Here is a 143,396-nt window from a genome sequence, read left to right as displayed (position 1 = left end):
GAAGTGAACAGACATACGGACGATCTTACATACTACGAACTGGTTAGGATCATAATGAATCATTGTACACCCGATGCAATTAAGACTATTTCATACAAATTGTAAATTTTCTCAGATTTTTAAAACGAATTTATTAATTAGACTCAGAATGAATTATCATTCAATCGTTCTATTACAATCTTTATAAAAAGAATAAATCTACTTACTTGCTTCTACTTTGGAAACGAATAGGAAAATGTCTGCTTTAATACCCTCTGAAGAATAAATGAGACTATAAACTAATCAAATATGCCCTAATAAAAGCAAACATTAAATATTGACATTAAATTAAGCAATAAATCGGAAGCATTTCATAGCCTATAAAGTATAATAATTAAAACTTGATGTAAGATAAATGTAGCTCGATATTTTAATCTATTCATTTATTACTTTCCCTGTTGCTATATGTAATAGAAGTATGACCGCAGGTCAAAGAAATGACCCCCAACATTTTTATACTTTTTGACTCGGGAACTCTGAAATGTCGAAAAATGCAAAAAATTTAAAGGTTTTTTTTCCTGTGTGTGGGGAGAGGCACCCAATTTGAAGCTTAATAATTCCCGCGGCTTTTGTCGAAAATGTCTGAAATTTTGCAGGGAAGTCTGTGTATTAAGGCACTAATGCTATTAAATTTTGGAGTTTAAGGTCTAGAGGGTGGAAAGATAGAGGGGGTCGTGTGTCAAATGGGAGGTACAGTACTTAATGAAGATTTTACAGGTTATTAGCATTTACAACTTTTTATAAAACTCGTCTCTACCTGAAAATTAAGCTTTTTGCCATTTTATAATAATTAATTGTATAAAAAAACTTTTTAAACAAAATGTCGTAACAGATGACGCCGCATGCAACTTTTAACTCTTGCCGGGAGAGTTACGCAACTCGTTGCTGGATTTTTTTTAATAAACAATTTAATAAAATTATCATATTAGATATACGATTTACTTTATGAGGATAATTTTTAAGAACTGCATTAGAACATTAACTCCTTGGGCCTTTTTCTGCAACAACTAATGGGGAAAAAAATCCTCTAAGAATTTTAATTTTTATATTAATTAATTATTTCCACTTAAATACGAATCTAACATTAAAAAGTTAAAAATAATCGTTAAATAATGATTTTATTTGATAAATATAGCTGCAAGAAGTGTTATTTCATTTAACAAGGCGTGAAATTTCACACCTGCAGTCTAAAGCTGGAGGGAGCTAACTTACCGCATCTGTTCAAATATAACATAATATTTATGGTTTTTATGCTATTAAAATAAGAGGGGACCGAAATAAACGTATGAGAAAAAAATTTTACTGAATAAAAAATGAAAAAACCTGCTGATGTCATAGAAAACAACCAATAGAGTTTTTAAAAATTTTACAGGAGTCAATTATGTTCCAATTTGATTGAAATTTTCATATACCGCACAAAAAAATCGCACAAAACAAATCGCACAGAAAAAAACCGCACAAAAACAGGTTTGACTGTATATTTTTAAAATCAAAATGATATTATATTTTTGTTACAACGAGTATTGTCTGAATAATATAAATTTCACAAAATTTCATTGCCACTTCTCAAATTCGCGGATGAGATCGGATACCGAACGAACAATTATCGAGCTGTACACTTTCATCTTAGCCCAAAAGGCCGAGAAGCGATTCGAACGAACAATTATACAGATTTTTATTGATAAATTCTAATTTGTTCTTTAACGACAATTACGAGCCACCTGTTGAAAATTTGAACAAGTAAAATTTGCAGTTTTATGCCAACTTTTACGGGAATTTTTATAGATAAGTCGTGATATTGGAAAATATTAATGCAATAACATTTGTTTCGAAATGTCGTAACAGAAGCATACGGAGACTGTAATATTTTATCGAGTAATTTATTTAATAATCAGGATTGGATGGATGGAAGTAGGCAATACAAAAATGTAGTTCCTTCCGGACGGACTTTTACGAGAAACTGTCGCCTATTTATTAATAATTGTTAGATGCGGGAAGAAACTTCCAGTGAACTCCAGATGGCCAGCCCGTGAACACGTGACTAGCTACCAGTGTTCAGTGGTTTTATCTAGTCGGCCACTGCTGCAGTTTGAAAAAATTGTAGACCTATAAATTCCCACTGTCGTCCGTCCGATGTCTGTTTGTCCTTTCTTAATCTCGAGAACGGTGTTAGAAAGACGAAAACTGAGACCATAGGTAGAAAGAATTGATCCAGGAGACCCCGATTAACTATATATGTGCTCCCGGTCTGGATCGGAAGTCACGTTATTTTAAATCAAAAATTTTTCCCCGAACGGAGTTAGATAGATGACCGGCATGACTCTGTTGCTAACGGAAAAGTATGATGTACAGTACGTGGGCCAGACTACTAAAATATTGAGAACATTGTGACGATGATGCATAAATAATTGCTCGTTCAATAATTAATTTCTACAGTAATATTTTCTAAACGAGTAATTATTTATTGTGACATAGTCACAATGCCGGGCTGCAATTTTTAATCATATATTTAATTTAAAATATATGGTCTCCGCCTTCAAATTATTAGTAGTGTCTTGCCCTCGTATATCATACATTTCCTTTAACAATAGAGTCGTGTCGGTCATCCATTAACTGCTTTCGGGGGAAAAGTTTTGTATTGAAATAAGATGATTTTCGGGTTTGCATCGGATGTTCGTATATAATTAATCGGGACTTCCTGCTCCTAAGGTTTCCATAGCTGGTCTCGACATGTATCTATGTAACTCCGTTCTCGAGATTAAGGAAAGACAGATGACAGTTGGAATTTATAGGTCTACAATCTTTTTCAAATTGCAGCAAATTATGTGGAAAGATGGTCCGTTTTACAAATAAAAATTTACGTATTGATGATTTTTTTTAAACTCTTTCCACCTTTTTTTTTAACTCTTTCCACCCCGTGGGCACTAAGAGGGCCTCTTTTAGTAGGCCTATTATGGGTTCGGACAGGCCCACAATGGGGCGACCGGGTGGTGAGGGACGGGGCCCGACATGTAGGCACTAAGAGGGCCTCTTTTAGTAGGCCCATTATGGGTTCGGCCAGGCCCACAATGGGGCGACCGGCTGGTGAGGGACTGGGCCCGACATATCCGAACGGACCACACCCCGAAAAATTCCTGGGGATTTCTCGACCCGTTCGGATTCGAACCTGGGTCCCCCAGAGCGGTAGGCTGCCATCTTGACCGCTCGGCCATCCGGCCTCAGCGTATTGATGATTAAAACATTAAAACTTTGTAGAATTTTATGTTAAATTTATCAATTTACACGCACAAGATAATAACAAGTTAAGTTTTCTTCCGTTTTTTTCACATTTTAATCGCAATTCTTTTTGTGTCCATTCAAGTAAACTGATAAATATTTAAATTAGGAACGAAATATTTGTGAGGACCGAGCCAAAACCTTTTTTTTATTGTTCAAATCCCCTCGTGAGAAGTTGGAAAAAGATCGAAATTCTAAGGATGTGCAGCCTTCCGCCGTCGAAACGCACTTCCTTTCCCTCCGGATCCAAACTGAGTCACGGAGATCGAATCATCAGCGATTCACCACTATCGCGATTGGTGATCGAAGATAACGTGACATGTAGTATATAAGGGGGGAAAAGGCTGATAACGGGGTCGCTGAAGGTCCGCATAAGACGCCCGACCCGTAGGAGCCGTCCCGAGAATCGAGGGCCGAAACCCGAAGTCACCGAAGCCCGCCGACGACGAGCCGCCCCGACCGATCCTCCTGCTTACCTCCACGACCAGAGAGACGAGACGATTAGTACTTCGATTACAACCGATATACCCTAGGAAGAGGTATGACCCCTAAATTTGTAAACCCTCTCTCTCCCGCGGTTAGGAACTGGACGCGTTAGATTTTTTGTATTTGTTTATCCGTCTGAATAAATCGTTGTTTGTTTTCATCATGGTCTCCGTTATTTCGAATATTGCCTTAAACTTATCGACGAACCCACACACTTCCTCTACTCGACCTGACAATTAATCACGAAATCCCGACGAGTCGGGATATCATAAAAATTTAGCCATCCTTGACAGTGGGGTGGGTCTTGCCGACCTGTTCGCCGAAGGAAAAGGAGGTACGACTCCGTCCTACCTCCCGGCGTTCCCACATATTTAGTAGTAGAAATTCCGCCGTCAAGGCGACAGAATAATTTTTTATGAGGATGTAGAGATTAAAAAAGCGAGAAGAAGATATTTCAAGAAATTCAAGAAGAATTGCTAATATTTTTACAAATTAAGTAGTTTGTACTATCTGTTGTAACATAAAGATCGAGAAAAAATTTTACATGGAATGGACAAAAATTGCAGGAGTTATAAGGAATTGACACTTACACACACACGACGGCTTTTATATTAGTAATTACTAGTACAAGAAAGATTTTGTATAATTCAGCCTACGTAATAATTTCACAACTTACGCAATTATACGAAATAAATGATGTTAGGCCGCGACTCCACTAGCCGTAAAACAGCCGTAAACCCCTCGCCGTAAAAGCTTTTAATCACGTGACCTATTCGCGTTTGCGCACAGATTGCGGCGGAGATCCGGCTAGCGAAGCTTTTTACGGCGACAGTACTATTACAATGTATACGTGATATACGATATAAAGACAATAATTATGTTCTACGAGTTTTCTCTGTACTATAATTACAAATGTAGTAAAAGTAATATCTTTACTTTCATATATTGACTTTTATTATTATATTATTAAGATAATATACAGCACTTATAAGCTTAGCTTTATTATATACTCCTTTAAATTGAAGGATTTTCCTTTGGCCGTTTATATCGCGGGTTTTAGGCATCCCATAATATAATCGGGATACCTCTTGTCGTAGATACATGAATACTGTCGGATGTTTTCGATAAATCTTTCCAGATCTTCTAGAGTAGCCACGAAACGTACACAAAAGCTCGTTACTGCCATTTTCGCACCGTGTCACGATGACCTAGATTTCACTGACTTCTGATTGGTGGATGGTACCGGTTTACGATCGTATTCGCTTCGAAAGTTTAACACTGCTCAACTCGCTTTTACGTTGGTTTTACGACCTGCTCAGGCGTAAAATATCATGGTCACGTGATTAAAAGCTTTTACGGCGAGGGGTTTTACGGCCCGTTTACGGCTAGTGGAGTCGCGGCCTTACGTGTATACGGAACGTAAAGAAAGTACAATAACAGTAATTTCTATTGTCGTCATCATCCTTTATACATTTCATAAAAGGTAATATCAGTATACAAGAAACATTACCCAGACGTGTTAAACTCATGTTATAGCGCCACATTTTCTTCTATCGGTGGATTTCGGAATTAAAATATTTCGATACAATCCGTTTCTTCATCACTTTCAATTTGCGGATAAGATCGGATACCAAACGAACAGTTAGGCCTATACAGATTTTTATTGATAAATTCTAATTTGTTGTTTAACGATAATTACGAGCCATCTGCTGAAAATTTTAACAAGTAAAATTTGCAGTTTTATGTCAATTTTTACGAGAATTTTTATAGATGTCATGATATTGGAAAATGTTAACGTCATCACATTGGTTCGGCATTTGGTTGGATTGATGTAACGGAAACAATAATCTACTCAATATTCGGGATTGATTTCACGGAAGAAGGTAACACAAAAACGTGGACCCTTCCTCCCGGAAAGCACCAGCTTGTTTGTATTGCCTTCCTTCATCAATCGTGCCGTGTTGCCGTTTGTTAGAAATTATCACATATTAATGGATGCTGGACACGCGAGAAAAAACCCAGCAAATTCCACGTGGCTAGCACGTTTATCAGACGCAAACCCGAAAGTGTTCAGTGGTTTTCCACTCAGCCACTGGTTGGTCGTCAATAGTTAATTTCTACAGTAACATTTTCTAAATGAATGAAGAAAATTGCAGCGAATTATGTGAAAAATTGTCCATACTACAAATAAACAAAAATTTACATACTGACGATGAAACCATCAAAACTTTGTAAACTTTTACCTCAGATTTATCATTTTACGTGCGCACGTTTCATAGCTTTGAAAAGATAATAACAAGTGAAAACCTTACTTCCTTTTTAATTTCCCGGCTGTTATACATAACAGAGGGAAAATATAGCGATCTGTCAAAAATATGGCACTCTCCCTAGATTTTTACATTTTTGGACTTAGGACACCTTGAAACGTCGAGAAATGAATAAATAGAGGTAATTTCTGTAATGTATAAATATTAGTGTGTCTTTGTGTAGTATATGTGTGGGTGGGGCACAATTTTGTTCATTCTCTTTGAAGCTCAATAACTCCTGTGCTTTTTATCGAAAATCTATGAAATTTTGCAGAGTGGTTTCTTTATTAGGGAAATCGATGCTATTAAATTTTGAAGTTAAAGGTCGAGAAGTTGGGGAGATAATGGGGAGATAAACAATTTTATTCGTTATTAGCATTTACAATTTTTTTTTTTTTTTTTTTTTTTTTTTTTTATAAAACTCATCCCTACCGTCAAAATTAAGGTTCTTGCCATTTTATAATAGCTAAAAATATAAAAAGGTTTTAAAAATAAAATATGATAACGGATGACACCACCAAAATTTTAAATGTTGCCGGGAAAGTTGTGCAACTCGTTGCTGATTTATTTCATATTTTAATCGAGAATTTTTCGTTTGTCCTTTGGAGAAAATTGCTAAATATTTAAATTAGCGCATTTCACTAATATCACACGTGCAAGTAAAATATATTATATATCATCCATTCCACGAAATAATTTTAACACTTATACCATTAATACTAAATAAATCGTGTTATGTGTATACGAAACGTAAAGAAAGTGCAATAACAAATAGTAATTTCTTTCATCGCCATCTCATCATCGTATATGCATTCTATAAAGGACAACATCGGTATACAAGAAACTCTTCTCAGACGTGTTACATTCACCTTACAGCGATACATTTTCTTCTCTCGGCGACATTCGGAAATAAAATTTTTTGATTGAATTCTATTCTTCTACGCTTTGAATTTACTAATTTTGTTTCTGATTGTTTTGTACAGCTTTATAAAGTTTAGAATAAGAAATAATTAGTTAGGCTATAAATCACTTTGTGCACCCTGATAGAGAACCATATAGGTTATTTGGCTAGAACTCTGGTTACCCATTGTCTTTTCGAACATTTGAATACTTAAATGTGGGCTACGATTGCGCGTGTCCGCTGGAGGCAAACGGGTATTTTTTTTCCCTTACTGGACCAGGAGCAAAATCGTAGAAAGTATATATTCTAGAATCTTGGACCAGGAGTTGTAACCGATGGTGGGGGGTTTGGAGGTTAGAACCTTATAATTAATTCTCTAAGAATGTCGGAAAATTCTATTCTCTGCCTCACTCGGTAGTACGGTAAATTACTTGATATAAATTCGATTAGTCTGATTGAAACAATAATTATGATTGTGAGTTTTTACAATATTGCTTTAGTTACTACTAAAGCAATATTGTAAAAATAAAAAAAATAAAAAAATAGCGGCTTCGTGGTGTTCTCGAGACGGAAAAATCTCGTGAGTACCAAAAATAAAAATTTCCATTTTTGTGGGGACCTACAATGTGACTGGTAGTGAAACACGAAATAAATAATGACTTTTCTGAACTCTATTCACAATGGATTTATTTCATAATACACTTTATTAAGAGCTTATATTCGTGTAGATAATTTTTAATACTTATTACAGTAACATTTGTTTTCTCTACACTCGCCAGAGGTTTGGAAGATTCTGTTGCAGAAATTTTTACACTTGCCTGGTACCTTACTTTCACATTTTATCTTCGGGGGGGTAACAGCATGACTGCATGTAACTGTAAGCGAAAAATATCACAAATGACACGTATTTTGCACAATGTATAAACAAATAAACGGACAATAGGCCGTACTTACTCATTGTTTGGACGAACATAGTTACAAGAAAAAGGCAAAGAAACAATTTCATCTTTCAGATCCTCTTCTACGTTTTGCAGTTTCAGAAATGGACGAAACAAAATACACGCAGAAATAGTTGATACTGTATATATATATTACGTGAAGCGAAGTGTTCTACACACGTATATTGTACCGTACGTTATGAACATCTGTTATGTAAATACGTCTTTACGATAGGCTTATTCGATTAATAAAAGTTTTATTACGAGTTATTACAATATTCGGAATGTTATCAAATTTTAATTGGCTACATAAGATTTACCTGTTGTATTCGAAATTACAGTTAAAGATAATTAAAGAAGTGGAGAGAAATACAATTTTTAGTTTAAGTTATGTTTTGATGCTTGTATTTTAGTTGATAGTGATGCTTGTATTTAGGAGTTTTTCTGAGTTTATTTTTAATTTTTATTTTGTTTTTTATTTTGTTTTTTAATTTTATACAATATTAGTTTATTATGTATCATCTTTTAATCCGTTGTTAATTTTTGAAATTTAAATATTTGTATTCGATCCTCTGGAACGGAACTGTTCCATTTGTCGATTTATTTAACCTGATGATGGCCTATATTGTACCGTACGTTATGAACATCTGTTATGTAAATACGTCTTTACGATAGGCTTATTCGATTAATAAAAGTTTTATTACGAGTTATTACAATATTCGGAATGTTATCAAATTTTAATTGGCTACATAAGATTTACCTGTTGTATTCGAAATTACAGTTAAAGATAATTAAAGAAGTGGAGAGAAATACAATTTAGATAATAAGAACTACGCTCTCGCTACTTTTAATGAAGATCAGCGGTTCTCAACCTTTTTTTCACTGGCGTACCACCAGATCCTTCTGTATATTGACTTGTAGCACTGACGAATCCTTCCGGCGCATCACAGGTGGCACGTATACTACTCATTGAGAACTTGCTCTAGATTATTAAAAAATACGAGTATGTTACCACTATTTACTTATTGAACGGATAATCGGGAGAAATAAACGCATATTTAGGAAATTCTTCGTTAGTACATGTTCAAAATCTTTGTGGCATATCTTTCATTAACACTTATTTCTATATATAAGCTTACTTCAAATTTGAAATTATTGTAATCATCTCCGAATATGTAGATGTACAGGTACTTTTTTACCTATTATTTTTTTTAACTCTCTCCGCTCTAAGAGGACTAAGAGATTTTATTTAGCAAGCCCATTATGGGTTAGGCAAACAAAACCTCTTATTCAAATAATTTTGTTTAATGGGTCTTCTCTGGAGACAAAAAATAAAAAAGTTATCACACTTTTTAAGTTACCATACTTTTTTAATGCTCTCGTGCAGACGGCACCGTAGTTGCTAATATTGCCATCTTGCGGTAAAGTCTGCAAACCGTGACGTCGGACTACGGTCATCTCCCGGAGGGTTAAACACGCGATACCAGAGCGGAGAGAGCGACGCGACTTCCGATCATCGCGCGATCGCCATTTCGGTTAATGTTACTTATGGCAGCGAACTGACCTCTCGTATGGGCGCCACCCAGCGCCGGATTAAGCCTCTAGCGGGCCCTAGACAAAATTTAAATTGGGGCCCCATTTAAATAAGTTGCTTCTAAACAAATCTTATATAATGTGACATTAGCGTAGGTAGCATGGGTGACACCCGGTGCGGATATCGTAGTGTCACCCCGAGTCACATCGTAGTGTCATCCTTTTTAACTCTTTTATAAAACACTATTGAATTGTAATATCTTCGCACTCGAGCAACTTGAACACTATATCAAATATGCGATGTCGCGACGTATAAGTTTAGATTTAGAAAATAAATCATAACCATACATCAGTACTACCACGAGAGGCGGCCCTACGAAGATTTGTAGATGGTGCGAGAGATCTCGTGGCATACATTACTTCTGACGCACGGGTGGCTGTTGACCTTTTTTTTTTTTTTTTAGGCAATGGCTGGTCGACCGCAGCTTACTAACCATTGTTAAATACAGCCTTTTCTGTCCTATCGAATTTCTTAAATAATTTTTAACTCGTTTTGAAACACAGAAATCTTCTGCACTGAAGCCGGGCCCCTCCGAATTACGGGCCCTAGACATTTGTCTACTTTGCCTATTCGATAATCCGGCCCTGGCGCCACCACACGCCGCCATGTGCTAAACTAGTGATCGATTCACGGTAGTTCTTGAACAAAGTAAAAAAGGGGGGGAAACGTCTACTAAAGGCAATTTTAACGGCAAGCGACGGGACTCCCGATCGCGATAGCGAGGCCGACTTAGCGGAGAGCGACACGACTTCCTATCATCGCGCGATCGCCGGAAAAAAGTATGATAACTTTTTTTATTTTTCGTCTCCGGTCCAAAAGTAGAGTATCGTTGAACTCGTCTCGGTCCCCTGAGTTCAGATATATACCCAAACACACGAAATACCATAGAGAGTAATCTATATGTAGACACCGGTACTTTTTTACCTATTATTTTTTTTAACTCTCTCCGCTCTAAGAGGACTAAGAGATTTTATTTAGCAAGCCCATTATGGGTTAGGCAAACAAAACCTCTTATTCAAATAATTTTGTTTAATGGGTCTTCTCTATTCAATAGCGGATGCAGAAATATTTAGAGAGGGCGTAGAAAAGAAATAATATTCCTCGAAAAGCTTTATTATCTGAAGTATTCTGTTTTACTCGAGGAAAGCCGCGCCCTACGCATTCCCATTATCTATCCTTCTAAGCTATGAACTGTGGCAACGAGAATAGACTTATAAGGTATTTATAAAACCGTAAGCATAAGCTTCCTTTTCGTTAGAAGATAAAAACAGAATTTAATTGATGAGCATCATTTATAATACATTTAACGATATATTAATATGACGTGTTATATAGGAAGTTACTTTGATAAATTGGTCGATAAGAGGGTTCCTTCGCTAATTAACGTAGATTAAACGGGTTAACGATATTTTTAACCTTAAACAGATTGATATTTTCTAAAAGTTTCCTTATTGTGTAGAAATGATTGTGATAAACTATACAAAAATAAATTTATCTTTGTATAGTTTGTTTAATACAAATTTATAAGTTGGACTATGGACCCAAAGTTGAATTTTAAGATAAACACTTGGCTTTTTTCCAGCTTCAACTAAATAAAGATGGAAAAAAAGCCAAGTGTTTATCTTAAAACTCAACTTTGGGTTCATAGTCCAACAAATTCATCAAACACGGTTTCAAAGAGAAGATACAAATTTATAACCTATAGAAGCAGAGCGGCCGGATGGCCGAGCGGTCAAGGTGGCAGCCTACCGCTCTGGGGGACCCGGGATCGAATCCGAACGGGTCGAATAATCCCCAGGAATTTTTCGGGGGTGGTCCGTTCGGATATGTCGGGCCCCGTCCCTCACCATCCGGTCGCCCCGTTGTGGGCCTGGCCGAACCCATAATGGGCCTACTAAAACAGGCCCTCTTAGTGCCCACAGGGCGGAAAGAGTTAAAAAAAAAAATACAAATTTATAACCTATAGAAGCAATGCTGACTATTTAACATGTATTTTTTTCCTTCAACTCTTCACCTTATAGGGCATTAAAAGGAACTGTTTAATGCTTATCGTGAGTTCGGCTCGGACCATCGTGGAAGTGGTTCGGTGATGAGAAAATTTTTTGAATGATATTTATATAAAATTCACGTGTGAAAAAAACACAAGATATTCACATTCGCTTTTCTCACAAATGACAGTTGGCACTCTAATTGGATTACGTTTGTGTATAATTTTAATCCGCACGCGGTAACCGTGGAACCGCCGATTAAAATTATTCTTATATATCACGATTGTCTCGCTTGCAGCGCCAAAAATACCACAATGACGCGTTTCTTCTGCCGATAAGGTAAGAAGCCGAAATGGTGGGGATGGAAGTGGTTTGTCTGCATTGCGTGCGCCGAAGGCGGTGCAAGACAAGGTGTTCAAAGATCTTGGCGAGATGAGAAGTCAGGGATATTGGTCTATACGAGCCGTAGCTCGTAGCGGGCCGGCCTGGTTTCGCGATGGGGATGATTGTAGCCGTTTTCCAATCGGGGGACAGGTCCCGGAAATCCAGAACTCGTTGAAGAGGTCCAGAAGGGTGCGGAGGCCGGCGATCGGGAGCGCCCTTAGGGCCCGAGCGCTGATGCCGTCCGGGCCGGGCGTGGTGTTGCGGATCCGGCGGAGTGCGCGAACCAGTTCTTGGATGTGAAAAGGACGGGCGTCGCTTGTCGTTGTGGGCTAGTGGGGTGCCGAGAGGGGAGCGAATGCTCCGATTGGGCGAGACCTCCCGAAGAAGACGGCATAGTGCTTCCGCCTGTTGAAGCGGTGTTAGGAGGGTGGTGGGGGTCTGGATGATGTTCTGGGTATCCGCTATAGCCGGTGGGCTTCGCAGCCGGCGGAAGATCCGAAAAAGTGTAGAGTGAGAGGGAGGGGACGTACATATGCTGTTCCACCACTCGCGGCGGGAGTGGCGGACCTTGCGACGAAGCTCAGCCCCCAGTTTTTTGTAGGTGTTCCACCAAGTGATCAAGCTAACTGACGGGCCAGCCTGAAGGCGCGGCGTTTCTTGGCCCGTAGGCGGCTGCATGCTGGGGTCCACCAAGGGGGCAGTCCCCTAGGAGGGGCTGCGCGACCTTCGGTTGAGTCTGTGAGCGCGCGGTCCGCGGGCGGATCTTATTGATTAACGAGTGGTAGTCGTTGGGATGAGGCTCTCCCTCCGTCCAGCTTTGGCTGATGTTGGTGGCATACTTGTCCCAATTCGTGTGCCAGCGTGTCCGTGAAATGGCCGGGGTGCGTGGAACCGCCGATTAAAATTATTCTTATATATCACGAGTGTCTCGCTTGCAGCGCCAAAAATACCACAATGACGCGTATATCAACTTTTTTTTTTTTTTTAATTATAAATAATTTTCTTATTTAAATAATTTAAAATTTATTTTTTAACATTTAAATGAATGATAATTATATTTACGAATAATAAACGTCGAAAAACGAATATAAGAAATTTAAAATAAATAGTTTCTAAATTTATGTTTTGTAAGATGGCGCTCGTTTCCTTGGTGATAATTCAAAACAAACATTAGCCGAAGTCATGTGTCGAGTGAGAGGAAAACAGTTTTGTCTTATTAAATAACGACAACAAAATGTATTAAAGAATGAGATTTAAAACTTATTTGCAGAAAGAACCGAAACATATCCTTTTATGTGGAGAACGTTGCCATTTAACATTTGATGTGAATTTAATTTGAATTATTGAACTATACAATAAGTAGATGTTACTTTTAGTTAAATGATCTATATACGGGTTTATGAGCAAAGTAACTAAAAGTAACATCTACTCACATAAACGTTTTATAATATATACCTTTAATACTGTTAAAATTGACAATTTTGATAGTTTCTGACATAATATATCATCTATTTTACATTAATTTACCACGTGACAACCTGACATGTTAAATTAATGTATAAAATGTGTTTTTTTTTTTTTGAAATTTTAACTTTCTCTGTTCTGTGGGTGCTAAGAGTCCATTTTTGCAAGCTTGTTGCGTATTTGCCAGGTCTGCTGGTAGGGTGGTTGGACGGTGACCGGCATATCTGGACCGACTGCTTCCGAAAGATTCCTCGAGATTTTTCGACTCGTCCGGATTCGATCTCGGGTTCTCGGAACGGTAGGCTGTTGCCTTAACCTCGTGGCCATCTAGCATTTCTTATAAAGTGGTTTTTGTATGGTAAATTAATGTATAAAAAGTAAATAAACAAAGCTTACTGGAATTGTTTCTATACAGTAAAATAATAACCTTTTCTTTTCGTTCAAGCAGTATTTTAATTAATGTATTTTACGTAATTAAAATACTGCTGGAATCGAAAAAAAAGGTTGTTATTTTACTATGTATAAAAAGATGACAAAGGAATGTATAGTTTTAATTTAATTGCTAATATTTACAACAAATTAAATTTAAAATTTAATTTGGAATTTAAAGATGTCTAATGAAATTAATCACAAATGTTTGTTTTTGTATAAATTTAATGCAAGATGCTAAAGGTTTTATTATTTTTTTTGTTGTAATTCTGGTTTTGTATTAATCCATAGAGAAGTGATATTTAATTTTGATTAGTATTTTTAGATGATAATGAATCAATTGAGAGACTAATGGCAAATGCTGATGGACTTTGTTTTCGTAAATGTAAGCCATCAAAAAAGGTGTGATCAAAATGTTTTGAGATTGAATTAAGGTTTAGGAAATGAAAAAACTTATGAATTATTTGAATGGCTCCCTTATATGTATTGACACTGTATTTAACTTTTGAAAGCATTCTTCTTTTAGAACTGCTGATAGTTCCTATGTTATATTTCTAAACAATTTTCTATCAATATCAGGCTTCAAGTATGGAGTGCAAAAAAAAAAAAACGAGGAAACAATTTTGGTGAGTGTAGTAGTGATAGAATGCTTCGTAAAATATTCTTGAATAGCAAAAGCTGAATATGTAAGTGTTGTTATAATGTAAGCACTATATTAAACACAAACTAATTCAAACTGACTGCAGATATCAAACATACAGCTGAATTCTTTTATCAGGCTGTTATTACAGATGTTAAGTAAATGAATGATATTTCGTATGCTTTATCATCAACCACAAAAAATATTCTAATTATAGATATAGAATTTAAATAATACATTATTTTGTTGTTTTTCTTACAGTTGCATAAATTACTCTTCTTTCAGTTAGTTCAGAATGTTTTAAACTTTTTTTATGAAACTTCAGCTATAAAAGTTGGTAAAGTAAAGTTCAGAATATTGGATTACATTTTATCTATTACACTAAATAATGGCTTATTTTTGTATAAAATTATGGTTTGAATATTAAAAATACAATATTTAAGAATATTTTTAAGTCATAAAACTAAAAATGATATTTTCTTTAATAATTGTGTTACATCATGATATAGTCAGTAGCGTTGCATGGTCAACAACAGAAGAAGTATATTCCTGTAGTGATGATCATCAACTGTTAGTGTGGAATTTAGTAACAAATGAAACGACAAAATTAGCAACGTTACCCAATGATTTGTATCCGATCGAAATTCAACTCTTTCCCCGTGCCGCTGGTGGCGGCGGCGGGAGGAAACAGAGTTCGTCGGATATATTTGTCGTTACGGCTACCGACGGTAAGAATTAAATTTGGAAAATATTTATTTAATTAATAGTAAAGAGGATCAATCCATATTTTAAGATTTATTGTTTATTTTTTCTTTTTAAAAATAATTTTAAATTTACAATTTATTTAATATATAATAAGTTTATTAAATTTCATTTAAAAACTCCATAAATTTAAAAACAAAAAAAGCTTTCGTTTTAATAGTGTACAAAACAAAATAGTATTAGAGCTTATTGCTTTCATGTTCTAAGTTCTAGTACTTTGAGACTTGCAATCATTTTCAGGAATACTTAACAGATTGTACACTGGTTAAAACAAAAGAGGAGCATGTGACTGCTTTTGTTGAGCAGTGGCAAAGCATTCTCCAGAACCTTGTCGGTAAACTTGTCGATTCCGTTCCATACAGATGCGCTGCAGTTTTGGCCATTTAAGATCATCCTACAAAAAGTCAGCACAATATTGTAAAGAAAATAATTTATTTTAGTTATGCAGATGTAGGTATTGTTGATCAGCATATTTCTACAAGAACAATAACTGAAAATATGAGAAAAGTTTGGTTGAAATGCATATTTTTTCATATATTACTGTATATTTTACTATACCTTATGTAACAATAACATCTGACATTAAGAACTGTTTGCTGTAGATGATTTTCTATGCAACGTCTTGCTCCTCTAATTGTTTTGACCAGTGTAGAATCAATCCTCCAAGTGTTCCTGAAGATGACTGCAAATCTGAAAGCACTAAAACTTATCACTTTTTATTTTCTATTTTGTTTCGTATGCCATTAAAGCAAAGGCTTTTTTCTGTATTTTAGAAACAAATTTGTTTTTTATTATTATATTATACTGTTTATTAAATACATAATTCCAGTAGAATATATTTAATGATAATGATCCATACTTATTTATTATTTGCTTTCAGGAAAGTTTTATTTAATTTCAAAATCGGGAAGGATTGAAAAATCAGTCGAAGCTCATCGAGGAGCAGTTTTAGACGGCAGATGGAGTCATGACGGAACTGCACTCATAACTGGTACTGGACATATTTTAAAAATAAATTATTGCCAGCTTTGATAGATTAAGAAATTTTTGATTTTAAAAGATAAATTTATTACACTGAAAATATTTTTTCTGTATTTTACTTAAATAATAAATAAAAACAACTTATTCTATATAATAGATATATAAGTAAATACTGTTTATAATAGTAAACTTTTCTATTCTTTCCATATATGTGAGAAAAAGTTAAATAAATTTAGACACGTGTATTCAATGACACTGTAATTTAATTTTAAAATATTTATTTAGAGGTTTTCTCATTTATTATACATTATAAGAATTGCAATTATTCTCTAATTTGAGTCTTTTCTTAATTTTAAAGAATGACCAGACTGACGTTTTATATTTTAATGAAAAGTTGGAGTACAATAAGCAGGATTACTCTTAAATAAATTGTTCTAAATTAAATTATAGTATTATTATTGAATATTTGTTGATAGTTATTTCTAACTTTAGATTTCTTTAACTAGAAAGATATTTTTTGCCAAAATATATTGAAAAACATTTTGCTTTCTCTGTTTGAGAGCAAAATTGTAGAGAGATTTGTTTGGCAAGGTGTTTGTATTAATAAATTTTTATAGAAATTTAATGTAAAATAATTCATGACTATTAAATTGGTAGAATTGTTTAATGCAGTGATTCTCAACCAATTTTTTGCAAACTTGCCTTTAATGTTCCACAAGTAAAAGTATTTTAAACTTTTTATTGCAAATTTATTCCAATGTACTACGATATACTATTTTATTCAATACAATAAAGTTTATTAGTTTATTGTGTCATTGTTTTGCAAAATTGTAAACTTGGAGTTGTTTATCAATTTTTGAATATATCAATGCTAATGCTCCACATTATAAAGAGTATATGAATGGGGTTCTGAGGCCTCAGAAAGGTTGAGAACCACCAGCTTAATGTAATCACTTTGGGACTCCAAAGTGATTACATTAAGCTGGTGGTTACCTAAACTGATAATATTAAGCAAAGTAGTAAAGAAGGCTGCAATTAGTAGAAATTTTGATTTTATTGAATCGGATATTAAAAGAAAACACATAAAAAATGTATAACTTGATGATGCATATTAATTAACAAAGTTCATCAAGTATTGTTTACTTATTATGATCTTTAATATCATCTAGAGTATAATTTAAGTAAGAGATGTCAACAATTTAAGCTACTGCATTTTGACCAATGAACAATTAAAGTTACAGCTATAAGTAAAAGGTGTTATTTTTTCTGTATTAGACTTCTGAAAACCATCACTCACATTTGCCAGGAACAAAAATGGTTTTTAATTGCAAAGACGATCTTATATTGGAGGCTAGTCTCTGTGAAAATATGCTAAAACAGTCAAAACATCCTCTGATGTCAATGCCAGGAATTAAAACCAAATAAATTGTTAATCAAATAATTTGTTAACTGATTTTTTAATACTGTATCTCCAATATATATTTCTAATACATAAACACTGTTGGCCAATTTTTAATCAAATTAATCAAACAATTAAAGTGATTAATGTTTAAAGTACTGGTTAAAACTGGTAATTGTAACTGATAATGATTGCAGGTTATCAGTCACATGTTGAGGCTGACAGCTAGAAAAGAGATCTTAAAAATGCTTATTTAACCAAAAATAATGATAACCAAATCCTAAATTACAATAAATGAAACTTATTTTGTATATTTTAACTTATCAAAGTTAGTTAAATCCCAAAAGTATATTTATGATTATAATAAACAATATATTGTATCTGTTAAACAAAATATTATACTAAATTAAGTATGCTTCTAGCTCAAATACACATTAAACGAATTGCCTATAAGATCACAGCTAAATGAAAAGGGCTTATCACAGGACAAGAAAGAACCAGACTCAATTATTCAAATATAACTTTTATTAATATGGGAATGCATTTCAGGTACACAGACCCCCTCATCAGCCCATTTAAAGATTAGACATATGGCAGTAAGCACAATAAATGTCTAAAATACTGTAACCCGAAATGCATTTCCATATTAATAAAAGATATTTAAATAATTGAGTCTTATTTCTTCTTGTCCCGATGTGTTAAGCCCCTTTCATAACTGTGATCTGATAGGTTATTTGTTTAAAATATTATACATTAAATTAGTTATAAAGTTGATAAAAATTTAACTAATAAATATTTGTTACTTGTAAGACATTTTACATTAAATTTAACACCAAAATAAGCCATGTAAAATATTAATGTTTATTATTGTTCATTGCTCACTTTAATTGAAGGTTTCATAAATAATAAATATCAAGTAATGTTTATTAAGACTATAAATTAATATTACTTTAAAAAAAATTAACAATTTATGTAGGAATACAGCCAGATTGTTATAATTTTCAAATTTTCTGTAATTTCATATTAATGTAAAGCAATTTTAACATATTTAAAAAATTTATTTAGCTGGCGAAGACGGACAGGTGAAAATATGGTCTCGTACTGGTATGCTGAGATCGACCTTGGCCACAAATAGTATGTCTTACTATATAAAACTAAACATTTTTCATATTAAAAGCTTATAATCATCAATAAATAAACAAGCAATATTTTAAAATTTTGTTACAGATATTTCTGTTTATTCAGTTGCTTGGGGTCCTAATTCAGATCAAGTATTGTATACTTTTGGACATCATATGGTGATCAAACCTTTACAGCCTAAGGCTAAACCATTACAAGTAATTATGTTAAAATTGATTTAAATATTCAAATTGGTTCTTGCAAAATTATTAAAATTATATAACTAATTTTTAAACATAGAATTAACATTAAAAGAATTTTTATTGTTTGATGACGTTTGCAAGATCTTAGAGTTAATTTAATAGAATGTGAATAATAATTTATTACAAACCTTAGTTATGATTATCTAATGAAGTAGTATTTGAAATATGTTCTGTAGAACTGTAGAATTCTGTGTAGTCTTTATATAAGAAATTCTTTTCATTATTTTTGTTATAAATATTGAAAAATAAAATTTTTAAATTATTTTATTTAATTATAAGAAATTTCATTACTTAGGAAGGAAAAAAAAAGCATTTGCAAAATAATTTTTTTCCACACATTATTATTGCTTAGAATTCAGCAAAAATTGTACAATAGAATCTCTATAATCTGACATATATCAGATGTCAGGTTACAGTAGATTGTTGGATTACTGGATTTTGTTTGTATGTTTGTACTATACAGTAAAAATATGCACATGGTTCATGGCAGCGGTGCCCACAGAGTATGAAAATGTGGGGGTACAAGGTATAAAAAGGAGCATCATACATTATGCAAGTGCTTCAAACTGTGTGATTCGACATCGGTGATCCCACAAAGCTAATATACCGAGGTATATTATTTCTGTGATATGGGTATAAAATGAGGACTTCACAAAGAAATTTACAGGAAATTAACACGTTTATTTATATATATACACCGAGAATCAATTTACTTATATCTATATATTACAAAGGTTAATCATACGATTAATTAATTACAAGATTTTCTGTCCTTCCGACAATTGGAGAAAATTAACGCTCAAAAAAATGAGTATGTAACCTCACGATAATTATCCGACGTGTACCTCCGTCTTCCTGGCGCAGAATCGATGACCCTTCTCGTTAACGGTCCTTCCTTTGTCTTCCTGATATCGTGTCCGTCCAAACGTCCGAAGCTCCAGTCGTAGGAAAAAAGGTGCCTTCTCAGTTCGTACATTTCTTTTATACCTCCCTCCATCCGGGGAATTTCTCTATCACGTGACACAGGGTAAACCAATCGGCAGAGCGTAGCTGCATGACGCGATACATGGTGAAAACCCGACACGGTTAACGGAATACAAAAATCACAAAACAATACATAAATCAAACACAATAGTCGCGTAGCACTAACTGTTGATCACATCGTGATCAAAAGTGGTTCTGGTTGCACTCAGGGTTAACTTGGCCTTGAAAACAAGAAATGGGGTTGTGGTCAACATATAATGAAGTTGCACGGGTCAATGAACAAATATCGTTCATTAGTTTCTTTTATATTTGCAGAATAGGCTAGAAGTTGCAAATTTTATGTTGTTTGATGCTTTCTTGAGAATTAGGTACAGGGCAACTGAGGTAAAAAGGGGAAAGGAGGCACATGCCCATACATTTGGACACCCCTGGTTCACAGATTAATTTACTGTATGAATGACAATTGTAACTGTTTTGTCAACTGCATGGGTAACAAACAACTCGCAACTGACGGTATACATGCAAGTCAATGTTTCTCTATTGCATACATCAACAAGTGGTAACACAAAAATTTCATGTACACCTATAGAGACTCTGCTGTACTTAGAGATCAAACTTTTAACATCTATGAAACTTTAAGACCACTACTCTAATTCAAGAATGTGCTAATTATAATTAATATTAGAATATGAATGTAATGTGTACATATCCATATACAGTATAATGTGGATTTTTATAATGAAAATGAAACAGTAATTCTAGATTAAATAATCAAATTTTTATGCTGATTGTTTTTATAAATGACAAATAAAAAAATATATGAATATTGGTTTTTATAGGTGAACATTTTCATTAATTTTTCTAATATAGTAAAACCCCACTAACTCAGACCTGCTAACACAAAGTTTGCATACCTCAGACAAATTTTTTTTGAAACAGTAATTTAAAATTTGTTTACAATATAAAAATTATAAGTAAACAAATATTTTTGAAATCCAGAAGTCTCTGCAATACCAAGTGTTATATTACTGTAGTCAGTAACTTACTAAAGACTGTACATTACTACATATTAACAAGAGAGAACAAAATAACATATAGATGTTAGTTAATTATGTATATACAGTGCTTTTGACGTGCTATAAAATGTCGTTCTCAGGCATATAATTTTCAGTTAGACCTTTTTCTGAACAAAGATTTTGAATTAAAGATAACATTAGCCTTTTAGAACAAAACCAAACTTAGAACAACAAAACATAAAGAATTTAAATTGACATGTGCATGATGAGATAGCGCATGCACCAAAAATTTTGTTGAATAGGCGTCAAGAAGGAGCTGAAGGTGATGTTTTAATCCTTTATACAAATTGACTCACATAGCAGGCAACTCAAGTGTGGGGGAATTTGCATGGATTTAGTAAAACAGTAAAGAGGGCCTCCCAAACATATACCAGACTCCTTTCATTGCAACATCTGAGCATTGCTGCATGGTCCCAGCAGGGTGTGTTGGTGTTGTAACACCATTCTAGCTAGCTTAGTGTCGCACCTGCTTGCCCTGATAGAATGTCGATGTTCGGAGGTGTGGCAAGATAACATTCTGGTTGTCGATCTTATGTAGTGGGTGTGAATACCAGATGTTGTGTTTTCCAATGGGATAGAGTAAATCCCGGACCTCTCTAGTATGGAAATAGCATCTCTGTTATTGCATAGCAACCTCCTGAGATGTCACGGAGAAACTGGTAGAAAAAGCACGTGTTGTCTAACAATACAGCAAATATGGACAGTGATGTGGTCACAAAAACGTAATGAGGGACAGACCTATTACTACATATTATACTGTCATAAAACTTTTTGAGCTCATTTCCTGTAATAATAAATTTGGCAGTAAAATTTTAGCTTATTGAAACTGTAGAGAGCTGATAGTAATAAATTATTGTATATAATATTATTGTTTTCCACATCATTGGAGGAAACACCACACCAACTTGCACTTTTATAAACTTGAACAAACTTCATCGTCTGTTAGTCTGAGTTAGTGGTGGTTTACTGTATTTTAATAACTTGTAATTAGTAATCATAATTTTTCCTAAACATTATTTATTTAGAAGTGATAATGAAAATAGTTAACAAATAATAAAATATTTAGTGTAAATAATCTTTTTAGTGGAATGCTCATGAGGGATTGATATTAAAAGTATCTTGGAATCCAAATAACAATTTGATTGTGTCTGGTGCAGAAGACTGCAGATATAAGGTAATACAATCATGAAGAAATGTCATTGAAGTATAAAATTTAATGCATAATTTCAACACAGATATGGGATTGTTATGGAAGAATACTTTATACGAGTCAAGCTAATGATTATCCCATTACGTCTGTGGCTTGGGCACCCGATGGAGAATTGTTTGCCGTAGGTTCTTTTAATACATTACGTCTCTGTGATAAAATTGGGGTATGTTTAATTTTTATACTATTTTACTGTAATTGCATATGTATTTATAATAAGATTGTTGCAGTGGTCATATTCTTTAGATAAACCTCACACTCAGAGTATATTTAGTTTGGCATGGTCTAGCGATGGCACTCAAGTAGCCGGTGCCTGTGGTAACGGTCACGTGATATTTGCGCATGTAATAGAAAGGTAAAGATGTTTAAATCTTTTTCTATTCAAAATTATTTGTGAATATTTTGAAAATTTTAATTACTTAGGCGATTGGAATGGAAGAGTTTTGAAGCTACTGTAAAAGGAAGAAAAACCATTGTGGTTAGAAATGTAAATAATGATGTAAGTGAAAATCTCGATTTTCGAGATAATATCATAAAAGTGTCACTGGAATATGGACATCTAGTAGTTATAACATCTACACAATGCTATGTTTACAGGTAAATATGCTTATAATTTTATAAAATGTTCCATTAACAGTGTCAGATATATATAAATTGCGTGCCTTACAACATTTTTCTGTGGGAGTTTGTCAAATCTTGTGTCTATGCCAACAACCTACGAACGATTCCTGATCTGAAGACCGAGATTTGATGTGCTACTGACAAAAGTAAACTGGAATTATGTAGCAGCATCATAAGCAATTTTGTGGAAAGAGTCTGTGAATACTGCTAGAGTTGTGGGGAACATTTGGCAGACACTGTCTTTCACACACAAAAATGACCTAGTACTGAAATGCGTTATAATATTACTTTATATTGAAACAAAAATATCTACAGTTGTTCAATGAATTGCGTGTTTTATTCCACAGCGAAATTCAGTACTGCCATTGGAACATCTTATATAGCTTGTAAAATAAAATTACAGCAGAGCATCGATTATCCGAATACTGATCAACCAAAACATTGGTTGATTAGTATTCGGATAATGAAAGCATCCCAGTTGGCAAATTCAAATTTCTTGCTGTGGCACTGCAGCACTTTCCCCCTCTCTGCCTACCTAAACTGTAGGCATACTTTAATGTACTACATTATGTAAGGTATGTATTTGTAAGACATGTGATACAAATTATATACAGTACAGTTTTGTGTTTAATATATTTTCCATAAATGATCAGTTATCCGAACAACCCCATTCCCAAATTGTTTGAGATAATCGATGCTCTACTATATAACACTGTAATTTGTTTCCTACTGTACAATAGCAATTTACATCATTAAATAAATTAAAAAATACAGAAGTATCTGTTCATATATTTTCTCTGCCAGTAAATAATGATTTTAATATATAAAATTGCCAATATTTTTATTTTGATCAAATTATTGATTATGCAGCTCAACAAATTTAGAACTTTTTTTGCAACATAAAAGCTGAATTCACAGATTATGGCCACAAAAAATATGCAGCTTGTACAGTTTTTTATTAGCTAGTTTATTACTTTAAACATAAAATTTATACCAAATGTAAATAAAAAAGTTTTGCAGATTTATTTTTACTACTATTTGTATTTTGATTTAATAGTACATAAATCCAAAGAAATTTTAAAAATTTACATTATTTAAATGTATCTGTTATTGTGTCACCACAAATGCAGCTCTGAATGAAGCAGTTGGGACCTTATTAGAGCTACAGACCATAGCCATAGGAGTAAAAATTCAAAGAAACCAGTGGTCTATATGACCTTTATTAAGTGGGAGTTGTGGGTTTGAGTCCTGCTTCAAGTTGATTCTTTCCTTCCAGTTTAATCTAAATTAATTAATTAAATATTATAATTTACCAATGGTCTATATGACCCTTCACAAGATATAGCCTCCAAAAATTAGCCTGTGAGATGCTTGTTAAACATGTTATAGGCTTAAGTGTGCAGCGTGACTCCAATTGTACTCTGTGTAGTGTGATTGTATCCTCAGAAGTAGTTCTTATGTCTCATAAGCTTTTAGCCATCTCTAACAAAGTGGGAAAACAGTTGATTATAGCTTTGTTTTGTGAAATAGTTCTGGATTTTTTCACTTTTAAATTTTACCCCATTTTCGAATGTCTTCAATATTCCAGATAGGCCAATTTTGGGCCTATATCTTAGAACGGGTCACATGTAAGCCATCAGTTCCTTTGACATTTTTACTCCTGTTGGCATGGTTTGCAACTCTGATAAGGTCCCAACTGCCCAATTTAGAGCTGCATTTGTACCTGAATGAGGAAATCCTTATTATTTCAAATAAATTTCAAAATAAGAATATTTTTGAATATTCAATTGCCCTTAATAAATTTTATCTGTTAATTAATAAATTAGCTCAGTTACTGACTTGTGAGAATTGCAATATTGCTGATGTGTGCTTTGGTCTCTATATCCTGGTTGAACAAACATTATTTCGACCATATTTTCTTTTACAAATAATTCAATGGTATTTTAAATCATATCTTTTTATGTATCTGTCTTCAATTCATGTAATAAACATTGTTTAATTGCTCTATTCATTGCTCTATAGATTTAGCAATACAGCAAAGATTTTCTTTTATTGTTCTCCAAATATTGTAACAATTGGATGTCAGGAATTAGCTGTGTTGAGAATTTTGTGTGTCTAAACTAAACTTTCATGAAACAAAGTTTTTACAACACATTATAATTAAAAGACAATGGGCAAGAATACATTAAAATGTTATTTGCTTTTCAGTTTTGAAAGGAGTTTATCGTAAGGTATAATTATGAAAGGTTCTAAGGAATGCTACTGTAGAATGTGATTAAAATAAAGTTATTTATGCATTTGGGCATTACTATTGTGTTGAACAAAAATTAATAAAGTCTAGTAATATATTTATTTTTCTTATGTATAAAAGCATTTGAAAATTTACAGTATATTGAGTAAAAATAAGATAAAATTTGTGAATTGAAAGAAACAAATTTGTATATAAAGTATATTATAAAATATAGAAGCTAAGTCGTCATCATTCTTCTGTCATGTCCAATCATCAGGAATAAAAAGTTTTTCTTTGCTGAGACAACCTTTTATTAGAGGCTATGCCCAGCAGGTGTAGTCCAGCAGTACTTGCAGTGCTTGTGGACTTTTTTTTAGTTGTTTATTGTCGTAATAAAATTACATGCCCTGTACTCGTCAGAGACACAACCAGGGCAGATAAACAATATATAAAGTTTACAGTAAATGTATGAAATTAATACAACATAAAATGTTTGTCGAGAGTGGACACTCTAACAAGACATGCAACATCCTTGCGTGTGATGAGAGAATACATCAAGAGGAACCTCACATGAAGACATAACTGAGACAAATGACAAGTGTCGTGTAGAGATATCCACTCCCGCACGTAACTGTAATCTACATAAAGCGAGTATCGTGCAGAGGATCGCAACAAATATAAAATAGACGTCCATACAAACATGTGCCAAGGCTGTAGCACCACACAAGAGAATGGTGACATTAACAAAAAAATGGAGCTGTGAAAAGGGGGGCACAAGTTATAAAAAAGGGCATCATATGTTATGTAAGGAGTTTCAAACTCTACGATTCCATGTCAGATCAGCGCCACCTTGTGGGGGTGCTCGAGACTAACTTGGCCTTGAAAACAAGGCATGCAATTGTGGTCAACATACAATTAAGTTGCATGGATCAATGAACAAATGTTCATTAGTTTCTTTTATATTTGCAGAATAGGCTAGAAGTCATGAATTTTCTGTTGTTTGGGGACCTCTTGGGGATTAGGAAAAGGACAACTGAGATGAAAAGGGGTGGGCACGTGCCTGGTGTAGCTTCTGAAGAAAGGTCGCTCAGCAAAGAAAAACTGTTTTATTCCTGGTGATTGGCTATAATGGAAGAATGAAGACAACCTGTCTTTATTCTTCCATTATAGTTTCTTTTATATTTTATATTATGAAATATACCTTCTGCCATTTTAATTAAACTATATTATGTTAGCAGCAGTTTTAAATACAGGTAGATAGAGCTTTTAAGTCCTTATATATTTGTGTTTGGGACCCCCAATAGAAGGATTGTCATCACATGTTAATGTAGTACTAGAAACTCAATACTATCTACAACTTCAGACCTTATATAAAAATCAAATATTGTATAATACAATCAATATCATATATAAAAGAGGTTTCACAAGTCCGTATTTGCATTGATCTTTGTGCAATTTGAGATTATTGTATTACATATATTAAAGTATGTATGAAATCTCACTTTTTATAATTACGTTATTTAATTTTTCAGTTTATTAATTACATATATTTCATACTTTAATTAGTACAAAGAATTGGAATACACCACAAATATTTGATTTAAAAGAATGCAATGTGACATTAGTTGTTCAAGCTGAAAGGTAATTTAATAAATTTTAAATAATTTCATAAATTTAAATAAAAGTTTAAATAATTACATTAGTTTTTTCCTAATTGTAGACATTTCTTGTTGATTGATGGAGGAGGCGTCTATTTACATATGTACGACGGCCGCCTTTTATGTTTGCCTAAATGGCCAGGAATGCGACCAAATGTTTTAAATAAATTCACTGTGAGTTTGAGTAATGATACGATAGCCGTGAGGGATAAGTCGGATGAGAAATGTAAGTATCAAATTATAATAATTTAATGTACAGTAGGGTCTGCTTATTGTAATTATAGATATAATTATAAAATTTGATTAATGTAACAGTGTGTTTTGGGACCTGTAATAAAATACACTTAAGAAATTTTGCATATTGTAATCAGAGTTTTGTTATAATTATTATCATCTTTGAGTAAATGTGAATTTTTAAGCTATTTATCTATTTATTCATGCTTCTATAAAGAAGGAAAATTTTTATCGTGTTAAGGAGGCTCCAAACTTTCAGTATTTGCCAATTGCTAATTAATTGTCTTTGGTTATTTGACCATATATAGTTTTTGTAGAGCATCGATTCATTGTGAGAGTTACAAATGTCGATTTGAAATTTGTTTTTTTTGATTTGGCACAATATACCAATAAGGATTGCAGCGGTGAATACTGAATATATTTGGAGTGAATTGCGAGTACATCATCTACACTGCTTGGTAATGATCAAATGTTTGCTCAGAATTTAGCAAGTACTGAATGTGTAGAGCTGCCTTTAAGTGTTTGAGATACCAAATAATTGCAATTTGTGGATTTTTCTAATAATCAATTTTATTGTTTTACTTTTACTATTAATGTGAATTGAAATTGTAGCATTTTGAGTTTAATAATAATTATTGTTTTAACATATCTTTTATTTTTAGTCAGAAAGCTCAGTACAAGCATTTCTGGTTTAATAAAATTTGATTTTTTAACAAACTCTGATGCACTTAGATTGGTACTTGCAAAACAACACTAGATGAATTACAATTAAGAAATAATTATAATAAATCCTTGTTTACTTCGCAAGGATTTATTATAATTATTAATTATACCATTTCCTTACTTTGGAAATAAAATCCAGAATTTCTGTTAATTGTTGTCTGAGCAACTCATAAAAACAGAATAACACTAGCCTAGGCGAATCCCAAAGTAATTCCAGTAAGAAGATTCTACTATTTTATTGTATAATAAGCTGTTACATTCTGTCTCAGAAGTATAAAGAAGTATATAGATATAAGAAACTTCTCATTAAATAATAAAAATAAGAGGAACAATAAGAAAGGAAAATTATTCTTGAATATATATATAAGAAAATAACCTAGTCCATTGTGCAGATCCTGAAATTTAACTATTAGAATTTTGTGATATACTATAAATTTCAATTTTGGTATCTGATTATAAATCAACTTTTTACAAAGACCTATTATTGATGCAATTTCAGGCACAGAAAGACCATCACTCTTGAGTTTCCATATTAAGCCTGCTTCATGTATTGAGATCTGTTTTTATGTTACATATTGGAAACTATTGCTAGCTGTTTAATTTTCATAACAAAATGAGTTAATCCATTTATTATGCAAATTTGATTGTTCTTTATGCAGTTGTTTGTTTTTATTTACTCAATGTTAAGTAAAATCTGTATATTTTGAGACAGTTGCTTTTGCAGGTTTTATGTAGTTGATTATATGTTTGTTTGTATATGGCAATGTGATGTATATATGATTTCCAAGGGGTATGCCTCTTGAGTGAACTTTCAATGGGAAACTGACCCCTATTTCGGTGGTACAGATGGGAAAAAAATTCAGAAAACTTCATGTGGCCATTGCATTGGCAAGGCACAAACCCACAAGTAACTATCACTGTTTGTTGATTCTATCCACTTGGCCAATGGTCGGTTGCTTATAATTATCAGGTTTTTTAATCTCATATTATTTGATTTTTGCACATCCAATTTATAAACTTTTGAGACACTAAAAATAAATAAAATTATAGTTTAAACTTTCAAAATTCATATTAATTGCATATAATTTATTTTATTTAGTGATCTATTTATTTGATACACAAAATGGAAAAATTATTGGTGACGGTAAACCATTAATACATAAGGTAAATATTATTATGAAAGTGATTATGTAGTTTTATTAAGAATTTTCTGATGATAAAAAGAAAGTAAAATTTACTTTATTTAACATTGCAGATGGAAGTGATGATTGTTGCTTTAGATCAAAGTGGACCACCAATGGAAAGAAAATTAGCTATAGTAGATAAAAATCACGATTTATATTTGATTGCCGTAAGATTGTCTTCGGGAAGAAGTTCAAAACAGATTAAACTAGGTGAATTTTATAAGATTTTTAAATGTCAGTCGTTATTAAATGTAATGTATTAATTCCATAAATCTTCATGTGTAGGTACAATGATTAATTCTATTATGTGGAATGACGGTGCCAATATTTTAGTAGCACTACAGGACGGAAAACTGGCAACTTGGTATTATCCCGCAGCCGGATTTGTCGATCGAACTTTAATGCAGTACACTTTAGTAGAAAAAGATACAAGGTAATAGAAGATTTACAGTTTTACAAGTGTTTGTTAACAGCTGAAATCAATAAATAAATTAAAATGGAATAAGTTAGTACAAATTATATTAATTATAATAAATAGCAACATTTTGTGAATGGTGAGTAGATCAGTATTGCAATATAATGCAATATAATACCATTATCAAGATATATATAAGTGCTTTGGAAATTGATATTGGATAATATAGAATCTGTGTTAAACTAAAATTACTGACTTCTTTATTACAAGATAAAATCACCTATAAACAATTTCTATGCATTTTTCAGCTTCAACTCATTTTTGGAACTCCACACACACACACACATCAGACTTTAGAATACAATCAAACAACAGATGCATGTAGAATTTTTGTTTAAACCTGACAGAGTTTAACATTTCACAATATGCATTTTCCTCTAAAGTTGTGCTCACAAAGCTCAAAACACTTCAGAACTAGTCATATGTAATTTTGTACTACAGTAAAACAGTTTGTGAAATTGTTAGGAAATTGGATATTACTTTCAAATGATTGTTAAACATTAAATTTACTATAAAATTATCATTTAGTGACTGACGCTTGGGTTAAGTTAATAAAATATTTATTACATATATTCATCTAGCCAAATTAGTTTTAAAATAAAAGTAACTAGTCACTTGTAAAACTACATTCTCATCACTAGCAAAAAATAATATGTAGTTACATACAATCATTGTTTAGATATCAGAGTAATAATTACAGATTGTAATTAAAACAAAGTTGCAATTATTAGTTTAACAGTGGATGAAATGATTAATGTATAATATTATCTCTTTATTATATGATGGATATTTTTTAAATAAGGTCCATTTTTTAATAAGAAGAAAAATACTGTAAATATCATTAAAATATATTTTTTCCCATATTCTACATAATTCCCATTTTTGTTCAAACATTTGTCGTACCACTCAACAAGTTTTTGAATTCCAACTTCAAAGAAATCTGCCACCTGTGAAAAAGCCCAATCTATGACTGCAGTTTTCATTTCTTTGTTGTTGATGAACCGTTGACCACGAAACAACTTTAAGTATCGAAACAAGTGAAAATCACTGGTTGCAAGGTCTGGACTGTAAGATGGATGATGCAGTTGTTCCTATCCAAAAGAACTGATTAGATCTTGTGTTTCTGCAGAAACATGTGGCCTTGCATTTCATGAAGCAGTAATGGAGCATAATTCAGTTTCTCCGAAACAATGGTATATAAAACTGATTTTTAAACCTGTGGAAATTCAATTGATAAAATTGAAATCGTGAATCGTCGGTCCTGTCGAATTTTGTTATCCACATCACAAACCAAATCTTCAGAAATCGGAGAGGGTCAGCCAGGGTGTGGCTCATCATGCACATTAACCTGCCTGTCCTTGAACATTCTCAACCACTTTGGAATTTTACTGTCACTCATACCATTATCACAGCAAACTTCACAAATCTGACGGTGAATTTCCGCTGCTGCCAAGTTTCTTGCACTCAAGAATCGAATAACAGATCGTATCTCACGGTCAGCGGATGACTCAGTTTTCTTAAACATTATAAACTTTTACAGCTCGGCACACAGAAACGATACGGCTGCAAATGGTGTCTAAAGGTGCGCAAAGCAAGCTTGGAGCAGACTCACATACGCACTGCCGCGATCGCATGTCATTCTCACTCTCATTTACAAATGGACCTTATTTCAAAAATAGCCCTCGTACTTAAAACAATGTTATAATATAGTAACAATTATAAGTATCAAGAATTTAGAAGATTGTAGGAAGCATTGATAGAAAAAACAAAAAAATATTTATATAATTTAATGAAAACAAGCTCGATATATCTTTTAAACAATTTGTATTTTATGTTAGTATTAAATGTTTGTACTGATATAAAACTTTCTTTCTGACAGTGATTTTGGAAAAAATCCCCAGATAATCAGTTTTCATGGCACGCACGTGAATATAAGAAGAGCAGACGGTTCTCTAGTTTCTGCAACAGTTTCGCCATATCCGGCGATACTTCACGGATACGTTTCTTTGCACCATTGGGATGATGCCGTCCGTCTCTGTAGATTTGTTAAGGTGAATAAAGAATATTTTAACTAATTTTAAATATTTATCTTTGTTGCAACTTTTGATTAAGTTGTTGTTACAGGATGATGCTCTGTGGGCTTGCTTAGCTGCAATGGCCACCGCTGCCAGAGATCTCAATACTGCCGAAGTTGCTTACGCTGCTATCGACGAAGTAATGCATTACATTTTTCCTCACTAATTTTTTCTTCCACGTAACTTACGTATTCTTATACTTCTCAGGCCGACAAAGTTCAATACATCCAGTACGTAAAGAATTTACCAATGAAAGAAATGCAGAATGCCGAGATGGCTTTACTCTGCGGAAACATCAAGGAAGCCGAAACCATATTGCTTCAGGCAGGATTAATACTCAGAGCTATTATTGTTAATTTAGAAACATACAATTGGGAGAAGTAAGTTTTTCCTTTCTTGGTGTTAAATTTATATAATTCAAATTTTAAGAGGTTACATTCTCTTTTATTATCAGAGCACTAGATCTGGCTTTAAAACACAAGTCTCATTTGGATGTAGTCATTGGATTCAGAAATAAGCATTTAGAAAGATTTGAAAGAAAGGAGACAAATAAGCGATTTCTTCAATATTCAAAAGACGTAAAGTTCCTTTTGGTAGATAGGACGGCACAAAAGTTACTTAACAAGATGTGTGGCGTGTTTGCAGTGGCTTAGCGAGGGGGGTGCAAGGGGGTCTATCATGCACTGGGCGCCACTCGCAGAGGGACGCCCAAATAGTCTCCAAGACAAACTATACGTGTTTCCGGAGGGAGAAGAGGGGGCACCGAATAAAGTGTCGTGCCCCGGGCACCAGTTATGTTCTCTATGCCACTGTGTGTTTGAGTGCCCTTTTGAATAAGAATTACAAAGTACATTTTAGTACAAAATAAGACAACTGTTTGACGGTTGACTGACTTCTGTGCCACCCTATATATTTAGATTTGTGTTAAGCTATGACCCAAAATGCATAACCGTTACATTGTATAATTAATTTTTACAGGTCGAAGTCGATTGGAATAAAATTAATGCTAAGATTGAAGACGAATTAAACAGAAGTAGATAATCTTGCATTGATTAAGTTAATTCTTGACACTGTAATAAAATTATTTTACATAGATATAGTAAAAATAATATACTTGTTTACAATTTTTTATTGTTTGTTTTGAAATAGAAAATGATAATAAATTGCAGATATTTTCAATATTGTAACTTATTTCCCTATTTAGCTGAGGGGAGGGGCATTGTTATTCACATTAATGATTGTCTAAGGAATAAGTAATCGTTTCTGTGTTTGGCACGGGAGTTGTTGCCTAGCAAGCAGTTAGACAAGAACTGATTCTTCATTTTATTAGTTTCAGTTTAATGCGTAGTAGAGCATCAAATGTATTATAGTATGAATAAAATGATAGTTTTCCAATTATTGAAGCCTATCAAACAACTCTCAATTGTAGAATTTTTACTCTTGAAAATGTATGTCTCAGAGAAATTCGTAGTAGTTTTGGTGTTGGAACTGAAGACAAAGTTAATTAACTTTGTCTTCAGTTATGTTGCAACATAACAATTTAGACATCACACCAATATTTTCCATCAGAATCCATACGGAAACTTTGGTTTGAAGTTCACCGGTCCAGATTCGGTGACCTCGGACTTCTAGTTGTTTCTTATTCTCGAGAGACATCTCTTCGGCATTCGCCTGCGACAAAGACGTCGAAACCACCACGAGAAAACGATTCCGCGAACAATCCGACAATTTCGACAAATGCCAGACCAAAAAACTAGTCAAACATTGTCATATCTATAGAGGGGACCACATAGAGAAATGAAAAGCATTTCTAATTTAATTAACATTAAACTCTGTTCTTTTGATTTCAGTTTGATATCAGAACACAGCTCGTACATGCAGAAATCACTTATCAAATGCCCCTTGTAAAAATCAATTATTAGATCTATCACATTAATTCTGCATTCAGTGCACACAGAAAAGCATTGGTGCAGTCCCCATCCACTCTTTTATAAGACAAATTGTAAAGTCAGAAGATAAAATAAATACACAGTAATTATTAAAAACACGATTCCTAAGTATTACGTTTATAACAATATATGAAATTAATGCAAACAGAAATCTATACACAGATGTAATATTACATTACGTGGTAAATTGTAAAAATATAAAACAGTTTACTAGTATACAGTATACAGTATACAGTATCGGTAAAATGAAACAAACAAGAAAATTAAGCAATGGACATAAATATTGTTCTTAATATTTATGTTTAAGCAATAAAAAATGGAAAAATTCTAACTCCGATAATTGATATCATTCAAAATATTTACAAACCAATAACAAGATAAATAAGATATGAAATGTAACAGTAACATTAAGAAATATTATTTTGTATAGTATATGAAATGCATCTGAAATTCTGTAAATCTTAATTTAGCCACGAAAATTCAAAGCTAATTTTCCCGTTCACAAGATTTTACACGAATTACATTTCAATTTTTAATTTCCCTTTGCACATTGCAAAATTTCGTTTGGTAATGAGCTCAAAATGATGTTGCAACAAGGAAATTGAAACCAATTAACGACCAATTACGTGTTTAGACTGTATGACTCGTAAGTTTCTTTCCTTACATACAGAAATTACTTTTAATATTAGTTTTTTAAATATATTTGTTTCGTAACAAACTTAATCCTTATCAGACAGAGTTTCCGGATGAATTTCTAAGAATATTTTTACATCTTCCACACCCTTCTATCCGTGATGACGTCTCCCGAAAACTGACAACTAGGATAATTAATGAAGATCGCAACTCATAAACGATTTAAGCACATTCAGCAAAACTCTGTTATAAGTGTCTAAAGTACGCAACAGACGTTAGCAGTTGGGGAAGTTCACACGGACGTTGACTGTTGAGTAACGGGAATTACGTGGAATTTTGCTACAACTTGACTATAAATAGTCGAAGTTTACGATGAAATTTATAGCGCCCAGCAACAGAATGAAAACTTCACTCATTTATCACTTCATCCAATTTGTTCTGCTTTTCTTGGCATTAGGTAAGGACATTTGTGCTTTTTCTTGTTAGATATTTGGTAAACAGAAGAGCGTAACGGAAAAATGTGATTAATTTATTATAGTTATGCGTACGGAAGCTAACGTAATAGCAGACGTGTGCTTCGATGACCAAGACTGCAAAAGAAGTTGCCAACTTCCGAATTATTTTTCTGGAAATTGTGTAGGAGGAGAATGTTACTGTTACTGAAACGATTACTATCCGAAAATAAACGTTATTAATGCAATTATTATGGCGTCTACGAGTAATCGATCGCCATTTTTATCGTAATTACGCCTTCAAAGTGGCAGGTCGTGTCAATTGAAAAACACAGCTGCGCTAAGGTACAGTACGTTCGTACATTGGGTTCGTGGACTACTTAGAGGGGCAAACGGGGCACTTGTTCCTCCCGGGGATGGAGTGAAACATTCCACATATTACAATCGTTAAAAGTAATGGAGATATGTAACTTTACACTCTCGGCCATGGGACACTTTATCTGTCTTTTTTATATTCACGCAATACTATATTCTGTAATGTATTTAAGGGAAAAACCCCCAAAATTAAATAATTAGGTCTACATAAAAATTTATTGATGTAATTATTTGTTTCCAAGCTTTACCCCCGCGGAAAGTTCTCTGCAGACCTTTGACTAGGTTCGGACATTTTGATAAGTTTGGTACATTTGTCTCGTCGTTGACGACGTTTCGAACTAAAGTGTAACGAAATTCGCGAAGAAAATGGTGTGTGGCGAAATTGACGGATATAAAATATGTATTGAAAGATGAATCGATACAAACAACTGCCCAGGTCAGGCAATGCGAGAAAAAATTTCGGAGAAGACTGCAATAGAAACATTTACCACTTCGATTACGGCCATTTTGTTGTAAACGAATCAACTTCCCGCGAAAGAAAAAATAACGATGACGTCATTTTCGTTTAACTCGTCCGAATTTACGAACCTGTAATATTAATCCCGTCTAAACCAATGATGAGCAACGTTTTCTGGATGCGGCCAAGAATGAATTTCCCATGCTTCGGGCGGGCCAGGGACACTTTCTTATAGAGTTGTACGCTTTAGGCCCGATAAGTACCAACATCCTCCAAAATCGCCGATACACTAGATCAGGGATGGGCAATTTTCTATGTAAGGGACGCATTTCAAAACTTTTCAACTAACGCGGGCCGCATACAAGAGAAAAGAGAGAAAAAAATGCCAGTAAATCACAATTCTTTATTCGTATATAATTATAAATTAGCACAGATATACTTAATTTACCTTCTGGAACTGATGTAAACGTCATATATCGGAAATATTTGGTTAAATATTAGTCACTGCTAGTTTTAAATTAGTTTTGACGTGTCTGTTAGCCGGTTTCTTGTTTTAATTTTTACTGAATTCATTGCGGAAAAACTATTCGCATACATGAGTTGTAGGAAATAACGTTTGAATTTTTGCTGCATACTTCTCTAAGCTAGAAAATTGATTTACGTATTCAAATTTTATGCGACGCGGGTCGCGGGTTGCCCATTCCTGCACTAGATGTTAAAGGTAAAACAAGTTACATAGTTTATTCTCATTTTTTGACTAGTCAAGTTTGAATGATCATTGATACGAATATCAGCTTAAGTAGGATCGCCTAATGGCACGTGGCAGAAAACGAAATAATGAAATTACGTTGTTAAAATCACGGCAGGGAAAATTATGATAATGCGCCAGCCGGTTGCTTAAGACAGATATAAAGTAAGAACAAATTACAAACAACATAACGACTAACCCATTACAAAGCTATAACAACCACAAGAGCCGAATTATCGGGCTAGAGTTGGCTATAATAAATAAATAATTAATGAGACAATTTGGCACTAGAGCTTGGCGTTAGGCGCCATCTCTTACTAAACTTAATAATTATAATTAAATTAATGATTTGGAACTGGAGGAAAAGAAATCGGCCCGAAGCGGGACTCGAACCCGCAACTTCTGCTATTCCGTGCAGACACGTTACCAGTTACACTACCCGGACCTTCAGTCCGATCGCCTCCTCCAGTATATATAAGCTAACACGACGACCATCGACGGTCATTACAATGCCGGCTGGGGACACATCAAGTGCCCACGTCCTCCCAAGGCACTCAACCGGCCATCGCAACCCCGGCAAGGCGTATAAATATAAATAAATAAAACCAATAGCCAACTCTAGCCCGATAATTCAAAAACAAATAGCCAACTCTAGCCCGATAATTCGGCTCTTGTGGTTGTATAGCTTTGTAACGGGTTAGTCGTTATTTATTTATATTTATACGCCTTGCCGGGGTTGCGATGGCCGGTTGAGTGCCTTGGGAGGACGTGGGCACTTGATGTGTCCCCAACCGGCATTGTAATGACCGTCGATGGTCGTCGTGTTAGCTTATATATACTGGAGGAGGCGATCGGACTGAAGGTCCGGGTAGTGTAACTGGTAACGTGTCTGCACGGATAGCAGAAGTTGCGGGTTCGAGTCCCGCTTCGGGCCGATTTCTTTTCCTCCAGTTCCAAATTATTAAAATTATTAATTTAATTTAATTATAATTATTAAGTTTAGTAAGAGATGGCGCCTAACGCCAAGCTCTAGTGCCAAATTGTCTCATTAATTATTTATTTATTATAGCCAACTCTAGCCCGATAATTCGGCTCTTGTGGTTGTATAGAAAGAAACAAATTACAAACAACATTGCCGGATAGACAGAACGTATCGGGAAGACTTTCCGATAAAATTCCCTAAAGTACTACGAATACAATAGATAAAAAGCTGGTAAGGCCTCTCGCATCACTTTTCCCGTTTTTAAATTAAGACGAGGTTAAGGGGCTCAAATAGAAAGTCCGACGATTTTCAATTATAGTACGATATAAAATTTAGATACCAATAAGAGCTGAAAAAAAATAATTTTGACGGATAAATTTCTGTTTTTTTCAAAAAGTATTTTAAAATTACTTGTGGCGCCATCTGTTATGAGATTTTATTAAGCAGTAATTTTTATATTACTAATTATTATGAAAATGCAAAGGCGTATAGATGAATTATTAAAGAAATTTTAAATGCCAATAACGAGTAAAAGTTTATTATGTAACCCCACTCTAAATACGAGTATAACACTTGATCTTCTTAGCTCCCCCCTCTCGACTTGTGTGGATAAAACCACACGAGTCAAGAGGATTGGTCGTGGATTTTCCCCTGGTTAACGGACTGGCCATATGGACTTTACCGGGTTTTCTTCACATTAGTGACACCTAATTAGGTGTCAGTTTCCCATAAAAGACCTCCCCGGAGGCATTTTCTCCTCGGCAGATCGCGTTTCCTTACACCAATAAAATCAAATCCTCTTGACTTGTAATCTCCAAACTGTAATAACATCAATTCCCCATATATATAGAAAGAATTTTGCCAAGTTTCAAAAGTTTTGGTTCATTTAGTCAAAGTACACACGCAGTTATTCACAATTTTGTAAGGATGTTTTTTTTTTTTACATTTCTGAGTTTCTTGCAGTGTCAAAACGTGGAGAAATGCAAAATTTGACCGATTACCATATTTTCTTCAGGTTATATGCTATAACAACCAGGAGTATAAAATTTTAATTTCAATACACGTTAGGCACTAGATAGTTGCTTCTTATTCCTATCTTATCGTCGCTTCTTTCGATGAGTTATTGAATTTTTATTCATAATTTGACAATATGAAGATTAGTATTGGTATACAGTGAAACCTGTATTAACCGGAATTTATACGACGTTATTGGTTTTGACAAAGCCAACTGGTATTTGTGTATCAAGGACCGGTGTATTACTCTGTTGCAAGGTATTTCAACTGCATTACAATAATTTCCTAAATCCTCACTTAAGAACCTACGTAAACGGCCTTCCTCAATTGCCCAACGATGATCGCATAATGGTATATAGATCGACTTATTTCGTGATGTAACTTCTCGAGATTTTCAATATACTAATTTATCAGTTACCAGTATTAATCAAATTGTTCTCCAATACTTGGCAGTAGACAGTTACTAACTACAATGTACCAGGCAAATTAACGGCATCGTGTTATTTTATTCTCATCGGCGTTGTTATCTGCGCGGTAATTATCGTATTTGTACGATTATTTCAGGTGCCCTACGATGTACGATTATTTCAGAAATAAGCCTTAATCCCGAATCAACTGTTAATTACTGAAAATAAAGGAATTTGCAATAAACATTGTTATACGTGTCGTCCTCGTGCCTTTTTCTTAGCTAGAAAACTTCTAAATTGTCGGACGAAGGCCTTATAATTAAGAATATACAGTAGTAGCCAATCTAACTCGTAAGTAAATTACATTGCTACTGCGATATTCTCAATTATAAGGCGCACCTTTTTCATACTTTTTGGGGCTGCTAACTGCTATACTTTCAGACCCACTGATAAAATGATAACATGCTCAAATTTATGTGCAAAAAACCTTTGTACAAATAAACTTTCTGTCGAAATGCCATTATGCTTCTACTTGTAAAAAATATATGTAGGCCTACTAGATTTATACATTTTATTACAGAGTAGTTTCCATCTAATGAGCTGTCTGGAACTAAAACTCTTCTTTAACATAGGACAGCGGTTAAACTAGTGGTCGTGACTACTTGAGGGGATGGACTAAAAATTTTGAAAATAGATTTACGCATATGAAGAATGTACGGTAATAAAGGAATGTGTTACATACTGTTAACAATATTTGTTATGTTGAAATTGTATTAAAAAATCTAGCAGAGTTACGGAACTTTTCCGGCTTTTATGAGATTTTATTTAAAAATAACTTTTGTATTATTAATCAAAATAAATAACTGAAATTGTATTTGGCGCCATCTATTATGAGATTTTGTTATAAAAGTTTTATATATCTATACTAATATATAAAGAGGTAACTAAGTTTCGTTGTAACAGGTAATCTCCGAATCTACTCATCCGATTTCAAAAATTCTTTCACCAATATTTAGAATGGACCTTCAGGGTGGACATAGGCTATATATTATTCCGTTAAACATTCATATAAATTAAAAGATATCATCTAGGATTAAGGCTTTTATGTCCAACAGATGGCGCTAACTCCGACGACCTAAGTTTGCTTTTCTGCGAGGCATTATGCCTTTCTGTGAGAATGGACTAAAGCAGATCATTTTCTATCTATCTATATAAATAAAATATAACGTTCGTTTGTTCCTACCAATTCCTTTGAAATTTTGACGCGACATTGCATTCAAATACGCACGTGTTTTTATATAATATACGTGTCGAAATTCCCCACCCACCGGGGGAGATGGACGGGATTAAGGCTTACCGTAAAGAACTCGGCTTCTATTATACTATTTTAGATGCGGTTTTTTTTTGCGTTTTAATAGGGTACGTCAACAGAATATACACTAAAAAGGTATTTTCCGATATTCCCCCGCGGGGAGAGGGACAGGAATAAGACTTACTATAAAGAACTCTGCTTCTATTTATACTATTTTAGATGCGGTTTTTTGCTGTTTTGATTGCGTTTTAATAGGGTTCGTCAAGAGAATGTACACTAAGAAGGAATTTTTTAAAATTCCCCCCACGGGGGAAGTTTTATACATTTATAATAAATACATTTTGAGCCACAACAACGCGTGGCCGAGTCTGCTAGTTTGTAATAATTATAAAGTAGCGAAAGTCTTAATTTTGAGGAAAGGTATAAATTTTCTAAAACTCGTAACAAACTTTTCAACGCATTTTCTAAAACTTTCATTAAGTCCAACCATACCGAGATATGACACACGACCCCATTTATCTCCCCCCTTTCGACCTTTAACCACCAAAATTTAATAGCATCAATGGCGCTCATATACAAGCCACCATGTCAAATTTCATTGTCTTAATCTTCGCCCCATTCTGAGATATTAAATGAAATAGAAGTCAACACAGACCCATACATGCTTAACCAAGGAATTTTTTTTGTCGTTTGTACGTTTTTGGGTTCGGAGGGTCTCAAAATATGGAGATTTGAAAAAAACTCGAATAGTTAAATTTGACAGGCGACAATTGTCATTGCGACCATTTCGCAATAAAATAATTGTTCATTATGTATACATGACTGCCGAGAAAGTAAAACGTAGATTTTAGATTATACCCATTCACAAGTTCGTTTTGCCCCATATATTATGAAGGGAAATCATAAAAACTCCATTGTAAAATGGGGTTTAAACAATCTTTTGTTGTAAGATCGGGTGGCAGATAAAAAGTTTGAAATTCTGACATAAGAGGAACCAGTTAATATTTCTACGGATAGAGGGCGTAAGTGTAATGGATCGAAACCAAAATCTGTATAAGAAAGTCAGGACACGCTCCCGTGATTCTATGCGGCAGCGGCCATTTTGGGTCTTATCGATAGAGCTTACTACACATGGTTCCTGCGCGATTCGACTATTATTACGTATATACGTATTCAAAACGTTAAACAATGGGTTATTATGTGGCACCTAATTGTAAAAGTAAGTCTACCGACGTTCGATTGTTTAGATTTCCTGCAGATGAACAGAGGAAAGCGAAATGGGTAATTCATAAGCTTGTAAGAGAGTCAAAAATAATTACAGTACTTGTAATAATTGCATACAATTTATTTGTACCGTAGAACCTTCTATAACATTACCTCATGAATGGACCACTACTCTAAGTAAAGGTAATTTGGTTCATCCAACAGAGATGGCATTCAACGTTGTTTGGGAAAGTGAAAAAAACATTTAGAAAGCATATTAATTCATTCCTAAACAGAAAATTTAAAGGAAAATCTGTTAAAACTCACTTCAAGGTTGGTAACTCATGTGATACAAAGTTCTTGTCAACACAATATCAAAGATTTGCTAATCTCAACTTTTCTGTTAGTGACATTACATATTTTGGCCAGAGATATGAACAGTACTTTGAATGTAAAAAAAACTGTACGGAAGCAAAAGCTCATTTACGCGTACTTCTGCTGACTTCCGAAAATAGTGTTTTATTATATTTGTGTTTACAGAGAAAGAAGTTATGTCTCAAATAAGCTCTGTTAAAAATATCATTAAATTGTGTTTAATATTATCCTTTTTGATTAAATTTTATGTAATCAGGAAAATATGACGTTTAAGCCTTTGTAAAGCCAAAAATGTTCATTAATTAAACATTAGTCCAGTATTTATTTTTTAATGCATTAATATTGTATTGGTAAATGCTTTAAAAATAAAATGTTGGATAACTTCATTGTATATTCTTTACCATACTTTAAATTTTCTTTTATGTTATTGCATTATTTTACGAAGTGCCTATATACGTAATTGCATCAGTTTTAGCACCTATTTAATTAGTTTCAATCACGACAGCAAATGATATAGATGATTGTTTCTTTTAAACTATTTGATCGAAAAGTTACATAAAATTGGGGTTGCGTAATCATCCAAAATTTTATTTTTGACTAGAAATCACCGTATTTATGCTCGTAGAAGTTTGCTTAAAACATGCGACTCAAAAAACCTCAAAAGGGTGGCTCAAGAAGTAGGTCACGCGTGTCCTGACCTTCTTATATAGACCTTAATCTTTAAGTGAAATACAGTACTATATTGTTACAGGGCATATACGATAATTTCATTTGGTAATGTTGGCAACCGTTGTTCTCAGTGTTTTGAACGATTTACGTCGGTTGCTTATTCTCGAGAACTCGATTCATAAAGTATACGATTTTACCCTCAATTAAGTAAATTCCCAAGTTGAAATTTTTAAGTTATTGTAGGTATAAGGTAATGTTTACTATTGCATAAGTATGCAAATTAAATTGACCAAATTGTTTCATCCTCTGCATTTTTTACCGCAACTTGATTCAGAACGAAAACCAATTCAAAACGTATAAAGTTCATTTTATTAATCATTTCAAACAATATTAATGCTTACACACAAGGAATGATTGCAAAAAACATGTGCTAAACAATTGATGTTGGTGCGCTGTATATTACGACACAACAAAAGATTTGAATACTTTCACGTTACTTATTACAACTTTAGGACAACATATCAAACGTGGTGAACTGTAATGCTTATTAAGTGCTTTTTATCATTCCACAACATATTTTTAATTTTTACGGATAGCGTATTATATAATGATGTATTACTTAATGTAATTGATGCAGACAAAAACTACGCTACTCGTGTAATAATTGTATTTATCTAAATGATCACTATCAACCTGTGCAATATTTTATTTTGAAATAACTATAAAATTCCATAAGAAAAGTGAGATTATTAGAGTACGTGTGTTTCTTTACAACGTTAGTGTCGAAGTACCACAACGACGCGAAGACTTTCGTAGATCGAAAACAATAGAAAATGCGGAATGGAACGCTTCGCTCGCCTGAAATGTTTAAAGATTATAAAGCGTGGAATTGAAATTTACTCATAATTTCAAAAATTCATACCTTTAAGAGGCTTTTTCTGGTGATGACAAAGAAATCGCCACAGGTCATGCCGAGAGGAAACTTTCCGAATCTCTTCATGAAATTCAGTATCTGCGTGAAAATATCATATTTAATAGGCAGAACATTTAAACACAGTAATTACGAATGTGTGAAATGATTACTTTTAACTTCTTAGTGATGCAGATTTGCAGATAACTAAATTTCCCGATTTCTTGAAACGATCCGTAGGCCTAAACATGAAAATGATGTCAGTGAAATTTTAAGTTTCATAAAAGAATATATTATTCTAACTATTAAAAATAAAATACGTCTCTATTATTTAGGTCTAGTAGTAAACATAACAGAATGTTGTCTGCAGATATGCATTTACGTTCGATTAATACTTTCTTTGGCTCTGGTGGTGTTAATTAAGGTTACCTTCAAGTGGCACTTCCGTTCACTGGATTAATTATGACACGAATTAAGGACAACCCAGGCGCTGCTATTACATATAATTAAAATAGTAGCATATAGGAACCGATTAAATCAGGGATATCAAACTAGCACCCCCGATGTGATTTTTCTGAAATTAAATAAAACGGCTTACAGCTCAAAATTAACTGATAAACGTCTATCTGCCATAATGAAGATTGTTTTCAGTCTTGGAACCAGGAGGAGGAAGATAATGCTGGCAAATTTCCAGTGAAAACAATTTTAGTTTTATAAATATGTACATTAAATGAAATAAATGTTTAAATAAAAGCAATTTTATAGAAATTATATATTGTTGAGTTGAATTCATTGAACTACATAATGTGTTTTAATTGCCCTATCTATATTCCGGCCATTGGCGTAGCGTGGGTGTCAGCCGCCTGGGGCGGAGGAAAATTTCGCCGCCCCTTATTTAGGTATTATTATTATTTATTGTGAAATTTTGACGCTTTCTTAAAGTGCCGCCCCCACTACGCTACGCCACTGATTCTGGCATTCTCACGTCAAATTAAAATTTTAAGAAAATTTGTAAATGCAATGTAGTCCGCGTGAATCTTACAGTCGCGTTAATGGCCCGTCGTTTAAATGAATTTGACACACCTGGGTTAAACGAAAGGATAAATACTCTAAGCAAGATGCAAGGCGAAAATACTTACAACAGATGAAAACGGTGGAGATGGTGTAGAAATAGTAAAGCGATCCAATATTGCCGCCGATAAACAAAGCTATTGATATTGAAATGTCAGAATTTCTAGACGTCACGATAATATTGAGCAGAATGGCAAATAACCAGATGAATAAAGTGTATATTAAAAATATCGAACTTTTATAACAGTCGTTCAAGCGATAAAGCTGTTCCATTAATTCTGCATATTTTAAAATTATTATTTCTAATTCTGCATACGCTCGATTACTTTTAACATTCTGTAATTCTTCACACAATGCTATAAAACGGTCTTTAATAATGGTTACGATTACGAAGAATAACATGGCATTAACTGTCGAATAACCAAACATGTAACAATCATTCGTTATCATGAATGTGGTGCAGATCAGCGCCATCGTTCCTCCCTCCGCTTTGTAAATATTGAAATATCTTTTTGTAATTATTTGAGACGATTGGCAAATTATAGTATTGATAACCAATGTCAATTGCAATTTCAGTACGATATTGATGATGTTTTCTATTTTGTACTTTTCTTCGGCATGACTCGTCTGCATTGAGAAAATAAGCAACTTGCGGCGGGTGATAGAAAATACGACGGAGCACACGAAGGTAAGAATAACTACTGATATCAGATAAGTGAATTTAACTTCTGAAAATTCGTTCAACCACGATTCGCAAGGTATTCGGATTGTACTGTCATAAAACAGTATCATCAGAATGTACATAATGGCGTTGATCCACATTATGAATTCCATGATCTGAGAATAAAATTTCCACATTCTGTTGGATCGTGAAGGCAAATGAGAACAAGTTGCCAAACTTTCGCTTCCATAAAATCGAATAATTTCGCAGAGAGGATCGATTGTGCATCGGATACAGAACATTTCCTGGTCTTCCATCTCGGAAAATTTTTACCGTTCCTGTTTAAGGAAACTACTAACTGATTACTACATTTACTCCTGTCATAAAATGGGAATTATTTTATGCTGTTTACACATTCTATTTGTATGCGTCATGCTAGTGTTTGTTTTGTATAAGATGTGTTTTCTTGAATTACTCAAAATATGTGAAATATTCATGTACTTTACCGTTGCATAATTTATAAGATTTATAGTAAAGTTAAAAATGCACTTATCGAATGATTTATTACTTAAAATCGTTGGGTATTTATTACTTAAAATCGTAAAACTTACATTCAGAGATGTACATATTTTATCTTTTATTTTTCCAGTTGTTATGTACATGTTACTGTTAAATTCTATAATCTGTTATTCTATAGAAAACCTTGTTATTTCATATTATACCTAAACAGGCTCGTTAAAGTGAATGATATTCTAACATTCTATACTTTAACTAGGTATTATATAAAATAACGATCATCGCTTTGCTAAAGTATAGAATAAAAATTGTTTTTGTTTAGGTCAGGGAATGATATCAATGATGAAGATAACGAGTTGGAGCCATCTTAACCAACGGTGTTGTAGTCCATTCAAGTTATTAGTTCAATTTGTCAATATTTTTTATCTTTCAGTTTCCAGACTTTGAGTGTTGGCTGGTATTCTATTTTCTCCTTTTCATTTGTTTTTTCCTCTATGTGATGTCCAAAGTCAAAAGTTTCTGCCGTTTAACTACGTCCTCTCTTATGATCTCCTTACAGTCTTTGACTCTGCTGCTATCCTTACTTGACATTAAGAAATAAACTACCCGATTAGATCTTCCTCCAGCCTTGTATGACACCACATGGTCTTCTCTGTTGGTAAATTGTGTTTCCAATTTTAACTCGTTTTCCCGATATTTTTATTATCGCTTCTCCTTCCTCATTTCCGTTTTCTTGTCCCATTCCTCCATTTACTCTTTCTCTTTCTCTCTGAATTTCTACTATTTCTCCTATATAATTATTTAAATACTTATACAAAAAATAATTTTAAAAATTTAAGTAGAAAAATTTTACAATTGTTTGAGCACCGAACAAAACTAAAAAGAAAAACTTTACTAAACACGGATGTCACCTAACGTCTATCTCTAGTACCAAATTACTTAGTATCTAATCATTAATAGTGGTTTATAGCCCGATTGTTTAAGAACTGATAACTTAAATGGTCTACAACACTGGTTGGGATGGCTCCAATCTTTGTTATGTTCATCATTGATATCATTCTCTGACTTTTATAAACAAAAACAATTTTTATTCCATACTTTAACGAAGCCGCGATCGTTATTTTATGTAATACCTAGTTAAAGTATAGAATGAATATTATACACTTTAACGAGCCAGTTTAGGTATTCTATAAAATAACAAGGTTTTCTATAGAATAACAGATTATAGAATTTAATGGTAACGTATACATAACAGCTGGAAAAACATAAGATAAAATATGTACATGTGCGATGTTTTTGTCTGCACTATATACAAAATTATTCTACTTTAATACAATTCAAAAACATAAACATTAATGATTTTAGGTAATAAAGATTTTTTTGCATCTGTAACACCTAAACAGGGGCCAATTTTTCATCGAAACTTTACTCGGAAAGCTTTCCCTTTAGAGATCATTTATACATCGCGTACAAACAAGCAAACATAAAGTGCATAAGCAACTGTCTAAAAAATATACAGATTTTACTTAATATTGAGCAAATAAAAACAAACAATCGCATAAGAACAACCGAATTTGCGTAATTAAATGAATTATTTCATTTTGTTAAAAAAATTAAAGTTTAGAATTGAGTAAAGAGTAATAGACTTTGTAAAGGGCTAATAGTTTGCAATTGGCCACGTAAAAGAGAGATCTCGGTAAATTTTATTATTTTGGGGGAGGGAATCACAGATTAGAATTTTTAATGTGGTATACGCAGTTGTAACAAATAGATTGGAGTATCAATTTACGTATAAAAAGTGAATATTTTTTTAAAAGCACTCGAGATACAGACTAAAAGTTAACACGTGTTTGGGATTCTCCAGTCTCCCATACGCATTAAGTAATTATTGTATAAAATTTTAACGACTATGAGATTCATAAGAAATTGTTCTTATTAGGTTAATCCCCGAATGTAAATTTTACGATATTCATTCAAATTAAATATTTTTATATACACTAAATTATAAATATATTCTTTGTAATGTAAATAGTTTAAAAATGATTTCGAAATTAATTTGAAAGATAAAATTCCTAATAAATAAGAAGGTATGTAGAAAGGTGCTAAAAATAGTAGAAAACATAAAGGGTAAAAGGTTCCTAAATAAATTTTCATATTATATTTGTTATAATTTGGCTCTATTTACCTAACAATTTTCTTACAGCCAAGTAAGCGAGTTACAAGTATTTTTAAAAAGTTAAATATTTTACGCATTTAAAGTAGCACGAAATAACATGCCAAAAGATTTACAGATTAGTTAATATGTAGAAGATTATTTACCTGTGTATAGCCTATAAGTATTTTCTGATAATCCGGTACAAACTAAAACTAATCCTTTCATATCATTTTTGCTTTCCCGGCGTTATATATAACAGAAGGGAAATATGGCGATCGAACAAAACACGACTCACCAAGATTTTACATTTTTGGACTCGGGTAGATTGAAATGCAAAAATATTCGGGTTTTTTCTATATGTATGGATGATAGTGTCTGCGTTTGGGAGAGCCACGATTTTCTTCATCCAATTTGGAGCTAAATAAATCCCGTGATTTTTGTCCAAAATTTTTGAAATTTTGTAGGGAGGTTTGTGTATTAGGAAATGGATGAAATTAAATTTTCATAGTTAAAGGTCGAGAGAATGGGGAGGAAGAGCGAGTCGTGTATCTTATCTCGAGTAGGGTAGGACTAAGAATTTTTATGAAACTTATCGAGTTCGAAATTAAGCTTCTTGTCATTTAAAAAAAATTAATAATATAAAAAGTTGTTAATAAAATATCGTAACAGATGGCGCTACACGCAGTTTTAAATGTCTCTGGGAAACTTAAGCAACTCGTTGCTAGATTTTCTTTTATTAATGAATTTACAAATCGAGTAAACCGGAATAAAATATCGGAACATCAAACTTTCTTTAAAGAACTTTGTGGGGAAGTACTCGATCTTTAGTATATTTCCCGTGCAGGAACAAAACAAAAAGAAACTTCAATGAAATAAATCACACACTCTATGACTCCAATGCAAGGAACTTAAAGTTTATTTTAGTCCTTCCAATCACTACTCTGTCCCTTCGCTATAACAGACACTAAAACAAAAGAAACAACACACACAAAAAAAAAAACAATCTCGCGACTCTATCGTCTACACGTCTACTCTCTATTCTTTCTTCCGAAAAAGTTCTTCTTCCGTTGAGCATGCGCGATCTCCCTCCCCCTTCTCTGTTTTTCTTCCGAAAACGCGGCCCATCCTTTCTTTACCCTGCTGCCCACCCAAGGATCACGCAATAGAACACGTGATCTTTGGACCACAACTTATTTTAAAAAATATGCTGATAAAGTTAACCGGCTCAGAATGTTCCGAAATTTCAATATAAAGTTAATCAAAAATTCATATCTCGTTATCAAGATTTGATGTAAAATTATCAGCAAAATGCTTTAAAATTAGATAAATTTAGTTACATACACTTTCAATGATCTTCTTCTGTTAATTTATGTTTATGTTTATACTGAATAAATGTAAATGTTTGCGGATCTCTGAGCTGTCTTCAATGAAAATAAAAAAGTATGTTTTTTTATTCGAAAAGTAATGTGTGTAAAATGTAATCTAGTTTAATGAGTATTGTTATAATGATCGATTATTAAAATCGACTTTTATCATCTGCGCTTAATTTTCGTTCTAATACTTATATTATAGAGTTTAAACAGAAAAACTGCAATTTCTAGATTTTGGAAATTACCAAAAACTGCACTAAAAACATACATTTACGTACAGTACACTACTACTACTGTATTTTTTTTATCTAGTTGATGAAACATCAATTACATAAATGTGGCTATTTGATAGATATCGATAGTTCTTATAGTCATCAAATGTCTTTAATAGTTTCATCATAACCGATTCTTGGCAACTCCATTAACGTTACTCCATTCATCGACTAAACTTCATCAATATCTGTTATACCTAACCGAGTAAATATAACACCCGTATGATATAGCTATGACGAAGAGAGAAAAATTACACTAAGCTATATCTTGCTCATAATATATGTCGTCTAAATACAAGTAAATCACAGAATACGTAATGTGAAGTCGCGATTCGACGAGAGAGTTGCCATGCACCGCGACTTCCTTTTTTACGGGACTGAATTTTATCTCGGTCATACGCGGGGCCTGATTAACTCACTTGAGACGCTAGACATTTTCTTCTACCGGGTCCCTCCCTCTCCCATAAAAAGAAATATAAGAACACATTTTCTTTAGATTTTAGAATTCACAATAACCATATAAAAAGCAATATAATTTTTTATATAAATAAAAAAGACGTAGTCATTTCCAAAACTTGGTCAATCACCGTTTATTTCGTTAAAATGTTCTTAGAATAAAGATTCGAACGATCCGACCTTCCTTTTTAGGCTACATGATCGCCCAGAAAACAATTCCTTTAAAACATAAAATAATCCAATTAAAAATATTAAAATTTGTAAAAATTGAATTGTGACCTTACGACGCCTTTGAATTCATCCTTGACTTCCAGTCGGGAGTTCTGGATCCTTATATCCACGTGAAAAGTTGCGCTGTTTAATGTAGATTATCCTGCATCCCTCTGGCGGCGATTTCTTTTAAAACTTTTTAATTTTAGCTTTTTCGCTGGATGAGAAATTTTATATATAAATAAAAAAGACGTAGTCGTTTCCAAAACTTGGTCAATCACCGTTTATTTCGTTAAAATGTTCTAGAATAAAGATTCGGACGATCCGACCTTCCTTTTTAGGCTACATGATCGCCCAGAAAACAATTCCTTTAAAACATAGAATAACGACTACGTCTTTTTTATTTATATAAAAAATTTTTTCATCAAAGCGAAAAACGTATAAAAAGCAATATATTTTTGTTTATTTGTTTATTATATACAGTTGTCCAACAGAAAAGTAAACTATCTTATTTACAAATCTTTTCAAAATAGACAGTTTGACCGGGCCCTTCAAAAAACCGGGCCCTAGACATTTGTCTCATTTGTCTATGCGATGATCCGGCCCTGGTCATACGAAAGATACAGACAAAACGTGAATTGCGCAGTCGTAAAGCATCTTAAAGTTAATAAGAAATGTTTTTTGTGAGACTAAAATACCCAAAGAGAAAAAAAAGAATAACTTGAAAAAAATAAAAAAGACAGTTTAGAAAAATTTTATGACGTTTGTCTGCATGATGTTGCGCTATTGAATTAGCGTAACAGTACCAAACCCATATGGCTTGCTACTGCTGTGCTGATTGGATCGCACGAGATCATGACGACAAACCTCATAGTAGCCCCTTCGAGTTATTTTTCTTTTCATGCTGTTCAGATTGTCCCTTTTTGGTATTTTATTCGGACGAAAAACGTTCGTATTAGTATGATACGCTCTACGATTGTGTAATTCAAATTATATCGTAACAATTTCGAACAATTTAAGATTATTGATAATGCAATAGAATTCTGCAACTGACAATATTCGTCCTTCTATTTTAAGTCTTTTTTGGCTTACAAAGCTGAAATTTGAAAAAATGTAGACCTATACATCCTTACTGCCGTCTGTCAGTTTGACATTCCTTAATCTGGAGAACGGAGTAAGATAGATGAATGTTGAGACCAGATATAAAACGTCTAGTGGCAGTTAACCCGATTAACTATATAGATATTACTTTAGGAATATAGAACCGTTAGTCACGTTTTTTCAATTCGAAACTTCCCCGAAAGGAGTTAATAGATGATTCGCACTACTCTGTTGCTTACAGAAAGAGTATGATGTATAAGCGCAAGACACTACAAATTGTGGAGGAGAGCATATTTTAAATTAAATAAATTAAAATATGATTATAAATTGCAGTCCGGTATTATGACGATGCCACAGTAAATAATATCTCGTGTATTTATAACTATTAAATACTTCATCACTGGAAATGTGAGCAAAAACCGTACTTCTTCAACGAATTTGTGGTTAAGATCTTTCTGTTGACTACTAATATTTGTTGTCATAAAATTATAAAGTAAATAAGTATAAATATATTTTTAGATTTTAAATTAAATTGATTTCATCATTGCAGTGAAATAGGTCTTTTCTAAAACAGAAATCAATTAGGACCCGCGACTCTATCGTCTACACGTCTACTCTCTATTCTTTCTTCCGAAAAAGTTCTTCTTCGGAAAAAATATTATACAGCTTAGTATAATAACTTATATCTTTTATTATACTGCAAAATTTCGTGACATTAACCCTCGGTTAATGCCATGAAATTTGAAACTTTTTTCTGTTTTCAGATATAAACTATTGTTATGGAAATATTCCATCTTTATGTTAATATTTTTATCTAAAATTAAATATGCATAAGCATTTTCTACACACTAGAACTTTTCTCACACAATATCCTGTAATATATGTCATTTGTTAAAGCTTTTATTTCTGTATTTTAATAGAGACTTAAATCAACAACTGAATTCCTCTGTGGTGAATGCAATGATATAATTTCCTAGAAAGAAATATTGCCAAAATGTTTTCATTACGCTGTAGCTATGCTTTCTATTTTTAGTTTGTTCTCAGATTCAATGATTTGTTGCACTATAATGTGTTAAACACAACCGCAAATTTGCATTTACTTACCAAATCGTGCTTCTAATTTATCTATTTGAAAAATTCCTGGTAAAGTGATTTGTAAATTATCTTTGCTAAATAGTTTTATTTTTTCGGCTGCTATACGGGGTATATAACAGAAGGATAGTATGGCGATCGGTCAAAATTGACAGCCTCAAAAATTTTTCATTTTTGGACTCGGGAGACCGTCGAGAAATGCAAAAAATTGAAAGGTTTTTTCTACGTATGAATGTTAGTGTGGGTGCGTGTGTGGGGGGCACGATTTTGTTCATTTTGTTTGAAGCTAAATAATTCGTCTGCTTTTTCGTCGAAACTTTCTGAAATTTTGCAGGGAGGTTTGTTTTTTTAGGGAGATCGATACTATTAAATTTTGTTGAATAAAGGTCGAGGGGTGGGAGATGAAAGGAATCGCGTGTAGGGTCGGAATTAATGACGAATTATCTCGTTATTAGCATTTACAATTTTCTATAAAAGTCATCCCTACTTTAAAAATTAAGTTTTTTGTCATCTTATAACAGTTAAAAATATAAAAATTTTTAGAAATAAAATATCATAAGAGATGGCAACGCTAAACGTTGCTGGATTTTTTGAATAAAAAATTGCATAGCTCTGTGTGTATGTTTAAGTGCATAATATGTTTGTTGACTAAAATAGCCATTTCTAGTTATATATTTTGTCAACGTGGACATTAATTATTAATAGGACAATTATACTGGTGTTAAGCTTATACGCAAGAATTGAGGAAAAATTTAAAAAAAACAGACTTTTTTTATTAAGCTACCTGCTTAATAAAGAAGGTCTGTTTTCTTGAAGAACTGGGTAACTGACTCAGCCGTCCTTATAAAAAGGGATTTCCCGCCTTTTCGCGCAGTTCATTAAAGGTTCAACTTTTAAAAATGTGTTAGATTGGGCACAATATTTACCTTTGCAAATATAAATCAAATACTATAATATAATAGAAGGATTACAAGTACGAAATAATCTGATAATCTTAATCTTTGCTTAATAAATAAACACACCTGATAAAACAGGTGTGTTTATTTATTAATTGATTTAAACAGTGCTGTGAAGGAGATAGTTAGATAGATAGTTAATCTTTGCTGTTATTTTTTGCCCGACAACACCGGGCTCATCTGCAAATATTTCATAAATTTGTTTTAAATAAATTATTTTTAATCACTTATTTGTTATTATTCCTTAAGATTTTACTTCATTCTGATTCTAGTCCTAACAAGTAAAAACTTGAATTTGCCTGAGTTTACTTTTCATAGGATGACGCGCATTTGAGTTTCTTTAACTTCATTCCAATTCTCATTTGCTCTAAACATATGTAAGAAAATCTGCTGCCATTTTTAACCTTATTCTGTATTCGGCTGTATTCTACATTGTACAGTACAGTACATTACACAGATCGCGCAGTACGTCAGAAAAATTCTCAGAAATGAAATTACAAAGACATCTGTCTTTGTAATTTCATTTATTGAGAACTTCTCTGATATTAAATTTAACAAAGTACTCGCGGAGACAACTGACTTCACTTCAGTTTAATCATTTCTGTTTTATCGCTTTACATTTCGTGCCTTCGTATCGATACAAATTCGTAAGTTTTTAAAATTACTTTTACTTCTTTTATTTTTATATATTTTTTTTGTTATGACTCGTGTACATTTTCTTCTGCTTTGGCTTCCCGTTTAATTGTTAGAACTTTAATTATAAATTAGCCCAAAATAAAAATGTGCAGATATAATATTTAAAATCAATTATAATCAAATCAATATTTAAATTCATGCACGTAATCAATTAATATAAAGTTAAAAAGTTTTATTAATTAAAAGTTTATATACACATTTAATTTTTTATACACATAATTATAATTGTGGCTTAGACATATGCTAACCGCAATGTTTTTTTTTGTTTTTTAATTAATTAGGTAACAACGTTGAGATGATACCTCTCCAGTGTTGACACGCGCATCGTTGGCGAAAATCCATTATTTTCCGGTCAGAATTTTACCAATCGAACATCCTCAGTTGAGAGATTTCAAACGACCGAAAACGGTGCTAAGTTGTCACCGTCGACTTTAATTAAAGTGGAAGAGCACGTCCCTCGTTAGCAATGACAAAGGACACGTATCGTTCCAAGTACCGTCAGCAGGAAAGGGAAGACGCCAAACCGCCACAAAAAGTCACATCCACGAATGAAGTCGAGTCCGGTACATTAGGTCACAGCCAGGTAAAAGTCCAAATCCGGGTAACAAGAGTCACAATCGGGGGGAAGTCACATCTGGTGAGAAGACTTTGATGATTTACTTCTTTCACCAAAGCTTCTTCTTACGCTTCTTTAGAATCGATTTACACTCCTCATCCTGTCCTTCCTCGCGTGCCTGTCTCTACACCGACCATTTCGGAACTTCCGGATACCTCTTTTCCAGGTAACCGATGACAGACGAGGTGCTCTCATTGGGAGAGACGACAATCATCCATTTCTTGTCAGAACTTCTTCTTTCGGACGCACGCGAATCACTCGAATTGAAGAGGAATACGATTCCGATGTCGAGGTGCTCTCCTCTGGACTGTCTCCTCCAGATGTATTCCACTTTTTCAACGCTTTGAAATTTTCCATTCTGCAAGCAAAAAAGAAACTAGCGTTAAATTAAGACAATATTAATAAGGGAAATAAAAATGTAATAATATAGGCCTATATATAGGATAGAAAATTATAGGAAAAGTTCGTTTTAATTATAAGAAAAATTCTAATCACAAACGAATATACAGTTGTAATGGAACTATAAACTTCGTCGACAACATTAAAATTATGGTTAATGTTACCTTAGGATCCAAAATGGCGGCCAGGGAAATTTTTCCCTACGTAGGAGACTGCGACGGGGAAAAATTTTTCCCTAGAGTCGCGACGTCGACGACGTGGGGAATTTTTCTCCGTTCGGTTTCTACCCTGCGTTCGACGTTGCCGAGTATTCTGTAACCTCGAAACGGAGAAGATAGTGTGTAAATTTGCGACGGTAGAGGGAGCCTTTTCGTGACGTCGTGCAAGAGTAAAATCGGCGGGAAATTCGTAGGTGTGTTACGAACGAATATGCAAATGCATGATCTGTGACGTGATTTCTGTTCATTTCTGGGCAATTTTATGCAAATCGACTAGTTTCCAGTTGGAATCGTTTACTGCTGTGTTGCGACGAATTGCGTATTGGATTAATTGCTGTGTTTGTTTTTTCGTAACGATATTTCATTCGCACACAAATTGCTATCGTTGAATATTTATTATTATTATTTCCTCCAGTATTAGTAAGTACTGTTATTTCTTTTATAACAATTTAATCCTAAAAGTTAGAGAACCAAGTAATCAGAAATTAAGGAAAAAGCGTGTTTTTCCCCTATCCTTACCTCCCCTCGTTTAGTTTATTGCCAATTGTTCGATAATGACTAGTTTTGCCGATTTGAGTTGCAACGACGAATTTTGGTCGAGATGCACTTCCCGTGATTTCTACAAGTTGATGGAAGACGACTTTTCGAAGCTAGGTTTGCCTCCCCGTATGGATAACGCATCGAATTTTACTTTAAAATTAGGCATACAGCCGACCGAGTCCGTTTGCATTCATTGCGATGAAGATAAGAATTGCTTCATATGTCAGGTAAACGACAGATCAGAAAACACTGTGAATTGGATCGTTTATAAATACGTGAATTCCGGCAGTACGATAATAACGGACGAATGGAAAGGATATATGCATATTGACAACATAGAAGAAGTAGTGGTCGAACAAGAACTGTCAACGATTCGAAATATTTCGTCGACCCCCAAACAGGAGATCATACTCAGAATATCGAACAATCGAAAAGTGAGTAAAAAACTCCTCTTTTTGTTGTTTTTTATTGTTTATTTCGGTGAAAAAATCCGCGGAGTCTGCAGAGAAATTCAAGATGGCGGCCGGAACCGCGGCCATCATGAATGGAGGGAAAATTTTTTCCCCGTCGCAGTCTCCTACGTAGGGAAAATTTTTCCTGGCCGCCATTTTGGATCCTAAGGTAACATTAGCCAAAATTATTCATTCAATTATTATGTATAATAATTAAATATCTATGGTTTACAGAAAGTTATGCTATTCTGTTGATTTTTATTAAAATTAATGAAAATATTCTAGAAATTAAGAGAAAACAGAATGACGAATAAATTCCTTTATTCTAATTCATTAATGTTTAGGTAAATTATAGCAGTGAGAATGTCATACGAGAAATAATGTGTATGCATATGTAACATACACACACAAAATTATAACGGGGAATGATAGAGTTTGCTTTAACAATTCGATTCGATTGACGAAAATTAACCACGAAAAGATTACATGCACTTCCCCAAAATAATTCAAAGGCTCGTGTGAGGACCGGGTTTAACCCGGCCCAAAATCTTATATTATTGTTTAAATCCCCTCATGAGAAATTGGAGAAACGATCGAAAATCTGAGGATGTGCAGCCTTCTGCCGTCGAAACGCACTTCCTTTCCCTCCGGATCCTGATCACTGAGTCACGGAGATCGAATTATCAGCGATTCACCTACTATCGCGATTGGTGATCAAAGATAACGTGACCTGCAGTATATTAATGGGGAAAAGGCTGATAATGGGGTCGCTGAAGGTCCGCATAAGACGCCCGATCCGTAGGAGCCGTCCCGAGAATCGAGGGTCGAAACCCGAAGTCACCGAAGCCCACTGACGACGAGCCGCCCCGACTGATCCTCCTGCTTACCTCCACGACCGGAGAACCGAGACGATTAGTACTTCGATTACAACCGATATACCCTAGGAAGAGGTATGACCCCTAAATTTGTAAACCCTCTCTCTCCCGCGGTTAGGAACTGGTCGTGTTAGATTATCTGTATTTGTTTATCCGTCTGAATAAATCGTTGTTTGTTTTCATCATGGTCTCCGTTATTTCGAATATCGCCTTAAACTTATCGACGAACCCACACACTTCCTCCACTCGACCTGACAAATAATTACCCAATTTCCGACAAGTCGGGATATCAAAAATTTAGCCATCCTTGACAGTGGGGTGGGTCTTGCCGACCTGTTCGCCGAAGAAAAAGGAGGTACGACTCTGTCCTACCTCCCGGCGTTCCCACACTCGATTCTTCTCTTTGAAAAAACCACACAACGATTGTTATCGAAATATTCGTTCTGGGAAAATTATTGCTGATAATTGTGATTTTCCGCTTAATAATGTTAAAAATTACCTAAATCTAGAAAGATCAGAGACTAAACTTACACAAAATAAACGCTTCAACTACAGCAAAACGCAGGAAACAATCGCAACAATCCACTAAATCGCATTCCAACAAAGCAAAAGACAATTGACGAAATTGTATTGTTGCATCGCGATTCAGTTTAATGCTAAAAGTTTTAATTTTTTTTTTGTCAGAATTTCGGGGTTTTCACGTCTGTCTTTCTATAGAGACAGATCGTTCATTTTTTGTCTGTAGTCTTTCACTCATCCCCACAGAGAAGAGGTAGAATCAATTTTGTTAGAGTTTGGATGTTCGAAGATTTTCATAAACTAAGTAGATTTGACATTAAAGTAAACTCAATCAGCAAGATGCAAATCACACACAACACCTTAATTTGCTGAAAAATTTATTAAAAAATTAACGTTTTCAGCTAACTCTATTGGCCATCGTCAGGTTAAACCAAATTCGAATATAAATATAATGAAACATATTTAAATAAAAAAATTAACGAAAGAAAATACGCATGTATGTATAAAAAAATAAAAAATTATTTTAACAAATCTTACATGTATATAAATACATACATAAGATAAATAAAATAAAATATTATATCATTATATACTAGTAATGTACTGTACATAAAATAAATGCAAAATACAAAAAAAATCAAGGCATATACTATGAGCTCTCCGACACGAACTGCATAAGAGTGCTCCGACACTCCGAGTTTTTGTCATATCCGGTGTTTGGTGTTCGTGTCCGGTTTGAGTCTACACTGCTACATAAAGGAATTTATACTATATAAGATTTTAGTACTTAGATGTAACGAACAGAGTAAGGTTTGAAAGAAATGGTGAAAGAATGAAGTGGACGATAATCATTTTTTCATAATTTGGCCTCCTAAAATGAAAAAATAAACATACTTATGCCGAATGGAAAATTTAATTCGGTTTTTTTTATTGTCGTTAAGCAATTGTTATCATTGTTACGAAATACATTGTCAGTAGTAGTCATTTGGGCCACTCTAATTACAAAATTCTCATAGGATAACATGTATGGGCCATTCTAATCACAAAATAACTTTTCAGATTATTTTGTCAAGTAAGTTGGTGGATATTAATTTAAGTGTGTTAGAATTTATTTTAACCTAAATAATTTTTAGACTTACCTTGTCAAGTAAATAATTTTTCAGATTTAACTTTTATAAATAATTGGCAAGTAAATAATTTTTAGACTTACCTTGTCAAGTAAATAATTATTTCGATCACAAAAATTTAAATTCTCATTCGATATAATGTATGGCACATTCTAATCACAAAATTGTCGAGTAAATAATTTTTCAGATTATTTTGTCAAGTAAGTCGGTCGATATTAATTTAAGTGTTAGACTTTATTTTAACCTAAATAATTTTTAGACTTACCTTGTCAAGTAAATAATTTTTTCAGATTGCCGTTTATAAATAATTTTTATTGATCATAAAATTGTCAAATAAATAATTTTTTCGCACGAATCTCATACAATAACATGTATGAGTAGCACAAAATTGTCGAGTAAATAATTTTTCAGATTGCCGTTTATAACATGAGTAAATAATTTTTTGCACGAATCACATACGATAATATGTATGAGTATCCCAATTCTTTGAAGCACAGCACCAATGAGGATATATTTTCCTATAATTGGGACACGGAACTCGGATTTTTCAAAGATTTAGGCACTCCCCCATTTTTCCAAATTATAGTAGGGAATAATAACATTATACATTTTTGACGTTAAATTTAAATAATTTTTTCAGTATCTCCACCCTTATAATAAATAATTTTAAATTTAAAAAACAAATTGTACAAAATTTGACATATATTATTACTATTTTCCCAGTTTTTTAAATTTTGTTTCTTGTAAGCTAGATATAACCCGTGTAATTTATTACCAAATCTTACGTCCCTTTTATTATCAAAACTTAAATCATTAAAAATAATATCCTTATTATAAAAATTAATTTTCCCATATTCGTTTGTGTTTCGAGCCACAAACCCAAGCTGCCTGTATAAAGTATTAAACGGTATCCCCATATAACAGATCGTAAATGCCTCAAAATCTATCAAAACTCCTCGTTCGTCACGGGAGTTGAGATCCATTTTATATTAATATGAATTAATTAAATAAATATATACATTATAAAGAAAACTATGTTTGTTACTCACAATTTGAGTACGAAGTACCAGTATCTAATGCGTTCAAATCTAAAAATATTTTTTATTTTAAATATATTTTTAAGAGAGTGATAAAATCTCCACGGTGGGGGAGGAGCTTATATACCGAGTAACTCAAGGTTACAATACTAATTTCTCTCACACATGTAGGTCAAATTTACATTTAAAGACGTCTAGGCTAAATTTTAACGACCAAAGGTCGTTAGCACATTGTAAGGTACATCAATGAAACTGCTTCCGTAAACAAGGTCTATTTAAATTTATGTTTCTCACGACTAAAAAAACATTTTTAATTCCATTGTGTAAAACACATCAATAAAACTGCTTCTTATTAAATATAATTTTTATAATTAATTGTTGGCATGTTTATTTTGCAAGGTCGCATGTCTATTTAAATTTATGTCATGCAGGTAAGATATAATAATTTTATTATGCGTGCGTCAATTTCCTGGAATTGACTGATTTAATCTGGCCAAAAATAATTATTTTTCAAGCTAAATTAGGTCAATTCTAATATGTCAGACCTTGAATTGCACTATATAAAGACGCGAATTGATCGAGAGATGCAACTCATCTCCTACGAACCAACTACAAGCCCACTTCTACTAAGCAATCATAAGTTCTGACAGCGGTAAGTATTATTTTATTTTTAAAAATTAATTGTGATTAGAAATATGCTTAAAAGTAATATATTTATTTAGATTGTAATTTTAATTTTAATATGAGACAGAATGGTACTAAAAAAAGAGGGCCTAAACCTAAAAATGTCGAAGATGAACCGAAAAAGCAAAAGTTTGTCTTAGACTTCTCTGTAGATAAAGACAAATCTTTGAAAATTCGTCCGTTTAAAATCAAAGTATGCAATAATGAAATTATGGAGGTAGTTCCATTCAACTCGAATTGGTACGTTTCATTATCAAAAATGAAAAGAAATTATGCCCTACTAAGTATAATATAAATGTGAATGACTAAATTTTATAAGAAAGCTTTCGATGCGATGAATGAGCATTTGCAGGAAAATGCCTAATGTTTTTAAAAGGCCTTTGATGCAATGTGTATAATTTTATTATTAGGAAGCGAGCTTTCAAAGGATACTTGAAAACTTACAGATCGCTAATCTTAGAAAATATTGATCCTGCAGTCTTTTTTGAAAAAATAACACCAACTGTTTATAATATTTTAGCTAACGATAATTTTGTGTGTAAAAGAAAATTTTTGATAAATTTAAAACTAAATTTTTAAAATATAAAGAGGATGGTATTATGGAATATCAAGATGTATATTTTTCCAGTCATGTTGAGCATATTTTATCCTCGTATATGATTAATGATAAATTAATTAATGCTTTCGATACAATTCTAAATTATATCGACAAATTTATTAAGTATGGATCAGGATGGATAGTAAAAAAAATTATATTTATAGATATTAATATTGAAATATATAAAAATGAAATTGGAGGCTGCGGTAACATTATTCTTCCAAAACATTTAACTTCTAAATGATGCGTATTAAATATAAAATGTTGGGCCAATCAATGTTTTTTATATTGTGTAATTGCACATTTGTATCCTGCAACTGGTAGTAACAGAAATTCTATATATTTATATAGAAAATATTTAAAATATTTAAATATAAATCGTTTAAAATTTCCTGTAATTGTGAAAAATATTCCTATATTCGAAAAAAATAATTGCCTGACTATTAATGTATATGGATACAAAAAGAAATTAATTTATCCTATCTATATAAGTAAATTTCAATTTGAAAAAGAAATAAATTTATTATTATATAAATCCCACTATTTTTTGATTACAAACTTTAATAGATTAATGTCTGATAAATCTAATTCGGCAAGAAAATACTGTAAAAAATGTCTAAATGGATTCAAAATGGAGTGTACTTTAACACGTTGACTGCCACGTGACTTTTTAGGATTCTGTTGTAAAACGCCAACTTAATTTAATTATATTATATTATTAAAAACTCTAATCAGAGTATATAGTAATAATCAAATAGCATATAGAATGTGTTTTTCTTAAAATAAAGGTATTACGAATTATCTCGTAGTTGGCTTATGTAACAGAAAGCTCTTTGCTAAAGCCAAACTACGAGTTAATTCGTGCACAGACACGATTCGTCCTGTCACTTCGCTACAGCCAATCGGAGATGTGTGTCTAAATTCATTAGTAATAAATCGGATATAGAGGCGAGCACATCACATTTACGTCTTTTTTGAGTGTGTTATTTTTTATTTATTTTTATAATCAAATTATAAATATCCCAAAATGGATAAGAAAAGACCACTGACTAAAAAACAACTTGATTACTACACTAATCTAAGTGATTCAGAATCTGACAAAATTTTTGGTGAGGATGGGGGAGTTTATTTGGCAGCGAAATGGTCCTGTTACTGTATGTAAATGGAAAGACAAACGAGAAGTCCTTACCATTTCAAACATGCACGTTGTTGAAATGGTAGAGTTGTTCAATCGCAATGGAAAATGTTCGATGAAACCGAATATAATTCGAGATTATAATCATGGAATGTCTGGCATTGACGATCAGATCAAATGCTATCGTACTACACAGCTCTAAGAAAGACTATTAGATGGCCCAAAAAGGTTGCATTACATATTATAGAAATATATATACATAATGCGCACAAACTCTTTCAAAAAGCAACTTCTTCTAAAATAAAACTTATAAAGTTTAGAGAAGCATTCGTCAAAGCGTTGATCGGAGAAGAAATTCAACCAGTTTCAAAAAAAATTAAATTTCAGAAGCTCCACTATTTACAGAGTATCCCATCTACTCAGAAAAAACAACATCTGACAAAGCCATGTCGAATTTGTACCAAAGCTAAAAAACGCCGAGAAACGCGTTATTTTTGTCTAATCTGTCTTGAGAAGCCAGCCCTTTGCGTAGAAGATTGTTTTAAAAATTATCAGAAACAATAAAAATATCGTTTTGCTTTCGATTTTGAATAAACTTTTTATGATCATATTTTCCGTTCATTTATTAATAAATGTTCTGTTCATGTAAGCCAAACTTGATTTTTTGTTCTTGCCCCTGAAGCTATCTATTCATATTTACATTGATATACTACGAATTACATCGTAGCTGCACAAATATGGCAAGGAAACAAACTACGATATAACTCGTAGGTGGCGTCCTAGGCAGAAACGGTAACTACGAGTCATCTCGTAGATGGCAGTCAACGTGTTAAATGATCACGTTAAATTTTGTTCTAATCATAAATATCAAAAAGTATCAACCCCAAAAGGTGAAAATGCCATAGTAAGATTTCATTCACCAGAAAAATCATTATTTTTTCCGATATGCTGTTATGTTGACTTTGAATCAATTTTGGAAGAGGTTTCTTCGATGAAATAGATCCCAGTGTAAGTTTTACTAAAAATATCGAAATTCATAAACCTATATGTTATTCTATTATAATTATTGAAAATGAAGACAAGATAATATATAACAATTTTTATTTGGGTGATAATGCTGTTAATAATTTTCTAATTGATATCCAAAACCAGCTAAGTAATTTATTAGATAAAATAAACTGCAACGTTGAAATTAATTTAAATACTATTTCTAATATTTTGAAAAACATTTATGCCATATTTATAAGGAAAAATTTAATGATGATGATCTGCGTGTATTGGATCATGATCACCAGACAGGCAATATTCGTGGATACGCCCACAATCATTGCAATTTAAATTATCGATTAAAAACATTTATCCCGATTATACTTCATAATTTTTCGGGTTATGATTCGCATTTAATTTTTAAAAATATTCCTTCCAAATTATTTTCGAAAATTAAAATTATCCCTATAAATTCCGAAAAATTTACAACATTTTCATTAGATTATTATAAATTCATTGACAGTTTCCAGTTTTTAAATTCTAGTCCCTCCATTTTAACTGAAAACTTAAAAAATGCAAATTATAATTTTCCAATTTTAATCGTTTTTTCTGTCGCAGCAAATATAGAGAATTATTAAAAAGGAAAGGAATTTTTCTATATTCCTATTTTAAAAATAAGCAAATATTAGATGAAAAACAGTTACCTCCTAAAAAATGTTTTTATAACGAGTTATTGCAAGAAAATATTACTGACGAAGATTACGATCACACCCAATTAGTTTGGGAAAAATTTAACTGTAAAACTTTCAAAGACTATTTAAAATTATACCAATATGTCGATACTATATTATTAGCAGATATATTCCAGAATTTCATAAAATTAAGTTTAACGTATTATAATTTAGATCTCGTATATTTTATAACTGCACCTGATTTAACATGGAATTGCGGTTTAAAAATGACAAAAATTCAATTAGAATTATTTGACGATGTGGACAAGTACTTATTCATTGAAGGGGCTATGAGACGAGGAATAAGTTTAGCGGGGAAAAGATTTGTGCTAGCTAATAATCCATTAATACCGCAAACATATGATAAAAATCAATTCCCATAATTATATTTTGTCAATAGATGCAAATAATCTTTACAGGTTTGTAATGAGCGCATACTTACCTGTAAATAATTTTAGATGGCTACACAAAGACGAAATAGACGCTTTAGACATAGCTAATATATCTGATAAAAATAGCATAGGATATATCTTAGAAGTTGATTTAAAATATCCCGAAACTCTTCATAATAGGCATAACGATTTACCGCTTGCTGTCGAACACATTACCATCCCGTACGATTTATTATCTAATTATCAAAAAACAGTATTAAATAAATTAAATTTAAAATATGCTAATACTAATAAAAACTTAACTCCCAATCTTTTCTATAAAACAAACTATGTAGTTCATTATATAAATTTAAAATTTTATCTAGAAGAGGGTCTGATAATAACTAAAATTCATAGAGTATTAGCATTTTGTCAAAGTCCATGGCTTAGAAAATATATTTATTTTAATAATAAAAAAAAAGACAAGAATCAATTAATGATTTTGACAAATCATTTTTTAAATTAATGAATAATAATTTTTTTTGGAAAAACCTGCCAAAATGTAAGAAAGCGTATTAATTTAAAAGCAGCTACAACATTAAATCAATATCGTAGATATCTGTCTAAATTGTCCATAGAAAAGTTTCAAATTATAAATGACAATCTTGCAATTTTTAAAATGAAAAAACCTAATTTAATTTTAGATAAACCAATTTATATAGGTTTTTGTGTATTAGAATTAAGTAAATTGTATATTTACCAAACATTTTATAAAATATTTAAAAATAGATATGGTGAAAACGTACAATTATTATACATCGATACCGACTCTCTAATGCTTAAATATACACAAACGATGTATACGAAGATTTTAAATCATTTCCTGATATTTTTGACTTTAGTAATGATCCTAAAACTTACAAATTATATAACGAAATGAACAAAAACAAACTGGGTTATTTTAAAGACGAAACTCAATCGAAACCAATAATTGAATTTTGCTCCCTGAAACCAAAAATGTATTCTTATATTTTCGATAAACAAAATAAAAAAACTGCTAAAGGTATTAAAAAATCTGTTATAAAAACATTTAATCATGATAAATATAAAGAAGTTTTGTTTAATACAGAAATATTAAAACACTGACAATATGGAATTAAAAGCAAAAATCATGTAGTAACAACATATCTACAAAATAAAATTTCACTTTCTCCCTTTTACAATAAGAAATTCATTTTAGATAATGGAATAGATGTGCTATCATTTGGTCACTACAGTTCCTACTTTTAATTTGCAGATCTATCATCATCTTCACAATATGGCTTTTTAATAGTATACGAAAGAAAATATATTTATGTAATACACAGTATATGTAGTAAAACTTACCCTTGTTTAAAACAAGCATGTATTAAAGCAGCATCGCTACAATTACCGAATAAAAAAACATATAAATGTAAATTTTTTGTAATTAATGATAAAATAACATTACCGACATTTAACAAATATTTTATAAATTGTGATTGTATGAAATGTAATAATTAAATAATTTATTTTTAGAAATTGTATATTTTAAAAAATTATCTGAAACTGCAAAAATCCCGAAAAAGGTTCAGCAGGGGCAGCTGGTTATGATATTTTTTGTGTTAACTGCTTTGATCTTAAACCCAATGAACTTAAAATAGTATTCATAGATCTTGCCATTGAAATGTCGAATAGTAACTGCTGTGCTAGAATTGCTCCAAAATCATTATTATCGTTAAATAATATATTAATAAATGCGGGAGTTATCGACTCGGATTATCGCGGAAACATCGGTGTAATAATGTATAACTTCGGGCCTGAGACTGTTATTTTTGCACTTGGATCTCCAATAGCCCAAATAATATTCGAAAAAATAATGCATCCTACTTTTTTAGAAAAGGAGTCGTTAAGTGGCACCGACAGGGATGAAATGGGGTTTGGCGAATATAGCTATTCTCAGAAAGGGAGATTTGGCAACTGTAACGAAATTCTTATTTCTGAAGACAAACATGATGAAAAAAATAACGATGATGATGATTCTGGAACCTCTACCTTATCCGATTCTGAAGACAAATAATAAAGAAGGTTTTTGCTGATTCCAAATATTATTTTGTAATGGTTTAGATGATTATTTTGTATTCAAATAATGTGCCTAATATATATTGGTTTAGGTGACTGTATCAATTATTTTTGTACTCAATATATATTGGTGATTGTAATATACTCAATTATTTTTTGTACTTAATTTTGTACTCAATATATATTGGTTTAGGTGATTGTATCAATTATTTTTGTACTCAATTTTGTACTCAATACATATTGGTTTAGGTGATTGTAATATACTCAATTATTTTTGTACTCATTCCATTTTTGTACTCATTAAGTATATACTTAAATAAAGCAGCAAATAATATTAAAATGTTTATTTCTTTGTAGACAAAGAACCACCTCCAATTGACTGGAAAATTTTATCATCATCGTCTGTAAACGAAGACACAATAAGACAATTTCACAACTTTGTTCACTGAGGCACAATTAGTCAACGAGACGATTTATCTCTCCGATTTATTTCGGAATTCGTGGATAAATTAAATTGGGAACACATATGGAAAAATTACAAAATTTCAACACATTTATTTCAACCCATTTTAATTACGCAAAATGGGATTTAATTTGCCAATATCAACAATTAAATGACATTTTCCTTACAAATTATTCAGACCATTTTGATTGAAATGAAGTCACTGAATTTCAAACTCTATCAGATGATTTTATTATTTTCTTCATACATAAATTTGATATAAAAAAACTATTAAAACACCAACAATTAAAAACATCAACTTTACATAAAATAAAAGACCACTTAAACTGGATTTTTGTTTCTCGTTATCAAAAACTCGACCAAGACTTCATCGATACATTTCAAACTAAATTATCTTGGTGCACATTATAAAATATCAAAATTTAACAAAGGAATACATTGTTAGCAATTGCGAAAATTTATTCCTGTACCTAATGTCAGAAATATGTCTCAGTTTAGAAAAACTGAGAGAAAGATACAATTATTAAATGTGTTATTGCATCCAATTTCTCTGTAATGCAAAGTAAAAATAAAAATCTTTCAAAATAATTTCAGTGTTAAATTATTTCAACTTAACTTGGGAAAAATAAATATAATTTACTTGACAATTTGTAAAATAATTTACTTAAAATTTATTTTAAATCATATGTATACTAACACATTTAAATTAATATCAACTAACTTATAAATGTACTTACTTAACAAAATATTCTGTAAAAAATTATTTACTTGACAAGGTAAAATAAATTCTAACACACTTAAATTAATATCGACAGACTTATAAATGTATTTACTTAACAAAATAATCTGAAAAATTATTTACTTAACATGTATGAGTAGCACAAAATTGTCAAGTAAATAATTTTTCAGATCGTTGTTTATAACATGAATAAATAATTTTTCTCACGAATCTCACAATAACATGTATGAGTAGCACAAAATTGTTATTGTATGAGATTCGTGTGAAAAAATTATTTATTTGACAATTTTATGATCAATAAAAATTATTTATAAACGGTGATCTCAAAAAATTATTTACTTGGCAATTGAAATAATCTGTAAAAGGTAGGTGATCTGAAAAAATTATTTACTTGACAAGGTAAGTCAAAAAATTATTTAGGTTAAAATAAATTCTAACACACTTAAATTAATATCGACCGACTTACTTGACAAAATAATCTCAAAAATTATTTTGTGATTAGAATGGCCCATACACGTTATCCTATGGGAATTTTGTGATTAGAGTGGCCCAAATGACTACTTCTATTGTTGATTGCATTGTTGAAGGCTAAATGACTAATTTTACATAAAAAATGGTAATTTTAAGGGGGTTCGAAAAGGATTACATTGTTGTGGAGCAGAAAAATCGATTGGAAAGTGCAGGAAGTGTGTGATTGTGTAAGAATAAATAAATAGGCACGCGTGCGCGACAGACTGGAACATGGTCAGGCGCATCATTCATATATTATATTATTTGTACTTTTGGTGGTCCTCCCAATGGGACAGTGGGCCCCAGGGTCGCCGATAAAGCGAAAATCTCAAAGGGGGCCCGGAGGTCGGCTCAAGAACAGGATAAACCCGGAGAGCGGCCCAGCCTCAAAAGGGGCCTGTGGGGCGGAATCGGAGTTTGTATCTTAATCGGGATGTAATCGATTAACTGCGAATTCCTCGCAGGGCACCAGATCCGCCCAACAAGCGGGCAGTTGTCCCCCCAAAGAAGCTCAGATGCCTGTTTATTTATCTATTTTTTTTAAAGAAAAGGAGTGTCGGTGAATCGAACCCAGAGCCTACAAGCTTAGGACGACACAAACGGCAGAGCGTAGCGCACTGAGGCGATCACTACAGCTCCTTGTTGCATTACTAATTGTAAGCAACTGGCAACAATAAGTCTATTGTTGATGCGCGGAATTGTTAATTTAATAGCAATTCTGCAAGTTTGTTGCTGGTATTTCACAAGTCTAAGTCATTTATTTACAAAACGGCTTCTCAAATTTTAAAAGTTTTATTTGAATTTCATCTGAAACGTCTTCCTCATCTATGAATCCCCACTTACTTTTAATCCCTAGCTAGAGAACGCCAATTGGTTTTTTCCAAGTCTCTCTACAGATGGAAAATCTATGCTGCACAGAATGCTTAAGATTATAGTTGTCAAATTTCTACCACTAAATTAAAGAACACTTAAAACTCACTAAATGCTACTATTCTCCAACTTTTATTCCACCCATTCTACCAACAAAGTAAAATGAATTTTTTAGTTAACAATTAAACATCTTGTTTATATTCTTCAGATTTTGATTTAAAAATTGTAGTTTTCATATTAACTAAATATTTGCAAATTTTAGTCTAATCTGGAATTTAAAATGTTTAATGGTAAACTACAGCTTTCTATGGGGAAGGAAATATTTTTTATAATTAATCTTTTATGAAGACAGTCAAACCTGTATAAATATATGTATCTATCAGTTTCTTATTGATCATAACATTCTAGACTAAATTAATTTCAAATCAAACAAAATTCCCATTTGCACTTTACAATTTACTTTCAGATTTTTCGATGAAACTGAAAATGTGATATTTGTTAGCAAATAAAGTAAAATAGATCTACTGGACTAATATTTTTATTAATTATGTATTAATCACCAATCATCTATTTTAGTTATTAGACTTACATAAAAATATAGGAATGCTTAAGATAATAAATAGTGGTTTTAGAAGTTATAGAAATTTTAAAAACTTTCCTGTTAATATAAGATAAAAAATTAGGAAAAGTTTTTAGTTAATTGTAAAAAAATTATAGTAAATAATTAAACAAGCTGTTGTACAGAGATATGCTTTCTCTATGCACAAAACCATAGTTTTTTGTGTATTAATCATGAGATTAAGAGATTCAAATAGATTTTTCAGCAAGTAAGTATTAGATTGTAGGATCTTTGGATTGAAACATATCAAGTTAATATGGTCAGTATAAGCTACATGGGATTTAAGATTGCAAAGGAGGTTGTTGATATATTTATAATGAAAAGAAGAAAGGCCACTGAGAATAGATCCTTGTTGAACACAAAGAAATTCATAATCGACTGCTTTGATTTTACATATCTGTACCAAAAAAAAAAAAAAATCATTGAGCCATGAATCAATTGCTGATCGATATCATATTCATGAAGCGAGTCAAGAAAAATATTTGGTAAGACGGAATTAAAGGCACTACTAGCGTCTATATAATAATAAAGGACAAAGTGTGTATCAAATTCATAGCTGTGGAATGACGGCGAATATCACAATGCGTTTATTTATCACAGTGTAAAAGAAGATTCAAACGTATAAATGTAAACGGACTTTATTTCGAATGTTTTTATTGTCACGATCAGTAAAAGAAAAAATCCAGCAACGAGTTGCGTAACTTTTCCAGCGAAAAACACACACCAAGTTGAAATTGTATGGCATCGTCTGTTATGAGATTTTATATTATTATTATTATAAAATGACAAAAGGCTTAATTTTGAAGGAAGAGACAAGTTTTAAAAATATTGTAAATGTCAATAACGATTAAAATTTTCATTAAGTCGACCCCACCTGATATGTAACACGTGATTCTCCCTCTATCTCCCCACTCTACCATCAAAATTTAATACTATCAATGTTCTTATACACTTATATATTAAAACGAAAACCATATAAAGAGTGGTTATTTTAGTTTACCATTGTCACGTTTATCGTGATACTCTGATGCTAAAAAATGGAACAATTTCATATACCAATTGAAATTATGAAATTAAAAAAAAATTTAAGATGTTATATATTTTTTTAATGTTAACTCTAAGAAACTACATTATTTATAGTCGTATATCAAACGGTAATCTGCCAACGAATGAAATTTCTCAAAATCGGATCGAATATTTAGACTCGACACCCTGGAAAACCGCTTTGAACATATTTTGTGTTGCCCGGTAACCTTGTATTATGTAATTTTCTTATTCGAATGCCACCATACTGCCGGTCCGGTAGAAAGAAGGGAGTTTTGCAGAATGGGTGTAAGTAATTCGAACAAAAGTAGGCATTGACCTCCTCCTGGAAGAGAGAATGGTCAACGACTATTAAGCAAACAGAACAAAGTCCGATGTTAAATACTATTCTCCTCCACGACCTGGGACACAACTATTATTATAGACAGTACATAATTAACCATAGTTGACTTTTTATTATTTATATTATACATAAATTAGTTTTATAAAATCATTACCTCCATTAATATTCATTCATCCTTTACATAATATAATACAAATCTGCATGTCATATGACGCCTATGACAATTTAACAGTTTTATAATTTTGTTAAGTTACTTGACAAGTGACAGATTAAGTTACTTAATCTATTATTATAAATTATTACTTGAACTATAATATTAATAAAAATTTTGTTCGGCTGAGGAACATGATTAATAATTGTAAGGGACTACTGTAATATAAAATTTTTAGCCAGTTTTCGCTTATTGAAATGATAGGATTTTTATTTATACAATTTTGAGTTTTGATAATTTCTACACTTTCTTTAATTTTTTTTTATATGTATTTTTTTCTTTATGTAAAATATCTTTATTAATTTTATCTATATTACAATTATTTAAAAGTCAGTGTTTATGATTCAATAATTTATAATAATAGATATTAAACTGTTAAGTAACTTAACGGTTAAAAATACTGTATAAAACTTAAATTGTCATAGGCGTCATATGATATGCAAATTTGTATTATATTATGTAAAAGACGAATAAATATTAACGGAGGTAATGATTTTATAAAACTAATTTATGGGTAATATAAAAGATGAAAAGTCAACTATAGTTAATTATGTACTGTCTTTAATAATAGTTGTGTCCCAGGTCGTGGAGGAGAATAGTATTTAACATCGGACTTTGTTCGGTTTGCTTAATAGTCATAGTGCATTTACGATGTCTCTGACGTACAAGGTCATGGAGATGTATTAAAGAAACTTAAGAGGAATGTAACGTTGTATATGATGTAACTTTAATTTGTAAAACTTGTGTATATATAGGTATGTTTTAAATCAAAAAATGTTTTATGTAATTTTATAAAAAGAATTGTGTATATTATATATGTGTTGTATACTCCTCCTAATATTTTAGTTAGCTGAGGAGGAGCTTGGGAGGCCAAAACGTGTATAATTCGCAAGTATCAACTGGATAAAAGATAAGAAAACTGCCAAGTGTCTTAATTTATAACACTTCATTGCGTTTGAAGCAACAAAGTTGAAAGCACTGTTTCAGATTATAAAAAAAAATCAAAAACTTAAATTCTTTTAATCATTTGATTAATCACACGATAAACAAATGAATAAGCTTATTAATACATTAAATCTATGCCAGTACTTGTTTACATATTGTATAAAATTACCGGAACTGTTTTTATATATTGTATTATATCACTGTAACACTATATTTAATTTTGATGCTACTTTTATATAAATATAAATTATATCTACATGCACAGGTACATTCATTTTTTACTAAAATTCTGTAAAGGATATTGCAAATTTGCATATTTAACTTCGTGCCAAATAATTAATAATTTATTACTTAAAAAAAAGCAGTCAAGAAAAGCGGTGACAAGTGTATTTCGGAGGACGAGGAAGTTCTGTCTTTTGTTTACTTTACGTTGTCCTGAGAAACTGAGTCCAACTCGTCATAGAATTTTGTGGTAGGACTTTCCTAATTCTTACTTACTTTTATTTTCATTACTAAGCAAAAGTTATAAATGTATGCATTACGATAAATATCAAAATAACTGAACCATTGAAGAAGAATACGTTTATAGAATAAATTTGTTTTTTACATAGATCAGTTTAAGTAGCAAGAAATAATTTCTTTCTGACCGTTGGAACGGGTTCATTTTTAAACTTGTTTTAAATAATTTGTAAAAACGTAATCAGCGAGAAAATGAACTTTAAGTGTGGATGATTTTTATCACCATTTAATTTGGAACTTCTTTTAAACCCGTTATCTTTCGGTAATGACAGATTCGTTCTAAGACAGATTTTTTCTATTTTAAATTTTCTATGTATTTGATTCGTAAAAGGAATTTTATTGCATTTTTCGTTATATTAATAAAAATAATTTTAAAATATTTAAAATAATTTAAATAATGACGTTAAAATTCATGATTTTTATTTATTCTCCAATTATTTACCCGTTTGCTAACAATCAATGCGACTTTCATGTGATTTATTAATTTTTTAACATATAGCAGAATAAGCAAGATAGTTCCGGGACTGTTTTGTAGTTGGTATTGGGATCAACTACATAAACGAATTACAAAACTTTTTTGTAAACAACATTTAAGGTAGCAAATATAACACAAGCTTTTATGGCTACTTTGGCTTCCCACGAATATCTTGTTTAAACCTTCTCGGCAAGAAAGTTATTACAAAATGATGAGTGGACTCTAATAAAGTGAAGAAAACTTACGTCTCAGGGGCCATTCATTCCTTCGTAAACTACATACACAGCTGACTTTGACAGCCAAGCGATTTGGAATCAACCTACGCTCTGGGAACCTCAGAAAGGAATTCGACGGATCGAGCAAAGCCCAACGAGTTTTCGAAGGGGTTATCTCTGATCTAGATATTTCGGTGCCCGTACTTGACTATCCGGCAGCCACATTTTGGACTTGGTCCCACGATGGTGATGATGAAAAGATGCTGTCTACAAGGTGGACTCAATAAAGAAAAAAATACAGAGATGACTCGTCGGTGAACCCAGTACTGAATTATTAAAAAATTTCAATGTTTCAAAAAATTCTCGTCGACCCTTTGACCCTGTATAAAAAAATAAAATTAGGAAAATTCAGAAATTTGCTACCCGTTGTTTCTGGAACGGATCATCAAATCCGTAAACGTAATATTTCTTGACGCTCTACTGTTTTTGTTATTGTGAAATTTTGTACAGTACAGAACACGATAACTGTAAATTTATCTCTTTACTAAATTTAATATTACAAGTTTACTATGCGTATTTAAACAAATACGCGAATAAGAGAAAAATATTATAATGGGGATATTCCGAATAAATAACATCATTTTGTGTTTTGTCCGAAATTGTCTCTACTTTTTCTTAAAACTAGGTGAGAGTATATTTCTAACGTGTTTTATTAGTTACACTTCGTGTTATATGAAATACTTTTATATTGGAAAATGCAACGGTAAGAAGCAATAATTTAAAAAAAGTCATCCAAGAGAGTAATTTAGTCTTTTCAGTGGCTAAATGAGGATATTTTTTAAGATATAAAATGTTTTATATGTATCCCATTTACTATAACACACTGCATATATTTTCCTATTAATAAATACTAATACTAATTAATTGTGACGAGGAATCTTAAAATTTAATAATAAATGGGGGTCCAAGACTTCGTTATCGAACTACGTGGTGCCAAAGTGACAATATCCACGCTCCCAAATGCGATTGAGCGCGCCGATCGAAAATTGGCCGCCAAAATCGAAGAAAACACAAGAAAGCTATGTAAGGATCACCTGTTTGTACCTGTCAAATGCAATGCTTCTTCTGTTCGTATCCGACAAGTGTAAGGAATACACACACAGGCATTCAAATAGGTGTCAGCGCTCGGATTAGATGGAGAGCGATAAATAATTTTGTTTTATTACGTAAATTAATTTACTAGCAATATCTCGTTAAAACAAAGTTGCCCGGTGTTCCGAGTCAAGCTTTTGTTTTTATTTTATTATATGCTGTTAATATGTACGATGAATGGAAAGGCGTAGAACGTTGTTGTTCTTTAAAATACTTGCAATCACGTTTTTACTTTAACTTTTCTCTGAAATTTTTTTAATTTATAAAAAAGGAAATATTTTAAATTCAATTCATATAAAATATTTAATACAATTTAATTACAAATCGTAGAAACTTTTACTGATAGACAAAATTTTATATTGTTTTAAACATTCGATTCAACGTTTTAAATCGACTTTCCATAGCATTTTTATAGAAATCTTTATCTTAAATTATAATTATTTAATGAATAACCATTTAAAAGTAATCAATGTTTCTTGTTTTCCTCGATCATCATGCAAATTTCCTTTTGTTTTAAACTAGATATTGGTTAAAATTAATGTCAATGATCGATTGAAGAGAATATATTTAAGGTAAACCGCTATATAACATCATTTATTGTCAAGTCGAGAAACGGGTCAGCCGTAACGGTTTGTGAAACCAATTTTGATTATATTATTGTCTACATCGACTTATTCAACAGAATTTCCGATAGATTCACAGAAGAAGAATGTCCATTTCGAAATTTTACGAATTTCGTGAGATATTTGTAACAGGAGTAACTGGATCTTTGGGAAAGGCAAGCATTTCTACGTCGTACGTTTTATACACAGATAATGTATTTAGTGTATTTATACTATAATTTTCTATTATTTCAAGGTGCTTTTAGAGAAACTGCTAAGGTCCTGCAATACCAGAAAAATTTACGTTTTAATCAGATGCAAAAAAGGAATGCCAGCGGAAGAAAGGAAGACGGAATTGTTTCGTTCTAAAGTAAGTTATTATAATATATTTTATAAAAGATAAATTAGAATGTAATAGGTTGAGATGCTTGATATTTTACTTATATTTCTCTGCAAGAATTACAATGTAATCCAAAATTCACATCTATTGCGAATGCTGATTCAATATGACACTGGAAAATGCGGTTTTTACAGAAATAATCACAAGGACACGAGAAATTTCATACTCAAACATATAATGCAAATTGTAATCACAAGTTACCCGCTTATTTATACTTCCAGCGTGTAGCGAGGGAGCGACGGACCGAATGAATAAACAGTAGCGAAAGAGAACACCTACGGCCGGATTGCATCTGTAGGTGTTTGTTCTATTCCGTGCTATTTTTAGCTTATTTTACTAACGTACGTCGTAAAATAAATGCTACTGTTTGCAGTATCAGCAGTTTATATATTTAACTTAAGTTTCTAGCAATTGACAGTACCGTATAGACGTGGGTGGCAACACAATTAGTTGCGCATGTTGTAATGTTGATTTCTGGAATCACCGTTAGGCCGCGACTCCACTAGCGTAAAAGCGGCCGTAAAAGCTTTTAATCACGTGACCATGATATTTTACGCCCGAGCAGGTCGTAAAACCAGCATAAAAGCGAGTTCAGCAGTGTTCAACTTTCGACACGAATACGGTCTTTTACGGTCGTATTCGTGTCGAAAGTTGATGTTCGTGTCGAAGTCGAAAGTTGGCTATTGAACGGTACCATACACCATACTAGGTCATTGTGACACGGTGCGAAAATGGCGGAAAACGAGCTTTTGTGTACGTTCTCTCGTTGCTACTAGGAAAAGAACTAGAATAGATCCGGAAAGATTTATGGAAAACATCCGAAGGTATTCGTGTATCTACGACAAGAGGTATCCCGATTATAATAACGAATGCCTAAAACACGAGATATGAACGGCCAAAGGAAAATCCTTCATTTAGAAGAGTATATAATAAAAAAGCTAATCTTATAAGCGCTGTATATTATATTAATAATACAATAATGGAAGTTAATATATGAAAGTAAAGATATTATTTTTACTACGTTTATAATTATACTACAGAAAAAACTCGTAGAATATAATCATTGTCTTCATATTGATATATCGCCCATACAACCGTAATAATACCGTCGCCGTAAAAAGCTTCGCTAGCCGGACCTCCACCGCAAACCCAGCGCAAACGCAAATAGGTCACGTAATTAAAAGTTTTTACGACGAGGGTTTTTACGCCCGTTTTTACGCTAGTGGAATCTCGGCTTTAGGTGGGAAATCGGTTAGACCTACGTAATTGTTAAAGAAGAAGGCAAGAGTTCGAGAAAATCACGCTGTACCCATTTGAAAATTAAAATTATCATTCTTCAATCGTCACAAATGAAAATTTCTACAAATTATAAATGTATATTTATTTGTTTATATACCTATTTTGTAATTTAAAAAATTAAAATCGTTTAAAAAATCAATGGAATCAGATTTTGTTACTAATCTTACTTAATTGTACTATAAACTAGTACACGAAAATTTAAATTTTCGTGTACTAGTTTATAGTACAATTAAGTAAGATTAATACGAATTTCGTATTTAACAGAAATACAAATTTTCTTTTAAATTTGCGTATTTCATTTTTTAACATTTAAAAAGTCTCGATCTGAAATCATCGTTTGAAATTATTAATGTATATTATCAAGCTTATATAATTTGAATTTTCTTATGTTTTTATAATAAACAATATAACGGAAAATGTTATTAAATCTACTCCATGAATACGAGTTGAGTCAAAAGTCCACTGCACCTTTTTTTACTTAAAATACCGAACGTAAATTATATTAATTAATTTTTTTCTAGTCATAAGCATAAATTTTGTTGGAGGGTACGAATCGCACAAGGCACTCACCAGCAATTCTCTATTTCAACTACAATTACAATTACTGGTGTGTACCTTGTGTGATTTTCTCTCTCCATCAAAATTTATTCTTATAACTAAAGGATATATCAAGAGAACCAGTAGCGATTTTGTTAATAGAGAGGTTGTAGTGCAAGTACAAACGTTAAACTTGTACGGCAAGCAGAAGTACACGTTTGACGTTTTAACTCCAAAGTAAAAGACCTTGCGGCGCACGTTCACAACATCCCACGAGTCAGTGAACATCGAGCACTGACTCACGGGATATTTGTCGAAAAATGGCGGAGATATTTAACAACGACGAATGTTACCAGCCAAGGTAAATAAACAAATTAAACTATTTTAAAGTATTTATGGAATGTTTAATAACACTAAATAATTATGTTTAATTCGCGTCGTGTCTCTTACCGCACGAAATGACTATCTCATACTTTTGTCGAGGGAAGTAGTGACTTACGTAAATCCGAAAGCAGCTCGGGAAATTATTCTTAGAAAATTTACAAACGTATTGCGCTGTTGATGGTAGAAGATGCCGTGGCAAAACAAACCTACTCCTACAGAATTATGATAAGCTATTACGAAAACAAATATATGTAAAGTCTATAGGCACTTTACATCACTTGCAAAAAACTGAATAATTAAATAACTTCTGGATTAAAATCGTCTGTTTCTTTACAATATTATTCATAAATGCTTAAATAATCATTATTTTAATAAAATACGTCATAATTTTAACCCCAAACACACAAAAAAAGAAGTTTAAACCGATCTTCTACTTGCCATGCTAGACGTAGCGAACGCCGTTATCGACCGTATAGAATTGCCTGATGGCGGCGCTCGTCCGACCGCCGTTCACGTTTTGGGCTGAATACGTGCACCTCAACCTCTCTAATTTTGTTAATATAGTTACGTAGAATGTCACGTGTTGAGAACCGGATGGGGCCTTGTTAGTTAACCTTGAAAATCATTATCGAGGTTATGTTGTAAGTTTTTAATGAGCAGAGATAACTTAAAAGTTGCAACGAGAAAGTCAAAAAGCACCAGTTATTAGTCTAATTTCTTATTCATAATAACTTAAAATATTAATAATTATTGATGAAGTAATTAAATTTTCTTATCGATAAATTAAAACGATTTGTAAGTTGTGCGATAATAAGTCATTACAGCATATATATAATAAATCAAATATTTAACATTGACATAATAGAGGCCTATATATTTATATTAAAAAAAAAAACTTAATTCTGTCGATTTTCATTATTAATAATTGTATTGGTGTTGTCAAACTTACTTATATATTTACATCAAATTGACGTAAAATCGAATACAGTTACGTTAATGTGAATGTAATTGATTTTGTTAATCGCTTGCAATAAATAATTTAATGAAATTCGCTGTTAAAATTCATAAGGTAAAAGCGGGTAAGATGCACAGTCGGGAGACACGCGTAGAAGTTGTTTATTGAAGTTTATAATACTCAGTAGAACAAGTCACTAGTCACTTTAATGGTGACTTGCTTAACGTTTTTGTGTTTCATTATTTTTTCGAATGGTGCTTCTGCCGATATTTTCGTTAAAAATAATTTGTTTATCATCGCTCTATAAACGTTTTCCCGACAGTCGCGTTAATACGAAATTTTCCGAAATTTGAATACGCTTATGTAATGTTTCTGTTTCGTGTAAAAGTAGATTAGCGAGTCGTGTTGTAGTCAAAACCAGAAACCCTCCTAATAATTTTAGTCTAAAATGCAGAAATAGACATCCTCTCCATATGGTTTGAGTGAGATGCCTAGTGCATTTAATAGAAAGATGCATACTTTTCCTGAAATATTTTATTACGAACTTAATCAAATTTATTAACTTTAGATGTCAATTAAATACAAAAGAAGGGAAACTGGTGCTACAGAGAAAACTGAACCAAAACGACTTAGTTCTTCCAGATGAAACAGTACAAACTAATCGGCTAAATTACTGTCAAGCAAACAAGGAGTTTAATACTCCATATCATACTTATCGCAGAAGACTTAAAAATAGTAATTTACCAAAACGAGCTCTGATTAAATTCAAAGTTATCCGTAATGAAAAACAATTGCTTATCATATAATTAAGTCACAAAAAAGAGGCAATAAAATCCGATTGGATTCGATGCTCAATGTAAAAAAAAAAATCCAGCGACGAGTTGCTTAACTTTTTCGGCAACATTTAAAACTGCGAGTGTAGCGTCATCTGTAATGATATTTTATTATTAAAAAGTTTTTATATTTTTAATTGTTATAAGGTAGCAAAAAGCTTTATTTTCAAAGCAGGGATGGGTTTTTATGAAAATTTGTAAACGCTAATTAACGAGTAAAATTGTCGTTAAGTCGAGATTCGCTATACAACCCTCTTCATTTCCTCACCCCTCGACCTTTAATTACCAAAATTTAATTGCATCGAACCCTCTAATAAAAAACATTCCTGCAATATTTAAGAAATTTGCGACGATAAGCACAGGAGTTATTAAGCTTCAAAGAGGGTGAACAAAATAGTACCCCCCACACACTCATACTAACATCCATACATACAGAAAATACCCCTCTTCTCATTTTTTTTCCATTTTTCGATGTTTCAAGGTTTTCTGAGTCCAAAAATATATAATTTTGAAGGGTGCCATGTTTTTTGACTGATTGCCATACTTTCCTGGCTGTTATATATAAGTATAAACGTAGGCAGGAAACGTGCACACTGTATGTTTCAGAGTATAAGGTGTGTGGAAAATATAAAAAGTGCAAAATGCCGATTAACTCGAATGTTAAAGAAACGTCATCTATCCTTAAACATTGGCAACTCTTTCGGAGGTACGGGATAGATGCCCAAAACAGACATATCATTTCGTTGATTCCACACTGTTACGTCGAGCTTTTATTTAACTTTTTTCACTTTTATTAAAAGATAATTGTTGGCTGTATATGCATTTTACAATTATTTCTTATGTAAACCATAGTTAAGCGATATATATGCGTTGAAAAACTGTAGACATCTCACCCGGTTCTACTCTATGTGTTCTTTATTTTTATAAAAGATTTTCGAAAATGTTTTACTGAAAAATCCGGATATTTACAACAAAGTGGAATGCATCGAAGGGAACCTTACTCGAGAGAATTTAGGAATTTCTTTTTCGGATATGAATTTGATAACGAAGAATGTTTCGGTAGTGTTTCACTTGGCCGCTTCAGTTAAATTCGATGAGCCTTTTCGGTAAGTTTCGCCTTAATTAAGCATTATTTTGTGATTTGCGTATTTATTTTCGTTTATTTTGTAGAGATGCATTCGTCAATAACGTGGAAGCGACGAAAAATGTGGCCGAAGTTTGCCGCCAAATGAAAAATTTATCGGTAAATATTTTGTAGTACAGTATTTTGATTGCAGCTTAGATTTTATTGTATACGGAATTGAAATGAGCATAGAAGTGTTTCGTGTTTCATAAAGTCGTATTTATCTATTTCCGCACTAAAATCGAAGCATTCCAACTACATTCCTCATTTCTGAAAAACGTAAATTACGGGAAGTATTTATACTGCAGTAATGATCATAATGTTTGTAAAAGTCAGAAATCTTCAATGACTCTTCAATGAAAGAACTTGAAAGTACTTTTCTTACTTGAAAGTATTTATCTTGTTTATTAAAATGTGTTAAAATTTGAGTAACTTTTTAAAAAATCTTTAATTAAAACGAGAGAAACAGATTAAATTACTAATACGAGGACCACGAAGTTTGTCTCTCTACTTTCCACTTGATGAAATACATTTCAAATGTCATATTCTTTTTGTTAATTTTCGTCCGATGGCGATAATTATGTTTAATTAATTTTCTGAAGACAAAGTCCTTCCCGGAACATGGGACCACCATTTTTAAGTTCCAAACATTACACTTTTGGCGACTGACCTTTCCTTTTAGGCTACTGGCCGCCAAACAGTCCTTTAAAAACACAAACATATATCTAATTAAAAATATAAACATTTGTAAAGAAGCAGGAAACTGGTAAAGTACGAAGTGTAATGTTTGGAACTTAAAAATGGTGGTCCCATGTTCCGGGAAGGACTTTGTCTTCAGAAAATTAATTAGTCATATTCTTTATTAAAATCCTTCTTCAGTCATACTTAAAAGTATGCGTAATTTTAAGAAATTTTAATAAACAAAATATTTTTGTTAACCGTATAGAGCTACATTCTTCCGTCATCCTTTTTGAATTATTATCTTTGCCGGTGATTAAATCTTCTAAGAAGATTCCGGTCATTCAAACCTTCTCGAAATATTTAAATGAGTAAACTCCTTACTATATTGTGAAGATATTCGGCAGTTCAGGTTTAGTTTCAAGTACAGTTCTAAGCAGGTTCTAAACTGTATTTGAAACCTGTTTTTTTAAATGTTTTCCTCGTGTTCAACAAAGTCGATCACAAACTGTATTAATTAAAAACGAGTTTGAACACGATAAATCACCAGAAAGAACATTTCTCCCAATACCATTTTCTCTCCCAATATTCATACTACTTAATTTAAATGGAACGTGACACTAATCAACGAATTGCTAATTATGCAAATTCACTTTAAAGATATTTGTTACGATTTTCGTAAGTAAATAGTCCATCAAATCAGTTTACTTGTTGAAGTAAAAATTAGATTTTCTACAAACTCCTGTATTATTGTTTTTGTCGTTTTTTAATTTAAATAGAAAATATACCATTAATATGTATACGAATATTTATGAAATAACCCGTAAGAGTTTAGGCAGTTAAATCATAGTAGTTACATTCCTTTATAATTATTCATATATAATATAGGTTAGGTAAATATATATATATCATAATTTCAGGCCTTCGTACACACATCTACAGCTTATTCTTTCTGCAATAGAAAGGAAGTGGATGAAAAAATCTATACAATGTCCAGAACTTATGAAGAATTTCAGAGCTTCGCAAAGTATTATATTATGATAGTCTAGATGCATTCATTATATTTTCAATTTTATTTCCCAAGATTTAAACACCTTCATTTTATTAATTTCTTTCAATTTGCAGTCCGCAAAATAATGCTTCAATAGACATAACAGACAAAAGTATTTCAGAAGGACGGCCCAACACCTACTGTTTAACAAAGGCCATAGCAGAGAATTATTTAAATGACTTTTGTAGAGATTTGCCTGTAGTTATTGTAAGACCTTCTATCGTGGGTTGCACTATTAAGGAACCTTTTCGCGTAAGTATTTTCATTATACGTCAAAGTAAATTGTACGTTTGAATGTACAAATTTCTTTATTTAGGGATGGACCGACAACAATAGTGGTGCAGATACTTTAATTGCAGCTGTAAGTGCATTTAATTACTTCTAAAATTGAAGATACAATTAACATAGCGTACTATGTAGTGCTAAACGTCGGATACTGTTTCTTGATTCGAGTATTCGACGTGTATCCGGGTATACGATGACATCTGGATATACTCTGGTATCGAATACACCTAATATACTTGTTTTGGTGTTTTTAATTGAAGTTTTATTTTTTGACTTTGTTTTATAATTGTTTATAAAATTTAAATATTTATATAATTTTAATTTTAACTTTAGTGAGTGTTTTAAATAGGAGCAAATATTATGTGAAGTAGTGTTTTTCCATTAAATAAAATGCTTTTTCGTTCTGAGAAATCAAGGACCTTCATGGTCCGCAGTGTTTTCGAATAAATTTGCAGATTTTTAAGGGTTGCGCACCACAGGTTGAGAAACGTTAAGTAATCCAAATATATCGGACACGAGGGCAAGAAAAGACTTTTTAGTGTTCATTACTATTTTTAGGGATTGAAAGGAATATTCAGAAACATGTTGGTTGATGAAGACAAAGTTTGTGATTTCATTCCATCAGACGCAGTGATTAATTTGATGTTAGCCGCTGCTTGGAGAAAGGCAATTACTCCTCATCGAAGGTAAGAGTTTATAAAAATTTCAATATATTAACAAATACGTCATCTTTACAAAATGTTTTAATTTTAAACACACATTGAAAAAATACATAACACTTGTTTATTTTAAAATAACTCATTCAATTAAAAATTTTGCCGGGACGAATTCACATTTAAGAAAAAATATAATTTCTTACAAGGCTATACATTTACACGAGTACATACGAGTGCAGTACGAGTAACTGTTTTACATTGGATGGCGGACAGTAGCCTCCAATAAAAGGCCAGTTCCGCCGTAGACTTGTTATTGCCTCTAAAAAAGCGTGTGAAGGGACTGGAAGGATAAGGACTCGTGTAAATGTATAGTCTTGTAAGAAATTATATTTATTCTTAACTCGTTCAATGTTTATCATGTATACGTATTTACATGCGAATTTATAGAAATTAGTAAAAGATATCCGTCAACGTCAAACTCTTTCGTAAACAAGCGAATTTGAAAATATTCTGAATACAATTAAATTGTATACTGAAAAAAAGAAGTCACAAATTTTCTGCGTGGTTTTTGTACAGCAATAGAATTACTCTTGTTTATATAAGGTGAGCGTATAAAGGTGCATTATTTGTATGAACAAACATGTCTGGTAACCAGTTATTATTTTATTAAATTAAATATGATTGACTTTATTCCGTTTCTACATTAAGTGTTATGGTATTTACGTACTACAAATGTATGCGTGTGAACGACGAAACTCAAGAGTTATAGCGGTAGAGTCAGTTTATTATGCCAAACTGAGTATAAAATACAAGCGAACGATATCGTCAGCACATTCCTTATTCGATGTCCTTGACCACTTGATGATCCTAACACAAAAGCCTGCAAGTTCCTATGAATTCACTGATGAACTTTCGCGAAGTTTTTTCGCGTTAGTAGGAACTTTTGCACCACTCTTCACCTTTTTCTTTTTCGTTTTTTATTTTTGTTTCCTCTCAATGTAATATGCACAGAACGCATCATGAAATACTTAGCACATGCAGCCGTATCAAGAATTTCTTTTTAAAACAAACAGATAATCTACGCCCGCGGTTTCCCGCAGTTGGCATTAAAAATGTAATGCCTTTTCTTAGAAAAAACTTTCTCAAATATTCTTTGGAAATTGGTAGAAGCAAACAGTTTTTTGCATTAAAAGTGAGGTTCTGAATTTTGAAAATGCAATTCGCAATAATTTTCAACAAAATTTTAAAATCAGAAAGTTTGTAGAAAATTAACCAATTCAAAATTTTGAACTGTAATAGAAGAATTAAATACGCAAGGTTGGAAAGAACGATGAAAAGAGCGTCAAGATTTAGATCCGTGCAGTGGTGTTGGCATGTGTAACTGTACAGATTACAATGACTTTAATTGAACGATACGTAACAACGCGTAAGTATGATATATGACGAAATTGTCGCTTCTACCGTTTCTGCAATACTCGATTCATTATTAATTACTAATTTATTAAAGAAATCATAAATAATTTTTAGACATATTCCAGAAACACAGTTTCTTGTTTTCTTTCAGAGAAAACGAAATTCCTGTTTACAATTGCACTTCAGGATCCATAAATCCTTTCACTTGGCGCCAGTTTTTCGAATGTTTAAAAACGCATTATTGGAATTATCCCTCGGAAAATACCTTTTTATATCCAACAAAAATACCCAAGAAGAATTACTACTGGAATCGCGTATGCATTGTGGTGCAGCATCAATTTCCTGCCTTGTTGTTCGATATATTTCGAGTTGCCGTTGGCAGGAAACCGAAGTACGTTGTTGGAAATAAGATTACGTGTTGTACAACACTATAAGTGATAATCTCATTATTTCCAATTTAGGATGATGAACGTTTACAAAAAAGTTCATAGGACTATAAACACGACAGAGTATTTTTGTGCATGGGATTGGAAGTTTGGTGCCAGAAACGTGCAGGAATTGCTGGAAACGATGTCGACGCAAGATAAACAGGTAGGATAGATTTTAAATAAAATAGACAGTATCTTATGACTAGTACAGTGTCAGAGATAAAGAAGAATTTTGAGTCATACGAAGTACCACTACCTTGTAGTGAGAACTTAACTATGACAATACAGTCAATACAGATACATATAATTATATACGATGTACAGTATTTTTACTATTTCTTAGCTTCGTACACATATAAAATAGCAAGTATATTTGTAGAATTAGCAAAAAAAGTTTGCTTGTTGTTTTGAATGTATTGTGTTCTGCAGTCTTTCTGGAATAAGTTTGGCCGCCAGCTGCGTTTACGTAGTACTTTTAAGATAATGAAATTTTGCATCAAAGTATTCAAATTTCGAACCATTATGCATCTAAAAAATAATGATTTTGCTTCATTTATTAACGTGGGATTACCAATTAACAGAAGAATAAGATTAAAGTAATATGCAAGCAATAAAGTATAATCGGTTATAATGATTTCTGTGAATTAATAGCGAGGTTGAGGCCGAGGTTTTAAACGCGAAAAAGTGTACGTCAGCGCCGCTTTCCCGTAAGCCTAGAAGTTTGACAATGGCGTTTGGAATGTCGAGCGTGATTCCACTGATTTTCCAAACGCCATTGTCAAACTTCTAGGCTTACGGGAAAGCGGCGCTAACGTACACTTTTTCGCGTTTAAAACCTCGGCCTCAACCTCGCTAATAATACATTTGATTATCATTATTATTTACAATAGATTCAGACACATTGAGGTATATGAGTGTCCGTTCGGACAGTTTGAGATTGAGGAGTGATTGAAATGTTGACAACGGCAATAATTCAAAAACAAAGAATGTGCAAAATTTAGTTGTATTCAGCAGTTGAACACACGAAATATACTCGTAAAATATGCAAGATTATGGAAATTATATTTCAGAATTTCGATTTCGACATCTCGAAACTCAATTGGGACCAATACATGAAAGATTACGTTCTGGGCATCAGGAGATTTGTTTTGAAAGAAGACGACTCGACCATCCCTCGAGGTAGAAAGACGTTATTAGCGTAAGTAGTTTTTCAAATTCTTCTATCTCCGAATAATACAACTTATAGCAAATTATTATTATTTTTACAGGAAATATTATTCAATTTTATTTGCAAACACTGGATTGTTCTTTGGATTTCTTTACAGTCTTACTTTCTTATTGTTCTAATTTTTCCGAATAAAGTTAAGATTATCATTTCCAAAATAAATACATTAATTTTCTGTTAATTTTATCTTGAATATAATTTATTATATCTTATTTTAATTGTAATACTAATTAATATTAATTATTAAAACTTTTAAATCATTGTGAAGTCTTAAACATTGCTTATAGGAGAAACTGCTGTAATTATTCACATTAAATTTATAATATAGGAGAGGAAAGCAGATTAAACTACAGAAGTGATGTCGACTCAGTTATGAACAAGGAATCGTATTCTTTCTAAATTATTATTTTCAATTGCTATTTAATTTTATTAATTTATTTTTATTAAAAATAACACAGTATTTTCTTTTCCATTTAAAGAAAGGAAATCTGTATATTACAATGAATGAAAGAGTGTGAAAGTATGCTCGGGAATTTTTAAGATATTCAACACGGTTTATGCGTAAAATATCTTGTGAATATACAATAGACTAGTGATATAACGACAACTTTTAAACTTACGGTCTTACCTCTCCTCGAATGCTATGAAAATTCATGAAAATCGTGTATTTAATTTACTTTATACACAAAGAATAAGGTACAAGAGAATGAATTTAAGATGTTTTCTTGAACCCTGCCTATTCACTTTTTTAGTGTTGCTGTTTGTCCATTCTTCGACTGCAAATGCTAATGTTTGCGTACAGTACATGCAATTTTATAAATAGATTCATCAAACTATTTTATTTCAACTTGAGTGATTGCATTTGTTAACAAATTTTATGTTTATTTGTCACCGTTGACATTTTTAGTTCGGTGTTTGTGGGACTTTCTGGACTACGAACATCTTTTAGCCATGAATACAGAAAATGAAACATAGAAAAATAAATTTTAATTAAAAGATTTAAATGTAAGCGTGTATTTTTTAAATTGAAAAAATAATTGTGTAAAAATACCTTAAATCATAATGTACTGTACAGTACATACATTACAAACAAAAAATATGATTTCGAAATGTTTAATAACGAGAAAAAATCTAATTTACAAAATTTGATTAATTACATTTCGAACAATTTAAATTAAATTAACATTCACATACTCCCTTGTTTATAAAAAAAAAACATTTTTGTTAATTTCGTCAAGAAAATTTATAATAGAACTTCTGAGTATAAAAGAGAAATTGGATGTTGTTAAGATTTTCTTGTTAAATAATTACCCTAAAGTTTCACTAGACATATGGTTAAAACAAATTGTGTGTAATCATAACACTGATGTCCACACTGTTAACTCTAAAAGCAACATTTGTACTAAAAAGTTTTTTAAGCTTGCGTATGTTAAAAATACGTTAGTTTTATTTAATACAGTCTTAATTTTTCAAACATTATTTTGGTACCCGTTTTTGTAATAGAACTCAAAAACACACATACAACTCATCGGACTGACATGATTGAGAAGATACAAGATATAAATACTAGTGTAAAAATGATTACCCCGCTTAACGTTAAAATAGGATGTATGTGTCGATTGAGTTTAAACCTTCTACGCATACAGATTGAATATGATAATGTTGACTGATGAGGGGCTCTATGCCCGAAACGTGCAAACGGCACGTATCAACTAAATAAAGATGGAAATAAAGCCAAGTGTTTATTTTAAAACTCAACTTAGAGTTCATAGTCCAACAAATTAACAAACACGGTTTCAAAGAAGAGACACTTAAACAATGTGGTTATTGATTTTATGAAAAGTAATGTATCAATAATATATAAATTTAACTGTAACTGTACTAATTGTGTGATCTATGTTGGTGAAACTAAAATATATCTTAATGTTTGTATAAAAGAACATATTAATATCATCAAATATAATTTAGAAAACACTGCCGGTGCCTAATACTGCAATCTAAACGTATGTGAAAATGATAAAAGTACAATAAAAACGTTAAAATTCGAAAAAACCCCTGTAAACGCAAATATTATGAACACAGAAATTTTAAAAATTAATAAAGATAAAAGAATTAAGATAATCTAGGTGTTATAATTGATGAAGGTTGGTACAGTTATATCTATAGAAAATGTTTGTGACGTTGTTATTCTAGCTTGTAAAAACTGTTGTAAAATTCGTAACTGTATCGTATATCAGTCACCACTTGCTCACCAGACGTTACCTGTACCACATGTCTTTTGTGCCTGCTCTACACCCTGTAATAATGTTACCCTCAACGATATTGCTTTTGTAGTTGTGGTATGTATATATTTTTGCTTGTCTAACATTATTCCATAACTGCTAACCGTTTAATCTGCTAATTTATATCTGTTTGCATTAGAACCTTTTACGTCAAGACATCTTGTAATATTAGAGAGGTTGAGGCGCTGGTTCACAACATCACGTGACTCAGTGAACGTTGCGCATTGACTCACGAGAAGTTTGTTGAAAAAATGGCGGATACCTTTAACATTGAAGGTTACCAGCGAAGATAAATAAACAAATTAAGCTGTCTAAAAGTATTTATAGGATGTTTAATAACACTAAATAATTATTTTTAACTTTTCTACCGGTACGATCAGTGGTGATGTTCGAAATATTTAACAAAGGGTTCGCTAGCAGAAAATTTTTCCCTAACAATCACCGACAAACAAAATGGAAGTTTTGGCTAGAAATAAATACAATATCTTTTCTTGCGATATATCTAATAATCAGTGGCGTATTTGGAACGTAAGGGGCACTGGGCGAAGACCAGGTAACAATAGTATATTAGTGCTGTCCACCTTTTTTTTTTTTTTTTGGGCAGAGAAATTTTTCACCCCTGAAATAGACAGATGTCATCGTCTCTCGAAATACAATATCCTTTTTATTTCGCTGTCCATAGCCCGACACGTGTTCCACAGCCATCTTGTATTATCTCGCGCGCGTGAGATTGTGGGATTTTTCTTATGACTGGATCTAGTTTCAAGAACTCTCTCTCTTGAATCGATCGCGATTAAATCTCGTTTCAGTCGAGATTGAAACGGTCGAGAGGGATTGCACCAAGGCATAGTCCCCGACCTTGCTCACAATTTAGATTGAAATGCTCGGTGCAAACGGGGTATAAGGCTCTAGTTTAGTAGTGTTACAGAGTATAATACGTATATTTTAATACTGTATATTTTCTAAAAGAAACAAAACCACTGAGAAATGTTACGTGTGTTTAACAAGGTTCGAGAAACTGAAAATTTTACCAACGGGTTCGGCCGAACCTGTGCCAACCCGCTGAATATCACCACTGGGTACGATCAGACGATAGGACTACCTCATACTTTTGTCGAGGGTAGTAGTGGCTTATGTAAATTCGAAAGCAACTCGGAAAATTAATTTTTAGAAAATTTACAAACATATTACGCTATTGATAGTAGAAGATGCCGTGGAAGAATAAACCTACCTTTAGATAAGCTATTATGAAGACAAATACAGTCAAACCTGTTTTTATGCGGTGAATAGGGACCGCATAAAAAACGCATTAAAAAATCGCACGAAACTTTACGAGTGGCTATAAAAAATAGTTTTCGCAACACAATTAAAAAAATATTTTTTTATGCGGTCAACAGGGACCGCATAAAAAAAGTCTCACATAGAAAATAACTCAAAACCGTACGAAATAGAATTTATTGACAACAGATGTCAGCACTTGACTGCATCGTCTCGTCTATCGTCTGTTTTACATATTTTTGTCCAGGTGGTGTTTTGTTGACTTAAAAAATAAATTATTTCATTTTTCGCATATTCATGCAATAATATTAGTATAATAAGTTCATTTATGCTATAATAAGTTTATTTAGCTATAATAAGTCAACGTGAGACATGACAAATCGCACGAGACTAGTCGCCAACTATACCGCACAAATAAAAAATCGCACAAAAAAGACCGCATAAAAACAGGTTTGACTGTATATGTGAATTATATAGGCACTTGACATCACTCGCTAAAAAAATTGAATAATTAATAATGTCTGGATTAAAATCGCCTGTTTCTTTACAATATTTATTCGTAAATGCTTATATAATCATTATTTTAATAAAATACGTCATAATTTTAACCCAAAACACAAAAGAAAAATGAAGAAGTTTAAACCGATTTTCTAGCCGCCATTCTAGACGTAGCAAACGCCATTACCGACCGTATAGAATTGACAGATGGCGGCGCTCGTCCGTCCCAAGGTCCGAGAATATAAGGTTACCTCATACAGCCGGTTTAGCCACTTCCTGCCAGATTCCGGATATACCTCATCCGTAGTCGATCCGTGGTCCAGAGAATGCTTCACAGCAGTTAGCCAGGAAAGAAAATTTTGGAATTTCATATTTTTGTTACTTTGTTGAGAGTTTTAGACTCTTAATCTTCGAAGGTAAATATATGTATCATTATTACTATTAAAAAACATAATTATGATAATTATATGAATAAAAATTGTACGAATGTAACAAAACTGTTCCTAGAGCCGTTTGATATTCTGTCGTAGTATTTACATATATTTCGTTCTGTAGAAATTTCAGAATATTATTACAGAAGAAATATATTTATTACTAAAATACTTTAAAATACTAAGAATAGTTTTCTGAATGTATAAAAATAGTATCCGCACGACGAAACGACGACTACAAATAATAAGCTGGCCCCGTAACGGGACGGTAAACACTTTTAAGATAACTCCAGATGTAAAAAAGAAATATTGTTATTATTAATTAATATAACTTTTCTAAAACATGCATATTTACGTAAAATGCATAGAAATAAAATAAAAAAATGTTATATACATAGTATAAATTTATTGTTAGTGTTATTTATTTGTATAATAATTTTTATGTAAGAAATGTTAATACTACTTTTTTCCACTTCAGAATATTATATCTAGATTAGATTTATTTGGGAAAAGAAAAAATAGCTAAATTTTATTATTATTGTTTTTAGATGGCGGGAGCAACGTGCGCTGTTGCAACTTGTAATAACGGCTATGGCGAAACAAAGTTATTAAACGGAAAAGTTGGTTATTTTAGATTTCCTAAGGATCCAATAAGAAGAAGAAAATGGATCCGTAATTGTAAAAGAAAAGACAAATTTAATCCCGATTCTCGTCACGTTCGCTCCGATCATTTCGCAGAAAATGATTTTGAGAGAAATTTAAAAGCCGAATTATTAGGTTTGTTGGCAAGACCTAAACTAAAGAAAACTTCGCTACCGACAGTAAATTTAGGAAATACAGAAAATGAAAATATTAAGCAGTCGAATAAAAGAAAGAATCGTTTATTACAAAGGAATAGGAAAAAAAATGGCAGAAAAACTTTTAGATGTAAATAAACGGGATAAACCGGAACAATCTCTTAAATGTAATGATTAAAACTTTAGATGATATTAATTTTAAATTAAAACATGAAAATTCTATTTTAAAAACTATAATAACAATAGAAAATTTTAAAAAGTTTGTACGTGATTTGTTTTAATTCTGTTTTTATGTAATACTTAATTTGTATATGTTGATACTAAAAATATGTTTATAACAAAAAATTGTTCTTTTGACCGAGTTATTTTTGTGTATGTATGAGTAAATAATATTGTTTTTGGTACACGAATATTAAAAATTAAAAAATAGACCAATATAATTTTTAGTTTTAAAAAAGAAGTCGTTTGACGATATAAATTAAATTAATTTACTTATATATAAATCACCAACGTAGAATTTACCAAAATTAGTCTTTTAAGAAACTATTGTTGTTATATCATAAAATAGATAAAATCGATTTCGTTTACAAAGTAGAAAAACGCATCTTAATTTCAACTTTACACGTAGACATTACGAAGATTTGCTCGATATTCCGTAATTTTCTTATTTATAATCCATTTTTTTAATATTTAATGAAGTATGAATCGTAATTAATAAAATATTAGCGTGTAATTAAAGCTACGAGCCTCTGATTGGTAATTCCTTTTTACCGTAAGATGTTTCGTTTTCGACTATGAGTGACGTCAAATAAGCGACCAATGAGAAGCGTTTCTTCTCTATGAGGCAACCCTATATTCTAGGACCTCGCGTCAGTCCGCCGTTCACGTTTTGGGCTGAATACGTGCGCCTCAACCACTCTATTATGAAAACGTTTTACGCCTGTCTCCTTTGCACCTATTTAACGTTTATTGCTCACATCGGCGGTTTGTTTAGTTAGCACAGTTTTATGTATAATAATTGTATGTTAATACCAACTGAAGAAGGACTATTTGAATAGTCCGAAATACATTTTGGTTTATATCTATACGGTATATTCGTACTCATGTAGTTATTTTTACTGTATACCCCTGTATATCTAATTAAATGTTCTACATTGATTCCTGAATGTTTGTGCTTTTTATCACCGGTGTGATAAGTCCTTACTTTTTATCTACCTCACGTTAGTAGACAGTTTAATTTAATTTAATTATTCCAAGGGCTAAAAGCTACCTTTTTAATAATTGAAATATTATTTTGTTTTATGTAAGTTTATTGATAATAAATTTCAACTTGCATTTACAGTTTACTTTCATTATTTATCTCATTGTTACTTAAATAAGAAGGACGAACGAAGTAAAAACGGGAATTAATTTAGTTTGATTTAAACGAATTATAATGACTTTTTAACAGGCCACGTTATTTTGTTGATAACTTTATTGATGCTTCCATTTCAGGGGCCTATTTTAGCTTCTTAGCCTCGCTCTTTGGTTTCATTCCTGGCGTCACTGTAGGAAAACATCGGGAGAGGATTCGAGTACAATTATGAATGTCCAGATTTTGACAGATCATTCAAAATCAGGCGAAAAAGAAAAACCATGTTAAGAAAATACAAACGTGTAGAGATGCAATAATGGATTCCATCCAATATTGTAGCGGTTCCAAATATATTTATGCCGAGCGACTCTTCTTACAGCGCTGTTAATGTTTGATTCAGAAGTGTTTCAAACATTTTTTTCTAGAGTATACATCTAAGTAGCCGCATGAAACTTATTTTTAGATAAAGTATAGCAAGGAGGAAAGGTAATTAAGTAACTAATAAAGCGCTCTGGGGATCTGTGATCGAATCCGAAAGGGTCGAGATATCCCAGGAATTATTTTGGGAGGGGCTACGTTGCGCCCTTTTCCTCATCATTCAGAACTCATAATTGGCCCGGAAGGAAGATCCTTCACAGTACAAGATCTCCATAAAGGAAAACGATCACTCTGTCTGCACGATACCGTGAACGTCATTTTCTATGATGTTTACAAGTCACTAACTTCACAAAGCAAGCAAAGAAAATAATGACAACAATTCGACAGTTCTAACCATTCAACAGAAAAGTCATATGCATCTTTTACTTTTCCGGGATCCTGAATTACATTGTTTATAATTTCAGTGTGAACATCCGGTGTATTGAATTTATTTTTACCATGCTTATCTTCGAAGTAAGTATAGGCGCAGAAGTGGAACCAAATTCTCGTTTATTACTTGTTCGTCTTCGTCTGTTTCGGAACTGCCTAAATTTTTAGATGCCGAATTTTCAGGGGCTTTTGAGCTGATTTCGGCTTGTTTTTGGTTATTGTGGTTCTTCGAGTTTCTCGTGCTCTTCATGTATTTGTTTCTGTTTGTTTCTGTTGGTTTTCTTTTGGTTGCATTTCGCTCCTTGTTTCTACAGTAATTGTTGTAGAAATGTTTTAAAAGCAAAGACGTTACCACCGCTTCTGATTTATGGCGGGACGATAGGCCAAGCAAGTTGATTTCTGGAGGTGCTGTGACAGCAGCCGATTGCATAGTTGGAGTAACTTGCAGTTGTATTGGCATCTGCACTGGCAGTTGGATGGCATTCTTAATGTATCACCGGTGTTTCCAATACACAGAGAACGATATTAAGTACCGGTGATAAAATGAGCACGACTGCATTAATACACACAATACATTTTACTGGGTAATAAGCGTTACTTAAAATGGAAGCCTATTAAATAGACTATAGTTAAACGTACTCCTCGTTACTATAAATCTATTCACTTAAGTGATAAGGCGAATTTTAAGGGGTGTTATTCATAAATGCTTTCACTGTCACTCGAAATACCGATGTTACGTGAAAAGTACCGATACGACAGCGAATGGACTTTCACCTTGGTAGATGGCGCTATCGTATAGCCAGTTGGAAGTAACTACGATATGAGGCGAAGGGACGATATTGCTTGCAATGAGCAAAGGACGTTACAACCAATATTACTTTTAAAATTTAAAAAATTAAAAGTTAATTATTGAAAACAGCCTGTTAGAATAAATGATGATTCCTACTTTGAATTATGCCAAGGTTCCGGAATACACTTTTGATAACCGATCTTTCTTTGTAGGCTAGTTGGCTGTCATAATCAAAATGTTCCTTTAAAACAATCAATAATAAATAGTTTAAGAAACAAAAGGTTAAAATTTGAACTGGTATTACACTTTGCATTACCATTTTTTTTTTTTAATTTTAAATTTAATTGCCGTCCGGTGCTATTGCACAATATTACAATTTGTCTAATTTCCCCGCTTAATATAGCGAAAAACTTCCCGGACACAGTTTTTCCCGTATCATAAACAAAATGACAAATTTCTATAGTGTTTTCCTCTTGAAAAAGTGGTCATCTCATATAAAAAAGTAATTTATTTCGCTATTAAATACTCCATAAGCCGTTTACAGTCCTGTAACGAATGAAACAAGGCTTTTGATACTGTCTGTGTCGTCCAGTGAGCAGAGTCAACGGAGAAAATGGATGATGGATTAAAATTCCCCGGACCCGAGAAATAAAATTTGATTTTTCAAAATAAGATCAACTTCAAACATGATGCTTTACACTTGCGGTATTTTGAACAAGCTGCAAAAAAGGAGATAAAAATAAAAGGTCATGTTCCTATCAAACGAGTAAAACACTTAACTCAGTGTTTATGTAAAAGTTTTTCAATATATAATATGACTAGTTATCGCAATAAAAACTTTTTCTAAACTTGATTATTAGAAATAAAATGTTTCCCGTATCAAATCAGATGCCTTTTCGGCAATCATGATTACGGCAGCATTCGTATTGCCCGACACAATAGTTGGCATAATCGATGCATCGACAACTCTTAATCTGGATACTCCTTTTACTCTGTAAAACAAAATTGAAACATATTAAAAATAAAATTCTTATATTTTTAATTACAAGGGCGGTTCAATTTCTGTCAGCGATTTTACTAATGCCTATGAAACTGTAGGATGTATTACATAGTCGCAGGGTCGATAATCGCATAGACAAATGAGACAACAAATGTCTAGGGCCCGGTTTTTTGAAGGGCCCGGTCAAACTGTCTATTTTGAAAAGATTTGTAAATAAGATAGTTTACTTTTTTGTTGAACAACTGTATATAATAAACAAATAAACAAAAATATATTGCTTTTTATATGGTTATTGTGAATTCTAAAATCTAAAGAAAATGCGTTCTTATATTTCTTCTTGTGGGAGAGGGAGGGGCCCGGTAAGAAGAAAATGTCTAGGGTCCCAAAGTGGGTTAATCCGGCCCTGCATAGTCGCAATTTGTTTCTTTCTCCAGCCACTCCTTTCATACTCCTCCATCGTTGCCGAAACGATAGGAAAAGTGTCACTGTTCGAAGGGGAGTACCAAGAGAAAGATACATAAAATAAGATTATGTTAATTTATTTATATTATTATATTACTGAAATTTCAAACAGAATTTCATTAATCAAACATTTATGTATCAACAATAATGACGTTTCTGCTCTATCTACAATTTAGAGCTATGTTTTAAACTCAATACTATGCCTGTGTTATTGTATATCGACAATTATACTGTACTTACGCTGCATTTTTACTTGATGTATTTTTATTTTGTTTTATTTGTTTCACTTACCTACCCTCGCTTCATTTTTGTAGCCGTTCCGAAACCTTTGTGGTTTTTAAATTTTAAAATTGTATACATTTTAAATTCCACATTCCAATCCGTTCTTAGCTGGGTCCTGAGGATCGGCCGAAAATGTTTGATTAAATGAAATATTTCTGCTATTTTCTTTTATTGTGGGCAAAAAGTTGAACCACCCTTGTATATATCTCAAATATCAATATCTTTAATAAATAAATACAGTGAAAACTGTTTAAGCCGGACTTTCAGTAAGACGGAAACCTACTTACTACAAAGTTTTTTCTTATCTCTTATCTTACAAGTTAATGGAATTTCGTCTGTATAAGCCGGAAACTGGTTGACGCGAACACGAAAAACAACTTTAAGTCCACGAATGGTAAAATAATCTGCTAAAGACGGAAATAAAAATAAATAACATGCAAAAATCACGTGCCTGATAACTTCATCTTTGTGTGTTTTATTTTTTATCGTACCGTTAAATTAAAAAATCGTCATTGTTTAGTGCAATTGTACACGATTTTACAGTATCAATTATATATTACTGTAATCCAAAATGGCGGGAAGTCGGGAATAAAGATGAATACGCTAAGTATAAAGTCTAAAATCGAGCTCATAGAATAACGAACAAAAACATTTAAATGTTAAAGAACTCTGCATAAATTTTAGTTGTGGAAAAACACAAGTTTATCAAATTCTGTGAAAGAAAGCAAAAATATCAAAGAAGAGTGGATAATTCACTGTAAACGTAAGGATATTCGAAAAAACTCGAAAATCAAACTGTTAACAGGAATAGTGTAAGAATGGTTTCTAAATGAGAGATCACATAATGTTCCAATTTCAGGACCTATTCTACGAGAGAGAGCCAAAATTATCGCACAACCTTTGAAGAACGAGTCATTCAGGACTTCCGATGGTTGACTTAAATGCTTCAAAGCTCGAGACGAAATAACTTTTACGGAAATTTGTGGGTAAGCTGAAGACGTCGACCTGACAGTAGTAGAACACAGGAAGCAAAAATTGACTGAATTAACTAAGGACTATGATCAAAAGAAGGCACTAAATGTGGTGAAAGTGGACTGCTTTTTCGAGCTCGCTCAAGCAAAGCTTTGAATTTAGTAAAGGGATAAATGTATGGGAGGGTATTAAGCGAAAGAAAGAATCACATGTGTCTTGTGAACTTTTTGCTAATGGAATAATGAAAAAGCCACTGGTGGCAGAAAGAATCTCAAATCCCGTGCTTTGAAAATTGAAATATTCACGAACTGCCCATTATATGGCGGGCAAACAAGAAAGTGTAGATGACTTTGATTATAATAGAAGAATAGCTCAATTCTGTAAAGATAAAAATAAAAATTTAGAAAAGGCATGTTCTCCTCTTTTTGGATAATGTCATGTGCCGTCTACGATTCGATTTATCTAACATTAAATTTTGTTTTCTGTCACTAACTTATCACGACGACCATAGCATCAGGGAATTATTCAAAATTTTAAAATGCAGTATAGAAAACAAGTGTATAATAAATTTCTGCTCATATAAGGTCACGCTATTCCGCATATGAATTATCTAGTAAAATTTCTGTATTGGACGCTGTTCGAAGGATATCAGATGCTCATTAAAGTGTATGTGGAACTGTTTAAGAAAGTCAAGTTTTAATCCGCACAAGAACGGAACCGAGCTAGAAGAGCAGGATTTATCACGAGAAATTACTGACATTCATACTTTAATGGAGAGATTGAATGAAAATGATGTACTGCCTCAACACTATAAAGATCTTGCAGTTGCGAATGATGTAACAATCGACGAAATTCTAGCTGCTATCTTGGATAATACTCACAGGGAGAGTCAGAAGTAGAAATGGAGTTTGATGATGACCAAGATGGAACGGCTACTGAGCAAGGTAAAAATTATTAGCTTGAGTATAATTAAACTGGGTTTAAAATAAAAATTTTTCTATTTCACTTATTTCAGTGATAGATATTGAAAAAAAGCCAAAAAAAAACTTGCTTTACGAATTCTTTAAAAAAATTACCACATTAGAACAATATGCACAACAAATGGAATAGACTTCTCTGTTAAAAAGCTTCTTGAAACTACGTACAGTACACTAATAGAAAAGAAGGTGCCAGAGTTAAAAAAACTGAAAAACAAGTAATCGTTATTTTCAATGAATAATTGAAAAAATACGTATTAAATTTACATAATTCTCTCATATTGTGCATTGATTTCGGAAACATAAGTTTGACATGTATAATGTTTTATGTTTACTTTATATTTGAAGTAGATTTCGTTTTATAGAGTTTTGTTTTTTCCGTAGACAATGTCACTAAATTCCATAAACCTGTAAGAGCAGAAATGACGTAGTGGACTCGCTTGACTCCTGTTTAGACAGGTTTGACCATAAATATATTATTTAAAATTTTTACTCAGTATTTAAAAAAAATCATTTTCTGCAATTAACAGCAATATCAAACCTTAGCTCTGGATCCACTACCGTAGTTGGATCTTCGATTGCACCCATCTTACACGATCCCGCATGATGATACGCAGTCGAGGACATAGTTCTTAGAATGCAATGCAGATCCTCATCACTGAACTGTATATATTTTTCGCATCCAAGTATTCTTCTAGGAAATGTTCGAGCTCCGTATTTCTTTAAAGCTATCGAGTTTCCAAACCTAAGAATTTCCTTCAGGGCTAACCCGTACAAATGATACGTGTAATTTATTTTATAAAATGATTTGCACGCTATCAAAAAAGTTCTTACCATCAACCAAAACTAAAACATCGTCAAAATGAGATAAATAATTAGGTTGGATGATGGGATGGTCGTGTGGATTCGCACTCCTTAATTTTATGTACCCTCGACTTTTAGGACGGAGCAAAATAGGCATTATAGTAAATGCTTCTTTGAAAGAATATGGTTTATAACAACGTTCCCATATCTATTAATATTAAATTGAGGATTATGAAATTATTTCGGTTATTCGATAGAACGGTCTTAAACCACTGACCTCGTTTTTCAGTCCAAGAACCGGACGAAAGATTTTCCCTCCATCAGATGCTAGAGTGAAAGAATAAAAATTGATCTCTATATCGGAATAATCGTCCGATTTATTTGCGTATTTCGTATCCATATATCCTATGACGTCTAAGCCTCCAGGCACAGTCAAAATTCCTTTAAAATATTAATAAATTTTAAAAATAGTTCCGAAACAAATTAGAAACAGTAACTTACCTTCTCCGCGTTTAAAAAATCGAGCGATATTTGTCGGTTTAAACTGACGAAAAAGACTGTAGCTGTAAGGCACATCGACTAGGAATTCCATTCCGTACGTGAGTACGTGATCCTGCAAATTGTATCCGACGGGAAGATCGGAAACAACAGGAATCTTCATGAAAAAATGACAATTATTAATTATTATCATTACATTTACTCTTTTAATAATAAAAAGAGTAAATATTTACCCCAAGTCTGTGTAAATCTTCTCTAGGACCAATGCCCGACAACATTAAAAGTTGTGGAGAATTAATAACGCCTGCAGACACAATGATTTCTTTTCTAGCATACACGACGAAAGAACGACCAAAACGTTCGAAACGAACAGCTCTAGCAACTTTATAATGATCGAAAATAATCTGAAAAGTTGTATTTAATTCTTGAACTTATCATAATATACGATTATCGTATAACAATACCGAATGCCACAATTAGATTTTCGTGTGCCTCGTGCAAGATTTTTTTTTACTCGGTTTTTTAAGGAAAAAATATATACAAAACAAATACGAGATAGAAATGTTTGGCCAGTTTTTAATTTTTTAATAAAAAAATATTACGGAATCGAACCCCACTATGGCAAAATTTAATAATGTAATGGACAGCGGGCCATCTTGCTAGTAGGCGCTACTGGCAGGATAGCTATTTAAGTAGGTTGATGCTAGGGACAGTATACCATTATTATATAAGCTCTTCCTACTGGTAGAATGGGTTACATCAAATAATAACGAAGTTTTAAAAATTTATAACTATTTTATATATCTTACTTGGGCTGCAGGGCAGCTGAGGGCCACGAACACGAAGATCTTTCTTTCTTACGTGTTGCACTTCATTTATCTTTGGCATGGCCTTTGCTCTATTCATTGCTACTTTTTCGCGGCCTCAAAATAGGTCGCCGAATCGAAAACGCGGTATCCTTGACATATGGAAGCCGCCATGTTTGATTCTGCGATTCCTAGAGGCCGGATGGCAAAGTTGTGTATTTAACTGTTGTTTCGAAACTCGAACTGCAAGACGAAATACAATTCATCCTGCTGGTATGCATCGTTACCGTACAATGAAGCGATTAAAATTATACTGCCGGTAGGATGCTGTCCATTCAATTATTAAAATCTCAAAACAAAAATATCATATTGATCATTATTTTCATATCTCGTTTTATGAATATCCACTGTCCTGGGCTTTTGTGCCCGTGCACCCCTTACACTTGTCTAGCTATGGTACTTACTAAGCTAATATTTTTTTTAAATGAAAGGTATTTAGCACTTTTTATTTTTGTTTCTAGTACAGTTTATTGCAAAACATGAATGTAATTGAAATGGTATTTTGTATTATGTTGTATCGAAATTCGAACGATATATAAAACTTGTAATAATTTTTATGCTAGCCGAATACATCTTCGTAGCAAAATGATAAGTACAGAGTAAAATATTGTTAATTAAAATGGCTATCAAGTAAACTCATTAAAAGTTTTATATCACTGAAATTGTGAAGTCGTCCAAGTCACGATACTGAGAAATTTTCTTGAATTGGACGTTCGTTAATTTGGTGAATAATGTTGACAATAAAGTGTTCCAGAATCACAGAAAAAGAATGGAACAAAAACAAAACGATGTTGCTTAGAAATAGAAACAAAATAGTGTCATATTGCACCAAACAGAACTTAAAAAAAAAAATTGTGGGATAAAAATTGCAAGCGCATTATAAGCTAATAGTTGAGCAACGGCGCAACGAGAGAGCGAAAGAAAATTAACTGGAAACACGTTTTCTTGGATCAAGGGACGATCAATCTCAGAAAAATTCTCGTAGTCTACCGATAACATTCGCAAACCCTTTGTGAGAATCTGGAGCCGATTAATTAATTTTAACAGATTTTGTTAAAATATTTATTAAATAATCTGATAGATTTTTACTTGTTTTAAAAAAAATGAACAAAGTTAAAACAAAAGAACTTCCTATTAAAAGGAAAATAACACAGTTTCTTCAAAATTTATCGCTTTTCCATGGGATTTCTCAAGTCCTATCCGCAAAACCCCCCAACTTCCGTCAGGCATTGGAAGAGTGCGGGGTTTATTTGGAACGTTTCGATTGAAGGTTATTTTTTATAAAAAAAAATAGGTCACCTCCAATAGTCAGCTAGCATCAGATCAGGTCAGTCAAGCCTAGCTTAGTCTAGTTCACAGCTCTAACCTTAGTGTTCTGTCCTCTTACGTTGAGCTTCCATTCACTCTGCAGAATAGACTAGGGACACCCATCTTCTGTCATTCGACAATTTAATGAAAATAGTTTTTCTTTAAAATGTGAAGAAGCCTACAAATAAAGAGAAATGATTCATTCATGCAAAGTAATGTATTACCTCATATGAATAAATCATTCTCGAGTCATTGTAAACTTTTTCTCACGGAAATGTAAGGAACTAGTTACGAGATAAAAACGTTCATCACCAACGTCTGACGGGGTTGATCGGAGCCCCGGAAATTCATAGGATCGATAGATCATAAAATAAGTTTACGAGGAAAATGAGAACGGAAAAAAACTCCATGACGGAGTTCAGAATAGAGCAGAGTGCGAACAGATGTACATGTGCTTTTCCATCTTTATTTGTAGTAGGCATCTGATTTCCTTGCCTTCGCCCCTTCATCCTGTACACATTCGAGTCTGCTCTGTCCAAACCGTCATCATTTGGTCTATTAAAACATCGTCATCCTTGTGAACTAAAGGTTTATTAGCTCGACGCCTTCAACCTCTACTCACTGTGGGAAATAATACTTGACCTTTAACCTCAAAATTTAATACCATCAATCTCACTTATACAGAAACCTCACGGCAAAATTTCAACAAATAGCACAGGAATTAAGCTTCAAAGAGGGTGAAGAAAATCCTGCTTCTCACAAACACATAAACAAACATTCACACATAAAGAAAAAATATCCAAACTTTTTCTATTTCTGGACGTTGCAAAGTTCCCCGAGTCCAAAAATGTAAGTATTTTATAATGTTATTTTTTTGACCCATCGCCATATTATCCCTCTTTTGTATATAGCAGAGCCTGGAAAAAAATAATATATAATCGAAATGTTCTTTAGAAAAACGAACTCAGTACACAAAACACGTTTGTTGTTCTATTCGTCTCATATTTCTAGAATTAAATGTAAAAATAACTTCGACAATCATATTATTTCTCGGCTATCTTATTTTAAGATGTAATAATCTCCCTCAGATTCTTGTTAGATCCACTTGGTGCGAGTTCTTAGACTTGTTTACTGCTAGTGTGACGTGCACAACACGTATTAATTTTTCGTACTCGTTATCCATCCAGCGAGATTTGCATAAAGGAGTGAAAGAGTTATTTTCTTACCTTAGTAACAAATGAAAAAAGTAAAATAGTTAAATTTGGGCGATCTCTCCCTGGATGAAGAAACGCTTTGTTACTGCTACATCTCCTTCCATTCCTTTTAAAGGCTTGTGGAAAAGCGAAACCTGAAATAAAATATAAATAATTAGCAAAAGAATATCGAATAGAAAGTTTAAATTATTTTCAGTTAAAAACAATTCTAATAGATTGTCACCTTTTTGAATAGGTCCATTGAAGTCCCTCATTGTATGGCCATTTAACAAGATGGATTCCATAAATGCTTTCACTAAAGGACTAATATAATCCGGAGAAGAAATTGTTTGGTAACCTCCCGAAGCATGGTATCCTTCAGAAATGTTAAAAATAACAATTATTCATTTATCTGTCGAAAAACACATGCCTCTATGTATCTTATAACAGACGTGCAATGACTTTTGTTTGCTGTAAAATATCTGAATGTTCAGAAACATTTTTAAAATTGTCAAATGTAGTTAACATCCATTCTCCTTATTAACGTTTTCTTAGACATTGATATTGTTATATTGTTGTATGCAGCGACACCACGCGTGGGACATCTGTCAAAGGAATGATCCTTTTTGAGAGGAATTTCTATGGTGAATTCGTCCTTATTAAGATTTATAGGGCCTAGTTTCCTATAGAAATTCCTCCGAAAACGCATGGATCGCGAAAAAACTCTGGAAAACTCCACGCGAACCCACGACTTACTAGTGTCGCAGTGGTTTTATCCACTCGGCCACTACCGAATTCGTGACCATAATAAATGTCTGACATCGTGTCTAAAATTAGTTTCTCAAGACCACCCAATGAAGGAATGGCGTTCTTAAAAATCACAAGTCAAAGAAATTAAAATATTTAATTTTTCGATTTTCTTATTAAACTGATTTTATTTGTTTATTTAATAAATAAAGAATTATTGACAAAAAATGCATTTAGTTTTTACATCGCCTAAAAGATAATACAAATTATTTTGTTTGCCAAATTCTTTGGTTTCAATTAAATGAAACTATGATATGATTTTTGGGCTGTAATTTGAAAAATTGTAGATTTAAAAATTCCAAAAGTCTGTCCTTAATCTCGAGAAGGCAGTTAGATAGATAACAAGTCGAAACTAGATATGAAAACCTTAATAGCGGTAGACCCAGAGGAACGATTCACCTCTGATGCAATCCGAAAGTCACGTTATATTAATTCGAAAATCTTCCGTTAAACACCGGCACGACCCTATTGTTAAAAGAAAAGTATAATGTACAGGGGCCAGACACTACTAAAGAAATTGAAAACATTGTAGCCCGGTATTGTGACGATGTCACAAAAATAATTGCTCGTCTATTCTGTTTTCTAAATTTACTCCGTTAGAAATAACTTTTTTAGAGGCGTTAAGTAACAAATAAAACATTCTTAAATATTACACCTTACACGTGTAGATGAAATTTTGCATTTAATCGTCCTTGGGGCTTTATATAATGAACACTTGGGCTGGATTCAGAAAAGTGTCGTTTAGCAATTAAAACTGGCATTTTAACGATATGTAAAAGAGGCGATTCTCGAAAGGCGATAGCTACATTGTAAAATGCAAAAATCTCTTTTATATATGTAAAAAAACCTTTCATACGCCTAAAAAATTCCTCTCACTACAAATTCGCCTAATAGCAGCATAATTGATTGTTGTTTTCCTAGTAGAGTTGCCAACTGTTCGGAAACGTCCTAAAAATGAACTAGGAGTTGTGTTCATTTAACTGTGCTCTCTTCCTCGTGAGAAGGTAGCACTCCAGTTGTAATCAGTTTTATTTTCATTTCCGCTAGATTACAGATTTTTATTATTTTTTGTTTTTCTTCCTGCCAATAAACACTAAGAGATACTGTTCTAATTATATCTATCGTAAATTCTGGAAGATCCACAATGGGGCGATATGGTGGGGGTGATGAGAGACGGAAATCTAATATATCCGGAACGGATTATTCCTTGAGTTGCTCACAAGGATTCGATGCTAGGTCTGAAGAGTGACGGCCGGATGGCCGAGCGGTCAAGGTGGCAGCCTACCGCTCTGGGGGACCCGGGATCGAATCCGAACGGGTCGAGTAATCCCCAGGAATTTTTCGGGGGGTGGTCCGTTCGGATATGTCGGGCCCCGTCCCTCACCACCCGGTCGCCCCATTGTGGGCCTGGCCGAACCCATAATGGGCCTTCTAATAGAGACCCTCTTAGTGCCCACAGGGCGGAAAGAGTTAAAAAAAAAAGGTCTGAAGAGTGATAGGCTGATACCTTAACCGCCTCGGCTATACGGCTGTCTCATCATCATCAAGGGTAGCAAAAATTTTTCCCACGTTTCTAGGTGTTGTTTGCTTATTATTTTTTCGCGTTTTTTCACACTGTGTTCGAAATTCGCTACCCCAGAAGTTGGCAACCCTATTTCCTTGTTGGAAAACACGAAGATGTTCGTCAAGAAATTTTTTTAAATTTTAGTAACATGTTGCATTTAAGCAAAAATCAAAGTCTGCGAGGTTGCACTTCCTTCTTTGGTGTATAATAACAATTTAAACTAGATGGAAGCACGAATTAACTGAAAGAGTATATTAAATTCGAACACAATCTTAAAAAACTAATAAAATCGCGCATTACATACTTGCTAAGTGTGAAGTCTACGGTCCAAAATGGCAGACGAGTCAGTTATCATTTATAGTATCTTAGTTAAACATATTATCTATTCTTTTCTCTTGCTCTGTGTGATAAGGAATGTGATTTAAAGACGATAAACATTTTAATATAATAATTAGAGTTTTATTATCTAATTTTGTATTTAATTACGTTGCAAAAATTAACATAAAATTTCAATTTGACTTTTTTCATAAATTTAATGAATTATATATATAAAGTATGAAATTATTTGATTTCATTTACTACAGGTCAGTGAAAATTAAGATGAGCGAAATACTATTTAATTAACTTAATTAATACAGAAATCGGAATATTTTAATATTTACCATTCCTTAGAACGTTAATATCCTTATTATCTTCAGATTTAAGAAAATAAGGAAAGACTTCCTCCCAGCTCCATCCATGCGCTCCTCCTCGAGCCCAACCATCGAAGTCTCGTCGATTCCCTCTACTGTAGATCATAAAGTTGACCGAACTTGTGCCTCCTAATACTTTTCCTCTCGGCCATCTTACGGCCTTAAATACCAATAATTATTCTGTACAATAAATATTGTCATTTTTATTAATTACGAACTAATTATAATTCACTTACTCGGTCTTTATAACCAAAATTAGAAAAGTGCTGTGGTTCGGTTACGTAATCCCAAGCCATCGAAGTTCGTAAAAAAGCAGCAGCCAAAGTAGGAATTTGGGAAAAAATGTTTTCGTTGCCTCCAGCCTCTAATAATAGTACTCTATTAAGGGGATTTTCTGATAGCCTGTTGGCCACCACCGACCCGGCACTTCCTCCTCCCACTACAAAAAATATTTCATGTTTTATACAATAATTATTGCTTCAAGGAATAATTTGCATTCATTTAATGAGTTAATATATAATGCTAGAAGTAATTCTTAGCAATTAATAATATTAAGTTCATAAATATAGATTAAATAAATTTTATGAACCTAATGTTATTTGCAAAGGCTTATTTAAACAGTAAACCGGAATCACTCGGTACCAAATCTTTTCCTCCGTTTTGAACAGGTTTATAGTATTTGTTTATTTTTTATCTTTTATTTTTAAACTACTTCAGAACTGTGTGAGACAATCGGGAACGTAAAAACGAACGTAACTGTCACAGTTACGTTCATTTTTACGTTCCCGACTGTTATAAAATAGAGAAAATCTGATGATTGATCAAATTTTCACTCTTGTTTTTTTGTGTTTCTCGACTCTTTGACAATCAAACATCCTAAAAAGTAAAAGAAATCTTACAAAATTCTTTCCGCCTGTTTGCTTATTGGCATATATTTTAAATTGCATCTCGGGACTGGGTGAATCAAATATTTTAAAATTTGACACGGTTATCAAAATACATGATGGGATTAAATATTGATGATTAAAGGTCAAGGACATGGGGAAATAGAAAGACGTCACGCGTTGTATTTCGAATGGGGTCGGACTTAACGAAAATTTTACTGATTATTGGCATTTACAATATGTTAAAAACCTATCATTACCCTTAAAATTAAGCCTTTCGCCTTTTTATAATAATTAATAACGTAAAAATTTCATCCGGGTTAATTGTTAAGTGTAACAAAATCATGGAATATTATAAATATTTTAAAATTTTATTATTTATTTAGTTAATTACATAATAAATAAAAAGTAAAATTAGCTATTATTTTTATTGAAACTAAAGAAATAATAATTTTTCAATGCAACTTACCAATAACGTAATCGTATTCCCATTCAGGAGATTTTAACAGTTCTATTTTTTCATCTTTCTTTGTATAAAAGGTAACTATTGACACGATAAGTGCTTCCAGGAGATTCATTATTGTTACTGACGATCAGAATTAATTGACACCGCATACATTATTATAAATACCGACACGAGTATCACGTGATGACATTGACAGACGATATTTAGGTTTCTAGATGAAAAAAACTAAACTTGTACGCTAATTATTAAATAATGTTTGTCTAGAATAATAATGTGTATATAAATATTTTTAAAAACAAAGTTTAGACCTTTAGAGAACGACTTCATTTACTTCTTTTACAGGGTTTACAAATATAGAAAATTAATTCCAGGACATCCAATTATTAATTAAACGAATTATTTCAAATCAAGATAATAATTTCGTTGATTAAAGTTATTTAATCAACATAAATAAACACAAATCAACGTAAATAATGACTGAAATCCATTTTGTTTTAATTCCAATCAAGTATAAAGATAAAGCCTCAAAATTACACATTATTATTATAAAAATATTTTGAAATACTTTTTTCATTAGTATAAAAAAAGATGATACTTGATTTATAGAACAACCTGATTTATAGTGTCGCATTTCGGACTACGCCCTTCATCAGTCGGTGCCCGGAAATTATTATATTGTAAAAATATATATTAAAAACGATTAAACACGTTTAACATATTAGACTATTTTTAAAATATTTAATATTGTTACTAAAAATAAAATTACAGCATTATTTTCAGAAAAATTACAAAATTTTTAAAGAAATAATTATAGTCATTTGGATTAGTTTGAAGTAAAAAGGAGAATGCATAAAAGTTAAAGATGTAAGCATTTAGTAAATGATAGTGTGTTATATATGTGTTTATTTAAGTAATACTTTAAAATACAGTAATACCATTTGCATGATTTATCGTTTTTACGCATACTCCTATTTTAAACTTTTATGCGTTAGTGTATTTTATAGCTTCTCCTGTTTACCTCGAATGTATCCAGATGACTGCAATTATTTTTTTCTTAATTTTGTAATTTTTCCAATAATAAATTATACTTTTATTTTTTAGTAGCGATATTAAATATATTAAAAAATAAACTAATTTGTTAAATATATTGTTATGTATGTAATAATTTCCAGAAGTGGATGATCAGGAGCGTAGTTGGAAAGTCGTTTTTCTTGATAGAATAAAAATTATTATTTCAATTATTTTTAAATACGTAGTTTGATAAATTCGAGAAGATAATATTTGATTATCGCAGAACTATCAAAACCCAGGATCATAAGCTGATACGACAACTTGCTTTAGGGATTTTGTAAATTAAAAGTCTTTACTTATTACAGCAAAGAAGTGTTTTTGTTTAAATAAAATATAAGACAGGTAGATTTTTATGCGAAATAAAAATAAAGTAATCCGAATTTGATATACTTTAATTAATTAGAATAGATGGAGAGACGGATCGCCTCAAAATTAGGTTGCGCTCGGGGCAACTTAATTTTGAGGTCTTCCTCGTTCTAAATACTAAGTATCGCTATCAAATCATCTATTACTTAATTTTAAAAACACTGGTCAATTTTTAGTACTCGATGACGTAATTATAATAATCGAGTAAAATCCACCGGATTTGACTGTTTAGAATGGTCGTTGCTGTTGATTCTAATAAGTAGTGATCACGATAAACATTGCTTACTATATATAACAAAAATAATAACTACTTGAAAACGTTTCCTTTACAAATGAATCCAACAACGACTCGCGTAACGACCAAACTTTAAAATTGCGTTTGGCGCCATTTGTAGAGATTTTAATTTAAAACCTTTTTTATATTGTTATCATAAAAGAGTAAAAAACGTAATTTTGAGGGTAGAAATAAGTTTTATAGAAAATTGTAAATACCAATATACAATAAAATCCTAGAGTCCAACTACAGCAACGACCCCCGACTTCCTGTATCTCCTCACTCCTTCGGACTTTAACCACTATAATTTAAGGGCACGGATCTCTCTAATAAAAAAATCTCAGTGCAAAATTTCATAACAGTCCGACAAAAAAACTAAGGAGTTATTAAGCCTCAAAGTGGGTGAACAAAATAGTACACCTCACATATACAAACAACTGTAGATACTAAAAAAAACACCTAAATATTTTTGCACTTCTCAACGTTTCAAGAAGTGAGTGAAAAATATAAAAATCTTCGAGGGGTCATTTTTTACCGATTTTTTTACCGGATTTTTACCGATACTATACTTTTCCTCTGTTAAGTTATATACAACAGCCAGGAAAGTATAAATGCTAAAACGCAGTAAGTGTGACCATTAAAATTTACAAATATTTAACATTAATTTAAAAAATTAGAATTAATCAAAAAAGATGCTAATTTATTCAGGAAAAATCTTCAATTTTTAGACTCTTATAACAGAATAATTCGTCTTTTATTCTTAAAACAAGTAAAACGGCGAAGCCATTCTTGGGACGAGACTGTCTCGGAGAGCGCGAGCAACGTATGCGCAAATCTCGCACTCGCGCCTATTTGTAGAAACAGTCTCAGCATTTCATATTTTCTTTTGACCCGGTTCTCGGTCCCCTGACTACATACAAGTCTGGTTTATTTTATGCGCTCGTGATTTGGGCACCAAATACTTTGTGCCAAATTGCACCTGCCGACGTACTCCTTCATACCTGTAAAATGTCCAGCGTTGACAGCAGCGCGATTTAAGAGACGAGACATAGTCTCGTCAGTGAAGATAAATCGATAACAAGTATGAGATCAATTATTTCGAAGGTTAAACGCGGTCGCTGTGTACTCCTTTCGTATAGTAACGAAGCACATAATTAGAACACCAGTAGCCGATTCCGCTAATAGATGATGATGTTTAATAAAAAAAGTTCGTATGCTCTATAAAAAGTATTTAATATTTAAGAAATACAATATAACAAAGATAAAGTTTATTTTAAAATTCTACACGATGCTATTTAATATCATAAAGAATTAAAACATATTTGCAAATTAAATGTGAAATTTCTAATCTACTAGAGAAATCTTCCACTCTTGCTAGATGTTTATAGCTGCCCGATGGAAAGAGAAGTCTAATTAGCTTTTTAGCAACTATACAGATCTTCTACCATTTCTTTCCACGCGATCTTTCATTTACTAGAAAGGTTGAGGCCGAAGTTATCAACGCGAAAACGTGTAGGCTACGTCGGACGTTCGGCGCCGCTTTCCCGTAAGCCTAGAAGTTTGACAATGGCGTTTGAAAAGTCGGCGGAATCACGCTCCATATTCCAAACGCCATTGTCAAACTTTTAGGCTTACGGGAAAGCGGCGCCGAACGTCCGACGTACACGTTTTCGCGTTGATAACTTCGGCCTCAACCTTGCTATTGAGTAGTAATAAACTATTAAAAATCAATTATATTTTGCAGCATTCCAGCTATACGTCAGCACAGATGCGACATGTTACATATAAATACGAGCAATAAAATGTTGCAAAAGAACAACAATTTATTACTCATTCCAGATTTAAGCAAACTTTCGAGTCAACTAACGAGAATTCCATTTGTTATAAATATAAACTTTTTATTTTTCCTATTAAGTATTTATATATAATTATATTTTATTTTAGAATATTTGAAAACTTTCTGCAATAAATTTCGGAAAATAATCCATAAAATATATTTTATATAACGGCTTAATCATGAAAATAATTTCTAAAATTAAGCATTTATAAAAGTTATTTCTCTGCTAATCAAATCATACAAGTATGCAGTTATGACCCAATTCAAAATTCAAATTTGTGGATGGTTAAATTAACTGAATTTTCGTTCACCGTCTATATAAATTTCTATTGATAATTTTTTATTGGAATGAATTTAATTCATAATTAAAATAAAAATAGGAATTATCGTAACGATAATTGCGCCTTCAATTACGAAAATTGCACAATTTAAAGTTAAGATCATTAAAAATTTTATGTTTAACTTGTAATTTTTTAACTAGTTTTATGTTTAGATGTTAAACTAATTTTGCACACGACGAATGGTAGATTTATTTATATATAAATAAGTAACTTGCTTGTGGAATTCATATAACTTATTCATTTCATTTTCCAGTTTACCTTTATTGGTGAGTAGCAGTTTCATAAATTAGAATATTTATTTTTAGTATGTAATTAACTAAGTTATTTAGTGTATAAAGACATTTTTGTAGTATTAAAAGAATTTTAATGAATTGTATATTCAGTTATTAAGCTTTTTATTATGACTTTTACCACATCAATAGAAATGAAGCTAAACCAACCAGCAATTTAATGAATTCATCGAGTTTAAAAATTATATTTTATGTGTCCGAATGTAGCATCAAATTACATTTCCAGATACCTTGTTGTTTTCAGAGATTCGAGTACAAACCAAATCTGATAATTACCCACCCACCATTAGCCGAGTGCATAAAACCTCCGAACACTGGTAGTTGGTAGAGAGTTCGAGCCTCACATATTGGTTTATCACATAGTATTTTTCTTCTTTTCTTAGCGTGTCTAATACGTAAATAGAAAGGCCTCCGGGAAGGTACTTCCTCTGGCAGATTGCCCATGTGTTGCATTGCCTTGTTCCATTAATCCAATCTGATAATAATGACATTTCTTGAATTTGACACGTTGATTTTCATCTATAATTTAGGTGAATCGATTTTATTGCATGCCTGGATCACTCGTAATGGAAAATATTGTAGGTTGTCGGACATGATATTCCTCAACTATTGATTATTCAAATGGGTCGTCATATTCTAGCATCAAAACTTAAATTTGTGTTATTTAGCAATGGTGGACCACGCGGAAAAACATCAATTTCTAGCATATTAACCTTCAACATATGAAAAGATTTACGTAACGTATTTATACCATTAATTACAGGGACGCAGTGAGTGAATGATGAAGCAATTCTGCAGAATCCTTTTAGTTCTATTTGTTTTAAGCGCAATAATAGGTAAGATAATTAACTCTGCCATTAAATTAATTTCATCTTATTTGACCAGATACATTCTTTGCAATTTTGTAAAATATTTTTTCCCCCAGCATTCTTCTCGGATTTTCAAGTGGAAGGTGTTTGCGGAGGCTGTCAGCGTGAGTGTAAAGGTCCGGGAAAGTGCATAAACAATAGATGCAAATGTTACGGCAAACGTAATATCTATCAAGAAACTGCAGAATATAAGTAGAATGTAACAATGTATGAAAAACTAAATTTTTTGTTTATTCTCTTGAATAAAATATAACAGCAAGCATTAAATTTAGGTATTCTGAGTTATTATTTGGCACTAAATACAAAAATACATATTATTTATGGAAATCTGATAAGAAATTGCATCGAAACATCGTAAGAGATACAACAACGAATGGAAAAATGTAGATGCATAAAGAAGCAGTTTGAAATTATTTTTTTGCATTACTTCATAAAAAGTTCTCTATTTCATAAAGCGGTGGCACAATTTAATCTGCAATGCACACGTTTCCGCAGTTGAGTTATTTTGACTTTTAAACATTTATATAAACGTTTAATTAATAAGAAAAACAAAGTTTACAATGAAAAATTTCTAGAAAAACTCAATATTTACAATACTATTAGATACATTCCTAAAACAATTTTATATCTATTTTGGTTTTCTGACGACACAATTTGAAGGTTTTACAGACACGGGGTCATAAATCCCTATCGAGAAGTCGATTTCGGAGGGTTTTCAGAGATCATTTCGGTTGAACTTGAATTTGTTGTATTATTTCCTTAAATGGAACACTTAAAATTCTCATGGGGTGCAAGAACGCAACTAAAAGATATAAGGAGAGTAAGCAGCGAAAAAAGTTAAGAATCACTATCTTTAAAGAAATAGTTTCGAATAAGATACATTTTTAACTCATCTAAAAACTATTTTGAAACTTTCTTTTTGCAAAAGAAGATAAGAAATAGAGACGTTCCGTGAAAAGACTTTAAAACGTCACTCAATAGATGTAAATGACATTCGTCACATATGGTGGAGATAAAAACAGTCACCCATAAAAATCTCACTACGAGAAAAAGTTTCGAGTATAATTTAAGCCTTCAAAAATTTTTATTTATATTTTAAGGAATAAAACATCTCCACGTGTGGGTCAGCATATGTAATATTTTAACACTGATTCGATATAATGCGGTCTGCTCGAAGTCTGAAAAAAAGAGCTCAAAATTTATGCTGATTCAAATTATCGCAACATTTCATTAATTCGTATATAATACAATTATTCCCAAACACGAACCAATCGGCAAAAGCTGGCAATTTGTTGTAGCGCTGTACTTCCTCTAAATCTACGTTCGTTTCCTGCAATTTTGGAATAAATATAACATCATGGATGCCATAGGCAATATCGACTTTGCGGAAGAATTAAATGATAAATCCGAGGATTTACAACGAGAAGAGCCTATCATTGATCAAATTTTCAACCTGATCGATACAGCAGGACTAGGAAAAGTAGACGAGCAGGATATTGAGGAGTTACTGCAGGTTTCTGGTGACCTTCAAGAACTGGCGGAACAAGGAATTCGTGTAGAACTGGAAAATAATGATTTTGAAAACGAAGAACCCAAGAATTTTTCTACAGATTTCCTTAGTAAAAGTTTGATAACGATAACCGAAAACGTTGATCAAGTTGTAGCATTAAAAAGTTAGAATAATCCTGTTTGTAATAAATATTATTTTAATAAAATAATCCTTTATGAATTATATTTAACCGATTAATGTTTTTACATAACACGTGACGTAAGAACATGACGGGATCGTAATACGTCATGTCGCGTTGTTAAAAATACATTCCAACAATACCTAACGAATTGTTATAATGTATCGTTGACTTTTTCTATTGTAGGTGGTCATTGTTAAGCGTACATTTGTTCAAAAGTTTCACGTTATTTTCTCTGTTTCCTTCAGATTTCTCGGAAAATTTTTGATTAAGTAATTATACTTCAGAAACGTACGAGAGGCCGAGAGGGATCTCTGTGTACTGTTTTTTAAGGCCCGCTCGAGTGAAAAGGCCAACGGAAAATGAAGACAGCTCTTTGGGTCCGCAAGGCCCGCCTGGATGAAGATGGGAGGCAAAGAGCGCTCTCTGTGTCCCGCTTATTTAAGGTTCGCTCGAGTAAAGACATAAGACGGAGACGGGAGACGGAAAGGCTCCTTGTATTTGGCACCGCTCCGGTAAAGACAGAGGCGAAAACGAAAGGGGAGTATCTCGCCTTATTAAATTCCGCGCAGTGCGAGTATTATTATTATTTTTTTTATTTTTAAATAAGGTTAGATATGAGTTTGAAGTGAATTTTCTGGCCCTAACGTGCGTTTTATTACATGATATACTTATAGTTTTCTGTCTTCTTTTATCACTAGTTGTTGTAATATTGCATTTATTAGTTTAGTCAGCCACTGATGGGATAAACCCTCCAATTTATTACAACCCTATTTGTTAGGCTAAATAATTCGTCCTAAATTAAGTTATAATACGTTAAGTTTGGAATAGTTGAAACTGAAGTATTGAGAGGTAGTTCTAAATATTTTTATTGCGTGAATTAGGGAGAATGAAACACCATAAGTGATATTGGTCATTTGCGGAGTTGCATTCTCTTCAACTCTTGGTAGAACTCTGAAGCAGCCACCTCCACGTGGTGAGTTCTGGGTTGTCGTTCGTCTGAAAATGACGAATGGCAGGCGAAGAGCTGCTTGTTCTTCTCAATTGAATAATCAGGAATGAAAACATGCCAATAAAAGCAGAAATTACATAAGTTATTAAAGTTAGAAGAATTAAGTGTTTAACTTTGGTATAAATCGCTTTAAATTTTATCTAAGTGTTAATTCTTTTGTTTCAATCGTAATAGTGAATTTCAATCGACTGTAGTTATCTTTATGGCAACGATTCGTGTTGTGGTCGGCTATAAAATTATAACTACGTGTTCGATACAGTGAGATGATCGTAATGGCAAAATTGTTGACTTGCTAATAAAACAACGAGAAAAAAGTTGACATAAGTCGTTACCAACGTGATGGAAACCCACGTATCGAGCACCCGTTGGCGGTTCTCGAACCCACGTCGTTTAGTGATTTTATTTATTCGGCCGCTGATGGGCAGCTTTCTTATGCCATTTGACGTTGAAAGCTAGAAGTGTTTTGGTGTTTTGTTAATTTTTCCAACAAAACACCAAAACACTTAAAATAAAATTTGTGCGAATTTAGTATAAACTGCTGATAAGTAATTTATAATTGTTTCTCCTGTGATTTATTAATTCGAAAATTGAAATAGTTTGTTAACTACATTCTATTATATTAATTCCAGCTTCTCCGACGTATAATTGTATAGGTGTAGGAAGATGTCTTTCAAACATTATATAAGAAGTTATATTTTATATAATGTTGTATAATATAGTACATAATATTGAAGGCCAGTTTTTATTTTAAAATGGTGAAATTATCGGCATCGCATCAAAAATTATGATTATATTTTTAATTTTTGCATATTATTTCCTTTCTAATGGGTAAAACACTCGTGGGATAAAAATGCGTTTTAATTTCTGTTTCATGTATACGTAACAAGGCAAATTATTGGAGTATTCTCAAATTTGCCTCTCCGAGTTATTTGCAAATATGCACATTTCGTGATCTCCATATCCAAAGAAAGGAAAAACTCCACACGTGCGTGAATAATACACTTTGATCACTTCGTGTATTTTTTTATTATATTTAATGTTCAGACAATTATAACAGACATTTACTTCTGATAGTGCAGATTATTTTTAAAAACTAATAAAAATTGTTTATGTAAAGAATTATTATAAAATGCAACAGGAAGGAGAAAGAATGTTATATCGTATATTAATTAATATACATAAAACTAGTAAATACACAAGACAATACTTATATTTAGAATTAACATAAGATTATATTCACGTGAGATGAAGAAAGCTGAAGTGCTGTGTTTTCTTGTGATATATTTTTTAAAATTTTTAAATAAAATTTTGATGTAATTATCGTATTGGCTATTTACCACTAGTTTTATTTATGGTAATTAAATATTACACTTATACGTATGATCAAAACTGTATACATTCCACTTCAGACGTGTTTGAAAGGCTTTATTTTAAATTAAAAATTTATCTTGTTGGAATTTTAACACTTTTAATGTCATTAACTGCCCGTTTCTTTTTTTATCGAAAAATAAACTAGCACCGAGTTTCTCAATTTCTCGGCCACATTAAAAAGCGCCATCTGTTATCATATTTTATTAAAAATTATTTTTAGTTTTGAAGTATTATACAATGATAGAAAGCTTAATTTTGAGGGTAGGGAGGAGTTTTATTTTAAAAAAAAAAAAAAAAATAGTAAATGCTAATAACGTGTAAAATCGCCATTAAATCCGACCTCATTGGAGATACGCACGACCTCCATTATCTTCCCACTCCTCGACCTTTCATTACCATAATTTAATCGTATCAATTTTCCTAATAATCAAACCTCCCTGCAAAATTTCAGAAATTTTCGATAAAAAGGCCAGGAATTTTTTAGCTTAAAGGAAGATTCAAGGAAGGACAAAATCGTGCCCATTCACACACACACACACAGACTAACATCCATACACAAAGAAATTACTCCCCGAATTTTTTGCATTTCTCGACATTTCAAGGAAAAGTATGGCAATCCAACAAAACATGTAAATATTTAAAACGAGGTCAGTTTTTGCCGAATCGCAATACTTTCGCGGCTGTTATATAGAGAGAAAGTAAAAACGTAATTTGGTTAAATATTTTCTGTAGCATTAAATTTTATTGAATCTTTAAGTATAAAGACGACTTCACGAAGTGTTTTAAAATGCATCTATATTCATCATCAGTTTATTTTCTTTAATCACTCAGCTGTATAATTAAGCTTGTTTTTACTTTTTCTGCTATTGTATTGCAGAGGGAAATAATGGCGATCGGTCAAAAAATGATCCTCTCAATATTTTAAAATTTTTTGGCTCGCGACCTCGAAACGTCGACAAATATAAAACCACTGGGATTCTTTCTGTATGTATGCATGTTAGTATGTGTGAGGGGCACAAATTTGTTCACCCAATTTGAAGCTTAACATCTGAGCCTTTTGTTGAAAATTTCTGAAATTTTGCAGGAAGGTTTGTGTATTAAGACATTCTGGTAGTATTATCTGGCGTGCAATGGGCCACAATCATTACAAATTCCTCTTCGGATTTTCAAAAATACAAATTTTGAAAGGAGTGCAAAATAAAGACGAGATGCGATCTCTCTACCGACAATTACTTAACGAGAGAAAAAGAAAGCGACAAATGACACTAGACTACTTCATTGCAAAAAATCAAGAATTTCAGAAGAGCCAGGTCTTTCATCACAAAAATGAACTTTATATTTCTGTGTGCATATGTTTATATCTTATGTAACATATATTATTCTGCAAATTAATATAAAAATAACTTAAGATTAAAGTAAAATTTGATTTTTTGTAGTCGGGTGTTGCGGTTTCCCTATATACTATGTGTTAAAATGACCTCGTTTAACGTCGTTTCATTTAACGTTTTGACGTCTAGGAACGCATCCTAAGCAATAAACGTGGTCTTATTGTACTTGGAAAACTGAGCCAGACGAAAACCTAGCAAATGGAAATTTTCTGCAGAAACAGAAATAAAATAATCATAGAAATAATACGTGAAAACAATCAGAAATATATATATATATACAGGGTGGGCCAGCGAAAACGAAACGGCAGAGTGTTCGTGTTCGTCCAAGCAAAGCGCTCGGACAGGTCGATTTTACTCTCGAGGGGACATCTTTTGCAATAAAGTTTTTGCGATTCTGAATACAACAGACAACAAAAAATTTTAAAAACTCATTTATTTTGTATTAACTAAAAAAGCATTTATTTCGAAAAAAATGTTTGTTTAGTTAATATTCAGAATCGCAAAAACTTTATTGCAAAAGATGTCCCCTCGAGAGTAAAATCGACCTGTCCGAGCGACTTTGCTTGGACGAACACGAACACTCTGCCGTTTCGTTTTCGCTGGCCCACCCTGTATATATATATATATATATAAGCGGTAAACTTGTATACGAAATGAGAAAATAATCTTCCTATATTTGCTTCGAAGTAATGAAGCATATTGCAATTCAAACGAATTAAAATCTTCTAGAAGAAACAAGATTGAAATCTTCCAAATAATTGGAAAAATGAGTCGGATAAAATTCAAACCAATAATAAGAATAGTCCACAGAACGTCGTATAAAAAGTTTCATTTACACAATAAGCTACATTAAATGCGTTTGCATGGACGGCCGGATGGCCGAGCGGTCAAGGTGGCAGCCTACCGCTCTGGGGGACCCGGGATCGAATCCGAACGGGTCGAAAATCCCCAGGAATTTTTCGGGGGTGGACCTCATAAGGAAACTCTTTTCCCCTGCTCCGCCACCAGGCACTACAGGGTTCGAGAGACTATGCCTTAATCATGGGCCTTGGTCTCTTACCCGAAGGTAGTCACTGACTCTTTTTACTTTTAGTTGGGGCACCAACGGCTTCTCCTGAGCTGTCATCCGCCCTCTTAGCCCCAACTCACTAACTTTGGCATAACTTTTGAATGATTGTGCGGTTTACACCGCTTAGAACTTGCTCTGTCATTTAAAATTACTTTGTAGTGTTGCGGCATCCTCCTTTGCCGCGACCGTTAGCTCCTACGGTCTTAAATGAGATTCCCAAGCATTAAAGAGGGCGCCCTTCCCTACAAGAAGAGGGCGCCCAGCCCAATGCGTCCATTGGGCTCATAGATCGAAAAGATCTGAGACTTTAACCATCAATTCCTTTAGTTTCAATAAGTTTCCTTCACTTGCTGCTAGCGTTCGAAGTACTTGTTCAGGCGGCTTGGACCAGTCGACTTGGTCAGCCCCTCGGCGGAAATCCTCTGTAAGAGGACAGTCAAGTACGTAGTGTCTCGCGTCGCCGCGAGGACACCCACAGGAACAGCAACCATCTCCTTGTCCAAGAATGGACTTGAAATGGGGAAACCTCCCGTGTCCGGTCAGTATCTGCGTAAGCAACCTACAACAACTCACTGGGGTAAGGCCAACGTCAGGCACGAAGGCGTGGGTCGACCTACCCACCGTACTCTGAGTCCAGCTCTCTTGCCAACTCCTCATCGACCACTGCAGTAGAGTACCTTTTATGTATGTTGCCGAGGGTTCCACCGTCCTCGTTACAAATGGGCCCCTGGCCCCCGCCTTGGCCAGTTGGTCGGCAGTGGTCCGTTCGGATATGTCGGGCCCCGTCCCTCACCACCTGGTCGCTCCATTGTGGGCCTGGCCGAACCCATAATGGGCCTTCTAAAAGAGGCCCTCTTAGTGCCCACAGGGCGGAAAGAGTTAAAAAAAAATAAATAAAAAAATAAGCTACATTAAATGCGTTTGCATTTGATGTGACTTATTGTGAAGAAATTGTAAGACCATTGTAAAGAAATGTAAAAAAAAAAAAAAAAAAAAATTTCAATATACTTCAAAATTCTTGAAAATCGTCAGCTGTAAATGGTAGTAAAATTTTTCTGTGTCCTTTTTAAAAAATCAGCCCGATGTCACTGAAGTGAATAAAAATTTTTGGCTTGAAATGGTGGTAAATTTTTTGTAGAGATATAAGGAATGAACAAAATGTAACTAAACAAAATTTAAAATTGAATGCTGGAGACGAGAGTGAAAGTTTTCTGTACGCATTAATGAGCCAGATGCAAATCAAGTAAATAGTAATTGTTTATTCTAAATATGTGAAAATTTTCTGTATAAATGAACAAAATCAGTCAAATATAATTAAAGTAAACAAAATTTGCACTGAAAATGGAAGTAAAATTTACTTCTATACATAAAAGAAATGACTTAGATATAACTAAAGTAAATAAAAATTATTTGCTGAAAATAGTTGAGAATTTTCTCGCATACATGAAAAAATAAGATGTATTTAAGTGAATAAAAATTATCTTTTGAATATAATAGTAAAAAGTTTCTGTATACATTAGAAAAATAATTTTAATGTATCTGAAATAAATGAAAATTGTCTGTTGGAAATAATACTAAAATGTTGTTGTATACATGAAAAATGAGTCCAATGCAACTTTAAACTTTAGTGACTGAAAAATATTTCCTGGTAATTTTTTTCTTAAAAATGAAAGCAATTATTTTCTGCACAGGATTTTCATAAAATTCAGACTCTTCTGTCTAAATTTTATGCAAATTCCGTACAAAAAATAATAGTAAAATTATCCTGTATACATAAGTGTATCGGTATATATCAAGATGCAACTGAAGGAAATGAAAATTGTTCGGTGAAAACGGTTGTAAAATCTCTTTCTATACATTAAAAGGCATTAGCCAAATAAAACTGAATTATTACATCATACGCAGGATACAGTAGTAAATATTTTTTTACACATGAAAGAAATAAGATAGATGCAACTCGTGTTCTTGACAATTGTTTGTCTGAAATAATTGTAACATGTTTCTGTAAACAGCAAAAAAGTGAGTCTTCTGTTACTGAAGTGAATGAAACTGTGGTCTGGAAATGGTAGTAAAATTTGTAGTATACTCGATTTAACTCGTTCAGACTCTGGCGAATTAAATACTTTTTTAATTTTAATGTAGTTAAACATAAAAACGAAAAAAAATTATAGAAATGTGTTAATTTTGAAGAAAAAGCTTCAAAGTACAATTTCCTTTGTCTGGCCTTAGCGCGAAACTTGACACCGATGTGTCATTGTTTACACAGCTGGATGACCTTGAGAACAGCTGGTGTCGTCTTTCGCGGGACATTCTCATGAAACTCTCGGGAGGAGAAGGGTAAAAAGTAGGGTGAATACTAGATGGCGGTATATTTCTAAATATTTTTTTAAAATTACGATTTTAATTGAAATTTCCGACCCCCCGACTTAATTAAACGTATATATAATAAAATCTATTAATTAAAAAAATTAAAAAACTATTGGATGCTGTTTTTGACATCAGAAAATAGCTTTAAATAACTTTACCGAAGTAAAATCGACGCACTAGAACTTTAGAAAGATGAATAAAGTTTTATAAAAAAATCCCATAAAAAAACCATTAAGCGTTAATCGCGTGTCATTAAAGGTTAATTAAACTCGCAATAAAATTTTTTCGCGCGGGTAAAAATTTTTCAAAAAATTTGGAGACTTAGAAAACATCCGAAAAATCAAAAAAAAAATTTTTTTAGGAGTCCTAAAGGACCCCATTTTTTTGTAACGCTATACAACTTGCCCGAGATATCTCGGGCTAAGGGCTGAATGAGCCAGATGAAACTGATGCACATAAAAATTGTGGTTTGGAAATGGTATACTTGTGAACAATTAGTAAAGATGGGATTCAATCGATTGTATGACGTCTTCAAGAAATTAAAGTTTATTATATACTTGAAAACAATAGTCCTGGCAGAATTTTAGTGGAATATTTTCTGCACTGTACAAAAGTAAGGTTTTTCTATACGCTTCAAAGTAATGAGCAACTTTAATTCAAACTCAGTTTTATGTTCTGCAAAATATTTATGTTGAATATTTCTGTATACTTACAATAATCAGACTGATGGTAATTAATATCCTTTACTGAGAAACTTGAATACTTTTGGAAAAAATAACAAAATTATATGTTATGGACATTTCTTTCATATTTTACTTCAGAATAGCAATCATTTTTTTACTTTAACTTTGAGAAAATAATATAGGAATTACTGTATTATATTCTTATGAATGTATTCATTTTTCATCTTAAAAATGTAAATAGAATGACTGCATGTTTATACTTTCATGAGTTTTTATTCAATATTTAATGCGTTTTTTTCTATTCTCATATAAGTAATGTTCAATGCTTCGTAATGGTGTAAATTAATAAATTTGAAGTATTGGATACCGGTCATCTATTTTATTGTTACATTTTTTTGTGTTTTACTTATTACTGAAATTTTATGGAAAGACCTGAAATATTTTTCAATGCTTCCGTGTAAGCATATATAAAAGAAATTTATAAGAAATTTTCGTAATTCAAATTTAGTAAACTTTACCAGCCTTTTCCATAGTTTATTTTAATGTATTTAGTATAATATTAATTCAAAAACACCAGATTATTAACATGGCATGTTACACTTTTACGGTTTATATTGTGACCATTAAATACCAAAGACCAATAAGTAATATTAACTATTAATTTAAAATATGATGTAAGACGTCATGAACAAGAATTCCAAAATTATAATCTTAATCAATTTGGAAATTAGAACGATAACAAGATGACAATGTAAATTAGTCCCAACAGAAAGGCAGTTTTGCCAAATGAAATAAAACAATATTTCCTGTAAAAGTAATAATGATAAATTATATGCTGTATTATTTACGTATAAAATTATGTAAATAGATACTTGCATCAATAAAATTTTTCTACTTCGAGGGATGGTCGCATCGTCTTCCTTTAGAACGTATCTCCTCGTGCCCAGAACATAATTTTCCAAGTATTTGTTCCAACTGAGTTTTGAAATATCGAAATTGAAATTCTGAAATATAATTTTGATCACTTTTCACATTTTTTGATTAGTTTGCTTATTTCTCAATAGATCAGATATTCGCTTATTTTTCTTTTTTCGAGTTTGTGCCGTCATCGTGACATAAAACTGAAATGTACTAATACTCGGTGGCTCAAAGGCAGTTGACCGTTGCAAAAATTACATTGCAATTATTCAAAAAATTATGTATAAATACAATTTCTTTAGTTGCATTTTTTTATTGTGCTTCCGCCAATTTTGTTATTTTGTAACAATGGAATTACAAAATAATTTAATTTTAGACTTAAATATCTACAAGATCTTATGTATTTCTGGTAGTTTTATGAAGATATATTGAGTAAATTTTTCCTAGAAATTATTATAAAATTTGGGTTTCAAAGGTTATATCTGCGCGAGTTTGCCTCGTTCAAAAAACCGTATATTACCTTTTAGATATTGTAGCAAGGACTTCTACTATAACACTGTTATTATTGTACTGATTAATTTTAATATTACTATTCATTTGCACTACTGTTATAATAGCGATCTGTTTAATTATAATTGGAAAATCTTGTTAGAATTTAACAAGCATAATATAAGTAAAAGAATATAAAATACTGTACGACGTTCGTAACCATACCTGCTTATCTTCTGTCGACATCGAATTAAATAATTTCTTCACGTTATCAGTACGAAACATCCATTCTCTTATACAAAAATATTCTAATACTTTCATCGTCTTGTGAACATTTTTGTAGATATTCATCATCCTAAATTATAAATAACATAAATATCATTTAATTTACAATGCACGATCAGATTTAAAACAACATACATTGGTTTCCTGCCGACAGCAACTTGAAATATATCGTATAACATTGCAGGAAAATAATGCTGCATCGCGATGCATACACGATTCCAGTAATAATTCCTCTTAGATACGTTTCTTGGATGTAAAAATGCATTCTCTGAGGGATAATTCCAACACAGCACGGTTAAACACTCCAAAAGCTTGCGCCAAGTTAACGGATTTATTGATCCCGAAGTGCAATTGTATACTGGAATTTCATCTTCTCTGAAAACAAAATAGAAAACAGTTTTTCTGAAACATCTCTGAGGATTTATTCATGCTTACCTCGGAAAATTTATCAATTTCTAATGTGTGTTCATTTCTTACAAAGGGATCAGTATACTTGTCATAAAAGTGTTTTCTATTGTTCTATTGTTTTCTGGTGTAGATTCATTGTTTCCAATTTAGAGAATATTTGCTAATGGCACTTGTTTAAGTGAGGATTTAAAATTGAAGTTCTATTTGCTAATTTGTAAAGATTTGTGTATGTAATTCTAACAGTTTTTTCGTTAATATGCACAGAAAATCCGTCGAATGAGATTTAATAGGGGAAAAAAGTGATCACGTGACATAGGTGTCGCACATATCGATACGGTTGTAAACAAGCTGTTCCGTTCGAAGGATAGCTTACTTTATAATAATGGAAGAACGAAAATATTTTTTAGGAAGGTTAACAACGGTACAATTAAAGGAAGAATTAAAAAAGTACAATGCCAAGTTAGCTGGTAGAAAAGCCGATTTAATAGAAAGGTAAGTTAAAATAATCTACATCTATATTTTTATCGTTAATTATTACATTTATAATTTCAAGTCCTTATAACTATTACATGATAAGGTAACTTACCAGTAGATGAAAGTTTTAAGGATAAGATTTCACAAAATGCACATTTTTTGTCGATAAAAACATTTAAAGATCAGTAAAGTTGTCATTGATTCCTTTCACATTTGTCTAACCAATACATAAGGTCAAAACTTTAATTAAAATAAATTTTTTTTTCCTTTGGAATATGGTCATGTACTGAGCCTGACATATTATAACCAATTTATACCAGTATCTGAAATGTTAACTGTACCAATAGGTTATCACTGTAATTTAGAACAACAATCAACACAAACAAAACTACTTTCTATGAAGTTCTAAGACAATATAAGAGATACATATCTTAATCTTTTACCAAGAGAAAACAATATTCGGAGTATTTAAAATAAATATAATCAAAATGTCTTTTTTATTGGTCACAAGTCTTCTTGTTTCAATAATTTAATGCAATAAGACTAATTTCTTCACCAATAAACTTTTTGTACAAGTGAATTTTTGCCCATTTTCTTTTACTAAATCTGGCATACACTATATATATGCCATATTTAGGTGCTTGTCAATACTGTTCAGTTACCTTATACTGTTTATTTTTATATTATATGTAATATATTAAGGTAAGAATATAATATATAATAATAATTTTTGCCTTTCCTGTCAATGAGACAGAAAAAACTAAATAAAATATTGGTGATCATATGTTAACTAGTTATTAAACTTGTTTACAATAATTTTCAGGTTACTGGCATATGAGAGGAATCAGAAAACTCATAATTTTTCTATATCCTGTGATAGCTCTCCTGAATTCAAACTTCCTGATTCATCTGAATATAAGGATCTCTCTCCAAGTTTACAAATACCAGTTTTGACTATAGAGACAATTGATGCCTACATGCAGATGTCAGATCAAAGAATGCCACTGTCTGCTGTGCAGATGTATTTTAATGAATTCTTATTAATATGATAATAAGAGGAACAAAAGAGAAACATTTTTTATATTTTAAAGGTAATGTAAAATCTGAATTAACCAAGGGGAACAGATTTACACAGATTTAGTAATTACAGATGATGGGGTTATAGAAAATGCAATATGTGAATGTACAGCAGGTAAAGGGCCTAAAGCGTATTGCAAACATGTATGTGTAACACTATTGGCAATAGAAGAATATGGAAGAACAGGCACATATAAGTGTCACAAAACATGCACACAGGTTCTACAAACATTCCATCAGCCTACCTGCCAACATAAAGGTTCCCCAGTTAAGGCTAGTGAGCTTCCATTTCATTTATTTAAGAAGAAAGGAATGAAAAGAAAATGATTGGAAGACATAAAATTTGACCCCAGACCATCTGGTAGTACAATCCCTGATTATACAAACTTTGTTATTAATTTGGCAATGAACATGCAAAGTGGTTGTGCAATACCGATATTGTAATTAAGGCAACCAGCAAACATGAGGGCTTTAGAGTCAGATCATGATTGCAAAAGCACAATGTCTGAAATGTGTTTAAGTGCTTTACATGTAACTGAAGCAAGTAGGGAGTACATAAAACATTTGGAAAAAGAGACCAGATTACAATGAAAAAGTGCAGTTTGGAAGAAGGAACATTTGTTGCATTTGACATCTTCAAACTTTGGAAAAGTTTGTAAATTAAAATTAACAAACAGACTAAAATTGTGTGGCTCATTACTGTCAAGTAGGCCAATAAAAAGTAAGGCAATTTCTCACGGCTTAAGGTATGAAAAAAAAAAGCAATTGAAACATATTCTTTTGTAAATACTCCTGTGAAAGAATGTGGCATGTTTCTTCATTCAAAATACCCATTCTTAGCTGCAAGTCCAGATGGGCTAGTGGATGATGATAAAATATTAGAAGTTAAATGTCCTTACTCCAGTTTTAAACTTCCTGTGAATGTGCTAAAGATACCATATTTGGAATGTACTGATGACAAAATTACTTTAAAACGGAATCATGATTATTTTCATCAAATCCAAGGACGATTAGCAGTGACAAATAGACAAGTTGCTCATCTGTTTATTTACACAAAAAGTGACTTCAAAGTTTGTATCATTCCAAGAGATAATAAATTCATTGCAGACATGATTGAAACACTAATTATGTTTTTCCATGAGCATATTAAGCCAGTTCTTTTTTAAAAAAAATGTTTTATAAACATTAAGTTTATAAAATAATTGAGCTAATTGTTATTTTACAATTTGAGTTTATGTAAAATTTTTCTAGATGGTGTATAGTGTGAATTTTTTTAAATAATAAAAAGAGATTTTGTTTTAAAGATTAAAATTCTTTTATTAGCTTACAAGTATTTATTCAACTATAGTACAAATTTTAAAACCACTATATTACTTTGAATTGAAGTTCCACAATGAAGACCTTACTGTGTATGATAGTATACATTCTTAATCTTAGAATTTATAAACAGACAAAAATTTAAAAATACTATAGATGGAAAACTTAAATTAGGCTAGGGTCTAGAATGGAAAAAAATTTATATACGGTATTAATAGAGAGCTAGACTAACAGTGAAACAAATTAAGAATCTCTGCCAACAATGCATGGTCTAAAATTGCATAACATAAAACATATAAATATAATTTCACTGCCAAGTTTGGTTACTGTCGGATGCATGTGTTGCTTCAAAATTTTATATGTACAGTACGAGCCATTCCTATAATACGTTCAATATGTATTCTTTTACTAGATATTTTTCTGTCTCGAGATGACAAACTGCTGCTCAGCTGTGCTTTTCCTCTCATAAAAGTGGGTATATTTACCACAACATCTTTAGTAATTAGTTATTCCTGAATGTTAAAACCTCCATCAGCCATTACCCAGTCTTAAAATAATTATTGGATTTTTGTTTAAAGAATTAACAAATCGTACTTTAGAACCGACAACGTATCGCTTAGTCTGTTTACAACCTCGTCGATACTAGCGCCGCGTGCGGAGTAGATTTCACTTTTTTCCCCTATTACAATGGCCACAATCAACAAATGTCAATCTATAACTCTAGGACACCAGATTCAAATCTGAGCAAGAAACTCCAGGAACTATTTATGAGAGATCTGTTCTGGATATGCCTAGCTTATCTGTCAGTACTTTGCTACCATAGGTGTGAGCTCGACCGAACCAATGACAGGTACGGAAAAGCTCCTTAGGTCACTAGGCAGAGAGTGAAGAAAATAAGAAAAATATAATAAATAAATAAATAAATATATTATCTTTCTTTACCTAGTGGAATCTATCAAGTATATACTATATGTATAAGAAATAAATACGGCTTGGTTTTTAAATATAGTGTCTTTTAAATCAGAAAATTTCGTACAGATATTCATGAATTTCTTAATTTCATACTTTATTTCTAATAACGGAAGAAATTCAACAACTTTTACTCGGTTGTGTTATAACGAATCATTTAATGTTTCTGTTCAATGAGATTTTCAAAACAGTTTACCTTCGGTGAGGAATTATTGTCTTTCTCCAAGCCGCAGCTAACATCAAATTAATCACTGTGTCTGCAGGAATTAAATCCAGACGTTTACCTTCATCAATCCACATGGTGCTGATAAGTCCTTTCACTCCCTGAAAGCACGAAACTTTTAATCCTATTTTCATATCTAGAAGTTTTTAAATATACTTACAGCTGCAATTAAAGTATTTGCACCGCCTAAGCTGTCGTTCCATCCCTAAATACAATCATTTGTAGCAATTACGTACAAATAGATAACATACTTTGATGTAAAATAAAAAGTACTCACGCAAATGGGTTCTGTCCAACTGCATCCTACTATAGAAGGTCTAACAATTATTATAGGCAAATCTCTACAGAAATTACTTAAATAAATTTCTGCTATGGCTTTTGTTAAAGTATAGGTGTTGGGTCGGCCTTCTAAAATGTTTTCATCTGTTATCTCTATTGAATGATCGCTTTGTAGGCTGCAATTAATAATAATAAAAAAAATGTGATCACCATAGACGTAAGAAATAAAATTACAGAAAATGGCATTTAAGATGTCATAATATAATACATACTTTGCGATAATCCGATATTCTTCATACGTTCTGGACATTGTATAGATTTTCTCATCCACTTCCTTTCTATTGCAGAAGGAATAAGCTGTGGATGTGTGCACCAATACCTGAAGTATACAACCTCCTTTACCACAATTATAAAGAAATACAGCTGCAACTAGATGTATGAACCTTCATAATGAACATTTCAAATCATTTGTTTACTGTGTTTATAGTTTCAATGGTTTTAAGATAAATTTAGATGTAGAAAAGTTTTGCATTTGAAAAAGCTCCCGTTGATTTTTGAATTATTGAAAAATATTGAATAAAGTACTATATTATTTAGCTCTGCAACTTTTGGCAAGTTTTATTCCTTTAGTGAATTTATTAAGGTTAATATCCATTTATACAAAATTGTAGTATTGATTGTAAAAAGTATTGGTAATGTGGATTATTTGTACAATTGGCAATGCATCGATCAATTCACATTCGCTTATTCGCTTACGTGTGCCTTTTCTAATAATCGGTAATATGTACTTGGACAGGTAATATTCCTGAAGAACTTCGTAACCGTTTTCCGCATAAAATAGTGCTAGAGTTAGAAATTTGTAAAAGTTGTAATATTGCAAACACTTGCATATCCAAATTTGTAAAATTTAATTTCCAGCTGAAAAGAAAGTTCTGGAACGTTGACTAAAAATTGGACCCGGCAAAAGAGTTACGAGGAGGCTGGGAAAAAATACACATTAGCGGACCTATAGCTAAATAATTATTATATTTTAAAAATGTAACTAAAATTTTATATAAGGGCCTATAGCTTCTTTGGGCCTAAAAAAAATTTGCTTATTTGGAACAAATTTCTAAGCGTCCGTGTAATAAATACGTATGAATCATAAAGAACAGGCCAAAGATGATCCGTTGACAAATCATTGCAAACACTCAGTGAACATGGATATTTGATTTCGACAAGTATCAAAAATATTTTATGTAATGTACTGTACGTTTTGTGCAAATCGCAAGAAGTATTTGTGCCGATTTGAATCCAGATAAAAAATAAAAACAAATATAAATGTTTGAAATTAAAAAATTCTTATGTTCAACCCTGTATATTAAAAACCAGTCTGAAATTAAAATATTACAAAATATTTACCAATAAATTTTTTATTTGACGACAAACTTCGACCAGATATTTTGTCGTTTCCACATTCTTGAAGAAAGAATCTCTACAAATTAATTGAATTAATTGAAATTAATTAAATAAAAATAAATACTAAATTCATGGGACTAATGTGATTAATTGACGTAAAACTTACCGAAAAGGTTCGTTGAATTTAACGGAAGCGGCCAAGTGAAACACCACCGAAACATTTTTTATTATCAAATTCATATGGGAAGAGGAAATTCCCAAATTTTGTTGAGACATATTCCCTTCGATGAATTCCACTTTATTCGAAATATCCGAATTTTTCAGTGAAACGTTTTCGAAAATCTTTTATAAATACAAAAATGTATACTATATTAATGCTAAATTACATTAAATTAAACATTGCACGAGATTTATAATTGGAATGTATTATTACATCGTATACATTCTCATTGTTATAACTTTGTTCACTTTTATGTAAAATGACGCATTGTCACGATTAATAAGAATATATGAAATATAGTTTCGATATTTGAAGGAACTGACACTACTGTGTGTCAATAACGTCATTCTTTTAATTGTATTTCGAATATCTCTTTTGCTAATATTTCTGTCGAAAAATATAAATATTCTGTTTTGTGATACAGTAAGTTTTCATGTTGATCCATCGTATTCTTTTACTTGGTTGACGTCAATAAGTAAGTTACCTTTAAGAGTGTTTTCGCAAATTGTCTGAATTTATTTAATCCGGCCAAGGTTTTTTTAATGACGTTTTTTTTCTGTGTTGATGTATCACTTGCAAGCACGTTTAAGAAATGATAATTTTTCCTGATATTGTTCAATTTTTTGAATATAGACCCAATACACGCCTTGACTGTGGTGAAAATATGAATCTCTTAAATACAACTTTTTATTATTACATGGGTTGAAATTAATAAATAAGTATACCCTACGATTTGGCCGTTAAATATGCGTATTGAAAGTAATTGGGCTGCAATTTGAAAAAATTGTAGACCGATAAATTCCCTCTGTCAACAGTCTGTCTATTCGTCTGTTTCCTTAATCTCGAGAACAGTGTCAGATATATAAGATTCGAGCTGGAATGAATCGGATAAAAAAGACACCGATTAACTACATAAGAACTTTCAATGCAAGCCAAGAGTTTCATTATTTTTATTCAAAACTTCCCCCAAAGGATCGATAATTAGCACGACTCTAATATTAAACTATAATATGATGCATGTAAACGAGCTACTACTAATTTAAGGTGGAGAGCATATACTTTAAATTAAATAAATTAAAAATGTGATTAAAAATTGCAGCCCGATATTATGACTATCTCACAATAAATAATTTTATTCGTTTACTTCAATTATAAATGCATGTCAACAATTAATTTGACTTTTACTTTCCGACTGTTATATATAATAGAGATAAGCAATAGTATGGCAATTCGATTTTTCGAATTGCCATACTATTGCCATTGAAACGTCGAAAAATGCAAAAAATTTGGGGTTTATTTCGGTCTGTGTGTGTGTGTGTGTGAGAGAAAGAGAGAGAGAAAAAGAGACTATTTTCTCTTAGAAGCTTAATGATCTCTGTGCTTATGGTGAAATGTTTCTGAAATTTGCAGTGAAGTTTGTATATCAGTAGAGTCGATACTATTAAATTTATGTAGTTATAGATCGAGGAGTGAGGAGATAAAGGATCGTGTGTCGTATATCAAGTAGTGTCAGACTTAATGACGATTTTACTCATTATTAGCATTTACAATTTTTATATAAAACTCATCCATACTCTCAAAATTAAGCTTTTTGCCATTTTATAATATTTAATTATATCAAAAGTTTTCAATAAAATATTATAAAAGACGAAGCGACACACAATCTCCTATATAAAATCGAAAAACGGATGGTTTCCGTCACGGTATGCCAAAAACGGCAACTAGGGGCGCCCCTAGCAATTATTTAAATTAACAATATAAATTATTTAATATTTATTTTATATCTTTACAGTGTAATTCAGTATATTATTATTTTTATTTGTAATAGGAATTTATTATTGATATGAATTTATTATTTTTACCACGGAATGACACCGCTGCTGCTACTGAAAAATGGGCAGTCTGTGTCGGCGTATCGAACGCCAGCAAAGCATAGTGGCAAAGCTAGGAATTGCCATAGTCCGTGCGCATGCCCCGATGCCTGCATCGGGCCTTTTAACTGGCTATAATATAATATAATATAACAATAGAAAGATTAAAATACGAAATAATCTAATAATCTTAACCTTTGTTGTTATTTTTTGCCTGGGCAAAGCCGGAATCATCTGCTAGTTTTAAAATATTTGCCGAAAAAGTTACGTAAATCGTCGATGGACTTTTTAGTTAAAATATGTTATTTTAACTTACCTTGCAACGAAACAATTCGTTCTTCCTCTCTTCCACGGTCAGTCCTTTCTTGGATCTAACCAAAATGTAAATTTTTCTAGCATTGCAAGTTCTCAGCAATTTCTCCAGAAGAATCTACAAATATCAGAAAAATAAGGTGTGACTACATTAAAAACGTAATCTTAAATAGAACGTACGATGTAGAAATGCTTACTTTTCCCAAAAATCCCGTGGCTCCAGTGACAAATATGTCACGATTTTCATAAAATTTCAATATGGACATTCTTTTCTTCGTGAATCTATCAAACATTCAATCGAATGGATCAATGCGAAGGCTTATACAGTGAAAGATCGATATAACCACTCACCTCGAGACCGAAGAAATTGGTCCGAAATAACGAAAGTCCGTTTATCGCAATTACTTGTTATTACAGACTCGTCCGTTATATCGAAGAGTCCATCACTGACGTTAGAACGCATCTCGATAACTGACCCGGAGAAAATATTTGCAGTTTGCAGATGTTTTCTCTGGGTCCAGATGCCAACTTAATGCACACGTACAACGTTTTCGCGGATTTTTTTTTACCGTAAATATAATGAGATTATGCTATGTATTAATATCGAATTGCCTATCACTGTATATCGATACCGTGGACAAAAGTCAATGACGTAGTAAACAAAATTTCAGTTGTAAAGCAGAGTAGTACTTTTATTCTGTTTTACAAGTTTAATAAAAAAAATTGATTTATATATAATTTTAGATATTCGGAATGCTAGTCTGACGGGCATTCCGAATATCTAAAATTTTCAGCTTACTCACAGACATTTCTTTATCAACTTCAGATGGAGATTGTTCATCTGTAATTTGGCGAATTATATCTGCGTTTTACGTTAAGCTTTTTGTTTTCTTTTATCATCAAATGTTTTGTTTCACACAACAAATTTAAGTCTTGTGGCTCTTGCAGTAAGCGAAACTAAAATTAAATACAACTAGACCAGTGATTCTCAAAGTGGGGGTCTCGACCCCCAAGGGGGTCGTGAAAAATATTTGGGGGGTCGCTGAAAAATTGATGCCAGATCAATTTTTTCAAATATTTTATAAATTTACTATGGATTCATGTTTAGAAATAATAGAAATAAAAAATATATAAAATAATTTTTACTTAAATAAATTGCACATATTAATAATATTTAAATACGAGCCTAACCCCCTCCCTCCGGGATGTTTTTCGACACATACTTATTCTTCGGGGGTCCTTTGAAATTTTTAAGTGCAGAAGGGGGGTCGCGGTCCAAAAAGTTTGAGAAACACTGAACTAGACAATCAAAAAACGAAACATAACCTAGAGAAAATCTACGACCAAAAGTGAATAAACAAAAATTTTCTTTTACTTTAAATTATTTGTATATTTAATTTTGCAAATAAAGCAAACAGAGCAACGACTGCGACAAAATAAGTCGATCAATACAAAATGCAGTAACGAATTGCTTAATTTTAACATTTAAAATTTTGGTAGCGCCATCTGTTAGGACACTTTATTAAAGACTTTTTTTATATTTTTAACTATTATAAAATGGTAAAAAACGTAATTTTGATCGTAGGAACGAGTTTTATTTAAAAAAATTGTGAATGCTAATAACCGGTAAAATCGTCAATAAGTCCGACTCTATTCTAGATACGACACACCACGTCTCTTTATCTGCCCACCCGTCAAACTTAAACCATCAAAATTAAACAGCATCAGTCCCTCTAATTCATAAACCTCATAAATTTTAGAAATGTTAAACAAAAAGCACGGGAATTAAGCTTCTAAGAGGGTGAAAAAAATCGCACTTTCGCATACAAATTAAATCCATACAAACAGAAAAAACTCCAAACTTTTTTGCATTTCTTGACACTTCGAGGTACTCTAAATGCAAAAATGTAAAAATCTTCGGTCATTTTTGATCGATGGCTATACTTTTCCTCTGTTGCGTATAACAGAGTCGGGAAAATAAAAGTCCATAATAAGAGGACAATGGTCTGCTGGATGTGAAAAATCGTCCGTAATAACGCGAGATCCGTTACATCGGGGTCCGCAATATCGAGCAAATACTGCAAAAGTAAAGGTTTGTTTCGCGTACTCTTGCAATCGCTCGTTTCTCAACTTCGGAAAAATAATGCTATTGAACTTTCTTAAAAATTTTACCTCGAATTCATGTTGATTGATATTTAACTGCTATTACTTTCCCGGCTATATGTGTGTATAACAGGGGAAAATATTGAAATGGCGCCAAACTTTATCCTCTCGTTTTTCTGCAAATCTCCAACTTTTAAAATCTACTAAACTAAAAAAAATAAAATAAAATAAACGTGGAAAAACCTGTTAACCTGTTTGCGTTATGTACTGTACGTTATATGCTTATACGTATTAAAAATATATATTAATATACATGAAATATATGTGCTCGATGTTGACTTGTAGAAATTTAGTGCTGCAACTATAATTTGCAACTGAAATTTAGTTCTATTTTATTATTTAATCCTGTATACAATGGCGGACAGCCAGACAAAGGAATGGAAGCCAAAAAAGTCAAAACGACTGTTTACGAGCAAAAAAATTAACATGGCCATGAATGAGCAATGACTAATGTACAATTATTATAACAATTTGGACTAACTGTATACTATTTTCCATTCTATTCCAGATAATAATCTATCAGGCAGCTGTTCTCTGTTAGACATAAATTGTCTATAAATTATTCCGTGTTTTCCTGGATATCATTCATTATTAGGTACTTACTCGGAAAACGATTTAAATAGTTTCGAGGCTTCCTACCCAATACTTTAAAGGGATTTTACAGATAGAAATATACAACAAAAATAGAACTAATACTGAGACAAGACGCCCGATCTCGGGCAAGTAGCCATGCTTCGCCGTTGGAATGACCAGATAAACATAGCACATTATCCAGCAAGTCAATTATTAATAGAGTTTTCTGTTATATTTGGAGATAATACGTCTTTTACATAGTTTGTTTGTAATAATTGCTGTAGATAATTTGCCAGATGAGCTAGCTGTAACACTTACGTTTGGGGCATCGAACAGCGATGTTTTAACTCTACGTCCAAAGGTTCCACGAGCCTCTTGTAAGCAAATAAATACATTACCTACAACTCGTCCGTTAGTATTAATTAAATATTGAACAGTGTAGGAATGCGTAACTTTATTACTAGGAGAATGTGCGAATCCAATAGTATTTTTTCTCCTTTATACGAAAGTGTTCTTGGTGAAATCATTTCGTATGAAAAACCACATTGATCCGTATTGAATACGAAGTTACGCGAATAAGATGGCAATAAATTTTTTACTGTTGTTTGAAATTGCGCAGCTTTTACTAAAATATCCTTTTCGTTCACTATTTGTTTTATTTACAAGTTTTGTAATCTTTCGAGATACTAATCTATATTCTGTTTTAAATTTTGCAACCCAAGAATCACTAGCTGTAAACTTAATTGAACTATCAGTTGAAGAAATTTCTGTAACGCCCATATTTTTAATTGATTTCCATTAACAATTTTATAGCTGCCCCAAGCTTGGTCAAACATTTGTTTAGTATGTTCTTTAATGATTTTTAACGTTTCAATTCTATGCTTTCGAGATTTAAATTGTTTTTCCCATTTATATAAATCACTAAAACGTTTTAATTCTTTAGCTCCTTTCCGCTGTAATGCGTGTAATTTTCATTTTGGGTGTTTCTTACGCGAGTTAAGAATTTCTTTTTTTCGTTTTGTTGAGATTATATTCTTATCGGATTTTTCATCATATGAATATCCCGATTCGCAGTCAGTGTCTGCGTCAACAATTTCTTTCTTTAGAAGCAGACGTGTTATTTTATTATCCGAAATAGGCCCATCTATAATCAAATTATTATTTTCCATCTGACGAAACTCTTCGTCATCTCTACTTACATAACTACTTAAAATATCGCTAAATACATTAAAAAGCAGTTTGGCTACCTGTTTATCAACGTCTGAAATATTAGGCCTACAAATCTTTTCTGTAGGCCAAACATTATCACATAAACGTTTAAATTCTGCTATAATGTTTTGAAATGTTTACATTAAATTCTCCCATTTTCGAAAATTCTAGAATTTATTCTTAAATGTAATACGCGACCCTTTCACTTCTAAAAATTTGCATATTTGTGTTAAACTATTATAAAATAGTACGACATTTGATTGCTAATAACTCTTATTAACACTTTTAGTGAATACTACAAATTTGCCATAGAGTTTGTATAGTTTTAACGTAATTATTAACTAAATTTTATTAAAATTTATTAGAAGACACTCCGACAGTTTCCTTGTTAGTGAAATGCATTTCTAAGTCACACTTTTCTAATTTTAAGAAATTTTAATAAACAAAAAATTTTACGTTAAAATAACGGCAAAACTAATTTTTTCTCTGTGTTTGTTTTGTTCTTCCTTTCCTTCCCGTCATTTATTTAAAATAATAAATAGCGAAACAAAACTGTTCAACGACTAGAAACGAATTTAGTCCCGATTTTGGTTATTTAAATGTAATTTATGTTAAAAGGACAAGAATTTAGAAAGAGCTGACGGTTGTGACCATTCGATACTTTTTATATTTGTAATTATTACTACAATAAAATTAGGCATCAGAAAAATTCTTACCCAGAAAATGCGATGACGAATTTGACTTGTTTCTCAGGAATACCTCAAATGAAGAAAATACAAAATTTTCTCTTCTTTTATTAGACGAGGAAATTCTGCACATTGTTTTACTAAATTAACTTTTATCTGTCGATCACGACGGGTTTGTTTTGTTGACTTTTACGCTTTTGGCTGTTATGCGTACGTGACAAGGAAAAGTATTGGAATCGTGACAAGTTTGACCATCTGAGTTTTCTGAAAATCTTCAGGTTTTAAGATCACCTGAATCAAAAAAATGTAAATAAATAAATAAATAATATATATGTGTGTATGTGTGTGTATGTGTATTGGCCTCTGTTTTGCTTAAAATTAATATTTCAGAATGGGGTAATCATTAAAAAAAACGATTCATTTTTATTAATTTTTCCATTCTGAAATATTAAGCAAAATAGAAGCCAACACACTTACACATCCACGAAAATTTTCCTCGTTCTTGTTTACTTTTTTCGGATCAGCAGGTCACAAAACGTAGAGATTTGGAAAACTCTTAAACGGTCAAATATTTCTTTGTTATGTATACTTGACAGCCGAAAAGTGAAATCATATTTTTCACATAAAACTTTGTATAAATCTCCAGTCTTGGAAGACAGGAAACTGATGCATAAGCAGAAGTCTGTTTAAACACACTGAAGTCAAACAGTTCGTCGCGCAATTGCATCTACACCAGTCAAAAGTGAGAGGCCCACCATTTTCCCCCAAAATTTGTTGTTATTGTATATATATATATTCGTGAATTGTTATTTATATTATCTATATAATTTTAATTTTAATCACTTTATTTTATTCTTTTAGTTAATAATGTATTTTCATTAAACAGTTGAAAATTATATCGTATTTTAATTAAACTCTGTATGTATTTTATATCTGTTTTTTGTTCTGTCTTTTTTTGTGCAAAGAGCAATTGTTAACTACCAGACAGGACGCCCTTTGCACCCACATCTCGGAGATGTATGTAAACGCCACACCGAAGATTGTATGTCTATCGAATAACGTTGTAAAGGAATTTTGCCCATTTTTTCGATTTTAGGGCCCATTTTCCAAATTTTTAGTAATATGGTTTTATATTTATTTGGGGAAACAAATTGGAACAAAAAATTATCAATTAATTGTTATAAATCTCACAATGTTCCAAGGGAAAGACGAAGGGGGTGACTGTCGTTTCCCCTTTTTGATGGTGTTAGAATACCGATGCTATGCTATCCATGTCACATGGACGGACACATCATTCTTCATTGGCAAGAGAGAAGGAGGACTACTGGATGACTAATCATGCTTTTCACAAATTACTTCAACTTCCTCCGGAAGAAAAGCGTGATTGGTCGAAAACCAGGAATAAAATAGAAAGAAATGACGAAATCAGGGGAACTAACCTAAACAGGACTGAACTGACTGACCGGACGAAAGACGACCGAATTAGCGATTTAGCGACAGACAGTGAGTCGTACTTATAGGACGGAACCACCCAGCAAGAGACGGAGAAAGCGACTAAGTGACGGACCTAGCGAAAGACCGAGTGAGGGACTGAGAAAAGGAGAAGAGCACCGGGAGAGAATGTGAAGTAAGATGGGAAGACAACTCTTTTCCTGGTATTTTGAGAGTCGTGCAGTTCGGACACTCCCCTCTAGGTACCCCAGCGTTTTATAGATAGAAGTAGGCCAACTTTCTAAAACGGATTTTATAAGTTTTGCGAATTACTATTTCTTATATAATAAATAACAAAACACTTAATATTACGCGTATATAAACCTGTACTGTGCATATACATAAATATAGGGAAGACCGGGCTAGTTGTCACAGTTTTTAGTCATTTCTAGTTTAGAGTCTATAATATCAATTTATTTAGGTTTAAGTGAAAATGTATACACCTTCATATCATTTGATTTGGTTTATAATAAATAAATGAACATTCAATAATTTTTTGTCATAGTTATTAATTATTTTATAAACTGTGTTACCCGGTGACAATATATTATATTGTCATAGGATATATTGTCACATTAGTCTAAGTTCTCACATTTCATGAGTTTATTTTGATTACGTTAAATTATGCGTTAATATGACATTTGCTCGTGCCAATTCTATAAAGAAAATGTATTACTAATTTACAGTTATTTTTTCTGCGAAAGATAAGTAACTCGAATCTTTACAGAGTCACAGTTGTGACAAACATAATATGGATTTACATCTGTACATAGCTGGTGAGACCAAACTCTCACCACAAACCAAACAAGTCTTTTCTTTCTCTTCTGTTGAGTCAGTCTAAATGACAAGTCGTGACAAGTAATTTTACTTTTGAATCTTACAAAACCGAATATAAACGTGTAGTTAATTATTATAAAATATATTTTGGGATTATAAAAATAAGATATCAGGCACGAATTCTATTGAATAATAATTTAACAATAATGAAAACATTTTAAGAAAAAAAAGAGTAAAAATATGATCAGTGTAAGCCAAACTTCACTTAAGGAAAATATTGCGAATACAATACTAATTAACATTGGAATCTCCTATCTCTGTCGTCAACCGATGACGTGACTGGTGTTACAAAACCAACAAGGTTATTCGGAAGAGATAGTACTCGGTGGAATAAGAGAATCATAATCATAGGATAATCATTATTGGTATATATCATATATGAGGATAATATATCATTGGAAAAAGATTGTAATTTACATGCTCTAAATTAAAGGTTTATTGTATTTGTTTGTGAAAATCTACTCTATGCATTTAAAATACTTAGCTTAAAATTCTCACCACATTTTTGTCCGTCACGAAAACAAATAAAAACAATGTCGCATGGAATCGATGATTCCTAACGTTTTTCAAGAAGTAAGCGAAGTGTGAATAGGTAGAGTGGAGGAAGAGCCAGCAAAACAACTAGGCTTGACTGGAGCGAAGCGAATGGGTGTTGACTGAGGGGTGTTGGTTCCTGGCAAGCAGTTGAAACGGCAGGAAATTTTTGTTACGAATAGTATATGTTGGGAACAAATTGGCCAAACTCTTGGGATGAGTAAAAAATGCAAACAATAAATTGAACTCTTACTGTGAGATCAAAATCACAGAGATGTTCGACATATTGGAAATATATATATTGTAGATGCTAAAGATTTTCTGTTTCGATGGGAAAATCTAAAAGCTTTTTATGCGATTTGAATAAAATCTGTGCTTTTTCAAGTAATTTGGGCATGAAATTGCATTTCGAAACAGATCTGAAATTAGTTTGCCTAACAGAATCTTCACCCGGAATTAGACAATTTTTTAATATGTCTATACGTACAGATAAAAGGTATAGGCACACATATTATTGAAGTTATAAATAGCCAATACAGGCGTGGGCACAGCAAGTGAGGAGTTGAGCCGCCGCATGTGAAAACAAAGTATAAACACGTAGTATGAATTAATTCTGTAAATTTTCCTTATATCCTTTTACATTCATTTGTTGCTTATCACGGCAATACTTTTACACTGGATGAAAAATTACTAGTTCGGTTAAAATTACAAATCTACAAAAATAAAAATTATTCGGATAACGCTTCTGCTCGATTTGTCAATCCATCGTTTTGTAATCGTCGTTACCATCGACGTGACCCCGTCATAGAAATCAATTGACGCATCAAAGACACAATACAAATGAATCGAATTTCTCCGAGCAAAGTAGAATTTCATTAAAACGCTGAGAATATAGCAGGCCTAAATAGTTTAACAGGAGATACAACGGCAAACTAATTAAACTGAAATCATCATATTTAAAAAAAGCCAAACTTTATCAATTAAACCGATAACTTTTCCATAACCTTCGAAAACAATCTTATCTGATTTCTGCGAAAAATTATATGATTTATTCTGTTTTTTTTCCAGCAGATATTCTTATTGTTCGGTGAATTTGTATAAGCCTAATAATTATTTGTGCACACTTTCCTTGCCAGTGGGGAAATTTTGTAATACACGTCATTGTAATTCTAAATAGATAAATTACAATGGGGGGAGAGAGAGAGTTTAAAGAAATATAAACGCGAATAAAAGAAATTTACTATAAACGGTGTAATTTATTCTGGACCAGGCCTGGCCAACCCGCGGCCCGTCACGTTAAATTGTGTGGCCCGCTAAGCGATATTGTATATCTATTAAAACTTTTGTTTCCGTTATGTGTATACCAAAACAATTAAATAAATGAAAATTTACCTGTGTCGTTGTTATAATGCGCAATTGAGAGTACGAACTCTTGGTATAACAATAAAATCTTATTCATTTTGTATTTGTTTTACTTTTTTAAAAGCATGTTTGCCTAAATTGTGGCCCACCGTAATGTTACGCGTGATCAGAGTGGCCGGTAAAACATTTTGGGTTGGCCAGGCCTGTTCTAGACAATATTCACTGTCGTAATCACAAATATTCACCACATCAGCACAATTACTATTATAATATGACTTAATAAAACAGCCAGCAAATATTTTAAATGAGAGAAAAATTTGCAAAATTTCATTAACAAATTCAACACTTTCTGTACGTCTGCGCCAGCAGTCACAGGGACAACACGAAAGCGGTATGTAATTTCCTGATACGTACGCTGCAGAATACCTACCGCGTAACACCACTGAATAAAATTCAGAAAACAAATTACTTAACTTTTCCCCGCAACTTTGGCGGCGTCATCTGTTATCATATTTTTTATTTTTAAAAATTTCTATATTTTTAACTATTATAAAACAGCAAAAAAACTTTATTTTAAGGGTAGGGACGAATTTTATAAAATATTGTAAACGCTGATAACGAGTAAAATTGTCATTATGTCCGATCCTACTGGAGATACACATAACCCCCTTTACCTCTCCACTCTACCAAAATGTAAGAACATCAATCTCCCTATACTAAAGTGTAACAGCCGGGAAAGTAAAAATCTATGAGGATCAGATCGGGAGATCTTTACTGACACGAAATCCGGCTTACCGGATTACGACCCGCTCCGTCTCCTGTGGCATAGCCGTTGCTGGAAAACAATGCTTACGATTAGACTTCTGCGCCATTTTGCGCTCCGAGAAAATTTTATGAAACACGATGTGTTTCCACCAGATGCCACTCGATGCTTTTATTTGCCTTAAAATATTTATTTTTTTTATGGCAAATTAACATCGGCTACTTTCGAACGGAACACCCTGTAACATGATTCTGCATAATCATTACTTTTCCGGCTGTTATACCGTATTTTACGGACTATAAGACGCACTTTTTTCTTCGAAAAATTGTCTCCAAAATTCAGGTGCGTCTTATAGTCTGTAGCGTCTTATAGTCCGTAAAATACGGTATATAATAGAATGTATGTATTATGGTAAAAATGACTCGGAAGGATTTTTTATTTTTGAACTCAAGACACGTTGAAATGCAGAAAAACCATCGGGGGATTTTTTTGTAATATATGGTTGTTAGTGTGTGTTTGGGAGGTGAGATTTTTTTCATCCTCTTCCATTCTTAACTCTTATGCTTTTCATCAAATTTTTTGAAAGTTTACAGGGAAGTTTGCTTATTACGAAATCGATGCTACTAAATTTTGGTGATTACAGGACAAGTGGATAGAGAGATAAAAAGGTTCGTGTGGCGATTAGGCCATTCCATAAGGACGGCTCTTCGGTCGCCTAGCGATCAACCACAAATCTCTCGGAGTAAAAATCGAATAGCCACAAAACTCCATACGAACCACCACCTAAGAAAGAAAGAAAGAACCAGGCTTTTTTACCTATCGTGAGTGGCGAGGTTTGCTTGTTTCGTGCGGTGTTTTTCCAAGGACTGTGTGTGGGAACGTGTGTCGTGCTGAATCGGAACGTTTTTCATACTAGATTAACTTCCGAAATATATATATATATATATATATTATTGTTTTTATATTTTTTAATATATTTATTTTGTTTGTACAAAATAAAGAAATAATTTTAACGATACAATATCCACGATTATTATTTTAAAAAAATTTGGTTAGGCTTAACATCGACGAAAATTCCACGCGAAGCGACACGCAAAAGGGAAAAATTTCAACATGGGATAGGTTAATATAATTTTTCGTACATGATCAGTTATCCGAACAACCCTAGTCCCGAATTGTTTCTGATAATCGATGCTCTACTGTACAGTAGACCCCCCTTTAACACGGGTTTAGATAACACGGATTCGTATAACACGGCAAAAAATTGCTATCATATTCGTATAACACGCTAAAAGAGACTCATATAACACGGTAAAACGTCATCGCCGACTCGTGTCGCGACAGGATTAGTCGAATGTGGACCAATAGCGGATATTGTACAAACCCTTGAGTTTAAACGAGCACTTGACCTACTAGAAAACATTTATTACTCAACGGCCATAAAAATTATATTTTTATCAATGATGTTTCCAAAGTTAAGTTATTTTTCTGCGAAAAATTCGCTGATCAGGAAACACGCGTCCGCCGTTGAATGAACCGCTCCGCGACGAAAACAAGCTTGAGAATGGCGTCGTCGAACGGTGCACACCCGGTAAGTAATCCTACAATTTTTTGTTTATGGCATAGTTTATATGGATCATTCCCAAAAAATTATACGTGATTTGGAAATGTTGAGTCAAAATCTAGAATCGATTAATTTTATGGAAGAAAACCTTTCAAACAGCCGTAGCCCCTAAAATGCACACGTGCCGGGTTGTGATTGGCTCATGTATTTAAGTGCTCGTACAACACGGAATTTATATAACACGGAACGTATCTACCGTGTTATGGGGGGTCTACTGTACTACCCTTCCCAAAAAATAAAAGAACTAAGAATTTAAGCTTTTGAACGGACTCTCTACACTAGAAATGTCAACCTTAAAAAAACCTTTAATATTTTGTACAAATTTGTTATTTTATTTTATTTAAATTATATTATTTGCAACTAGCAGAAGTAGCTAGTTGCAAAATAAACTATTTCAAAACCATCTAATTAAGCAAAACTACTGCAAAAGTAGAT

General features: G+C 32.4%; 4 protein-coding genes and 2 long non-coding RNA genes across 8 annotated transcripts; 3 read left to right on the top strand and 3 right to left on the bottom strand.

Annotated features, from left to right (window-relative positions):
* Positions 1-7,678: 7,678 nt before the first annotated feature.
* LOC136979207 (uncharacterized) lies at positions 7,679-8,131 on the bottom strand. Its single transcript, XR_010881356.1, has 2 exons — positions 7,963-8,131; positions 7,679-7,883 (listed from the first exon to the last, which is right to left on the bottom strand). It is a non-coding gene; the product is annotated as an uncharacterized lncRNA (long non-coding RNA).
* A 4,927-nt stretch (positions 8,132-13,058) lies between these two features.
* On the top strand, positions 13,059-32,834 carry Oseg5 (intraflagellar transport protein Oseg5). 3 transcript variants are annotated; one of them, XM_067275145.1, is made up of 19 exons: positions 13,059-13,197; positions 14,945-15,173; positions 16,088-16,198; positions 18,653-18,721; positions 18,815-18,924; positions 22,114-22,203; positions 22,265-22,402; positions 22,467-22,591; positions 22,660-22,833; positions 26,654-26,728; positions 26,808-26,971; positions 28,802-28,866; positions 28,958-29,096; positions 29,172-29,319; positions 31,241-31,412; positions 31,474-31,575; positions 31,644-31,816; positions 31,891-32,014; positions 32,415-32,834. In XM_067275145.1, the coding sequence occupies exons 1-19, from the start codon at positions 13,159-13,161 to the stop codon at positions 32,475-32,477; spliced, it is 2,310 nt and encodes a 769-aa protein (XP_067131246.1). In that variant the 5' UTR covers positions 13,059-13,158; the 3' UTR covers positions 32,478-32,834. The 3 variants fall into 3 exon arrangements, with proteins under 3 accessions (XP_067131246.1, XP_067131247.1, XP_067131245.1); XM_067275146.1 differs by having other exon boundaries at positions 13,059-13,207; positions 14,955-15,173; positions 31,486-31,575; XM_067275144.1 differs by having other exon boundaries at positions 13,059-13,207; positions 14,955-15,173.
* A 992-nt stretch (positions 32,835-33,826) lies between these two features.
* LOC136979208 (uncharacterized) lies at positions 33,827-34,722 on the top strand. Its single transcript, XR_010881357.1, has 2 exons — positions 33,827-34,475; positions 34,557-34,722. It is a non-coding gene; the product is annotated as an uncharacterized lncRNA (long non-coding RNA).
* A 40,086-nt stretch (positions 34,723-74,808) lies between these two features.
* On the top strand, positions 74,809-86,073 carry LOC136979206 (putative fatty acyl-CoA reductase CG5065). Its single transcript, XM_067275150.1, has 11 exons — positions 74,809-74,944; positions 79,913-80,088; positions 80,153-80,225; positions 81,704-81,810; positions 81,909-82,086; positions 82,151-82,195; positions 82,678-82,805; positions 84,340-84,579; positions 84,650-84,779; positions 85,687-85,814; positions 85,885-86,073. The coding sequence occupies exons 1-11, from the start codon at positions 74,903-74,905 to the stop codon at positions 85,961-85,963; spliced, it is 1,326 nt and encodes a 441-aa protein (XP_067131251.1). The 5' UTR covers positions 74,809-74,902; the 3' UTR covers positions 85,964-86,073.
* Positions 86,074-94,568: 8,495 nt separating this feature from the next.
* On the bottom strand, positions 94,569-107,066 carry LOC136979199 (glucose dehydrogenase [FAD, quinone]-like). Its single transcript, XM_067275140.1, has 12 exons — positions 106,857-107,066; positions 105,740-105,942; positions 105,474-105,663; positions 102,685-102,816; positions 102,474-102,595; positions 99,307-99,477; positions 99,077-99,230; positions 98,853-99,016; positions 98,606-98,783; positions 98,313-98,535; positions 94,928-95,070; positions 94,569-94,797 (listed from the first exon to the last, which is right to left on the bottom strand). The coding sequence occupies exons 1-11, from the start codon at positions 106,963-106,965 to the stop codon at positions 94,935-94,937; spliced, it is 1,782 nt and encodes a 593-aa protein (XP_067131241.1). The 5' UTR covers positions 106,966-107,066; the 3' UTR covers positions 94,569-94,797; positions 94,928-94,934.
* Positions 107,067-122,235: 15,169 nt separating this feature from the next.
* LOC136979202 (fatty acyl-CoA reductase 1-like) lies at positions 122,236-136,423 on the bottom strand. The gene is made up of 13 exons (XM_067275143.1): positions 136,381-136,423; positions 131,917-132,001; positions 131,724-131,837; positions 129,483-129,658; positions 129,320-129,392; positions 128,191-128,297; positions 127,917-128,094; positions 127,800-127,844; positions 127,613-127,740; positions 123,307-123,546; positions 123,112-123,241; positions 122,375-122,483; positions 122,236-122,285 (listed from the first exon to the last, which is right to left on the bottom strand). Exons 2-13 carry the CDS (start codon positions 131,983-131,985, stop codon positions 122,236-122,238), a joined length of 1,419 nt encoding a protein of 472 aa, XP_067131244.1. The 5' UTR covers positions 131,986-132,001; positions 136,381-136,423.
* Between the last annotated feature and the right edge of the window lie 6,973 nt (positions 136,424-143,396).

The sequence above is a fragment of the Centruroides vittatus genome, unplaced genomic scaffold (assembly GCF_030686945.1).
Source record: "Centruroides vittatus isolate TY-2023 unplaced genomic scaffold, ASM3068694v2 contig_596, whole genome shotgun sequence".
Classification (NCBI taxonomy): domain Eukaryota; kingdom Metazoa; phylum Arthropoda; class Arachnida; order Scorpiones; family Buthidae; genus Centruroides; species Centruroides vittatus.
The sequence above is the reverse complement of the archived record's forward strand: the minus strand, read 5'-3'. Positions and strand labels throughout refer to the sequence as shown.

Coding starts and splice junctions, on each gene's coding strand:
- Oseg5 (XM_067275145.1), top strand. CDS start 13,159: ATGAGATTTAAAACTTATTTGCAGAAAGAACCGAAACAT. Junction 16,199..18,652: donor CGGAACTGCACTCATAACTG/GTACTGGACATA, acceptor AAATTTATTTAG/CTGGCGAAGACGGACAGGTG. Junction 22,834..26,653: donor ACACAATGCTATGTTTACAG/GTAAATATGCTT, acceptor TACTTTAATTAG/TACAAAGAATTGGAATACAC.
- LOC136979202 (XM_067275143.1), bottom strand. CDS start 131,985: ATGTCCATATTGAAATTTTATGAAAATCGTGACATATTTGTCACTGGA. Junction 128,095..128,190: donor GAATATCGGATTATCGCAAA/GTATGTATTATA, acceptor TATTAATTGCAG/CCTACAAAGCGATCATTCAA. Junction 122,286..122,374: donor CGATGCGACCATCCCTCGAA/GTAGAAAAATTT, acceptor TTACTTTTACAG/GAAATATTGTTTTATTTCAT.
- LOC136979206 (XM_067275150.1), top strand. CDS start 74,903: ATGCCAGCGGAAGAAAGGAAGACGGAATTGTTTCGTTCTAAA. Junction 74,945..79,912: donor CGGAATTGTTTCGTTCTAAA/GTAAGTTATTAT, acceptor TTTTTATAAAAG/ATTTTCGAAAATGTTTTACT. Junction 81,811..81,908: donor GAATTTCAGAGCTTCGCAAA/GTATTATATTAT, acceptor TTCAATTTGCAG/TCCGCAAAATAATGCTTCAA.
- LOC136979199 (XM_067275140.1), bottom strand. CDS start 106,965: ATGAATCTCCTGGAAGCACTTATCGTGTCAATAGTTACCTTTTATACA. Junction 102,596..102,684: donor CAATGGACCTATTCAAAAAG/GTGACAATCTAT, acceptor ATTTTATTTCAG/GTTTCGCTTTTCCACAAGCC. Junction 98,536..98,605: donor TGTTTTAGTTTTGGTTGATG/GTAAGAACTTTT, acceptor TGTACGGGTTAG/CCCTGAAGGAAATTCTTAGG.